The sequence below is a fragment of the Mauremys reevesii genome, linkage group 1 (assembly GCF_016161935.1).
Source record: "Mauremys reevesii isolate NIE-2019 linkage group 1, ASM1616193v1, whole genome shotgun sequence".
NCBI lineage: Eukaryota > Metazoa > Chordata > Testudines > Geoemydidae > Mauremys > Mauremys reevesii.
In genome coordinates, this window is record NC_052623.1 from 268,796,110 (window position 1) to 268,918,005 (window position 121,896).

The window sequence follows — 121,896 nt, forward strand, 5'->3', positions numbered from 1 at the left end:
CCAAATGATTTCCCAGTGTCACAACATGGCCATGTTTTCAGTTTCATCTCATAGTCTCACATCGGTGTGTTAATTATCATCATGTATTTTTATGACCTACAGATGCCTAAATAAATGAAGATGTCTTTAATTATCCCACACACTAAGTCTTAGTGGACTGACCTGGAAAATCCAAGGTGTAGCCTACCTTTTAAGACAGGCAGTGATCCTTTTATAGTCCAAGTTGGTGTCCTACACATCCCCTAAAGTAGACTTCAGCTTCCCACTTCCAACACCACCCTGACTGGTTGAGAGCAGAAGTTAAAGGACAATTCGCCATTTGGCTGATGCTCCAGAGAGTGTGGGCTGTCCAGCTACTAGAAAATCAAAAGATAAGAGGATGAGGGAAGGAGATAGATGTCTGGAATGGTGAATTGTCACTGAAGTTGAAAGCCATCAAATGTCGAACTGATAAAAGGGACATACTTCTCAGGCAAAGCCTAGTAAACCTGGATCTGGAACCTATAATAGGACTGGCTGCTTCCTGAGCACCCCCTTGTGGCCAGAGGTCACTCTCTGGCATCCTGCCTCTCTTTCCTCTTCTTCAGGCCCCTGAATAACTTACTCAATCCAAAGGTAATCAAATCACTCCCCTTCTGGGGGTCCAATTTATTTAGTCCTCTGGGTACACACTGGCTTTCCAGGCCCCAACCCCAGTTCAGTGTCTCTCTCCCCTTAGGTAAGGAAGCATCTAGCCCTTCTTCCCAGAGATGGGTCCCAGTTCAAAGGTCTCCTCCCAAGTAGGAATCTGATGCCCCCAAACCCCATTTAGTGTCTCTTTACTCTTAAATAGGGAGTTCCCAGCCCTTCTCCCCAGAGCTGGATCCTAATCACAGTCACTTGGAGGCTTTACCTGGCTGGAGTCAGGCTCCTGGCTCTGATTACTTAATTTCCCTGGTAGGAGCCTTTCTCACTTCCTGAGGTTCCTCTTTCTGTGTATCTTCCTGCTGCCCTCCATCCGGCTCCATCCAGGCTGCTAATGTGGCACAGTAGGGCTGTAGCAGTTTCTTCAGTAATAGGGGTTGGCTGCCCTCAGGCCTCCAGCCCATAAGGGGCAAGCCATCCTGTTACAGAACTCGTCGCTACAAGACAGCGCTGAGGCCAAGAGCTTAACAGGATTCTGAAAGGAGGAGACAGTTATAGGGCTAATGAGAACAATCCATGGGTATGAGAGACAGGACAAAAAAAATGTAAATGAGCAAGATAAACCCTTTAAGTTTCAGGGTATAAATCAACTGCTAACTGACAGTGGTTAGGAAGAAACTTCCCCTGAGGGCAAGTTATTACAGAATTGTTCACTACAGGTTTTCTTGCACCTTCCTCTGAAGCATCTATTGCTGGCCTCTGTCAGAGAGAGGATGCTGGACTAGACATAAAGCTGATCTGATCCATTTTGACAATGTCTGTGTTCCTGTTTTCATTTCCTAAGCCCACCTATGGCGACAGGCCTTGTTGTGAACATGTGTTGTCACTTCTCCATCCCTTTGGGATCCAGAACTCAGAATGAGAAGGGCAGCAATGACAGAAGGAGGGAGTGGAGGAGAGAGAGGGGTGGGAGAGGAACAGCTAGGGAAAAAGAGAAATGGGTGGGGGAGAAAGAGGGAAAATTCACTTGTAATTAGAAGACTTGAACTTCAAAAAAAGTTAATTAGTAATGAAACTTCTGACTGAATGATGCAGATTTTGAATACCAGCTTTGTCAGCAGTTGAAATTAATTACAGGCTCAGGCACAAGAGAAGGGGAGAGAGCAGAGAGGGGAGGGGGAGACGTTGCAGAAGTGAAGATTATAAACCTGGTTCTAGGCTGTTGCCGTGGTGACTGGAGACAGTCCTTGTGCCTGACAGTGGTGACACATTGAAGGCAGCAGGTAGTTATAATTACCCCCTTCCATAGACTCAAGTTGACAGTGACCCCTCCCGATTCCGAGCGGGAGATGCTCCATTTTTCTCATCAGACTTTCTCTCTCTCAACTGCAGCTACAATAGGTCTTTTGGAGACCCACCTGCACTGAAAAGAAAACTACAGAGTGACAAGGGCGGGAGCCTTTTTTATGTCATTTTAACCACAAGGATGCTTAACAATGTCACCAGGGAAACCTGGATGGCATCTACAAACTTTCAGAAAACCAATTTCTAAAAAGGGGAGAAGAAATCTAGTATTGCCAACCCCAAGTGTCCAAAAATCAAATGTCAGGCCTCAAAAATCAGGTGGTTTTAAAAAATAAAAGATGTGGGGTATTTCCGTAGGCACCGACTCCATGGGTGCTCCAGGGCTGGAGCACCCATGGGAAAAAAAGCACCCACTGGCAGCCTCCCGATCAGCTCCTCCCACTCCCCCGCAGTGCCTCCCACCTGCTGCAGATCAGCTGTTTTGCGACATGCAGGAGACGCGGGAGGCAGAGGAAGAGCAAGGGCAGGGCACGCTCAGGTGAGGGGGCTGGAAGAGGTGGGAGCAGGAAGAGGAGGAGCAGGGGTTGGGGTTTGGGGGAAGGGGTGGAGTTGGGGTGGGGCCTGGGGCAGAGCGGGGCTCAAGCACCCCCCAGGAAAGGACAAAGTTGGCACCTGTGGGTATTTCTATTTGCCTTCTGGTGTTTGGGTCTTTAGGGTTCATATTTTTAAGCTTTTCTGTGCAACCATGAGAGTTAGACAATTTTTATTATTTATGAAAACTGAGATTCTCATGTAATCCATGGCTTCAGGAGCTAGGGCTTTAAGAAAAGCACCAAATATTGTGAGATCACAGTAAAATCATGATAGTTGGCAAAACTGGGGAATCTATCGCTCTTCGGTACTTAAATGGCCCCATCAACATAGTATTTGAGCGTCTCATAATCTGTTCTGTGTTTATCCTCACAACACCCCTGTGAGGCAAGGCTGTGCTATTATCCCCTTTTACAGCTGGGGAACTGAGGCACAGGGAAACTAAATGATTTGCCCAAGGTCAGAGGAGGAAGCCTGGAGTAGAGCAGGGAAATCAACCTAAGTCTGCCCAGAATCAGGCTAGCACCCTAACCACTGGACCAGCCTTCTTACACCATTATAGAGATGTAACTGTCCAATTGTGGAACCAGTGATTAACCCATCTTGCCAATGGAGGGCACTATTCTTCTGTTTAAAAGTACAAGCAAACATTTACCGGGTGTCAAAACAATATAGGGGCCCTCTCATTAGAATGACGTGGCTGAAAGCAGAGCTTGTGGCTCCTAGTAGCTTGGCCAAAATAGTAGGGGCCAAAGGGGGCTTCCCTTTGATTCCTTTAGTGAAGCTACTGCTGACACCCCCACAACAAGAGCACCCAGTTCCAGCCTCTAGTGCTGTAGTCATCTACCTTTCAGACAATGTTAGCCAGAGAGACGCCCATGCCAGAGAGAACACTCCATCTCTTAGCAGGTAGAGAGCAGGGGACAGATCAGCTGTAAACTCATGCTATATATGCAGTTAAATAATGTCCCTTGCTTCCAAAATGCCCCCATGAACCACCCAAGATCAGCTGGTCAGAGATAGATGTCATGACTCCTTCCTGTCCTGTCTTCTGGATGGGCACCAGTCTGTTGTAAATGGACCCAACTCCTGGGCCTGTGTGCCTCTGAGCTGCCCTGGGTCTGGGTAGTGACTGATTACAGTTCCTAGCTTTATCTCTCTCAAGGACATGCCCAGGTGCAGGCCCCATGTCTGCCACACTTCTTGGGCAGTGGGACCCTGCAGTCCAGTTACCTACACCCCAGAACTGGTGTCGCATCCCTCTCTTGTTTAGACATGTTTACTCCGGAGTCCACCTGGTTGTGGGTGCTCTGGTTTCTAGTCAAATCCTTCAGGGACAATGTGGCAGGAAGCAAGGAATACAAACTCAACAAAAGCATTTCTTAAGCATAGTCATGCAAACAAAGCACACTAGAGAGTTACAGATCTATTCAAAACAAACTCCTGAATGCAACCCCCATGTCTGATTTCACCCATCCTATGAGCTCTGGGTTTGGTAGACATTTTGGCCTGGTCTTGGTCTTCTTTCATGTCACCAGTGTCTGGCCTTGTGCTTAGAAAGGAACCCCTTTTTAAAAACAGTTTCTATCCCCCTTTTATGCATGTGCTTCAGGCAGCAGAGTTCTGAACTCCAGCTTCCTTCTCCCTGTCTTCTGTATAGAGAGACATTCAAAGTTAATGGCCCTACCCATAGAAAACCCATTGTTCCCATAGGGGAAAGTCATTCAACATTGATAGCTCTGTCATAGCTTCTCAGACAAAGACATTCCACTAGATGTTAAGCCCCTCTTACAAAATGGCTCCTCCAATCCCCAAAGGGGGTTGCAATACAACATGAAGGTCACAATACAAAGTACAGCCCCTGAAACAAAATGGAGCCTACAGTTCGACACAGACACGTGTCATAATGGGTTCCTGGTAGAGAACAGTTTAGCAGATGAGAAATGAGAAAGAAGTCCTCATTTCCTTGTGTATGCAGGAGCATGTTGTCTTCATGGCTATGAAAGTGGAGGGAAAACCAACAAACTGCGGAGATGCAGCTGAATGACAAACAACCCTTTCAACCCTCACTGCCACCTTCCAACAAAGTACAAAGCAATAACAAACTCTTTTCTGCCTGCAGCAAGGGCAGACTGGGGGCAAAATGCAGGACAAGGCATCTCTGGCTTAGATCCAGCTTAGCACCTCCACAGGGGGTGAAGATAGGCATAGCCCATGCACCAGGCTGGTGAGTAGGGAGAGAAGTGGAGACTATCCTAGAAACAAGGGGAGGGAGAGAGGGAACAAACGCAGGAAATGGACAGATGCCAATATAGGAAGAGAGGATTGGTGGAACAGAGAACAGGGATGGAGGAATCAGGGATAGGAGAGGGGCAAAGACAGGAGATATTGTGCAGCTAGGAAAAGGGGTGCTTTTCAAAGCAAAGGAGGGTCAAGAGAGTAGGAAGATGATGCACAAGAAGAAAAAGAAAAATGGGAGAGAATAGGGCTGATGCAAACCCCATTGGAATCAATGGGAATCCTTCCATTCCTTTCGATCGGGTCCTTAAAGGAGTGATAGGGAGAATAAAAGACACACACACTCAGAGTTGACAGGGTGAGTGTATTTGATTCATGTCCATATGCTTTATGTTTGCAGTGTTGGTTCCAGGATATGAGAGACAAGGTAGGATAGGTAGTTGATTTTTTTGGCCCAGCTACTTGTGATGGAAGGGACAAGCTTTTGAGCTTCACAGAGCTCATACCTTCCACCAACAGCAGCTGGTCTGATAAAAGAGGTTACCTATTCTTCCTCATCCCTCTCATACTTCATAACATTTTCTTGCAGGCAGGCAGGCAGGCAGTTTGTTTTAAAACTTGGTGCTAAAAGAATCTGTTCATACAATAGTAAGCAGAAAGGACCTTCCTGATGTGGCTGTGAGTAGTGGGCAGGCAGGAACCAGTGAGTGGTGGGGGGCAAAACTGGGGAAGGGACCACGGGAAGCTTAGGGAGGGAGCTAAATAGGGCCCTGTGTGCATTACTTTCTACTAAACCTGGTGCTGGCCTCCCAAGGGAGCATAGGAGGAATGTGTTCTTTGAACTGCCTTTGAGCATGATTGACATACAGCTTGCTGAGCATTTGTCTGATGTCATGGCAAAAGGAAGCTGACTGCTGCACCTGTTCTTTGGTGAGGGCAATGGAGGAGAAGGAAAGGAATTCATAGTCCCATCACAAAGCGTGCAGGTTTGATGTGCTTCACTATCACATGTAGGGTGACCAGACAGCAAGTGTGAAAAATCGGGACGGGGGAGGGGGGTAATAGGAGCCTATATAAGGAAAAGACCCCAAAATCGGGACTGTCCCTATAAAATCAGGACATCTGGTCACCCTAATCACATCTCACTCAAGGAAGAGCCCCACAGAACAAACTACAGGGTTTGGAATCTTCTTGAGACATGACAGAAGTCTAGGCCACCATTTTGCGTTCACTTATGTAAGGACTGAGAGACACCACCACATGAGATTGCTCTTTAATAATGGACTTTTCAGCTCTGGTAGTTAACAGGACCAAATCTTTTTCTTTTGACACTGTAGCCCCATGTCCTTGCACCCCTTGGTGTCTGAGCAAGGTGTCACCGGCGCATCCTGGCTCAGTTTCCCATCTCTCAGGTGCAAACCAATACAAAACACGTTTGTCCTTTAAGGAGTGCCTCAGAGCCTCATTTATTGATAACAGAAAATAACGTAAGTAAACCTGACTCTTAGAAACAGTCTCTAGTTCCTTCTGAACTCTTGCCCCCTCCACATGGTATCACACTCTGGTTTCTTCTTTAGGAACTCCTCTTTTGGAAACCATCTCAAGCCCTTGCCTTCCGGGTACATCTGTTCTTCTCCCTTCCAGCCTGGAGAACAGTCACTCCTTCAGGTTGCCTTTCAGGCATCTGTTCCCTCCCTGGGAACACCCTCTCTCACAGTTGCCTTTTAGTTACAAGCCAAGCTTCTCCGCTCTAGCGGCACTTTCTTCTTCCTGTCAGGGAGCCTTATAGGGAGCAGTTGCTCTACTGCTAATTGTCCATTAACCAGTTACTCCCAGATGGACTTCAGAGAACCACCATGGGCAAGTGAGGCCCTGATTCTCCAGGATTCCCCAGGCTCTAGGACTCTGTGAGGTGGGAAGGTCCCAGAGCACAGATTCCAGCCCGAGCCCATAAGTCTACACAGTGATGAAACAGCCTTGCAGCTTAAGCCCACATCTGCTGGCACAGGCCAGCTGTGGGATTTTCTTGTTGTGTAGACATCCCCGTAAAGGATTGACACCCACTGTAAAGGGGGGTTAGTATAAGTGAAATCCAGGCCCTAAGTCTGTTTAGTTGGGAAAGGAGAAGAATAAGAGAAGAGCGGTATATAGTTCTGAAGGGTATAGAGAAGGTCATTCAAGCACTCCTGTTTACACTGCCCCCTAATGTAGAAATGGAGCGGTACTTGATGAAATTAAAAGACAATTCATTAAAAACAAATAGAAGGAAACACTTTTTAATGTAAAGTATAATTAGCCAGCGTAACTCACTGCTGCTGGCTATTATTGAAGCAGATATCTTAGTTTAAACAAAGGATTCAACATTTTTTATGAATAAGTGTAGCATCTGCAGGGACACCAAAGTAGCTAAGAAAACAATTACAAGGACTATCAATCCTCATGCTTCTGGGCATAAACTGATCACCAGCTGAGGTCAGGAACACAATTTTCCCCTGTGGTGATAGTATAGCACAATTAGGCACATCATGGAAGTTTTATTCAACATTGATCACTGTTGGAGGCAGAATAACAGATTAGATAGACCATTGATCTGTTCCATTATGGCAGTTCCATCTTTTCTAAGTTCTTATCAAGGAGAGAAAATGATTTCTAGGCTTTGAAACCTTAAGTTGTACTCTCTCCAGGAGAGATTCTTACTTCTAGGTTCCACTCCATTGTATTGGATGAACCCTGTCCTCATATGCTGAAGACCTTTGCAGTTTTTGAGTGGAAGGCATGATGGGAAATCTGTTTCTTTCACACTTAAGTTGTAACAGTTCAGCAAACCACTGAAACAGGAAGTTGGTGTGTGTCTATGTTTAACAATGGATGTTAATTTGCATAAATAACCCACAATGCTTTGAGTTACTTGAATCTGTCCCCAAAATGAGTTTCAACTTGTTTTTTTTCCTGGAATGGAATGGGAGGAGGAGGGTAAAGGATGGAGACAGAAAATATAGGGATTGATGACTTGGCTATTCTATCACCTGGAATTTTGTTTTCTTTAAAGGTGTCTATTTTGTCATCCTAAGTTTTAGGTCAGTTGACCCTAGCTAAGTTTTCCTTGACTCTTTATTCTCCCTTGCACTTGGTTCGAGTGTGTCAGCATGATGGTGATTCTACTGAACTGTGTTACCCTGGGAATGTACCAGCCTTGTGATGATATGGACTGCCTCAATGACCGGTGCAAGATCTTGCAGGTAAGCAGTCTCCTGCCCCTTAATGGGAGAAGGTGCACCATTGGCTGAGGCTCAGGCACGTGTTCTAATTGTTATGTCTGATGTTTCCCTTCCATCTGCACTTAGCTTTTTCTGGAAAAGGGTGGCAAGGACCAGGGCTGATTGGGGGGAGAGGGAAAATTGGGGACAATTGTACTGGGGCCCTGAGCACAGGGCCCACTCCCAAACATCTGTAAAGTCTGTTTAAATAAAGTGAAATGGGAGTGGGTGGAGCCCCAGCAAACATGGTGTAGCGGAGCCTCAAATTTCTCTCAACAAGGATACCCATAGCAACATACTAGCTTGCTTTAAAAAAATCACAAGAGTTTGCCAGAGAGAGTTTGAATGTAGTCTATGGTACTAGAATATAGATAGTTCACTTATACTCTATGTATTCCTATTCATCCAGCCATGTTCAGAGGCATCTTGTCCAGCCCCTCCACTGTCCAGCACTGTCAGTCACTCGTTTTTGTGCACACTGAAATTTATATTCATCTACACACTCTAAACTGTAGACCAAAAGGGCAACAAGCACTTGTTAAACTTACCCTTCATTTTCCCTGTGGCTCCTTCAGGTATTTGATGATTTCATCTTCATCTTCTTTGCAATGGAGATGGTGCTGAAGATGGTGGCCCTTGGGATCTTTGGCAAGAAGTGTTACCTTGGAGACACCTGGAACCGCCTGGATTTCTTCATTGTGATGGCTGGGTAGGTTAACTGTTTTCTGTGTTTTCACAGTGTTGGAGTGCTGGAGTGTTGCATGCAGTTGGGATATGGTCCCCATCTCAGGGTTGTGGCAAGCAGGGCTTTGGAGAGCAGCCTGGAGCTGGAGCGCGGAGCAGTGGAGCTGCAGGTTTTTGCCTGGAGCTGGAGCGGAGCCAGAGCACAGCTCCAAAGCCCTGGTGGCAAGTGCTGGAAGAGAATAGAAAGTTTTTGGGGTTTTTTTACGCTCCCATTTACTTTAGTGAAAGGCCAAAAGAATTCCTGTGAAGTCAACATTGCTACTCTTGATTTGCCCTGCTGTAACTGTAAACAAAACCAGCTGAAGTGTTTGTGGCTGTGTTGCTTTGTGGGCACCGTTCCTGAGAAACTGGAATCACGCATGTGCTCAGTTCAGCAGGATTGCGGAGAAAGAAGTAGACAATGAGGGCCAGGCCATCCACTAGTGTGAATTGGTGTAACTTCCTCAGTGCAGGGGAGCTAAGCTGATTTACATCAGCTGAAGATCTGGCTCTGAAACCCAGCAACCTTTTTTAACGTAATTGGGCCAATGAGGTGTCGCCTTGGCCCAAATCAGTGCAACAGCTCTGCTTCCACTAGCTCAGCTTTAAGATTAAAAGCATCCTTTTAGAAACTGTGGGTTTCTGCCTTTGCATCACATCAGTCCACCTCACAGCACCTTAGGGACAAGTTGACATTTGAGCATTTTTAACAACAAAGTTGCTATGGTGAAGCTCTGATTTCCACTTCCCAAGCCTCTGCGCATGCACAGCCAAAAGCCCACAATGATTGCCACTTGAATGTGTGGTGAAATTCCACTCCTTGCACTGGTGAGTGCAGCTTGTTTTTAATCAAATTGCCCCATGGCAGAAATTTTGCTGTTTACAGAAGAAAATATGGCTGTTTTGGGTTTTTTTTCTTTTTTTACAGCAAACAAAACACAAATCGCTCCTTTCTAGAGGTATCCCCACCTCCCTTTTCCTTCCTGCAGGGAATAGCCAGCTTTCATTGTCATCTAGAACTCAGTGTATCACTGGTTGAGCTGGCAGAGCCGTTAAAGCTTACCCCCACACAACTGTTCCCCAGGGTGAATAATAGGAACATCTTTTACATTTGTTTTTAATACACTTGTCTGCAACAAGGCTTGAAAGATGTTTCCCTTTGGGTGTGAGGACAATTGTTTCCTGATGCACTAAACTGAGACCTTCAAACTCATTTAATTTGTTGTCTGAGAGATGAAGGTAGGTGCCCAGCGGTGAAATCGGCCTTTACCTAAAAGAGAATGGAAGAAAATGAAAGATCCTGTGTTTCAACACTGAAAACAATATGGGTGCCTTCCCATCTTCCAATTCCTGAGCCTGGTGTTTCAGTAGCTAGAGTCTTTAATTAAACTGAACCCACATTGTGGTGAGCAGGAGTTAATCAATGGAAAATAAGTTAAAACAACTGAATCATGTTGCATTACACATCCCAGCATACTGGTTCTGAGCCTCCTTAACAACGAGGTACAGCTGAGCGTATGGAGGGGGTAGTGTAGTGGCATGAGAAGTGATGTTAAAGGAGGGATAGCAAAGCTCAGATTTCTGAATTGCAAAAGGACAATAAGTGCATTGAATGGAGTGTCTTGGAGCTGGTTGTATTTCTCTGATCATGTTAAGATCTCTCCGAACCACTCTGTCATTCAGGTTGGGATTAAAACTCCATTCCAGGTGGACACAGAAATCCAGTTCCTTGACTTGGAATGAGGAGACTGGGAAATGGATGGGTTGTCCCTGTCTGATGCTAAGTGGCATATCCCATTAGGGAATGCCATTCACCTTTCCATGTCCAACGCCAGCACCAGAGATGCTAGACTGGAACCTCAAATCTGAATCCCTTCTGCATGGGCAGCACGTAGAAGAGCCTCCCCAAAATAAAACAGGCTGGCCAGGCAGGGGGCAAAAGCCGGATGCGGGTCACCTTCCTTTGGAGGTGCACCAGCCCACTGTCTTTGTGCCCTGGGAGCAGGAGTGCCGGAAGCTCCCTGGAAATGGTGGGGCAACCAGTGTCTGGACCATGGCCCTGCCCCCTGCTGCGCCCCTCCTCCCCATGGCCCTGCCCTTAAGGCAGGAAACCCTTTGTATGTGATGGGGCCATGGCCCTCCTCTGCCCCCCCCCCACCCTCCTGTTCCAGTGCCCCGGCCATGGTGTCCTCACTTTTAAAAGTGGGAGGGCTATGCCGCCCCTCTTTTTTCTTGCCTTAATGGCAAGAGGTGGGGGAGAGGGGCAGAGAGGAGCGAGTGAGGGTGGGACCTCGGGGGGGAAGAAGCGGAGTGGTGGCAGGGCATAGGGGAAGGGCAGAGTGTGAGGGGAGCCTTGGGGAAGGGGTATGGCCACTGTCTGGGAGCCGGTGCCCCCCCCCACTTCTAGGGAGCTTCCAGCGCTGCTGGGAGTAGCCTTCCCAAAAGAAAGAGTCACGTTCTGCCTATGCCTTTCTGATATCATGGGAGATTTCAAATCAAGTCCTGGATACAAGTCTGACATGTTTGGTTATGGTTTCAGATTCAGAACGGGAAGGGGCTTGTTTTCTAGTTCTGGTACAACTGTCCTCATGAGATATCGGCCTGTGATGGTGGAAATCATATGAGATTGTCTGATCTCACAAGCCTTCTCCCATTTACTTATATAAGTAGAGCCCTGCGCGGATACAAAATGTATATCCATGGATATAAAGTGGATATCTGTGGAGATGCAGGACTCTACCGGGAACCACAGCAGTGAAAGCAGCAGCGTGTTGGGCCGTCACTCACAGGAACCAGCGCCCAGCCTGGGCAGCCCATCCCGCGTGGCTCTACTGCGCCCAGTCCTGCCCACTGGGGTGGCACTAGGCTCACTGGCTGCTTTCCCTGGTCACATTAAGGTGTGCAAGTGGCTCTCATGCTCCCGGACAGGAGTCTCTTTTATGCAGTAGTGTGCGCATAGGTGCTGGAACTAGAGGTGCTGGGGGTGCTGCCGCGCTCCCTGGCTTGAAGTGGTTTCAATTATATCCAGGGTTTACAGTTTGGTTCAATGGCTCTCAGCACCCCCACTGTACAAATTGTTCCAGCGTTGCTGGGTGTGCGTCTCTTGTCCGGGAGCGTGCGAGCCGCTTGCACACAGTAGTGTGAGCAGGGACAGCTGCCGGTGAGTCTGGTGCTGCCGCAATGGGCAGAGCTGGAGGTGGTACAGCCACTCCGGAGGAGCTGCCCAGGCTGGGCGTTGGCTCCTGCAAGCGACGGCCTGATATGCTACTGCTTTCACCGCTGTGGTTCCTGGTAGAGCCCTGCAGCTCCACAGATATCCACCCTAAATCTGCAAACATCCGCATCCACGGATATAAATTTGTATCTGTGCAGGGATCTAAGATTTAAGCTATTTTATAATGTATATATTATGTTATCTGTCAGAGAGAGAAAGAGAGCCATTAGTGCTGTGTAAGAACTAGTTGTTGTTATTTGTTGTTTTATTATTTGAAATCCATTAATGTTGCTTATGCAAGTTGGATGTGATCAGACTAATGTTTGCCATCAAAATCTGAATGCAAGCTTTTATTCAGCCTCAAACCCAACCCCGGAACCCCAGTTCTGATTCAGCCTCCAACCCAATTCCTTGTGTAACCTGTCCAAAATCCAAACCTCTCCTTGCTGGCTCATCTCTGACTAGAACTGACTCCGTTAGGAACCTCTGTTGACCTGGAAGTCCCATGGAAATCCTTGACACTAGGTCCTCATGTCTCCTATCTCATTTAATTACATCTTAAATCAGAATCAAGTCATTCCTCTCCCCTGCCCTGTACTGCAGACCATGTCTTGTTCCAAATCAATTCCATGGCAGAACTCCCATTGACTTCAATAGGACTCAAATTTGGCTCAAAGAAGGGAAGTGTGGTATTGGGGAGATGATAGAACTAGGCACCATCAGGCTCCTCCCCTCAAGCCAAGGGAAAAGCAAACAACTCACCTGCCCCCCAAAAAAACACCCACCCAGTCCACCAGACCAAGAGGCCAGGATTAAAAGATCACCTTGTGGCCAGAAAAAGCAGAGGAACAACAGACAGTTGGGGAGACTATCCTACGGGGTATTCCTGTATGGTTTAAATTACCTCCCTCTGACTATATGCGGCAATAGTATCCTTTATCTAGAAAAAAAAATGCAGCAAAAACAAAAAGAACAGTCATTTGCTGATAATCACCCCAAACAGTGTTTTGGTTGCATAAACTTGGTTCACTTGTTCGTTAGTTCAAGTCATTTATTCGTTCGGTCGTTTTTTCTCTCGCTCTCTTTTCACTACCTTTAGAAAGCCAGAAGTTATAGTTTTAGTTAACTGAATTTCCTTGTCTGCCCCCCTGCCCTGCTCACCCTTTCTCCCCACACAATCCAGCCGCTCAAGGAAGAAGACTTCGTTGTCACTAAAAATGTTCAGTTTCCATGGCAATGGAAGCTGACATCACCAGAACTTTCTCCCCCTTCCCTCCCTAGTTTTTGGAGTAGATTAGAAAAAAACAAAACAAAATTAAAAAAAAAAAAACCCAAACCAGCCCTCACTAAGTCAATATTTTCCTTCTTTATTATTCCTCTTAAGAAATCTGCAAGCTCCCAAAACGGAGACAGCTGTTGCAGGGTTAAAGAACACATATGCCTGTGTGCACATGAGCGATGAGGCTGCAATCTGGCTTGTAGATATTCCAGCCTTCAACTAGTCACTGGATGACAGTAGTCTCCAGGTACCCAGATGTCTGATGTGGGCTGCAGTTGTCACCAGTTATCCTGGTGGGATGGCCTCCTCTCCACCTTTTGCTTTAGATGTTATCTCCTGTGATTTATGGCCTTTACTTCCCAAAAATGTCTAGTGATTTTGCATGCTGGATTTTGTGGGTGCTCAACTTGAGACAGCTTAATGGGACGTGGAAAACGAGACTCCTTTTAGGGTCTCAAGTTTGGGCACCCAAAATCACTAATCACTCTGGAGAATGTAGGTCAGTGTCTCCAGACCTAGGCCACCAATTTTGGGGATGGAATATTCACTCTATCTGTCCTGATCTGGCAGCTCACTGCCTATAAATAGTGATGTATTCACTTTCCTTGTCCTAATCAATTTGTGTGTGTGTGTGTGCGTGTGCGTGCGCGTGGGTGTGTGCGTGTGCTTGAGGTTGGAGGGGGTCACTGCCTGTTCAGGATGAGGAATTCACTCTGAATGTCCTGCTCTGAGGGTTGCCAGTTAGCTGAGGTTTTATATAATCATGCCACCTTCCTGGATCTGTGGGGGGATCACTTCCTATTTAGGGAGGAGTGTTTACTCTACCTGTCCTAATCCTAGATGCCATTATTACCTGTCCTTGGTGGGATGTTAACTTTATCTCTGACCTGTTTTGTGGGGCCCACTAGAAGGCCAGATTGGGATATTCATGTGACCTGTCCTTACATGCGCATATGTGTGTGTGTAGGTTGAGGGAAAAAGGCTGATGTTCATAGATTACATAAGGCCAGAAGAGACTTGTGATCATCTAGTCTGACCTCTTGTGTAACAAAGGCCTTAGGACACAGGGTGCCTGGGGCAGCCCTCACTGGAAATGCCAAGGTCAGGGCAGGCTGCAAAAGGGAGAACATGTACTCCCAAACTGGTGGGTAACACTGAAGTTAAACTCCCCAGCCAGTCACAAACTGTGCTTCTGATCCCCCACACTGGTTATCAAGAAGCAAAAAATAAATCACCCAGCCCCCTTTATTGTATTGAAGTTCTTTGGTTCCCAGTCAATACATAGGTCCAGTACAGTGAGCAGTTATTTAAAAAACTCTGCTCACATATACAAAATGTTCTTCTGACCCCAAAGGGTCAGCCACATTACCAGGTCAGTATAGGTTTGGATCTTACACAAAATACCACACTGCCAGCCAGTCCTTTAGTATCTAAAACTAAAGGTTTATTATCAAGAAAAATGAAAGAACAAGAAGAGAGATGTTAAATAGTAAAGCAATCACATACATACAAAGACTTCAAAGTCCATATATCAGGTTCTTAGCAGTATTGGTTAGTTTGCGGCTTGAAAGTTCCTCTGGAACACATCCACAGCTTGGATGTATCATTCAGTCCTTTGTTCAGAGCTTCAGCTTGCAGAAAAGTTACTCCAGAGGGAAGAAGCAGGACTGAAGACAAGAAGCAGGATTGATGACAAAATGGAGATGATGCAGCTGCCCTTTATAGTCTTTTTGCCATGTGTCTGGTACTTCCTTTGTTTCAAACACAACAAACTCATAGTACATGTCATTGAAAGGCCTTTGAGTTCTTTCCATAGGCATGCTGAGTCGTAAGGTGTTGTCTTGGCTCCCTTCAGTGGGTGTATTGTACAGCTGATGTCCCTTGATGGGCCATCAAGCAGGCCTAGTGCTGGTGCCATTATTTCTGGGAAGGGGTCACCCAGAAACACAGCACAAGTTTGGAAATACAGATACACCCTACATATCTATAACTCATAATACAAAGGTGATACAAACATATGAACAAGATCATCATACTTGGCAAATTGTGACATTTTTGCAGATACCTCACACGGCAAATCTGGCATGATTCATTGCGATTTTATAATATTGGTATCAACAATATCATAAAGTGTCTCCCATATTCCATATTGTGTCACACAAGATTCTTCTTGAAGTGTGAGCACCAGACCTGGACACAGTATTCCAGTAGCAGATGCATCAGTGCTTAATGCAGAGGTCAGAGAACCTCTCTACTTTTATTTAATATTCTTGTTAATGCATCCAAGGATCACATTAGCACAGGGTCACACTAGGAATTTATGTTCAGCTGGATTATCCACCATGACCCCCCCATTTTTTTCAGAGTCACTGCTTACCAGAATAGAGTCCCCCATCCTGTAAGTATGTCCTACATCTTTTTTCCTAGATGTCTGATCTTACATTTGACTGCGTTGAAATGTATATTGTTTGCTCCAGATTGCTCTGTATCAGTGACCTGACTTCTTCATTATTTACCACTCCCTCTACCATTGTGTCACTTGCAAATTTTATCAGTAATGATTTTTTTTCCAAGTCAGTGAGCCAATTTTTAATCCATTTAATCTGTGCCATGTTGATTTTGTGGTGGTCTAGTTATGTCAATACTATTATAGTCTTTATCAACAAAACCTGCAATAATATCAAGATAGTTTGATAAGATCTATTTTCCATGAGCCCATGTTGATTGGAATTAATTATATTACCCTCCTTAATTTTTTATTAATTGAATTCCATATCAGCTGTCCCATTAATTTGTCTGAGATCTATGAGGGATCATGGGTCTCAAACCTAGGTCAGCGGGTGCCCAAGTAGTCCTCGGACTCCTGCCACTACCCAGCAGCTCGCTGATACCAGTGGACCCTAGCTCACCAGAAGCACCACCCACAAAGCTCCTGATTGGAGGAGATGTCGGGCCTCTCTGACTCTCTCAGACTTACTATTTAAGCCAGAAGGAGGCACAGGAAGTTGTCTGAGCAACTTGAATTCCTGACTGACTGCTACCCTGCCTTCTTGCCTTGTTCCAGATCCCTGCTTCTATGCCCCACATCTGGCTACAACCCTTGACTTGACTTTTTGCTCTGGCTCTGACCCCTGACCCTGCCTCTCTGTCTTGTTCCTGATCCTTGGGTCCTGACTCCAGCCACTAGGCATGACCACCACTAGAACTGACCACCTATAACTTGGTCCATGATAGGATTGATGTCAGGCTGATAGGCCTTTACTTACTGAGGTCACCCCGTTTACCCTGCTTAAATAGTGGCCCAACGTTAGCTTTCTTAGAGTCCTCTGGAACTTTCCCAGTTTTTCAGGAAATATTAAAAATCAATATTAACAGTCCAGAGAGCTCCTTAGCCAGCTCTTTCAAAACTCTTTCATGCAAGTTATTTGCACCTGCTGATTTAAAAATGTCTGTCGTCAGTAGCTTCTGTTTAAAATGCTTCTTAGTTACTGTTGGAATGGAAAGTATTTCACCATCATCTTATTATGTAAATACATCATCTGGATTTTATCCAAATATAGAACAGAAATATTTATTGAATATTTTTCCTCTTCTGCATTAGTATTCACAATTCTACCACTTCCCTCTATTAATGGACCAATACTATTACTAGGATTCTTTTTGTTCTTGATTTATGCAACAACAAAAAAATCCTTCTACTTGTCTTAACTCTGCTGGCCATAGAGTTTTCCTTGTGTCCTTTTGCTTCCCTAATGAATTTCCTACATATTCTAGCTTCTTATTTATGTTCGTTGCTGTCAACTGCCCCTTTTTTCCATTTGTATTTTTTGCTTTCTGCTTTGTTTTTGTTATTGCTGCTTTCATTTCCCTTCTAAGCCAGGTTATTTTTTTTTTAACCAAGATACTAGACGTTCTTCTCGATTATGAGATTGTGGCTTTTTGGGCATCTAGTAAAATGTTCTTAAACAGTTCCTAACTATTATTCAAATTTTTCTGTTTTAAATTCTTTCTCTCAGATGATTTGGCTCATAATAGTTCTAAGCTTTGGGGAAATGGCCCTTTTAAAGCACCAAGTGTACATATTACTGGTTTGGACTTCATTCTGTTTGCACATAACCAATGTGATTGAGTCATGATCACTTTCTCCTAAGCTGACTTTTAGTTCTGTGAACAACGCCTGTATATCTGTTGAAATGACATCTAATATAGAATTCCCCCATGTTGGATGTAATGCTTTCTGAGTTACGAAGTTTTCATTTATAATGTTTAGAAATTCCAAAGATGTTTTAGTACTGGCAGCATGAAACCTCCAGCATATGTCACTCAAACTGAAATCTCTCATGATGATGCAGTTTTTTCCCCTATACATTAGAGGTAGGTGCTTAGGGAGCCAATCATCATGTTCTCTAGTGTGACCTGGTGGTCTGTAGCAAACACCAACTAGTACCCAGTCTTGCGACTTATCTGTTAGAACACTGATCCATAAGCATTCAAGATAATTTGCTTCTGAGTTGTCAGTGACTTGGAAACAGGTAATGCCATTTTTTACATAGAATTGCCACTCCTACTTCCCTTTGCCCACTCAATCCTTCCTAAATAGCGTATAGCCATTGATTTTAACATTCCAAATGTGCAAAACTTTCCACCAGGTTTCAGTAATGCTAACTAGGTGAAATATATACTCACAAATGAGCAATTCCAGTTCCTCTTGTTTATTACCCAGGTTCCTGGTACTGGCTGCCTAGGCAATTAAAATTTTTCTTCTCATCCTTTGGTCCTTGATTATTTTGTTACTGACATCTTGATTTTGTGGGAAATCAGAGCTCATTTGTTCCCCTTTTCGCTCTCCCCTTTCATTGCTAGTTCCCCCCGACTAGTCAAGCCAATCTGTGCCATAGAAGATTGGTTCCCCTTCTTCAAGCTGAGGTCATTTAAATTGTACAGCCCCCTCTACTCACAGAAGGTGGCCAATATTCCTTAAAACCAAACCCTTTATCTTATTCAACTTACCTAGGCACCAGTTCACTTCCCAGAATCTTCTGAATTCCGTTGTGTACGGGATGGGAATGATCTCTTAGAAAGATCACATAGACATTTCTCTCCTCCTTCAACACCTGTCCAAGTTCTCTGAAGTCATCTATAATTAAGGCTAAGATTTTGTCATGATTATTTTTAGTAAAATTCACGAACAGGTCATGAGCAATAAACAAAAATTCATGGAAGTGGTGACCTGTCTGTGAATTTTGCTACTGCGGCTCTATGGTTTCTCCCACCAACATGGTGGCTGGGAGCTGTGAGGTTCCCCCTCTGCCCGTGGCAGCTGGAAGCTGCAGGGGGGCTCCCCTCTGCCAAAAGTGGCTAGGAGTTGCAGGGTGACCATATTTCCCAAATTGAAAATGGGACATCCCCAGCCACTCCCCTGAGGTGCCCCCACCCCCTCACTTGAGGCTGTTGCCTGTCGCTGGAACCCTGAGGAGGGCCCCCTCAGGAGTCTGTTGCCTGTCACTGGAACCTTGCAGGAGGCTCCCGGTCACTGCTATCACCTATCCAGGGCCGGTGCAACCATTTTTGTGACCTAGGCGGTCACCTAGGGCACTGTGATTTGAGGGGGTGCCATTTTCTTCGGCAGTGACCGCCGTGGCTGGATCTTCGGCCGCCCCAGTCACCACTTCGGCATTTAGGCAGAGGGAGCTGGGGCAGGGGAGCGCAGGGAGGGCTGCCTGCAGCAAGTGGGAGGGGGGCGGCACGCAAGGGAACTCCCCACCCCAGCTCACTCCTGCCCCGCCTCCTCCCCAAGCACGCCGTGGCTGCTTCACTTCTGACGCCTCCCAGGCTTGCGGCACCAATCAGCTTAGGCGCCGCAAGCCTGGGAGGCGGGAGAAGAGAAGCAGCGACAGCGTGTTCAGGGTGCTCATGCGCGGTGCAGGGGTGAGCTGGGGTGTGGGGGGTGCCTCAGGGCGGAGGGTGGGGAGCTGCCGCAAGGGGGGCGCCTCAGGGCAGAGGTCGGGAGCTGCTGCGGGGGAGGGGGCGGGGTGCAAGGTGGAAGTTTTGCCTAAGGCACGAAACATCCTTGCACCGGCCCTGCACCTATCGTTGGAACCCTGCCAGGGCCCTGCTGGCTGCCAGCTCCAGAGTCCCGCAGCCTCTGAGGCTGAAATGGAGAGTCACAGAAGTCACGGATTCCATGACTTCCATGACCTCCGTGACATAAATGGAGCCTTATCTATAATCTATGGTGTAAGTGTCATGTGAAGCAGTGTCATTAGTGCTTATATACAGCATCACCAGTGGAGCCTTGCCTGCTGTCTTCAGAAGCCCTTCCAATCTTGAAGTCACATCTCTTGGCTTGTCTCCAGGATGACAGCACACCACCCTATAGTCTGCCTGTCCCTTGCAGAACGTTCTTTCCATTCTTTTAGCATAGAATCCCTGACAAACACAGTCTGCCTTCTGTGAATGATCGGAGATCTTTTCATGGGCACTCTTGATAGTCTTGCGGGTTGGGCTGAGTAATACTTCTAGCTTTGTGGGTATTCTTCCTGGTCCTCTTCTTTCTGGTGGTCACAGCCAGCCCATTCTCATATGCCTCCAGCCACACAGAATGTTGCCTGGTCCTCTTGTCTCTGGTGGTTACAAACTGCCAAGCCTCCTCTCTGGTTCCTTGGTCACCAGTTTCTTTCTTTCTTGATTCTGAGAGGAGAGGCGTGCATGTGATATTTCCTGAATCTGGTTTGCCAAGTACTCCTCAGTCTTTCTGATGCTCTGTAGAGTCAGTACTTGTCCTTCCAAATCGCAAATCTATTTTTCCAGCTCAGCCACCAACTTCCACTTCCTGCAGAGGAAGTCCCTTCTGGCTTCAAGCAGGAAAGAAAATGTCCATTGCTGGCATCAGGGTATTGAACATAGAACTGTAGCTAGAAAGAGAGCCTCTCACACTCCCTCTCTCAGCTCCCCTGTTTGCAGGGCTGGGTCCAGGTTTTTTGCTACCCCAAGCAAAAAAAAAAAAAGCCGGAGTGCCGCCGCCGAAGCAAAAAAAAAAAAAAGTGTCGCCCCTTGAAAAGTGCCACCCCCAAAGGGCCTGAATGCCGCCCCTTGAAAAGGGCTGCCCCAAGCACATGCTTGGAATGCTGGTGCCTAGAGCCAGCCCTGCCTGTTTGCCACTCCCGTTCACCTGGCAAATGACTTTTACACTTCTAGCTTCATCTCTCGCTAGCAGGGAGGGATTAACTGCTCGAACTTCAAACTCTGGGGTTTGGTACAGACCCAAAAGTTCCCAGTCCTTAGAGAGACATAAACAAATAGACAGTCTCTCCTGGCCCATTCAGGAGCCCAGAAGCCCAGCCAGGTGACCCTCATGGAGAATAAACAACAGACTGAACACACAACTCACCCTGAATGGGTGCTGCTGCTTACTCAGTGGGATATGACAGTATCAGTGTATGAACTCTGTTTCCACACATTCTATATGGGCACGATGACTGCACAAGTCTGGGCTTGCCCAAGGGCAGCCTGTTGCACTTCATTTCAGCCAGCTGTCCTTCTCGGGGAAGGTGTTAAACACCTCGCTGAAGGACTGTCACCAAGAGCCATCTCTTATTATCAACACTGAATGGCTCTCAGCTACTGGCTCACCCCCATGGAACAAGGGTCTCTATACAAGCGAGCCTGACTGGTGAGTCGGGAGCGTCTCAAGCCAGGTCTAAGCTAATGTTCGTAGCTATGTCGATCAGCGGTGTGAAGAGATGAGTTCCCTGACTGACATACCCATGCTGGCAAAAGCTCCGATGTAGACGCAATTTTACTGGTATAGCTTGTTTCACTCAGAGGGCTGGAAAAAGCTTTTCTGGCATAGTTATAGTGGCTAGGAGTGTGAAAAAAAATCACCCCCCCAAGGGGACATAGATATGCTGCTAAAAGCCCTAGTTTAGCTGCAGGTATCCTGTATAGTTTATGGAGTTGGTTTAACTATACAGGTAGAAGAACTCCTTTGTATAACCTGCATCTCTACTAGGTGGCTTTGCCCACATGGCAATACCAATATAGCTATGCCAGCAAAGCACTTGTAGTTTTGATAAGCCCCTAGTGTTGAGCTTGCCTCAGCATGAACACGTGGTACAGAGACAAGGGTCCAGTTTGAGAGCAGCGTCCTGCTCTGTGTTGTGGGGGCAGCCATGGACACATATAAGAAGGACTTGCAGGAGGATGAGGACAAGAGGGACTGTATGCATCCTGAAACTCCGACGAACCTCAGACTCACAAGAAGAAGTGAGCTCTGACTAGGACAAGGTGTGCCTCGGAATTTTGGTTATTTTCAAGAATCTGTAACTGCTGAATGTTTTAAAAGTCAAAGTGACTGTGTTCTTTGCTAAGCCTGTGTTCTGTGCTTTCCTGCCTAGAAGCCCAGAGTGGTCCACAATCTACGTGGAGGTCAGGAGGAGCATCCCTAGGTAGCTTGGGGACTCTGGAGGTCTCAGACACTGGTTTCAGGCGCTAGGAAAGCTGGATGGTGGTGTCCCACCTCCCAAGGCAGGGCACTGGACAAAGAGGTCTGAGTCTGGTAGTATTCTCTAGAAGCCCAGAGCTAAGAAATAGTTGCTAGGCTTTACCCAGACCTAGTTGGCTTGGAAGTACAAGGGACCCAGCATCTGGGTCCACCCACAACAGACTGATGACTATACAGGGGGGCACAGGGCCAGGCTGTAACACTCAGCACTGGTGGAAATCAAGTCACTTATTGAAGTGCCTAAATATGGATTTATGAGCCTATTTTTAGGTTCCTGTTTCAAAAACCTAGGCCCCACATTCTTTCTTCAGTTCCCTGAGCTGTTCAGTCTCCCCTAGCTTTCTCATCACAGAGAGAAAACCTGATTATGTCTTATATATTAGTCACAAAGTGTCCCTCCAACTCTTAAGACATTCTGACATTTTCTCTTATTACTAGGTTTGGAGGGAAATGTGAACATACAGGGGTGTGACATAATCACATCCCGTTCAGCTAGGGAAAGGTATCATAGACTCAGGCAGCTTTCAGCAAGCCTTTGCTTGGAGAGAAATAAAAAAAACCCTGATTAAATAAAAAATTACTTACTCAATTAAGTTATCCTGTACAGCATGGGGTTTGGTTTTGTTTATATTTTGTTTTTAATAAGAAATGGAGTAAAAATTCCCATTGCCAGCAAAACAAGGAGGGCAAAAAATATATTGTATCTCTCATCTCTGCTGCTAGTGAAGGGTTATAATTGCAGAGGCATGAAATCTGATTTTAAAAGAAATAAATAAAACTGCTAAGCCAATCAGATTATGGTATGCAAAGCGATCTAAAGCAAACTGTCATGATTGGCCAAGTCTCATCTGATGTCATTTGATGGTTTTCTCAGTGGGAGGAATGGCAGGTGTTAATCAATGGTTTCCTCAGTAGTTTTGCTTGACCCTTTAGGGCCCGTTTTCAAGCCTTGCCACAAAAGTTATTGCAGAATGTGTGCAAGAGCCTTCAAACCTCATGGTTGAGTGTTTGTCTGGATACATAGCATGAGATATTGCTAATCAATATGTATTGAGTGCTGATAGTGTCCCCAGTGCTGTCGAGAGCCTGGAGTAGAGCCTTGCAACCTGACCCGTACCCAATGGGACCTAGCTACAAGTGTTGGATTTGGCTTGGGTCAGGTCTGCAAACAACTTGACACTCTCGAGCTTGGTCGGGTTTGGGCTTAGTTCAGTTAGCCATAGCCAACACCAACGCTGCTTGGAACATGAGCACGGGGGGGCTGCCCCAACAGAGGGATCGAGATGTGAGGGGGACCTGCCCCAGTGGGGGGTGGGGGCATGGGGATGGATCCTGGACTCAGCTCCTCACATCAATGCCACCATGCTGCTTTCAGGACAGTCTGCCACTTTCTCCTTGTGGATAAGCCAGGGTACGTATTTTACTAATGAGGCCTCATGGCAGGTGTCTTTCATGATAGCAATTTAGCTTCTTATTTGCTTTCTTGCCTTCCCTGCTCTTGTTCTGCCATTATTGCTGTTAGCATGAATGAGCCACGCTAACCAGACAGCAATTGGCTTCTTAGGTGCTTTGAAGCTGGTTGGTTCAGCTATTTCTGCTTCTTTCTTCCACTAATTGGGGCAGCTATTGGAAGAGGCTGTGGCGGGTTTGTCCAGGCTGATTGTCTCTGACTCCTAGGAATGAACTGTATGGAGGAATATGCCTATCTGAGGTGCCAGGGTGGAGGATTTTTAATATCTTTGAATGGGTGGGGCTGGGCAAGGTATGTCAGGTGAGAGGAGACATAGGATGGGGGTACAGGACGCTAAGATAATATGAGCCAATGAAAGGATTAGCCATGGAATTGGGTGTTGGAATGTTTCTCCCACTTCACTCCATGGCCACAGATTTCTAAGCTGGAGGTGGGAATTTCCAAGGGTAATTGGCCTTCCCCCCGATCCTTGCTTACCATGTTGATGTAGGCATTTTCAGGAGTGACTATGCTCGCCCCTCTTCCATATTGTAGGTGGGAAATTTGAGACATGGCATTTTCCATTTCCCCAGCTATTGTACTGACATCCACCAGGTTCCTTGGCCTTGAAGTGGGGGAAACGGGAAATCTAAAATAAGACTGGTGAGTAGCTAAAATGCCCCCTGCGTCTTATTTGGGAAGGGGAGACACATGACTGCATGGAGCCCCTGGAATGAAATACGACAGTCGGCATCTAAGGCTGGACACACAGCTGACCACGCAGACTGAAAGAGCCAATGCCATGCTGGCTGCCTCCTCATGGGAGAGAGAACTATATCAGCATTCCCTTGCCTTTGCCCTCTTGCTAATGTTGTCAACCTCGATACCCTGTTGCCTCTGCAACCTGGTCTGCAAGGGCAGCACATTCTCTTTCCATTCCCGAGACTCATTTCTGCTGTGAGGAGAGTCACCCATGATGTTAGATACTGGGGAAGAAAATCCCACCTTGCTGTGCAGCCTTCACTGAGCAATGTAATCCTATTGCTGTAACTCTCTTCCTCCTCCTCCTCCAAACCCTTCTGTCCCCTCTCCTTTACATCACGATTGCAAGCCCTTTGGGATATGAGCCAGGGCTGCTTTTTTCTGTCGTGAAGCACCCAGGTAGACTCTTATAGGCTGTATAATAATTAACGTCATTTGCACAGCCCTTCTATGCTTATTTCATGTCTGTACCTCTGCTGTGTATTCTGTACATGCACCTAGTAAGAGACAGTCCCCGCCCCAAAGAGTTTACAAGCTAAGGCTACTCTGCAGTACAAGCAAGGGGTATGATTCCCAGCTCGTGCACACATACTCGTGCTAGCTCGATGAGTATAAATAGTAAGGTAGCCGCCATCGCACGCACATTGGTGGCATGGCTTAGCCAGGATTCAGGTGGGTTTGTACACCACATGGCCAAACCATACTGCCACTGCCCTTGCTCCCACAGCTACACTGCTATTTATACTTCCAGAGCTGGGAATCACAGCCCTAGTTCATAGTGTAGACATAGCCTAAGTAGATAAGACAGGTGAAAAGTGGGAGAAAGCAAATAGGACAGAGAGATTAAGTGACTTGCTCAAAGAAATAATTAGAGAAGGGAATTATTGAACCCAGATCTCTTGAGACTCAGATCAGTGCCTTAGCAACAGGACCAACTTTCCCCTCATTGTTCTATAATCATTCGGTGTGGGCTCGCATGTCCTTGCTGTGTATCTTTTGCCAATGTTCTTTGTTCCCATTGCATATGACTTTTCTATCCCTTATATGATTAGTTTGTGTTCCCTTGTGCCCATCATGTGTCCCTTTCATGTTTATTTCATGTATCTTTTGTGTTTGTTCTGTGTGGCTTTTGTATGTAAGGAATCCAGCTCATTTGGAAAAAAAAAATCTGAAATGTGGCTATCAAAGGTCTCTTGTTCGTGACTTCTTCTTGTCACCTGGCATAGTCAGTTTGGCCAGGTTCTTTTGCTGCTCTCAGGTTCTAAACATCATTCTTCTCTCTGGAGCATATAGGGAAGGGGAGCAAAAGAAGTGGAAAGTTGTGGCTGGTGAAGCTATTCAGCCTGGTCTCAGACCTCACCATCAGTGTCCCTCTTCCCTGTATGCTTGTTCTCTGCTTCAATGGTTGGCATGAGTTGAAGGTGCTCCAGCCAGACCCTTTTGGTACGTTCAGGCCAGGGTCAATGTGTTAATAGATTGGTCAGCACATGGAACAAGTGACTGTCCTTCCTTGTAACTCAAGGTCTCTTGTATATCATAGAATCATAGAACTGGAAGGGATCTCGAGAGGTCTTCTAGTCCAGTCCCCTGCACTCATGGCAGAACTAAGTATTATCTAGACCATCCCTAACAGGTGTTTGTCTAACCTGCTCTTAAAAATCTCCAATGACAGAGATTTCACAATCTCCCTGGGCAATTTATTCCAGGGCTTAACTACCCGCACAGTCAGGAAGTATTTCCTAATGTTCAACCTAAACATCCCGTGCTGTAATTTAAGCCCATTGCTTCTTGTCCTATCCTCAGAGGTTAACGAGAACAATATTTCTCCCTCCTCCTTGTAACAACCTTTTATGTACTGGAAACTGTTATCATGTCCCCTCTCAGTCTTCTCTTCTCCAGACTAAACAAACCCAGTTTTTTCAATCTTCTCTCATAGGTCATGTTTTCTAGACTTTTAATCATTTTGTTGCTCTTCTATGGACTTTCTCCAGTTTGTTCACATCTTTCCTGAAATGTGGCACCCCGAACTGGACACAATACTCCAGTTGAGGCCTAACCAGCATGGAGTAGAGCAGAAGAATTACTTCTCATGTCTTGCTTACAATACTCTAGTTAATATATCCCAGAACAATGTTTTCTTTTTTCTTTCTTTTTTTTTTGCAACAGTATTACACTGCTGACTCATATTTAGCTTGTGGTCCACTATGACCCCCAGATCTCTTTCTGCAGTACTCCTTCCTAGGCAGTCATTTCCCATTTTGTATGTGTGATTGTTCCTTCCTAACTGAAGTACTTTGCATTTGTCCTTATTGAATTTCATCCTATTTACTTTGGACCATTTCTACAGTTTGTGCAGATCTAATCCTATCTTCCAAAGCACTTACCATCCCTCCAAGCTTAGTATCATCCACAAACTTGTGTACTCTGTATGCCATTATCTAAATCATTGATGAACAGAACCAGACCCAGGACCCATCCCTGTGGGACCTCACTTATTATGCCCTTCCACTGTGAACCACTGATAATTACACTCCAGGAATGATTTTCCAATAAGTTATGCACCCACCTTATAGTAACTCCTCTAGGTTGTATTTTCCTAGTTTGTTTATGAGGTCATGCGAGACAATATCAAAAGCCTTACTAAAGTCAGGATATACCACATCTACCATCATAGGTGCTGGAACTAGGGATGCTGGGGGTACTACCGAACCCTCTGGCTTGAAGTGGTTTCCATTATATATAGGGTTTACAGTTTGATTCAATGGCTCTCAACACCCCCACTATAAAAATTGTTCTGGCACCCCTGTCTACTGCTTCACCCTATTCACAAGGCTTGTTACCCTGTCAAAGAAAGCTATTAGGTTGGTTTAACAGGATTTGTTCTTGACAAATCCATGCTGACTGTTACTTATCACCTTATTATCTTCTAGGTGTTTGCAATTGATTGCTTAATTATTTGCTCCATTATCTTTCCTGGTACTGAAGTAAAGCTGACTGGTCTGTAATTCCCCAGGTTGTTCTTATTTCCCTTTTTGTAGATTGGCACTATATTTGCCCTTTTCCAGTCCTCTGGAATCTCTCCCATCTTCCATGACTTTTGGAAGATAATCGCTAATATCTCCTCAGTCAGCTCCTTGTATATTCCAGGACGTATTTCATCAGACTGTGGTGACTTGAAGACATCTAAGTAATGTCTAAGGCCTTGTCTACACTGCCACTTTACAGCAACTTTCTCGCTCAGGGGTGTGAAAAAACACAGTGCTGTAAAGTGGCAGTGTAGACAGCGCACTAGCACTAGTAGCTACTCCCCTCATGGGGGTGGGTTTTTTACAGCGCTGGTGCTGCGACTACACAGCCACGTTAAAGTGCTGTCGTGCTAGTGAAGACATACCCTAAGTAATTTTTAGCTTGTTCTTTTCCTATTTTAGCCTCTGATCCTACCTCATTTTCACTGGCATTCATTGTGTTAGATGTCCAATTACGGCTAAACTTTTTGGTTAAAACTAAGGCTATGTCTACACTTGCAGAGTTTTTGCACTGTCAGTTTCACTGGTGATAGGGAACTGGTAAAAGAAAAGCGCTGGTTTGTGTTCTCACTTACTTCCACAGGCATCAGATCGCAGGGCCGCCCAGAGGATTCAGGGGGTCTGGGGTCTTTGGTGGCGGAGGCCCCCTGCCACCGAATTGCCGCCAAAGACCTGGGATGGAAGGACCCCCCGCTGCCGAATTTCCGCCGAACTCTGGGGGCCCGGGCCCTGCGAGAGAGTTTTCCGGGCCCCCCGGAGTGAGTGAAGGACCCCGAAAAACTCTTGTGGGGGCCCCTGCGGGGCCCAGTGCCTGGGGCAAATTGCCACACTTGCCCTCCCCCTCTGGGTGGCCCTGTCAGATCGTGTTCACATTTGCAGTACTTCCATCCCCGATGAGAGCAGTGCACTGAGGGCAGTTATCCCACAGTGCAACTCTCTCCATTTTGAGGATAGGTCTTGTGGGAAGGGGATGGGGGTGATCGCGGGGCATCCTGGATCCCTGCACAGCCTCCTCTCCCCAAACACTGATCAGCTCCAGTAGCTCAGCATTGCTCCAAGCAGGGGATTGTTTGCTCCGGGGAGCAGGCATTGTCACCTGGCTGGATGATAAGTGAGCACTTGCCAAGAAAACAGGAAGGGGAGTTTCAAAGTTTTCGGCTCTTTACAGGGGGAAGGGCAGAGGTCTCCTACCTGGTGTAGGAGCTGCAGGCCAGAGTGGTCACCTAGGCACTGTGTGATAGCCTCTGGAGGCTAAAAGCTGTGTAAACAGGAAGACCGTGTCTTCATTTGCACATCACTGCGAAAGTATCACCGGTAAGAGCTGTACGCCTCTCGTGGAGGTGGTTTTCTGTTTGTGGTGAAACTTCTGAGTTTTTCCGCAAAAAGTCATTGGCAAGTGTAGACGCTCCCTTGTTTTTTGCGCAAAAAAGGGACTTTTTGTGCTTTAAATGGCAAGTCTAGACATGCCCTAAAACAAAAAAGTCATTTAACACTTCTGCCATTTCCACGTTTTCTGTTATTTCCCCCCCCCGAGTAACATTGTTCTTCCTCTTGCGTCTAATGTATTTGTAGAATGTTTTCTTGTTACCCTTTATGTCTGTAGCTAGTTTAATCTCATTTTGTGCCTTGGTCTTTCTAACTTTATCCCTACATACTTGTGTTGTTTGTGTTTATATTCATCCTTCATAATTTGACTTAATTTCCACTTTTTGTAGAACTCTTTTTTGAATCATAGAATCATAGAATTCAAGATCAGAAGGGACCATTATGATCATCTAGTCTGACCTCCTGCAAGATGCAGGCCACATAAGCCGATCCACCCACTCCTGAAATAATTCTCTCCCTTGACTCTGGTGTTGAATGCTCCAAATCATGATTTAAAGACTTCTAGTAGCAGATAATCCACCAGCAAGCGACCCCTGCCCCATGCTTCGGAGGAAGGCGAAAAACCTCCAGGGCCACTGCCAATCTACCCTGGAGGAAAATTCCTTCCCGACCCCAAATATGGCAATCAGCTGAACCCCGAGCATGCGGGCAAGACTCTCCAGCCAGACCCTCTGGAAAAAGGCTAACAATATCCTATCATTGACCCTTTGTACTAATTACCATTGTGGCACGTTATTGACCTATTGACTAAACCCGTTATCCTATCATATCGTTCAGGTCGTTGAAAATCTCCTGGGGTATGTCTACACTACCCGCCGGATTGGCAGGCAGCGATCGATCCATCAGGGATCGATTTATCGTGTCTAGTCTAGAGGCGATAAATTGACCCCCCGAGTGCTCTCCCGTCGACTCCTGTACTCCACCGCCGTAGCTGAAGTTGCATAATTTAGATTGATCCCCACCCCTCAGTGTAGACCAGGCCCTGGTTAAGCCAGGGTGTTCTCTTGCCATACTTTCGATCTTTCCTATGCCATTGGACTAGACAGACTTGCCAAGGCACAGAGTAATGATTACCATCAAAACAGAGAGTAGGAATAGAGAGCGAGAGAAGAGGAAAGGGAGAGTGGAAAGAGAATAGAAGGAAAAAGGGGAGAGTGAGTTATGAAGGTGGAAGAGTGAAAGAAGGACATCCATGAAGGATGGGCGGGAGGAGTAGAGAGGGAAGGGGAGGAAGAGGTAAAGAGGCATGAGACAGGGAGATGGAGAGAAAGCAGCACAGGGATAAGAAGGGAAGAAAACTGGAGCAAGGGGGATTGAGGCAGAGCCACAGAGGAGAGAACATCTGAAACTGCAGACGCCTGTTACTTTAGAATTCTGTGGAGCAAATATCATATTGATTTTGACAGCTGAAATGCACAGGGCAAAAACTGTGTCTCGCCTCTGCCCACCTTTTCCTTTTTCTGTTTTCACCCTTCGTTGCCCCCTCTTCTTCTTGAAATGACTAACTGGCCCCTTCCTGGGCATATAAAGCACAGGAAGAATTGAAGTAACTTTCCTTGACGAGAGCCGCTGGCCCTGCCTCGGAGATGTCACAATGGATTTTTTACGCACCATCCCAAACCCCTACTAATTAATGCTGCATGCCTGAGAAGTCATGTCAACTGCTCTGTGGATAGGGATCTCAAAGCCAATCTCAACAAGAGGGTGGGGGTCAGATTTGCATGAGGCTTTTTTGTCTTAACTCCTTTCATTCCCACATCTCTAGTAACTGGGAGTTCCCTTTCAGGCAGCACCTCCATCCCTCACAGCCTCTACACTATAGCACCACCCCCAGCCAGTGCTTCCAGCCTGTTCCCTACAGTGATCCCCCCCCACCCCAACCCGTACTCCTGCCCTGTTCCCCAAAGCAACTTCCCCCTCACAGCCAGCCTTTCCATCCTGTTCCCTCCCTTCAGCGACCCCTCCCAGCCAGCACTCCCACCCCGTTCCCTACAGCAACTCCCACCCCACGGCCAGCGCTCCCACCCCATTCCCTACACGACACCCCCACAGCCAGTGGTCCTGCCCCTTACCCTCGAGTGACTCCCCCCTACAGCTGGCACTCCTGCCCCGTTCCCTCCATCGACTTCCCCCACAGCCAGGTCTCCTGCCCCATTCCCAAAAACAATCCTTCCCACAACCAGCGCTCCCACCCCGTTCCCTCCAGCGACTGTCCCACACAGCCAGCGCTCCCACCCCATTCTCTCCAGCGAATCCCCCCACAGCCAGCGCTCCCACCCCGTTCCCTCCAGCAACCCCCCCCAGCCAGCGCTCCTGCCCCGTTCCCTACAGCGACTCCCCCACCCCCAGACAGTGCTTCCATCCCGTTTCCTCCAGTGAACCCCCCGCCCCCAGCCAGCATTCCTGCCCCATTCCCTACAGCGACTCCTGTTGAGAGTGGCTTGAACTGGAAGTAGTTATGAGTTCCTACATCTTGAGCAATACTCTGCCATTCCCCACGGTGACTATTCACCATTCTTTTGCCCCCCTACACCTACCCTGGACAATAATAGTTTTTTGGGGTAGCATTGTTCCCCCTCCCTTTCCTAGAAGTGTCGCACAGGAAACCTTGAAGGGGAATATAGTCTCTGGGTGGAGAGGCATTACTGTACAAATTCAATTATCTTGACAGCTCTCTACTCAAATCTCTTCACAGCTCAGGGGTTTCCCACTGATTTAGCAGTAGTTCCAGCTCCCTAATCCCTTCCTGCACTCACCCACCCACAACCAAAGGCCAAGTAACATCTGTTCAGCGACGGAGGTGAGCTGCCATTTACTTGAGGGGGATGGAGGGAGAGAGCATTCAAATCCTGGTACGGGTTTTTGTTGGGCCTTTTGCTTTGCTTGATTGCTTCTGGGCCTGAAGACACCAGCAGCAATTACGATAAAAGAACAGAGACTATAAGATGCCGAGAGAAGCTAAATTGGAATATATAATCAGGCCCATGCTTTCCTGTCAAGCTGGGCTGCAACAAGGGGAGGATTAGGGGAGAAAGGTGGTGGATGTCTTGGCTGGCCTTAATTTGACCCTGCTCTAGTTAAATTATAACACCTGCAGCGTACTGTGATCAACATGGTTTCCCAAACTCTTTCGGATAGCTGGGGGCAAGTGATGGGTCGAAACCCCAAAGTTCAGATGCAGACCCAGACTTCACTTTCTTCAGGTCCAAAGTTTTGGGTGCTAGCTGTGAAATTCTGATCCAGCTTCAGATTTCAGCCCTTTCTCCGCAGGCATAGGAGTCACTGGATTCAGGATAATTGTTCAGGCCCATTACAGAGATGGGGATTTGAATTCAAACTTCACAGCTGGGCCCCCTTTCCCCTGAGTTTTGGTCTAGTGAACTCTGTTGAACAGGGTCAGCCATGTAATCCTGAACCCGGTGAGGATCAGGCTCACCACTGGTAGGGTGTGGGTGTTAGGTGAACCAGGAGTTCGAAGGCAAATGTTACAAGAGCTTCAAACCCTTGTGTGGCAAATGTGATCCTGATTTCCTGACAGTTAGCCTGTTCCTGGCAACTCATTCTCGGTGACATCCCAGTCAGTCTCCATGGTAACCTGTCCTACTGTCACACAGGAAAGATTATGACATCAGATGATGCACTTCTCCAGTGCAGCCCAGCTTCCCTCCATGCAGGGCCGGCTCTAACTTTTTTGCTGCCCCAAGAAAAAAAGAAGAGCGCTGCCCTGCCGTACCCTCCCCCCCACAAGCACCACGCTGCCGAAACCCCTGCCCCCCCAAGCACCACGCCACCCGAAGCCCCACCCCCTGAGCGCCCCACAAGCCCCTGTCCCCCCTCCGATCGCCACGCTGCCCAAAGCCCCCGCCTCCCTCCGAGCGCTGTGTAAGCCCCCCCGCGCCACGCCGCCCGAAATTCCCGCCCCCGAGCACCGTGCAAGCCCCCGCCCCCCTGAGCGCCACGCTGCCCAAAGCCCCGCCCCAAGCACCGCGCCAAGCCCCCGCCTCCTCCGAGCGCCGCACCGTGTAAGCCCCTGCCCCCCCAGCACCACACTGCCCTAAGCCCTGCCCCCCCGAGCGCCGCGCCGCCCAAGCGCCATGCTGCCCAAAGCCCCAGCCCTCCGAGCGCCACGCCACCCAGAGCCCCCCCCCCGAGCGCCGCACTGCCGCAACAAAAAAAACCCCATCCAGTGCTGCCCCGACGAACCAAAAAAAACCAACCCGAGCGCTGCCCCACCCCAAGGTGCCGCCCCAAGCACGTGCTTGGTCGGCTGGTGCCTGGAGCCGGCCCTGCCTCCATGTACTGGGTACCACCAGTAGAAACACAGTCCGGGGAGGTGGGGGACAGGGTGGCAGGGAAAGGGTATGAAAGCAAACAACAAAATTGAAAATTGGTGGGGTTCTGCAGGTCCACCTGCTGAAAATACCCATGTCTCTGAAAGATCCCATTTTGAAAGGGGATGGAGGTGAAATTTGAATTGTCTACACAGACAATAGGTTCCTTCCTGGGCAGGGGGTTTGCCTCATCTCAGTCTCCTCCCTCCTTGGGTTTGTGTGTCTGGCATCACTTTGGGAGGTGGGGAGAGACATTGACACAAGGTAACGCCAAGGCTCGAGACATCAGGAATGAGAGATACGTGTCAAGGAGTGGTCCTGAGGCAGGAGAACTGCTGAATCAGAGGAGATTCTGGAACTGTGTGATGTGGAGGTTCAGGGGGTCCACGTTATAGCTGATATCTCTGAGCTGAACATAGTGGGCATAACCAACTAGCCGGGACCCCTTGTCATCCAGTGCTGGTGTGCATGCATGTCCCGCTTGTTACCCTTGCCAAGGCTATTACTGAGAATCCTCATGAGAAACTGTAAGTGGCAGTTCTATCAGATGAGCTGAAACCCCTGGCCAAACAGGTAGGAGCTGAGCTCATCTCTGTTAGAAGTTGCTCTCTGCAAAACCTTAGAGGGTCAAACTTTCTCCCAAAAGAATAATCCCCTCCCTTCCCTGAGAACCAGTTGTACTTTTTCAGTGTCACCTGGCGCTGAGACTAACTGTTTCAGGATTTTGCAACCAAACAAAACTATAGTGTAACATCCAGAGCCACCTAGAATGCTGTATGCTGATACTGTGGCTACTGGGAACTTTGTAACTACAGCTCTCATAGACTTCTGACCCTCCTGCTCCAAACTTCAGCTGGAGGAGGATCTCAGTTGTAGAGATCCTCCTACAAGTTCTGATTCCATCCAGTACAGGGAAGTAGAGTACACGTACCCAGCAGCGAGTTCATTACGAGATTTGTGCCTTTCTGCTGTGCTCATGCGCTGTGAGAGCAATTGGATCTTTTACGTGGGGACTTGTACTTCAACGAAGGCCCCCTTTCCAAATTACAAGGTTTTACATTAGGATCATTTGCTTATTTGCTATCTGCTTGAGAGAATTTGTTTTGGATTGTTCTGCTATTTGTCAGAGAGGAAACCCCTTGTTTTCACAGCTCTCACCCTGCCCCGCCACACATCTCCACAGAGGGTACAGCTGACAGTGTCCTCATGGTTACAGTGTTGTTGTAGCCATGGTAGTCCCAGGATATGAGAGAGGCGAGGTGAGTTAAATAATGTATTTTATTGGACCAACTTCTGTTGGGGAAAGAGACAAACTTTCAAGCTACTGAAAGAGCGCTGTGTAGCTCAAAAGCTTGTCTCTCTCACCAACAGAAGTCGGTCCAATAAAAGATATTACCTCACTCACCTTTTCCCTCTAGTGTACTCATGGGAAGTGGGCGAAAAGAACATCTGCAAGTGTATAACTCCGTGTGGAGGCCTATGTCTTTGTGTGCGTGCTTGCATGTCTACATGCACATATCTGTGTGTGTGTGTGTGTGTGTGTGTATTGCTTTGTATCCTTCCCCAGCTGCTGTTCACATCTTCAATCCCTGTCCATCATTCATGCTTTCTGTGGGCTGACTGTGTCTCCTTTATGAATATTTTGATTATCTGCACAAAATCCCTTCTCTCTCTCTCTGCGTTCACTGTGTATGGAGCTGACAGCTCCGGGGGGATAGATCAACACCGCTGCATTTCAGGAAAAGAATTATTTCACTCAATTACTCTAAAAGTATGAGAGAGAACAGAGCAGGGGGAAAGAGAGAGAGAGAGAAAATAATCACAACATCTCGACAGATTTACCCCATTTTGTCTGAAAATCTATCACTCCGACAAATTCCTTTGTGAAAAGTTTAGATAGAAAAGTAGACACCTGCTCTTCATGTCCTTTGGGTGGGGGGAATGAGGTGATGGATTGTAGGGATCAATCCAGATAGAGGGGTTACAGTGCTCAAAAGAATTGAGACAAAGCAACATGGTATTTTAATATAAAGTGGATTTGGTGCTGGTGAAAGGTGCTGAATAGACTGCCCTGAAATCTAAAGGCCTCTATATATGACAAGTGCAGCATGTGAAGCAAGCATTTCTGGTTTTGGAGTAGATTAGGGTGACCAAATGAGAGACGTGAAATATTGGGACGCGGGTGTGTGTGTGGGAGGTGTGCCGGCGGAGCAAAAAAAAACAAACCAAACCCCAAGAGCCGGTGGTGGAGGAAAAAACAAACAAACAAACAAACCAACAACAACAACAAAAAAGAGCCACCGGAGAATAGGAAAAATTGGTGGGGGCCGAGCACCCACCGGCAGCTCCACGCCCCGCCCCCCCCGCACCAGCTCACCTCTGCTGCGCCTCCACCTCCCCTGAGATGGCTGCTGCATCCTGCTTCTCCCCCCTCCCTCCAGCCCTTGCGCTGCCAAATAGCTGATTAGCACAAGCCTGGGAGGGAGGGGTGAGGAGGAGGAATGCGACATGCTTGGGGAAGAGGCAGGGCCAGGGTGGGGATTTGGGGAGGGATCCAATGGGGCAGGGCTGGGGGCGGGGCAAGGGTGGGAATTTGGAGAGAGATCCAATGAGGGGGGAGAGAGGAGGCAGAGTCGGGGCGGGAGGGGTACAAGCCCCTTCCTCAGTGGCTAACCTGAGGCCAGTCACCTTACTGCTGTGTGCCTCAGTTTCCCTTCATGTAAATTGGGAATAACAATGCTTGCCTACCTTCCAGAGGGGTCATGAGCCTAAATTCATTAACGTGTGTAAAGTGCTTTGAGGTTCTCTTACAGTAGGTGCCTTATAAGGCCCATGTTTCCTCTCTTTCCCGCTTATTAAAATAAAGGAATGTTTCCTTAATGTTTGTCTGACTGGCAGGGGTGGGTTAAAGCCAATGCATTACTCATAGCTGCTCAGTTCTCAAGGTTATTTGGGGAGAGAACTCGCTGCGTAGGTTGCAAGTTTAAAAAAACACAGATCCTGTATATATCATAAAGTAAGGACATTCCCCTTAGGAGTGACGTACAGCTGAAATGTGATCCCTCCTGCTGCTCGTGGGCCCTGCCCAATGCTATAAGGATCCTTGATTAGATCCTTGCTATGGGAATCCATGGATGTGTATGCCACAGTAAGTCCAGCTGCACCTGCTTTGAAGGGAAGGTGGCTGCTGTGCTCCAGACTGTTCAGCTGCCAGTGGACTCCAGCCCGTCTCTCTCTGCAGGGGTCACCTGTGGGGTGCGTGCTATTCTGCCACCAGCCCCTTGTCCATTCTTGCACAGCCCTTTCCCTTTGTGACAGTCGCCACAGGTAAGTGCCAGGCTGGGGTTATTGCAGCCTGCTGCGTTGGAGCCTGATGGCTTGTCACTGCTGCTCTCTCTCTCATTTTCATTCCAAAACTTATGGATTGAAGGGCTGAAGTTTCTACCTTGGCGTTCTGGGAACTTGAGTTCTGCTCTTGTAGGGCTCCCGAGGACTCCAGCTTCACTCTCAGGACTTATACTGTTGCCAGAAACTCTTGAATAAAAATGCACCCTGTGCTGTGTAAAGCCAGTTGTCATTCATTTCCTCTGCCTCTCCAGCCTCAGTGGGGAGCACATTAGCATATTATCAATGTGTTCATGGGTTGGTTCATCAGTACCCCTTGTTTTCAACACTTTCCCCGCCAGCTGGATGGAAAAGCACGAATGAGTTGAAAGCTGTTTGCACTGCATGGAGGGTGTGAACACCCTGCCCTCTCATCTCGAGCACCCCTCACTTCCTCCTGCTGGTGACCTATCTGTTGCTTAAATTGGTTCTTGGATTGTTTTAAACTCACTCTCTGTCTCTCCTGTTGCAGGATGGTGGAATATTCCCTGGACCTCCAGAACATTAACTTGTCTGCAATCCGTACTGTCCGTGTCCTGAGGCCCCTCAAAGCCATCAACCGGGTGCCTAGTAAGTCGTTCTTCCCTCTCACTGGCACCTCATTTCATCTGCACTTCACCCTTGTCTGTGCCGTTTTTATCCATTGCTCTGCTGCTGTGTCTGGGATCTCTTCCCCCATTGATTGTCCAGCCCTGGACCTCCAGGTAGCTGGATTGACCTTGTTGCCTATAAGACAGGTATGCATGTATACTCTGTGCGGATCACCAAAACAATGGCCCCTAGAGTCCAGTCCCAGCTGGTGGGCCATTGGCTGGCTCAAGAACTGGGAAATAGGTTTGGGATACTTAGCTGGGATACTCCAGCTCTGAGTCACCAATCTAGCCTCAGTTTGGCGGTGAGCACCGAAGAACTCAGGGACGTTGGGAGAATGGGATAGAGCCACTAGTTCCAATCCAGGTGTAGGCTACGTTCCTGTGTACCTGAGATTCTCAGCCTAGCCCTTCATTTTGTCTCCAACCGCCCCCATCCCACCCTCCAAAAAAACCTTCTTCTCAAAGGGCTTTGCAAAGACTGCCCGGCTGCGTTGTGAGGCGTGTGTGACCAGTAAGGCTACACGTGGGGTCATTCTGTCTGCCGTGCCCAATTGATGACCAAAGTGCTGGAGCTGGGAGTTGGCAATAAAGCAAGATTTTTTTTGTCTCATGTAAGAATATGGAAGGGGTGAGACCGCCTGTAGAGTCATGGTGAGGTGTGTGGTGGGGGATGGATGAGCAGTGAGATCCGGTGGGCGCAGGAGTGAGGGGGTTGATCTCTACTACCTTCTGCACCATTCTTCAGTTTCCTCTCATTTAAAAATACACCAGGCCAGCTCTGCGTGGGGGTGAACAACAATGGTGTATTTTATCTATTCCTTGCTGCGCACTTTCTCCTTTCCCTCTTGTCCTGGTTCCCACCTCTGCAGCTCTGTGTATATGCAGCATGTATGAGTCAGGGCTGTGAGCTCCGCTGGGGTTTGAGCTGTCAGGATGTGATGGGACGAGCCTGAACCTGGAGGCACAAGCAGCTTTCTACAGCTCCCTGGCCCAGCTAAATGGCTTCCCTGCTGGATTGGCTCAGATCTGAGAAACGGGCCCACCTTGGTGTTAATTTCACTGTGGAGGGAAGGGGGTGAGGAGGGATACCATACACAGGATCCAGCTATGTATCTGCTGTGTTCATATGACACTTCTCTCTTTCCTTCTTTTCCCTGCAGTCAATGGACACTGACTCCTGCCATGTGACAGGGGTATAATCTTTTGTAACCCTGCCCCATCTCATGTGGCAAGGGCTGGGAAACAGAAACTAGCCTCTTACCTGTCACATCTTTATTACACTCCACCTCTCTTCCTTTCCCTTTTCCCTCTTCCTCTGCATCTCCTCTTTCTTAATTCAGTTCTGATAACTATAGAGCACAGTAAGGTAGACAAGGAGTGCCCGTGTCACCACAGGAAGTATCCACTGTATATGGCACAGGTATCATGGTGGTTATAACAGGGGAGTGGATTTGATGCAGTGGGCCAATTTCATGCCATTGAAGTCAGTGGAGTTACACCAGCAATGGATTTGTCCCACCGTGTCTGTTTGGTTTCAGAGTAGCAGCCGTGTTAGTCTGTATCCGCAAAAAGAACAGGAGTACTTGTGGCACCTGAGAGACTAACAAATTTATTTGAGCATAAGCTTTCGTGGGCTACAGCCCACTTCATCAGATGCATGTAGCGGAAAATACAGTAGGAAGATATATATACACACAGAGAACATGAAACAGTGGGTGTTACCATACACACTATAAGGAGAGTGATCAGTTAAGGTGAGCTGTTATCAGCAGGAGAGAAAAAGAACTGTTTGTAGTGGTAATGAAAATGGCCCATTTCCAGCAATTGATAAGGAGATGTAAGGAACTGTGGGGGGGAGGAAATAATGTGTCTGTTTGGTATTTCAGGTCATGCCTTGCTCAGTGAAAACAGCTGTCACGTAAGACATTGTGACACTTTTAGCATTTCTCCCCAGGTTTTATACTGAGTTTTTCTTCCTTACCATATAATAAGAAGTCTCTTGCTTCTTCCCCCTTTAAAGCCCCCTGCTCTCACTTTTATCAGGCTATCTGCAATGACCAAGACCTCCTTAGGGCTCTCCCACTGTGGTGAGGCCAATCCCATTCCATACCTCAGTGTCTTCATTCCCTTCTCCAGAGCTGAGGGGAAGTTTATTACAGGTGACAGCAGGCAAGAAACTAAATGAAAGAAACCCCGTTGACAGGCTGTCTCCTGAGGATGTGTGCCAAGGAAATTTTAATTATTGGGGCCCAGAACTAAAAACAAAGCTAGACAGATCAAAATGAAGCCCTGCATTCTTATCTCTCTTATACCAGTGTAAATAAGGAATAACTCCAGCAGAATCAATGCAATTACACCTGGGGAAAACCAGTGTGAGATCAGAATCAGCCCACAAAACTAGATTCAGAGATGTTAAAGCCAGAAGGGACCATTGTGATCATCTAGTCTGATTAGGGTGACCAGATGTCCCGATTTTATAGGGACAGTCCCGATTTTTCGGTCTTTTTCTTATATAGGCTCCTATTACCCCCCACCCCATTCCGATTTTTCACATTTGCTGTCTGGTCACCCTAAGTCTGACCTCCTGCATAACACAGGCCATAGAATTTCACCCACTTATCCCTTTATAGAGCCCAGTAACTTGCCATACAGCTACCTCTAGGCATTTCTTCCCCACACTGATCCCTCTTCTAAACTCTACTTCTCTCCACTATAGCAGTGTCTGTGTAAAACTAATATTGTTTTAGTTTCTATTCTGCTATCAGGCATTTATATCTCTGTCTGTCTACGACAGATATATGGTTGTATGTGCAGTAGTTCTGGATGAAGAGGCACTTTCATTATTAAATGAAAAAATAAATTTCCTTGGATAGGAAGACTGTCCTGTGGAGTGAAAACTGGCTAAAAGGCTGTAAACAAAGGCTAATGATAAATGGGAATGTGCTGAGGTGGAAGCAAGTGTCTAGTGAGGTACAGCCAATATCACCAACAGGACCTTTTGTCAGAAATCTTATTGAATGTCTTTTTAAAATTCTTCATTAATGATGTGGAAGAAGGAGCAAAGCACATTAAGGAGATTTGCAGACGATAGTAAAACTGGAGGAGTTGCAGACACTAGGCAGGACAGAGAAATAATACAAAGGGATGGAGAGAAAGTAGACACCTGGGCAGAAAGTAACAAAAGGAGAAAACTGGAGGGGGCGGGGGAAGGAAGGAGTGATCTGCAGCACACATATTTAATGTGAGGGAGGAGGACTCTGGGAGATAGTGGTGAGATAGACACAGGGCCACGTTTTCAAAAGAGCTTAGTGCCACGTTTAAGCAACTAAATAGATCTCAGCACCCAATGTGAACCCAGTAGGCTGAGCTCTTTTGATAATCTGGCTATATGTTTTGGTGCCTCCCAGAGAGCTGAGTTCTTTGGAAACTCTCTTCCCAGTCATGGGTGCTGCATGCTTCTGAAAATTCCTGCCCATGGGAGTGAGAGCAGGCAGCAAAGATGAGATGAGTTTGCAACGTGCAATGGCAGCATACAAGGTTGTTACAATGTTGGGCTTCATATGCCAAGAGTAAATCTAGACTAGACATTAGAAGAAGGTTTCTAACCATCAAAGGAGTAAGATTCTGGACCAGCCTTCCAATAGGAGTACTGAGGCAAGCAACCTAGCTAGTCTTAAAATGAGGCTTGATATATTTAAGAATGGGATTATATGACAGGGTTGCCTGCGATAGCAGGGAAGTGGACTCGATGACCCAGGAGGTCCCTTCCAGTCCTGTGTTCCTAATATTCCCTCTCTACATGGCCTTATCTAGAACATTGTTTTCAAATCATGGCACTGTACTACCAGAATATATTAGAAGGAATTCATAGAAGAGCAACCATAATGATCAGGAAGCTGGAGGGATTTGATTGATGAGGGAAGATTTTTTAAAGGCAAAATCGGTCTAGCTTGGCTAAGCGGGGATGTCTAAACAGGATGGACATGATAACAACCCACAAATCATTGATTTGTGAACTGATTTTTTGGTGTGCCGCCTGGGCTATAACTTAGAGTGATGGGATGAAATTAATAAAGAAGAAATTTAGAGTGAATAACAGGAAGAACTTCCTTATACTGAAATCTGGTAAGCCAAGGGAAGTGGTGGAAGCCTCGTTGGTTGTATATGACATGATAGAAGTATATGAAATAATAAATAGTACAGACAAAGTAGATCAGGAACTTCTGTTAACACAAGAACAAGGGGACATTCAATGAAATTAAAAGGAAATTCTTTTTCACACAATGCACAATCAGACCATGGAATTCACTGCCCCAAGAAGTCATTGAGGCCAAAACTTAGCAAGATTCAAAAGGAGATTAGACATTTGTATGGATGTTAAGAATATCTAGAATTATCATAGTTAATGATAACAAGTTTTGGAGGAGACATTAAACTCCATGATTCAGGGTTTGAGCCAATCTCTAAACTACTAGGGAATAGAAGTTTCTTTTACCTTCATCTGAAGCATCTGGTGCTGGCAATTGTCAGACAGGACACTGGACTGGATGGGCCCAGGGTCGGATCCAGTCTGGCTGCTCCAGTGTAATTTTTAAATTAGACTGGACAAAATGCTAGAAGCCCAGTTTTTATAATACTGTATGTCTCACCCAGGCATTAGCATTCATGCTCCTCTCTCACATTCCTGCCTTTAGCCTTACAAGTGCTGCCTTTCAGGGTTTTGTCTGAAGGTGCATGAAACAGAAATGATAGCCTGTTGTGGTCCTATAACCATTCGAATTAATTCAGTAACAAGCTATCCAAGCTAACAAAGTGTAAAGGGGAGAAAGACCCTTCAGGTCTCTGTCAAAGGTAGTTACAATCTGCTCACGGTAGGTCTTCAAATTGGGTTTGGGGTATTTTTCCACATCTTCTGGTTATTATTGTCCATTTCTGATTCAGTGGTAGGTTGCTATGTAAAATGTCATCTCTGTCATCTCTTTTCTTCCCATCCTCTCAGGGTAATGCAGTTTTTTTTCCTAACTGCTTTTTAATGGAAAGTCTTTAATCATTTCTGATAATTTGAGGAAATATTTCTTACTCTGTCATATTTTTGACATTGGAGCACAAAATGTCTCTTCAATTCACTCTGCTGTCACATTGGTTGCACAGTCCTTTTGCACTGTACTATGTGCCTCCCAATCTCTGCCTTAAATTTATGGTCACTGATTCTTAATTTGATAAGAGTCGTCACAGACTGCACAGAGGCGAGGAAATCTGCTAATGTGAAGGTTCTGTGGAGGGATCTGTAGTAGACTGTTGCATAGCAACTTTGTTGAATAGGAAGCATATGTGTCTATTAATATATAGTGTATGAGTGTAGGAATATATGTCGGGGGGTTGCATATACATCTCTCAATATAGTACTATCTCTCATACATAATATGGCATATTATTATTTAGAGTTGTGTGGGAACAGGGTTTTCCATTTCGTGCGGAATTCTGTGATTTCAAGGTTTGTTTCAATCTGAATTGGAACAAAAACAAAAAAGTTCACATTTTCACTTGAAACAAAATGTCTTCCCTCCCACCACAAAAGAAAATCATTTTTGGTCGATCAAAACATTTCATTTTGGATTGTGACATTTATACAATTTTTTAGTAACATTAAAATAAAAGAAATTTTGAAATGAAAAATCAAAACATCTGAAAATATTGAACCAGAAAGTTTTCACCTTATTGAAACTTTTTTTTTTCCAAAAAAAATTCCAAAGTGAAATTTCATTGATATATTCCTGTGGGAAGTTTTGGTTTTGATGAAATGGCATTTTCTGATGGAAAACTGTTCCACTAGAAAATTTTCCACCAGCTCTGTTGTTGTTGTTCATTTATATTGCAGAAGCTCCTAGAAGCCAACCTGGTCAGGTTCTCATTTTCAATTGCCAATCTCAAAAAGCTTTCCAAAAGTGTATTAGTTTTATCATCCTCTTGTTACAGAACGGGCGACTGAGGCACAGTGAGTCACCAGCAGAGTCAGGAATAGAACCGACATCTCCTGATTCGCAGTCCTATGTTCAGCCCACTAGACCAAAACAATAATATAAACATAATTTAAAGCAGCTGAACCCTGGGATGGCAAGAACAAAGCAGTTCAATATTTACTTGTCTGCCTTAAATCTGTGTTCCACACCCAGATGTTTGGTGTCATATCAGTGCCTAGGACAGAGAGATTTATATGGATGTAAACCCCACTTGCAGCACCGTGGAGAAATGATGGCTTTTGACTTCTCTCCAGTGTGTTTTTGAGGAACTAATTTAAATGGAGAGTGTATGTGAAATTAGCTTCTGATAGGGAGCTGTATTAGGCTGTGGAACAGTCTGTCTTAAACTAACTAGACAAAAGCCTGTTTCCCTGCGGGAAACAGTCCTGCCATGGCTTGGGGATCTAATAGGTCTTTTCCATCTCTAACTTTTAAAATTCCATTTAAGCCCCTTGTTTCAGATACTATTAACTTTCTGAAAAAAATTATTCTTATTTGTCTTCTGTCCAAAGGCGACTTAGTTTTGGAAAATGTAAAATTCCATTTGACTATTTCTGAACTGTATTTTCTTATTTCAGATGGGGTTTTTGTGCACAGATAACTCAAAGCCAGATTCCCTCCCCGCCAAATTTCAAATTTGCCATGCATTAAGTTTTCTGTTGTTGTTAATAAATGTTTGCGGAGCACCATATGTGTACATGTTGCCCCCCCCCCCCCACAAAAAGTAACAATACCTGGCAATTGCACAGCACTTTTCAGCAGTAGATCTTAAAGCAAAAAAAAAAAAAAGGGCAAGGCAAAGGCGTTTACAATCTAAGTCTATGTCTACACTGCAGATCTTACAGCGGCACTGCTACCACTGCAGCGGCACCGCTGTAAGGTCTCCCATGTAGCTGCTCTATGCCAGCGGGAGAGAGCTGTCCTGCCAGCATAATTAAACCATCCCCAATGAGCAGAGGTAGCTATGTCACCTGTTTTTTCACACCCCTGACCAACAAAAGTTTTGCTGACAAGAGTGCTAGAGGAGACATAGCCTAAGGGTATGTCTACACTATGAAATTAGGTTGATTTAATAGAAGTCGATTTTTTAGAAATCGATTTGATACAGTCGATTGCGTGTGTCCCCACTAAGCGCATTAAGTCAGCGGTGTGCGTCCACAGTACCGAGGCTAGCATCAACTTTCGGAGCGTTGCACTGTGGTAGCTATCCCACAGTTCCCGCAGTCGCTGCTGCCCATTGGAATTCTGGGTTGAGCTCCCAGTGCCTGATGGGGCAAAAACATTGTCGCGGGTAGTTCTGGGTACATGTCAGCCCCTCCCCCTCCATGAAAGTAATGGCAAAAAATAATTTCTAGCCTTTTTTCCTGGGTTACCCGTGCATACGATATACCACGGCAAGCATGGAGCCCGCTCAGCTCACTGTCACCGTATGCCTCCTGGGTACTGCAGTGCTACACTGCAGCATCCCCTTGCCTTTTCTTGTGGATGGCAGGCTGTACAATACGACTTCTAGCCATCATCGTCCCGTGGGTACTCCTGGCCGACCTCGGTTAGGTTGGTCGGGGGCACCTGGGCAGACATGGGTGCTTCTGGTCGGCCTCGGTGAGGTCGGTCGGGGGCATCTGGACAAAAATGGGAATGACTCCAGGTCATTCTCTTCTTTAAGTTTTGTCTAATGGAGATTCAGTCCTGCCTGTAATATCATGCCAGCTGGAGGCTTCTGCCTCAGGCTGCTCTCCCAGTCGGTAGCACCGCACGGTCGCACCTACCCCAGCCTACCCCTTGCTCCCCATGGCTCATAAAGCCTGGACAGTAGTAAGGAGCAGTTCAACTATAGGCTGAGCAAGTGCATAATGGTGGTAGAATGTGCCCTTGAACGTTTAAAAGCGCGCTGGTGCAGTTTACTGACTCGGTTAGACCTCAGCAAAACCAATATTCCCATCATTATTACTGCTTGCTGTGTGCCCCACAATATCTGTGAGAGTAAGGGGGAGACGTTTATGGCAGGATGGGAGGTTGAGGCAAATCGCCTGGCCGCTGATTACACGCAGCCAGACACCAGGGCAGTTAGAAGAGCACAGCAGGGCGCGCTGCGCATCAGAGAAGTTTTGAAAACCAGTGTCATGACTGGCCAGGCTACGGTGTGAAAGTTCTGTTTGTTTCTCCTTGATAAAAACCTGCCCTCTTGGTTCATTCTGATTTCCTGTAAGCCAACCGCCCTCCCCTCCCCTCTTTGATCTCCGCTTGCAGAGGCAATAAAGTCATTGTTGTTTCAAATTCATGCATTCTTTATTAATTCATCACACAAATGGGGGAATAACTGCCAAGCTAGCCCTGGAGGGGTGGGGGAGGAGGGAAGCAAAGGGGTGGAGTAGTTGTAGGGGCACCCCCTAGAATGGCATGCAGCTCATCATAGAAGCGGGGCTCTGACCCAGAGCGGCCATTTGCCTCTCTGGTTCTTTTGTAGGCTTCATGCGGCACTGCTTTTTGTCTTTTGGAACAGAGTTCAGATAGCACAGATTCGTCTCCCCATACAGCGATCAGATGCAGTACCTCCCGTTCGGTCCATGCTGGAGCTCTTTTGCGATTCTGGGACTCCATGGTCACCTGTGCTGATGAGCTCTGCATGGTCACCTGTGATGATCAGCTCACTACGCTGGCCAAACAGGAAATGAAATTCAAAAGTTTGCAGGGCTTTTCCTGTCTACCTGGCCAGAGCATCTGAGTTGAGAGAAGCTGTCCAGAGCGGTCACAATAGAGCACTCTGGGATATAGCTCCTGGAGGCCAATACCATTGAATTGTGTCCACGCTACCCCAAATTTGACCCAGCAGGGTCGATTTCAGCGCTAATCCCCCCGTCAGGGAGGAGTACAGAAATTGATTTTAAGAGCCCTTTAAGTTGACAAAAATGGCTTCATCGTGTGGATGGGTGCAGGGTTAAATCGATCTAATGCTGCTAAATTCGACCTAAACTCATAGTGTAGACCAGGGCTAAGGACAAGATTATCAATTCCCCTCTGTGCCAAGGCAGTAAAGGAAAGGGGCATAAGAGCCCTCCTTATTCCTCTGCATGGGCTACCTGCATTGCCAGTCCATAGGCAGGGGAGAGAGCAGACTCTGTGGATTTGTGATTCTGTGCCCCAGGAAGGTGGGCAGGGAATGGGTGAAGAGGAGTAAGGAATAGGCAGAGCTTTGACGTTATCCCCCAACATGCTGGCCAGTGGAGCTGAGCCAAAGCAGAGGGGGATGAAATCTGTGCCTGCTGTAGGCCAGTAGAAGATGGCCTTCCTTTGAGAGCTAGGGGAGATCACGAAAGGAGTTGTAACATATAACATTATCTCAGAATGACTTTGGTTTATTGCTTAATTGGCAGCCCTACTAATTTTTAGCCCCACATCCTGGGACCCACAAGCCAGAGTCAGCTGACTCTGTGCCATGGGTTTTTTTATTGCAGTGTAGACGTACCTTTACACACATGAAGCCTGATCCAAAGCTCATTGGAGTCAATGCAAAGACTCCTCTTGACTTCACTGGGCTTCGGAATAGGCCCATGCTTAAGTCCGTGTACATGAGTAGTCCCACTGATTCAAGTCAGTCATGTGTGTTAGTGTTTGCAGAATCGGGGCATCAGGGTGTGTCTGCCCATGGAGCGGGGGTTACGATTCCCAGCTCGAGGAGACACTCACGCCAGCTCTCCTCGAGCTAGTGCCCTAACAGCAGAGTGTAGCTGTGGCAGTGTGAGCGGCAGGGGCGGCTCTAGGCACCAGCGGGCCAAGCGCCCGCTTGGGGCGGCATCCTGGGGAGGGCGTCATTTGGCTCCGGTGGAGCTCCCGCCGGCATGCCTGCGGGAGCTCAACCGGAGCCGGGGCGAGCGGACCTGCCGCAGTCATGCCTGCGGCGGGTCCCGTCTTCCGCGGCTCGGTTGAGCTCCGCAGGCATGACTGCGGCAGGTCCGCTCGTCCCGGGCTCCGGTGGACCTGCCGCAGGCATGCCGGCGGGAGCTCAACCGGAGCCAAATACCGCCCTCCCCAGGATGCCGGAGCCGCGGGAAGAGGGGACCCGCCGCGGGACTGGGGAAGGGCAGCGCAGCGCTCCGCGCTGCTTGGGGCAGCCTACTTTGTAGAGCCGCCCCTGGTGAGCGGCAGGAGATCTGCTAACCACCCGGAGTATGTGCCTAGGGTCTCAGATGGACACGTACTTGTGGTGGCTAGCCCAGCCTCAGGTTTTTGTTTTTCGATCCTCATTGGAACGAAACCAAACTGTGACATATCAAACCCCTCGGCTAAATGGAATTAGCTTTTTCTGCCCAGCTCCAGTCCGGACCATTTGTGCTTATTAAAGATCACATGGCCTTCTTTTAGAAGAAAGACTGCCTGACCCAGTGCCCCAACCCCTGGCAATTGAAGTGATTCTGTTTGCCTTCTACTCCTCAAAGGATTCCATCATTTCAATTTAGATACAGTTTTCTTCACTTCCTGTCCTAAACCACTGTGCACTTTAGCTGTGAATGGTTTCACCCAGAGGTTGCTGCTTTTTGGCAGAAGACAAAGTGATTCATGTGTGTAAAGATTGGATGGCCAGTTAGTAAAAATTTCGAAGTGCTTTGGGATGCATTTGGATGAGAGGTGCTGTGTAAATATAAGTTCATTATCATTATACCTTCAGTTCTTGGCCTTCCCCTGCTCCGGTATGCTGCCTGTATTATTTGAAGCCAGAGTCTCTGCAATCTGTCCCTTGCAGAACACCGACCAACAACGCTTCACCCGACCGAATCTTCATGCTGCACTATGCTGCCAGTCACCCTCACAGCCCAGGCAGCCGCTGAGAGCTAGCACCTGTTAATGCAGAGCGAGAACTGGGCGGGTCTATGCTGACTTGGCATATTAATGTTGTCCCCAGAATCGGTGCCAGCACTCACCAGCACTTTGGCCTTGGCCAAGTGAAGCATTCCCACCGTGCTCCCGATCCTCCTGCCCTGTGGTGGGTGTGTCTGAGGACTGGGCTATGCGCAGCCACCTCCTCATGCTCCAGCTGTCTAGCGAGGCTTGTGTGGCCTTCTTGTTCCCGTGCACCCCATCAGAAATGGAGAGGGTGTGGTCACTTGCGTGGCTGAAATTGCTGGAGAGAGAAGCACTGTGGGGGCAGTGGAGGCCAACACAGAGAGAGGTGAAAAACAAAAACCAAGACCCAGTTGCGTCCCCTGGGGATATCATACCACTTCCTCAGGGATGGCCCCGTTCCTTTCCCTGATTTAAATCCATGCCCAGTGGGCAACTTCCCCTGGCTGGCTGGCGCCCTATGGAATGGGGTCCTGCCCAGTTGCCTTTAGGGCCCAACTCTGGCTCCCCACAATGGTGCTGTAGCCTGTCAAAAGAAGGCACGGGCATACCAGGGAGCAGTGAAGGAAAGAAGGAGAAAGACCAAAGGGCTCCTGAACAGGAAACTGGTGGTTTGCAAGAAACGGTGGAGATTCAGAGAGGGGGGTCACCAGAGTAATCAAGTGGGGGTGCAGGTCGGCAGAAGGCAGGGGGCGGAGAGGGATCAGTATATATATGAAGGCAGTGGGGAGAGGGCAAGACGTAAATGTAGAGGAAGCTGATGCTCAGAGGGAGCGTACAGCACCAACACTTCTTTTTGTAGTGCCTTATCACTGGGGAATCTGGATACCTTGCCTCAGGAGACCATTGTGATGGAGAGGAAAGCATAAGGGTTATCAGGGCAACGGTTACCATTTGGGCTATGAGAGGACACTGGAGCATTGTACAGAATGAGTTTTCAAAGGTCTCAGGAAGCAGACTCTTTGGGGTATTCCTCCCCAGCTGCTTCCTGGCCTCTTCGCTTAATTTTTTCCTGCCAGTCTCTCTCCCCATGTACTTTTCTCTCACTGTGTTTTTTTCTCATTCTCATTCTCTCTCTCTCTCTTTCTTTCTCTCACCAGGTCTGTGCCTCCCTCTCTCTCCTTGTCTGACTCTCCCTCCCTCTCATCCGTTGTCTTTCCCCCCATCTCCATTTGTCCTTTTCCATTGGCAGAGCAGAAGCCACACTGGCTCACAGCAAGGACTGAATATGAAAGGGACAATGACCTTTTCTAAGGCAGCCTTTGAAAACAGCCGTTCCCTGAGAAGAGAAAGGAAGAGGGGCTGGGCAGTCCAGAGAAAAAGGGGGAAGGGAGGGCATTAATGAAGCAACACTCAGCAACCAAACAGGCTTCCAGGGCATCAAATATGAAAAGGTTTGCTCTTCAAGGGGAAGAAAAGCAAGAAGCATGAAATATTCATGAGTGCCAGGTGTGGGCTATGAAAGGCGTCTCACCCTCCCCACTCACCCTCTCAGGAGGACTGGGGGGACACGCAAGGCTGTGTCTGCTGCAGGCAACCAAGGGAGGATTCTAGCTGGCTGTTTTCCCCCAGAAGACAGAGCTTGTGAAATGTTAGATAATAGTCCTCTACCACCCACCCATGCACACACCCCTGCGTGCACACAAAGGGGGAGAATGGAAGAGCATGCCTGGCAAGTATTAGCCAGCTGAGGCTACTCTCAGGGGGGTGTCCCCAGGACTCAGACTATGGGCAGAATGGAAACATCTCACTGACTCCAACATGGCAGTGCTTCGTCAAACCAGGCAGGACACCCTGCCATGAGAGCAGGTGGCGGGTGGAGGGGAGAGACAGTTACAAGAGAAGGAACCTTTTAAGAAAACAAAACCAAAATCCACTGACAAAAGCCAATATTTTGGGAAAGTAGCTGAATTCTCTCTTGGATTTGGACAGAGCAACTCTGCTCCTTGCTCTGGAGGAGCCTCAGGGCCCTTTCTGACAAGCTTCTGTCAACTTCAGAGAGTCCATGGTTCCCTCCAGACAGTTCCTGTCAGCCCCAATTAGCTTGGCCGTCACAGCTGAAACCTTCCTGAGCGGAAACACCTGGCATGTGCCAACCCTTGGGAAAGCAGAACCACGGTGAGCGATCCAGAAAGAACAAAGCAGGGGGCGTATGCTGCAACTTGCATGCTAAGCTAACAGAGCATGTGCAGAAGAGACCACGTACCCTTTAAAAACAAGCGACTAAAGCCCAATACATTTCTTTTCATGGCCCTCAACACTCCAGTACCAAAACTGATGGAGGACACTGAACTGGTGCGAAAATTCTATTCCACTCAGGTTATTATACCTTTCCCCATCACCGTGGTAGCTGGGCACCTTCTAGGAGTGCATTAATGGACATGACTAGCATCTGTTGTATCAAAAGGAGAAGCAAGATTTGAGGCAATGAAGCCTTCCGTTTGTTCAGTATCCACTGGTTCAAACAAACCAGGCAGAAGAGAGTATAATTTTCAGTTCTCATCTTAACAGCATGATGGGCCAAACTACCGGTTTGGATTTTTGTGGAAGCCAAAGCAACTATCTTCCCCATCAGCATTTGGGACACAATGATCTGCAGGGGCACTGGGATACATAATTTTGCTGAGTCCAATAGCCACTGCAGAATCTGAAGCATAATTCTGTCCCTCATCTAGGCAATGTGTCCCAATGGAATATGCCCAAGTGTTCCCTCCTACCATGCCCCAGCGTGCATGGCAATTCACAGGGATGTCATTGGGCTGGTTGGACTTTTCTGTAGTCTGCTCTTTGGTGGGAATTTTCAGAAACCAGAGACTGGGTATAGAAGTAGGCAATATTTGGCTAGACAGAAGCAGAGAGAGATGTTCGCCTTTTCTCATGCTATCCCCTGTGACTGAAACAGCGTCCCTGTCCCCAGGCACAGTGCAACCTCACTTTCCTGAGTCAAACCCTACCTCAAAACTTGCTTCTTTCCTTGCTGATCCCCAGCCTTCATTCCACACACGGCCCACAAATGTTTATAGGTTAAATTCATTTAAAACAATCCAAAGAGGCACTAATGAGCCGTGTAACTAACACATCACAAATGCACCACAACGCCAATGAGATACCTAGATGATATTTTCATCCTCTGGACAGATGATTTAAACTCCCTCACAGATTTCCACTACAACTATCACTACCTGTCCATTAAATTCTTTCTGGAACACTCCTGCACCAGAATCAACTTCCTGGATACCACAATCAGCTTCAACACTGGAACCCTATAGACAGCTAGATACAAGAAACCCATGGATCACCACACCTCTCTTCACAGATCCAGGAGCCACCCCAGACACACCAAGAAATCTGTTATCTACAGCCAGGCACTCAGATACCACAGAATATGCTCTGAGGAGACAGTCTAGGGTATACACTGTAATACACTTAAAACCACCTTCACCAAACAAGGATACTCCACCAGAGAAGCAGATCATATCGTGGAACAGGCCACCCAAATACCCCAAAAGAACCTGCTCCAATATGGAAATAAAACCCTCTCCAACCACACATTCCTAGTTGTCACCTACCACCCCACACTGGAACCCATACCGGGTGTCATCCAACAACCACAACCCCTACTTGATGAGGACCCCATCCTGAAAGAAATCTTTCCTGAACCTCCTTTTCTGGCCTTCAGACAACCCCCCAGCCTCTCCAGATTCATCATCAAAAGCAAGCTCCTTACAGGCCAGACACACCAACTCGAAGCAGCCCCAGATCCTGCCAGAACAACAGGTGCAAAACCTGTAGACATATCTCCACTGCTACAATGATCAACACCTCCCCGACACACCTTTCAAGATCCAGGAGTCCTACACATGCCTATCACAACATGTGGTGTACCTCATCCAGTGCATTATGGGTATGGGCTACACAGGGATAAATGCCCTGAGGTGCAGCCCTCCACGCGCACAGGGTCCCAGAGCTCGAGCTCCATCCCAAGCCCAAAGGTCCATACAGCAATCTTTCAGCCCCAGAGCCTGAGCCCTGCAAGCCTGAGTCAGCAGATGCAGGCCAGCGGTGGGTTTTTTATCCCTGTGCAGACATACCCAAAATGCCCCATTAGCAACTATGTGGGTGAAGCAGACAATCACTACACGCTCAAATGAACTCACGCAGAAAAATGATAAAGGACAAAAGCATCATATCACCCGTGGTTGAACACTTTTCACAACACCATCACTGTGTATCTGACCTCTTAGTCCTTGTTCGCAAAGGAAACCCACACAACACTTTCAAAAAACGAGCCTAGGAGCTTAACTTCATAACTCTGCTAGACACTAAAAATCATAGACTGAATAGAAACACGGGGTTTATATCTTATTACAACAATCTGTAATCCACTCACAACCACTCCTCCAGCTGCCTTTCCACACACACACCCATTCTTGTCCCCCCTATGACTGGAGGGATGTTAATGGGGGTCCCTTGAAATATGTGTTAAGTACTTATGCTAAACAATCTATTCCACCTTGCATTTAGCTGTGATACCCCGAGGGCAAGTCTACACTTAAAAATGCACCGATGCAGCTGCGCCACTATAGAATAGTGCTTTAATGAAAGATGCTCTATGTCGACAGGAGAGAGCTCTTCCATGGGCATAGTTAATCCACCTCCCTGAGAGGCAGTACCTGTGTTGGTGGGAGAAACCCTCCCCCGACATAGTGCTGTTTACACAGAAGTTAGGACAGTAAAACTGTATCATTCATGGGGTGTGGATTTTTCACACCCCTGAGCGACATAGCTATTCTGATATGTCTGTAGCGTAGACCAGACCTGACTATGTTTCCCAGACCTGAAAGAGAGCTCTGTGTAAGCTCAAAAGCGTGTCCCTCTCACCAACAGACATTTGTCCAATAAAAGATATTACCTCACCCACCTTGTCTCTCTACACATCATCTGACATTTCATTGTTGCATGCTCAGTCCAGAGTCCCTCGCAAATGTTTTCATTATTTCTTACTGTGTTAAGTCTGTGTAATTCCCATCTTGATGAGGAGCCTGGCAGGAAGCTGGACACAGGAGAGGCAGGTAGATTTTGGAATCTGCCTGTGTTCCATTGGAACTTCAGCAAAATTGCACGATCTGTGAAATGTTTCCATTTCACCAATTTGGCAAATTCTGACAAAACAGTGTTTCCCCTGAATCTCTCTGACCAGCTGTAATCAGGACCTCAGGTCTGTGGCTCATCTGAAAGTTAGCACCATCCCCCAAATACCAGGATGGAGCGTTGGTTTAGCAGTGACTCAATGGAAAGGCAGTCGATCACCTACTGCATTACCTGCACAGCCTCCTATGAGGCCTGGGTTTCCCTGAAGGTCTCTCATCTACGTATTACCCAACCTGACCCAGTCTAGCTTATGAGAGCTAATAAGATCACAACGTGTGGCAGTATTGTTGCTGGAAGCACATTGCACTGTGGTGAGGGGGTGGAGTTGTAAGTCAGTAATGCTGTAAAAGGATTGCTTCCAGAGACCGGGAGGCCAGGGTGACTGGCAGCACACAGCCCTGTGGCTTGACTGTGGGGCTTTGTATTATTACAAATCAGGAAACCAGATACGGGCAAATACCCTCAGGCAAGAGGCTGGAGCTGTGACCCTGTGCTAGTGAATTATTTGATGCCTTACTAGGCTTGAAGATGACTAACCAAAGACTAATGGAACACACGGGCATTCAAGAGACTGGGGCTTTGCAACCACCCCAAGACTTATGCTTATTAAGTCCAGAGGGGACTGTTCAATCATTCCTTCTACCCTCTCCTTCTCAAGCATATTCCCCCCAATACTGGAATTCTGCACTCCACCCCCACCCCCCACTGCACACACAGACCAATGCCTGGGTGAACATGTAAAGCCCTGTATTAACTCATCAAATCACACATAGACATGCTCTCTACTCCCTCCAACAGTGGAACCAGAAGGAAAGGAAATTCACCGTCAGAACCCCCTCTGCTGGCTTAGGACCTCACAAATAGTAAGGCCGGAACACACACCCGGTCAACATAAAATATATATACTCCTCACACCCATACCATCTTGTCACATAGATACACATACCTGTCCGCCTCATGTACATGCCTCAAACTAGGTCCACACCCTCTCACCATACAGATACAATTCTCTCCTCCTCCCACCTTCTTACTCAGTTATAATAAACATCTCCACTGGTACAAATACATCTTAATCCTCATCCACCCTTGTTGCCCACATACGACATTTCTCTAGGTTCCCAGCATCCTCTCCTCCTGCAGTAGGAACAAAACAACACAGGAAACTGAGACATAGTGTAAAGCACAACTTGATGTGGCTAATTACTTGACAGTGGGCATAAAAGAGGGATTAACTGGTGCCTCAAGGGGCTGTTACTGAATCCTAATCTTATTTTTCCCTCCCCCTTCCCCTTCCACTGCCATCTGAAGTAATGAACTAGTTATAAATATCTAATTAGCTAATTATATGCTGGCCTACATGGAGCATCTTGCGTGATGGAATTCCCTGGACCCCTGGAGGAGGGAATCTCAGCGGAGGACGGGGGGAGGAATGTGTGTGTGTGTATGTGCGTGTGTGAGGAGTGGGGGGTGGTGGGAGGGAGAAAGTGCTTGTTTCATGCTCCGAATGATTTCTAGAATTTTGGCATCCTTGGAGACCAGAGGAAATGTAATTAATTTAGCAGCAGAGGGAGGCTGGCCTGACCCTGCTGGTCCGAAAACAAAACCACCAAAATTCTTCACTCAGTAATTTCAACAGAAAATTGTTTTGTTATGAAATGTTTGCACTGGTCAGAGGTGCTGTATCGACAGCCCTGAATGCCCTGTTTTGCCAGAAACAGGTTCAGCATGGGCGGCAGCAGTGAAAGCTTCCTTCATACAGTACCCTCCAGTGTGGCTCAGCCCTGTCGTGGAGGGACCACTAGAGAGGAGAACGGAGATTGGTTTCCATGAGCTCTGTGTGGCTCGAAAGCTTGTTTCTCTCACCAACAGAAGTTTGTCCAATAAGAGATATTGCCTCCTCCACTGTGTCTCTTTGATGAGGCTGTCATTGAGAGGGCCAACCCATGCCAGTTTGTTGAGGGGTTTGTGTTTGTGTGGTGTGCATACTCATCCCACAAGGAATTGGGCTCGGACTCATTTCTCACGGGTCACCGGGCAGCCAGCAAGCAGTTATGACTGTTAGTCCCTGCCAGCTGAGGCTGGGGTGGTTGATCTGCATGGATTTCAGGGCTGTTTTTTCAACTCATCGCCCTTCTGTGGGAAAGGAAGAAGATGGAATATTATATAAAATGGTGATTGTGTCAAAAACCTCCTAGGAAGATAGGACTTGCAAGGATCTCCTGGGTCATGGAGTCCAGTCCTCTGCTATTGCAAGCAACCCCATCACAAGCTTATCATCATCTTTCCTTTCTGGGGCTATAATGTGAGGCTCGGGGTAAAGAGGATGTTGAACAAAAATGGTTTTATCCCATACCTGTCATTTGGGAGTGGGACCCGGGGGAGCAGTGATCATACCTGAGTGACCCAGCCTGATTTGGACAATAATGAATTTCCAATCTGCCTGTTTTATTTTCATTTAAATTTTTCTCGCTGTCTTTTTTTCCCTCATTTTTCCTTTTACTCTTCTCTCTGCTTCTCCCTTTCTCTCTCTCCATCCCAATCTCTCCTCCTCCTGTTCTGCCTCTTCCCCACCTGCAGGCATGCGGATCCTGGTGAATTTGCTCCTGGACACCCTGCCCATGCTGGGGAATGTTCTGCTTCTCTGCTTCTTTGTCTTCTTCATCTTTGGCATCATCGGCGTACAGCTGTGGGCTGGTCTGCTCAGGAACCGCTGTTTCATGGAGGAGAACTTCACAATGTGAGTGCACGGGAGATAGCTACCCCCTTGCCCTGTCTGCTGTGGATTCCTTCCTTCCCCACCCTACTCTTTACTTCCTTCTCCCTTCTCTCTGTCACTGAAGATTTCCAGAGGCTGTGCCAAGGGTGCTAAAAAATCAAATGCTTCCCCGTTTCCACCCTTTCCCCCAGCAGAAAGGTTCCTGTTTCCTTACACGCACACACCTTCTGAAAGCTACCTCTGCCTATGGAAGGGACCTGTCAGCATAGTGGGCTACAGCAGCATTCCTCTTCTGCATCAGCCAGAGCAATCTTCATTTCTGGGATCCCACTGCTACCTCTCCCATCCCCCTGGATTTCACGATATCAGCTTGAACTGTCCCAATGAAAAGAATCTCATCTCTGCAGTCAAGAGGCCCCGTCTTCCATTGCCTTGCACCTTGCAGAGTCACTTCCACCTATGCAAAAGGGATGCAGGATGCTACGACCTTGATACTGATCTGCCTTCTGCACAAATCAGAATGGGGAGGAGGGCAAAGAGGCCTGCAAACCTTCTTCGCAGCCGCCAGACTCTTGGGCGAGCTGGGGACTGGTCCAGCCCTAATTACGTCTGGCTGCCCACAGCCTCAAGCGATCATTCCAGTTGCCAGGAATATTTACGAGAATAATTAAAGGATTAGAAGACAGGCCTTATAGTGGTAGACCCAAGGAGCTTAATGTATTTAGCTTAACAAAGAGTAAGTTCACTATGGCTTGATCATAGTTTGTAGGTACCTACACAGCGAACAAGTATTTGATAATGGGCTCTTCAAGCTGGCAGACAAAGCTCTAGGCATATGTGGAATGTCAGACAGGATCTCTGAGCTCCACGGCACATGCTTAAGAGAGATCAAGGTGCTCTACTCAAAGAAGGGAAGGATGGTCCAGTGGGTAGGGCACTGGCTTAGAATGTGAGAGACCCAGCCCTGCCATGGACTTCCTGTATGACCTTGGGCAAGTTACTTAGTCTCTCTCTGTCCTCAGTTCCCCCTCAGTAAAATGTGGATAATAGGACGTTCTTACCTCACAGGGATATGGTGAGGATAAATACATGGGGGGGGGGGGGGGGGAATTGTGAAGTGCTTTGGGATCTACTGATGGAAAGTGCCATATAAGAAATAGGCATAATTAGTATTATCTATGGTCAGACAGAGCATGTACAGCTCCATTCACTTCCTCAACTTATGTGGGTGATCAGCACTCCAGTCATCTTGCATGGGGGGCGGGGGTAGAGCACCAGTGCCAGACTGTGTCAGTGCCAGGCTGCCGCAATCCCTCCAGACACTTATAGTCTTCTTTGCAGCTTAAACTGATCTAAGGCTTTAAAATGTCTTAGCCCCTTAAACAAAGCTAAGGCCTTAGATCAGTTTAAACTGCCTAAAGATCTGAAATGTTGGATCAATTTAAATTGTTTAAACATTTTAAGTCCCTGGATCATCTTAGACTGAAAAAAATATTGCAAAAACACAGTTTAGGAGGCAGCAATGGGACTGGAGGGCTAACCAGGGGGTGGAAGCTGCTTAACACTGTCTTACACTGTGCATTTATAAGGGAAAATGCATAAGCAGGACTTTGTTCTTCTCTCATGTGCACCAGTGTAAATCAGGAGTAACGCCGATGAGACAATGGAATTACACCTGTGTAGAGCTACTGTAGCTGTGAGATGAATCAGACCCACAACCTGCACAACCATCAGATACTAGTTCATCTTTGGCTGACTATTGCTGGCTAAGTCTACAGAGTCTCAGTTTACTAATGATATTAATATGCACTGATATGCCATTATAAATTAGTGTCTATTAGTTATAGAATTAAGAGCTTTTATTTTTTATTTTTTCCTTTTTTGTTTTTGACACGTTCCCATCCACCACAATATTTAATGCAAAAAAATCTATATTAATGCAACATTCAGATTGGGAAGACTGGAAATGCACGAGTTAAGGTTGAATGCAAAATCCTAAATCTTCTCCCTTTCATTTGCTCATTATTGTCTAGTCATAAATTAGGTGAGCACAGATTATTTCAGATACATGTGTATTTTGAAGGTTGTAGAACAGATTGTGTTACTGCAGAAATATCATGTGATCTTGAAATTAAAAAGTTCTCTGGAATATTTACACACAAGGGGTCAGAGTTGGTTGTTCAGTTTTAACTTCTTCATTTACTGACTCTTGAGAGCTTAATTGTGCAACTTTAACTATGCATTAACGGGGGGTTTGTACTTTATTATAGAAAGTTTACTGCCAAATGTTATCAAATTGATGGTCACACTCACAGGCACATCACCATGTAGCCCTGTTCATTTGCTTTACATTGCATCAGTTGTAGGCTTTGGTGCCAACTGGGTGGGAGAGCTGACTGCACAAGATCCCCCCCTTGTTCCCGAGAAAATTAAAACTTTCCTTTGGCAGCTGTAAAATCTCCTTCCCATTCCCCAAATCTGCTGGTGGTGGGATTTGTTTTGGGACGGTGCAGTTTGACCCTGAACAGGGCTCTACAAAACCAGGGACCAACTCAAGAAACTTCCCATGTCTCTACTCAGCCCCTCACCAAAATAGATCTGAAGCCCCCTTGTATGCATATTTCATGCACCAAAGTGGGAGTTCCCAGTACCACAAATGTCACTAAGGTGCATGTTTGTCACAGTAACTTCATTAGCACGTTTTTCCTCTTCCTAGACAAGGTGACATCATTCTTCCCCCCTACTACCAACCCGAGGAGGACGATGAGATGCCCTTCATCTGCTCTCTGTCAGGAGACAATGGCATCATGGGGTGTCATGAGATCCCCCCGCTGAAGGAGAGGGGCCATGAGTGCTGCCTGGACAAGGATGACTATTATTACTACAACTCCATCCGGCAGGAGTTCAATGTCAGCGGCGTGTGCGTCAACTGGAACCAGTACTACAACGTGTGCCGCACAGGCAATGCCAACCCACATAAGGGTGCCATCAACTTTGACAATATCGGCTACGCCTGGATCGTTATATTTCAGGTAAAATAAGGTTGGCTTCCTATTCTCAATCCAGGTTTGTGACCAGATTCTTCTCTTGCCCCCATACTTTTTCAGCCCCTAATTGAAATGAGTTAGGCTCCACATTCCAACTCTTGTTGTGTTTCTCCCTACGGATTGAAAAGGAGGCTGAATTTGTAAGCCAAACCTAGGTTCTAAGAACCCACTCCAGGTGGGAACTGAAATCCAGGCCTGTTTCTTCTCCTCCCCATTCCAGAGCCCGTACCCAGAGTTCAAGCCAGAGGGCACAGAAATCCAGTTCAGGTTTTCTTTCTTTTTGTTCCAGGGAAACAAACCATTTGAATGAATATAAATTGGTGACTAGTGCAGTTCCAGATTATGTCTAGACTGCAGTCACGGGGTGGGATTACAGCTCGAGCAGACACACCTGAACTATCGTTAATCTAGCTAGTTCGGATCCTGGAGCTGTGCACATCTGTCAACAAAGTCTAGCTCTGCAAGTAGTTACCCAGGGTTCTGGGTGAGTTAGTACAGCCTTCACTGAAGCCCATGCGGCCACAGCTTCACTGCTCCAGTACTTAACTAGTTGGGGTATGTCTACTCGGGCTTCAGTTGCATCCCATGTGTATACAGACCTACTCTTTCAAGCTCTGTTAGCATGTCTCTTCACCTAGGAGAATCCCATTGATATTCTGACCTGGAAATTTGGCCTTCTTGGAATGGATTCATTTTCTCATCTTTGTTGAGGTTTGAATCTCCTGCTCTGCTCACCAGCGTCAGCCTGTGCCACGTGTAGAAATGAATATCCCAGATGTTGAATAAATCCAGGAGTCCCCCATCCTGTCTATCTCTCTTCTCTTTGCAGGTGATCACACTGGAAGGGTGGGTGGAGATCATGTATTATGTGATGGATGCTCATTCGTTCTACAACTTTATCTACTTTATCTTGCTGATAATCGTAAGTACAGGGTGGCCTCTCACCCTAGTAGAATCCTATTTTATGACTGGGAGTGTTCCAGCTTTTCAAGCCAAGGGTCTGAGAAAGGGCATATATTCTGTAAACAAAAGGTATTGGATGGCGAAGAGTTGTAACCAGTCTAGTCCAGGGAGCTGAGGAATCTAGGTCAGGTTCTCGGCTTCCTGACGGCTGCATCCAGAGTCTATGCCAAAGCATATAAATGCAAGTCAGGTTTTTCTCTTCCTTCCAGAAGGATGCACCCAGAATTTATTCCAGGAGGCACAGAAATCCAGTTCAGGATTTTCTCCTCGTCTTAGGTATCTGTACCCACAGTCCATTCCAAAGGAATCTAGAATCCAGATCAGCTTCTTCTGCCTGGTGGTGCTGCCTGCATCTAGATTCCATTCCAAGTGCACAGAAATCCATTTCCACCTCTTTCACTGTAGATCCTCTTTACACATTTGGCAGTCTAGAGTAGTTCCTCCTATTATTAGTTTATTTCTCTTACAGTAGCACCCAGTTGACCCTGTCACAATCAAGTACTGAGTGACATAATCACCTAAAATAAAAAAAGTCTCTGTCTCAAAGATCTTACAGTCTAACTAGGGGCAGAACATAACAAATTGGTGTAGTGCACAAGGGATGGAGGGGAAGGAGGAAGTGAAGTATGACAGGAATAGGAAAATAAGGTGGTTTATATTAGTTAAATGTACAGTTTGGAAGCTTTATAGGTTTTTGTGTGGTTTTGTTTTAAAGACGTGCTCAAGAACTATTAAGAAACCACTAACAAGCTCGCTGGACTTAATCTCTTTTGGGTTCATACATGCAGAAATTCTGCCTGTCAAGTCATTTATGACACAATCATCACCATGGGATCTGGATTCTGGGTATCTCCTGGTTTCTAAGTTACTGACCACGTGGAGAATACGGAGGAGACAAAAAGAGAAGTAATAAGGGCTGATGGAAAGGGAAAAGAAGGGAATATTTTTAAACAAAGCTAGACAAAGCCTGATTGAAGAGCTTCATCGTGGCTGACAGCTGAAAGTGTCGCTTCGCCGTAGCTAAACTTTGGTTCTGTCTGTCTCTTTGAGTTGAGATCCCTTTCTTTCTCCTCTTTCCCTTTATTGCTCAGGAAGTGCCTGTGATCCTTCTCCCTGCTTGGGTCTGAAATGAGCAGGAGCACTGTGAGCCTAAGTGACAGGATGCATGGAAAGCTGGGTGCCATTGCTTCTTTTGTCCCTTGGGACCTGCAGACATGAACATCCTTGATTTTTTTCAAAAATTATCGTGGAGTCTGGCTACACAGGAACCAGACCCAAGAACAGAGGGGAAGCCCTAAAATGGGTTGTGGTATATATAAGATGTATCTGGGGAAGGCTCCGTCCCACTCCTTGATCACTTCCCTTGTAAGGACCTTAGCCTGTAGCTTTGAAGTCTCAGGGTAGCACCTTTAGAGCTTGAGGTGTAATTTTCAGCTAAAATAGATGTAGGCATGCTAGCTGTGATTGCCCTACAACGCTAAAATAGCAGTGTAGCTGCAGGAGCATGAGCGGCATGATGGGCTAGCCACCAGAAGTTAGGACGTAGGGTCCTGGGTGGGGTCGTGCTCAGGCAGTTAGCCCATCTCAACACACTGTGGGAATTACACTTCTGTTTTTAGCGTGCTTGTGTAACCCACACACCTCCTTGGGTGTGGTGTTCTGACCCATCTAGCGGCACCAAGACCACTTAGAGAGAGAGATTAATGAGTTTGCTCTACAGCAGGGGTTCCCAAATTTGGTTCGCGGCTTGTTCAGGGTGAGCCCCTGACGGGCCACAAAACGCTTTGTTTACCTGAGTGTCTGCAGGTTCGGCTGCTTGCAGCTCCCATGGGCCGGGAACAGTGAAACGCAGCCACTGGAAGCTGCGAGCAGCTGTACCTGCGGACGTTCCGGTCAACAAAGCGTCTCACAACCCACCAGGGGCTTACCCTGAACAAGTTTGGGAACCCCTGCTCTACAGCCTTAGCTAACAGCCAATGGCTCATGCACTAAGATCCAGAGGTCTCAGGTTCGATCCCGCCCACTGACGACCGGGGTCTGTTGGTGTTACACTTGCTCAATCAAAGCTCGCAGGCCGGTTGAAAGTGTAGATATACCCCAAATGGATGTGAAGTGGAGATGAGACAGACCTAGCTAAGGGCCTATTTTGCACCATTCAGTTGAGCTTGTGAAGGCCCCTGCTACCCACTCCTGCAGGGAAATAGGATCTCAGGAATGTTCTTGGAGCCCATCTGCAGTGGAATTCTCCGCATACACCTGCTTAGCTCATCATCTCATTCAGAATAAAGTGTTTCCACTTGGTGGGGTGCCAGGCCTGGGCTAAGGGGGAATCACCATTGTGTTCTTTTTCTAAACATTCCTCTTTGTTTTCTGGCCTGTTGACCCCATTACACACCCACTAGTGTAGGAACAGAATCCCAAGTGAGGGAAAAGAGAAATGGAAATGGAGAGGGTGTGATGGGTTTGGTCACAGAGACCCCCTTGAGACTGTCACTTGATGTGCTGAAACTACCTCTGAGCCCGTTTTCCCTACCAGTTTGGGATTCCAGAACCCTGCCTTGTTGAGCCACACATACTACTCTGCTGCAACACAGACCCAGGGTCTGAACCACGCCCCCAAAGCTGCAGACTTTAACCAAAACTGCTCAGTAGGTTTCCTATCTCCAGTGCCCAGACACCCAGCTCCCAATGGGATCCAAACCCCAAATAAATCCGTTTACTCTGTATAAAGCTTATACAGGGTAAACTCATAAATTGTCCGCCTTCTGTAACACTGATAGAGAGATATGTACAGCCCTTTGCTCCCACAGGTATTAATCACTTACGCTGGGTTAATTAATAAACAAAAGTGATATTATTAAGTATAAAAAGTAGGATTTATGTGGTTTCAAGTAATAACAGACAGAGCAAAGTAAGTTACCAAGCAAAATAAAACAAAAAAGTCTAAGCCTAATACATTAAGAAACTGAATACAGGTAAATCTCACCCTCAGAGATGTTCCAATAAGCTTCTTTCACAGACCAGACTCCTTCCTAGTCTGGGCCCAATCCTTTCCCCGGTATTGTCCTTGTTGGTCCCAGTTCAGGTGGTAGCTAGGGGATTTCTCATGACTGCCAACTCCCTTTGTTCTGTTTCGCCCCCTTTTATATCTTTGGCACAAGGCGAGAATCCTGTGTCTCTCTCTCTTTGGGTTCCCACACTTCCTTCTAAATGGAAAAGCACCAGGTTTAAGATGAATTCCAGTATCATTTGACATGTTCACATGTCCTGTGAGACTTCATTACCCACTGGCTGGCACACACAGGTATACAGGAAGGCTTACAAGTAAACAGAGCCATTTACAACCAATTGTCCTAGTTAATGGGAGCCATCAAGATTCCAAGCCACCATTAATGGCCCACACTTTGTATAATTACAATAGGACCTCAGAGTAATACTTCATATTTCTAGTTTTAGATACAAGAATGATACATTCACACAAATAGGATGAACACACTCAGGAGATTATAAGTTTTGTAATGATACCTCACAAGAGACCTTTTCCATAAAGCATATTCCAGTTACATTCTATTTACACTCATAAGCATATTTCCATAAACATATGGAGCGCAACATCACAGAGGGAAAGCCTATCTTCAGCAAGAAGACAACCGAAAGCTGTCCCCATTCCCATTGGCATTGTGTACTGATGGGCTGAAGCATGGGGTAGGGGAAAGCATGGATTAAGGGAGGTATTTTTTCTTTGAGGGGCTCTGTTTATGGTTGGAGGAAGGAGAAACCAAAGGATGGGTGCAGGTCTATCACCCTCTTCAAATCTAATAGACTTCTAAAAATCTAGAGCCAGGATCCCTTAAAATGGTGGGACAGCATCTCCCCACCCCACCCCCAAAATGGAAAGTGGTCTGCTGAAGTCTCCACCCTAGCACCCTTTGGTAGAATTCCCCTGTCACCCCCAACAAGAAATGTTGTGTCTGAAGCAGTTTGTCCAAGAAACAGCTCCCAAAGGGGGCAAACCGAACCCTCTGTGTTTGCTATGAGTTTGAAACAATTTTCTTTGCCTCACAATTCATTCATTTCCCCACTGGAACAGACATTTTGGCCCCATTTTCACCTGAATTTAACCATGTTTGTACAGTGTAACTAAGGACAGAATTTAGCTCTGTGTCCACAGCTGCAATTCCTACTGAGGTAAGCAGGAGTTGTGCATGCCTTTCTAAAGGCAGAATTTAAATGTGGGGGCTGGTTCCCTCTGAGTAAATTCAGACGCTCCCAAACCACCTGGATGTTGCAGGTGAACGTTCTGTCCCTGGAAGAGGAGGTGGGAGGTGTCTTGCCAATTTAAGATTAACTCGCAGTGATTTGAACTTTGTCTCTGCATTTTTACAGTCATCTGAAACCCTCAATTAAACACTCAGCCTGAGACTGTGCAGCTGAATGCCATTGATTTTTTTTCTATGCACACCCCACTCATGTTTTTTTTTTTTGGCAGGCATGGCCTCTGATGAACCACTGGTTAGTGCTGCTCAGCACAAAGACCCAAGGCCAAATGCATTTCTGGGGTAATTCCATTGCCTTCAGTGGAATTACGCCATGGATGGACTTGATCCCATGTCATCATCTCTGCTTGTGTAGAGTACCCTGTAGCAAGGGAGTAGTCTCAGCACACCCCACCCCACGGCACGGCACTGCCATCACACCATCTCAGTGCCCCCTCTTGGGTCTCCAATCCATTCACATGCAGGCAGAAGTTTTAATAACATTCTCCTTCTTGGGGTCTAATTTATTAAGACCTCACAAAACAATCCTCTGGCCCTTCCACTCTCCAGCCCTTCCTTCCCTGGGTCTTCAGGCCCCAGCTCTCTCTCCACTCCCCAGCTCCCTCTGAGCAGGGAAGCTCTGTGGGTGCTACTCCAGGCCATGTATCTCTTTGGGGAGACCTCCCTCTAGGTCTTTTCCAGCCTTGGTCCCTGGGCTCAAATTCCTTCTGTTGGGAAAGAGTCTCCACAATCCCGTCTTGGGGCTATGCTATAATCCAGGCAGGCTTCCCCAACCCACCCTCATCTTAGTTCCACCAGAAGAACCTTCTCTTCTTCCTCCCACATAAATCACACATGGCTCTCACTTGGGACAGAGCTAAGTGCACTTCTCTTTAATCCTCAGCAAGTGGCCACGTGGCTCAGGCACCAGGAGTCATTCCCAGTTTGATCTGGTGATCCATCTCAGGACGTCCTGTTCTTAAAGGGACCATGCCTTGGAACAGGGTTGACTGACCCTCTACCCTCCCATCCCCCACTGCCCTTAAAGGAGACAGACCACTCCGTGAAACGCACCATTCACACTCAGTAAATAATAACTGTCAGCCTCCTTGCCAAAGGCCTCGTGGGCAATATGTATGTGGTGAGTTAGGCACTTAACAGAAAAAGACCGCAGGTTCTTGATGCCTGAAGCTGCTAGTTCGAAAATCAGAATTGAGCCCAACGCACCCTTTGACTCTTCTCCTGTGTGTCCGTAGACTTTCCTGTTGTCCTAGGAATAAAACAAACACATGCAATCATATTTAATGACTTCAGCAGAGTGGTTCATTAGCTGGTGGTCCAGTAGCTATATCCAGTCCTCCTCCCCCTCCTCCCCCTTCCTTTTGATTTGAGATGAGCTCCTGGAGGAAGGACTGCTTTGCGGCACAGGATTGGCTACAGGAGATCTGAGTTCTATTCATGACTCTGACGCAGTCATACTTTGTGACCTTGGACAAATCACTTCACTTTTCTGTGCCTCCGTTTCTCCATCTGTAAAATGGGGATAAATCTTCCTCTCCACCCCACCCCACCCAGTTAGTTTGTGCAGTTCCTAGACAGCACAGTGAAGGACACCATAGAAATGCCTATTAAAAAAACAACAACTCTTCCCAAACTCCACACTCTGGTTCATTCCATATGAGGGGAGGGAGACAATGTAAATGGAAGAGCGTATGTGTGGTGGGGAGGGCATGTCTGAAGGAGATTTGGACTCCCACTCACTCATCAATGAAAACAAGATGAGAGTATGAACTACCCAGAATCCTCTGGGGGAAAAGGATCCGGAGCAAACAGCAGTTTCCTTTTTTTCTCCCCTCCTTTCTAGGCCACACAAAAAATCTGAAGGACAGATGGGCTGAAGTAGGGGAGGGATCTGTGGATGAAGGGGAATGGATTTAGCTCAGTCTTCTCCACAGGTCGCATCCAAGGTCCATTTCAGATGAGCACAAAAATCCAGTCAGAGTTCTAAAACAATCCCTCTTTTTAGCACTGACATATCACAGTTCACAACTCTTTGGAGAGGAGGTCCCAATCATGTTGGAACAGTGTTCAAAATGAGTGGTTAAAAGTCCTAGTGTGGACTGGATTTGCATTCCTGTTGAATTTTTATCCCCATCCCTGCAGTAAAGTATTGATCCCATTATGGAGATTCAGATTGATCCCACAACGGAGATACTTAAAACTGATATTGTGATTTTTATCCATACATCTCCAATCATTCAGCATTATTGTCTCCATTTTAGGGATGGGAAAATTGAGGCATAGCTAGATTAAAGGAGATCTGCAAATGAATAAAACAGGGTGTCTGCCTTTTTTGGCTTTAGTAGAATGGATAATGAAGGCCTGAAACATTTTATTTAAAAAATGAAGGGTTCTGCTTGTTTTTACATTAGCAATTGAGAGCCTGTCTAGACTGGAAGACTCTCATGATTCGGGGACTAATGAAAGTAGGACATCACAAGAGCCAAGAGAGTGAAAGTTGAGCAAGGAAGGGATTTTTGGTCAGACTGTTTAACGCTCTTCGTTTTTTATTTGTTTTTGTAAATATCTATTTGACTTCAGTGCCTAGTTAACATTTTGGAGAAGAGCCATCTTTGTTAAAGATTCAGCATCCCCATACTTTCAATTAAGATGAGAGAGTTAGGATCAAATATGCTCTGAGACTGCCAACAAGTCCTCCAGAAGTACTAGGGAAGAGCAGGGATGACATTCCCAATTTTCCTAAAGTAAAAACCAAGAAGGGAAAAGAAACCAAAACACTTCTTCTTTTATACGTCAAAAAGAAGAAAGCTTAGAGCAAAAATCCAATTTTTATAAAAGCCTTTGCAGGTCATCTTTAAGTGACTTGCCCAAGGTCACACAGCAAGTCAGTGGCAGAGTCGAGCATAGAGCCCAAATCTCCTGACTCCCAGCCCACTGCGCAAGCCACTGAGCCACATAGTGAAAATCACATCAAGGGAGTTGTCCTCAGAAAAACAGGTGAGCCAGGCAAGGTTTCCTTTGAGGACTGAAGTCCCACCTTCTTGTGCAGAATCTCACCTATCTCTATTTTTAACTTCTCTCTTTGTCCTGTTTTATTTTCCCCTTCCCCTTTCTTTTCCCTCCTTTCTTTCTCTTTGCCCCACGCTTTTTCTCTCCCTCTCTCTCTCACTTTTTCCCTCTTCCTTCATTGATTGTAGGTGGGCTCTTTCTTCATGATCAACCTGTGCCTGGTGGTCATAGCCACTCAGTTCTCTGAGACCAAGCAACGGGAGCACCAGCTGATGCAGGAACAGCGAGCGCGGTACTTGTCCTCCAGCACCGTAGCCAGCTACACTGAACCAGGAGACTGCTACGAGGAGATCTTCCAGTATGTCTGCCACATCGTGCGCAAAGCCAAGCGTCGCACACTTAGCCTCTACAACAGCCTGCAGGACCGACGCCAGGGCCGGATGGAGCCAGGCAGTGCCAAGCTTGGTGTGAACGGGAAAGGACAGAGACGCTACAGTAAGAATCCCACGGGCAAAGCTGGGAGTGTCATAGAAGAAGTTTCAGAGTGGTAGCCATGTTAGGCCTGGTCTACACTGGGGGCGGGGTTCGAACTAAGGTATGCAAGTTCAGCTACGCGAATAGCGTAGCTGAACTCGAAGTACCTTAGTTCGAAGTACTTACCCGTCCTCACGGCGCGGGATCGAAGTCCGCGGCTCCCCTGTCAACTCCGCCACCGCCGTTCGTGGTGGTGGAGTTCCGGGGTCGACGGGAGCGCGTTCGGAGTTCGATATATCGCGTCTAGATGAGACGCGATATATCGAACTCCGAGAAGTCGATCGCTACCCGCCGACCCGGGCGGGTAGTATGGACGTACCCTTAGTCTGTATCCGCAAAAAGAACAGGAGTACTTGTGGCACCCAAGAGACTAACAAATTTATTTGAGCATAAGCTTTCGTGGGCTAAAACCCACTTCATCGGATGCAAGCAGTGGAAAATGCAGTAGGAAGATATATATACACAGAGGACTTGAAAAAATGGGTGTTGCCATACTAACTATAACGAGAGTAATCAGTTAAGGTGGGCTATTATCAGCAAGAGAAAAAAAAACTTTTGTATCAGTTCAGAATTAATATGAGGCACTAGGAATTGGACAGGAGCATGGGGGAGGCAGGCAATGCATCGGAATAGCAATAGGTGTTGCTGGCAGGAATTGTGTGGGAAAGCCAGATCTAGCATTCCAGGGGCTGCTGAATGGTAGGACTGGGAGGTATCAACAGGTTCTTGTGCAGGGTTCCAGATTTGGACTAGCAGAGGGTATTGCAAATTGGATTAAGTGCATTAGCAGAGTGGGAGAGAGGGGAATTGAGCTGCTTAAGCAGACCCTGTGGGAGCTCAAGATGAAGGAACAAAGATCCTGCAGATCAGGGTTGAGGTGTTTTTGCAGTGCAGTGGTGGGGAGTGTCCCAGGGCCAGAATAAAAAGAAATGCTGAAGTACACAGTTTTGAGGCGTATTGGCAGAATTGGGGGAGAGGGGGAGGGGACAGCATAATTTTTGAAGGGCCAGTGGAGACATTTTTTGAATGTGTAAAATGAGACGTGAGGTCCAATTGTATAATTCAAATTGCAGTTCTAGTCTGAAGAGTGACAATAAAAATGGCTTTATGGGTTCTATGTTAATTGTCTCAAAGGCTTCTGTATCAAGTGAATTCACTTTCCGAGTGAAGAGATAGACTGTCTAACTGCCAGCCTTGCAGGCCCCGCCTTCCACTTTTGCACCTGTTCACCAATAATAAAGTTTCTGCAACTGACAATTTGTTGTACCACTGGACTCTGACTCACTCTTGCATAGCTGTGTTGGCTCCCCAGAGCTAACAGGAGGAAAAAGGAATAAAAACTTTGTTAGGTCACTAAAGCCGACAAATCTGATCTCATACGCACAGTTTCGTGTGCAGTAGCTCCTCGCTTAACGTTGTAGTTCTGTTCCTGAAAAATGCGACTTTAAGCGAAACGATGTTAAGCGAATCCAATTTCCCCATAAGAATTAATGTAAATGGCGGGGGGGAGAGGTGTTAGGTTCCAGGGAAATTTTTTTCACCAGGCAAAAGACTATATATACACACACACATATACACAGTATAAGTTTTAAACAAACAATTTAATACTGTACACAGCAATGATGATTGTGTGACGTGGTGGAGTCAGAGGGTGGAAGAGGGTGGGATATTTCCCAGGGAATGCCCTACTGCTAAATGATGAACTAGCACTGGGCTGAGCCATCAAGGTAGACTCACACTCTACAAGGCAGCACCAATGGAGGGACGGGAGACAGCATGGCAGACAGAGAGACACACCACACCGTGTGTGTGTGAGAGAGATGTGCATTGCCCCTTTAAGGATGCTGACCCCATTCTAAGTTCATTGTCTTTTTAAGTAGATCAGCAAGTTGAGACAACAGCTGCTGCCAGCAAGTTCCCTCCATCCTGAGGCCAGTCATGCCCTCCCCCTGCTCTGTGGAGATGGGGTAAAGGAGCCGGGGGCAGGAGCAGGAGGAGGGGGACACCCTGACATTAGCCCCCCTCTCCCACCCCCCCACTGCACAGCAAGCAGGAGGCTCTCGGGAGCAGCTCCAAGGCAGAGGGCAGGAGCAGCACACGGCAATGGGGGGAGGGACAGCTGAACTGCTGGCAACTGCTAGTCTGCTGGGCGGCTGCTGCACAGGGAACTTAGGGGAGTGGGGAGCTTATAGGGGGGCTGCCGGTCCACCCTGGTTCCAAGCCCCCACCAGCTAGCTCCAATGGGCTGCTCTTTCTACAAGCAGTGGATAAGCAGGCAGCTGCCAAACAATGTTATAAGGGAGCATTGCGCAACTTTAAACAAGCATGTTCTCTAATTGATCAGCAACGAAACAACGTTAACTAGGATGACTTTAAATGAGGAGTTACTGTATAAAGAAATGCCATTTTCAAAGTCACTCTTCTGGCTCTTTAAGATGCTGTCAAAGCCTAGGTTCCTAAATCAGGGGGCCCAGTTCTGCCTTTAGGCACTCCATGTGCTCTCATTGACTTTAAGGCCAGAAGGGACCATTGTGATCATTTTGTCCAATCTCCTGTGTGACACAGGTCACAGAATTTCACTCACTGATTCATGCAGCGGAGGAAATAATTCTTCCCTACAGTGTGAGTGAATTGTGTTGAGCCTAATCACTTGTGGCTGAACTAGAGTGTATGTTTTACAGAGGCATCCAATCTCAATTTAAAGACTCCAAATGATGATGAATTTGCCACTTCCCTTGATATGCTGTTCCAGTCTTTAATCATCCTCACGGTTAAAAAGCCTGGCTTTCCACTTTCGGTGCCTTCTTGCTATTTAAGCATCCAAGTGGTACACTGATTTGTATGCCTTATTTGAAAATTGAGACCTGTTCCTTTAACTGCAATGATTTGTTTCCCCAGGGCATTGCCAGAAACACAACTCTCTCGAATACACTCCTCATGCCCTCATCCAGCCCATTGCTGTGACCCTGACCTCTGACCCCAACAACTGCCCCAGATGTCACAGGGTGCAGCGTGAGGCAGGCCGGAGGCTCTCCATCCTGGACAGTGCTGATTCGGACCAGGAGGAAGGAGGGGCCAGTGAAGAGCAAGGAGAAGGAAGAAGAGGAAGCGAGGGTGCCGCAGATCTGGAGAAGGAGGAAGAGGAGGGGGAAGAGGGCGGATGGCTGAGGCTCTGTGGTGACCTGTGGCGAGAAGTGAGGGTCAAACTAAGGGGGATTGTGGACAGCAAGTACTTCAACCGTGGGATCATGATAGCCATCCTAGTAAACACCATCAGCATGGGCATTGAGCACCATGAACAGGTAACACACCCTTGTGGGGAAGTGGGCACCTTAAACCCTATCGGCCACGATAATATCCAGCAACTTAGAATAGGGGGGGGGGCTCTAGCACTGTGGGTTGCCTGGGGTAGAATCAGGCAGCATGGGCCTGCCAAACCACATGGTCTAGACCTGAGCTGCATCCAGTGGTGGGTCTCCTTGGGCAGCATCCAAAGTTGAATGACCCGGTGAGGACCTGAGGAGAGGCTCTTGGGTCACTTCCTCTTGACATTAAATCTCTCCTCTCCCTCCTGTTGTTATTGTTTATTGAGTGCCAACAGTGCGCTCGATGTTGTATAAATCTCTTAAGGACACATGGACCCTGCCCCGAGGAGCTTACAACCTAGCGGAGGTGGAGAGAAAACAATTTGGACACGTGATAGCACATGGGGTCCCATCATGGGTTTGAGATGGAGTAAGGACCGTGCAGGGGCTATCCTGTGCCTGCTTCTGAACTCAGTCGTGTTGGCCATGGCCATCTTTTTTCCGTTCATCTCCTTTTGTTCCTTCTGCTTCTCCCTCTCTGATCTGTTTCATCCCCTACTTTTCTTTCTCTCCTTGTCTCCTTTATCCCTCTCTTTTCCCTTGTCTTTTCCACTCCCCCATCTCTCTCCCTCATTTCTCTCTTCATTAGCTGACTGAATCCTTAGTCTGTTTGGTTTAGTTTAATGTGCTCTCTAGGGATGTCACAGAGACTTCACCAGCATCTGAATTCAAATCCATCAGCTAGCTAGACTTTCCAGCTTAATTAAGAGATGCACAAGCACAGTCTATCTCTGGAGAAGGACTGAGGAAAGCTGGTGAGTCTTGTGGTTACTACAACCAAGAATCTTCCCATTCCCTTAGAGGGGCCTGAGCCCCTCTGTAGGTCTGGCAGCATCAATTAATAGGTGGATCATGCCATGGAAAGCAACTATCTATCTAGGTATGTGTATAGCTGTCATCACTAGAGGTCCCCAAGCACCTCACAGTCATTAATGGATTTTATCCTAACAGCACCCCTGTGAGGTAGAGAAGGGTTATCATCCCCTTACAGATGGGGAACTGAGGCACAGGGTAGATTAAGTGCTCTGCCCAAAGCCACACAGGAAGTCTCTGGCTGAGCCATGAATTGATCTCCAAGCTCCTCCGTCCTCGTCCAATACCCTATCCACTAGACTGTGTTTCCTACCCTAGCCAGCCTCTGATAGGAGTAGGAGTAGCCACAGTTTGATCCCAGAGTAAAAACTGCTCTGGGCACCTCAGTACCAGAAAAATGCTGTTGAGCTGCAGGCTGCTCAGAGGCAAGAAATACAAATTACTAGGAGACTGGAGGGACTGAATCATGAGAAAAGATTAAAAGAGCTAAATCTGTATCACTTAGCTAAACTATGACTAAGGGGTGAGGCACAGGACAACATGATCACTGGCCACGAGTGTTCAAAGGGTGTAAAGACCAATCAGGGCCATATCTTCCTGTGTATCGGTACAGCACGCAGCACGATGGGATCTTCACTGTGGCCTCTGGATGTTACCATAATATAAATAATAAATACTATTAATAATACCTTCCTGAAGTGAGATTTATTAGACTATTGACTGATCTGCCCAGGATACTGATAGAGACCCCATCATCTAAACTGTCTAAAAGTGGACTGAGACAAAAAATTGTGAAGTCCTGAATTGGATGTGGGATGGAGATTGGACTACATGTGACCAAATCAGTGTTTTCCATCTCTAATTTCTATGATTCTCCAGTTACTGTTGGGTTACTTTGATGTAATTTACAAATATGACCAGACTAGAGAAATCTCTCTATTATATTCATAAGGTACTTATCACCCTGATATCTGAGTACTGATATATGGTGCTGGTCTTATGATCCCACGGGGAGTCATCCCAGTAAGATTTCTGCATAATTGCCAATTTAGACCTGTGGGGAGAAATTTGCTGTATGGACAGGTCATCTGATATATTACAGGTGTTCTTGCACCTCCTTCTGAAGCATCTAGTGCTGGTCCTAGTCAGAGAGAGAATATTGGACTAGATGGACCCTAGGGTCTTATCCAGGATAGCAATTTCTTTGTTCAAGGAAGGAAGGGTGGGTGGGTGGGTGGTAGTGGTGGGGAAGTCAAGACCAAACAGCTGTTCTCCTTCATCCCAGCTCCATCATCTGATCATTAAGGGAGGGCTCCAAATGAAATCAGCTTCCCCCAGCATAGAAGTGGACTACATTGTTTCACACATCTGCTTAATCCTAGTAGGGAGAGAGGGTTCACTGCCGTGGGAATCTGAATCAGATAGTTTCATGGATTTGGAAAGAAATCCAGATTCAGGATAGACAAACTAGTTCTGATACAAGAAAAAGTGGCCCGAACCATGACTCCCCCATTCACATCTGACTGCTTCCTTCCCCTTCCCCCACTCGGGCCCCAACACTCCATATTTAGGAAAAGTTCAGTTTAAGTGTTTCTCCCCAATGTTCATGCGTGAGACATGTGCATCCTCTGAGCTGGCAATCGTGTGTGTGAGACAGAGAAAACAGGCTTCTGCGCTGGGGAGATTTCTGATACTCCCTGCTTCTGGCTAGGCAGGAGATGATGAATTGCAGACCTTTCCTCGTGGCTTTGTCAGTTTTTCTGACTCTGGAAAGAGCCAGGAAGCCTGGAAATGGCTCCAAAAGGAAAGTGGAACTATGTTTTTGTTAACCCCCCCAAAAAAGTTGTGGGGGAAAAAATGACAGGCTGCTATTTATTTGATCCAAAGCAGTTTTCTACAACCCTGCGTTAACCAGTTGGTTGTGGTTATTTGTGTGGGAGCAGCCGGAAGGAGAGTGATTGGCTTCCTTTCAGCCTCCCCCTCCTCCATCAAGATTACCCTTCCTCTGCCAGAGAGAAGCTCCCTCCCCTCAACCCCCCCCCCCACACACACACACTGCCCCAGCCATCAGCTGTGTCCGCTGTCAGTCACAGTTAAGCTGAAAACCCATGATGGTATTGCTAGTCCCAGATGTGTTGGAAACTCTCTTAGAGGATGGGGGCCTCTAGCCCCACCAACAGCACCTTGGGCTCAATGCTAATGGTTCTTTTCACTCTGGCTAATTATCTGTCTCTCCAGAAATAGCTGCAATGCAGGGTCTGTCTTTGCTCTAGGAGTGTGTTGCCTCAGGCCTCATGGATCCAGCTGGCTCCTCTCCCTCCCTTTATCTCCTTTTCTTTTTCCACTTCTTCGTTAATCTTTCTCTGCATCTCTCTTTCTCTTCTTTTCTGTCCTCTCTCTTTTCTCTCCTATTCCTTCACCATCTCTCCTTCTTCCTTTTTTTGGCAGTATGGAACTGTTTTGTTTTTTCCTCTTTCCTTTTCTCCCCTTATCTCACCCTTCCTATTCCCCCCACCCCTTTCCCTTCCTCCCTTCCTGATCCTCTCTCTGGGAAGAATGCTTGGGGGAAGGAGGTGAGTGATGGCCCATTAGAAAAAGATTAACAGGTGTGGGCTTGACTAGAGAAACAGATGTCAGGGAGGGGAGGAGGGCTGGAGAGAACAGGTGACCTTTTCCTTAGGAGAGATGCAAGCATGACTTTTAAAACATCAGTTGCGCCCTACAAGACAGCGAGCGAGCGGATGCGTGGACAGCAGAGAGAAGGCTAATCCACCATTATACCCTGCCGTCTTTTTACATTCTTCATCCACACTGACATAATCATTTGATTCATGCTGAAATTGGTGTCTCTGTTTAGCATATGGGCCTCTCATTCCCTGCTAGTGTCATTACTGCCTGGCTTTGAGGTTATCTTCATCTCTGTCCTCTCTGTGCTCTCTCTTTCTCTCTCTCCCTAGTTTTTCAGGACCTGTTTTGTTATTCAAATGTAATTATGGATGGAAATTGAGCCTCCTCCCCTTTTATTCTGATTTTAGAGAAACTGGCAGTGATAAAATTCTGTGGCGTGGGGAGAGCCTGCAATTTCCCCTTCCCCCAGCCAGAATGAAATCAAAGCCAGGTCCTAGTGAAGAAGGGGAAAGGTAGCGGTGCTGAGAAGAGAAAGGGTTGAGTGAAGAATTGGTTTTGGTCAGCATGTGTCAAATGCAGTACAGGCACACAGATGGTTGGGGTGTGAGGCTGGCTTCAGTAACTGGAATGAAAGCTTAGTTAGAAAAGGACATGGAGGGTACGGTTGTGATGGGCTGCACCCCCTGGGATGTCACCTGGTGTGCGGGGATGCCACTGAGTCAGACTGTTCTGCCAGCCTGGGCCCCCTTTTACCTGGTCTTGGCTCCCCAGCCTTTTCCAGCCAAGCACACAGGCAGGGTCACACCCAGCTACACAGAGAGACAGAGGTCCACTCTGGGAAGGCTCAGTTTAAGGGGCTTGCCACCGCCCCAGATGTCCACCCAAAATTATATGAAATTTGCCTTTTCCTTCAATGTGGAGGAGGATATGCACAATTCATCACCTCCCCCCCAGTTAGAAATCACATAAACTGGGTTATATTATAAACCAGAAAAAATGTATCAACTATAACAGGTGTATTTTAAGTAGTTTAGGAGGCAGCAGACAGAACAAGGCAGATTACTAAGAAAATAAAACAGAGCATGCAAACTAAGCTTAATACACTAAAGGAGCTGCTTACATGTAAGTTCTCACCCTAAATGTGCTTCTAATAATCTTCTTCACAGACCAGACACTCTTCCAGCCTGGGTCCAGTTCTTTCCCCCGTTCAGTTTTAGATGTTTCCAGCACTCATCTTGGGCAGGGCAGCAGGGGAGAACTGATGACCTGGATTACCTCACTCCCCGCCCTTAAATAGGATTTGCATAAAGCGGGAGTCCTAGTTTGACCCCCCCCCATCCCCAGCTTCTCGTGGAAAAGTACAGAATTCGAGATGGGATCCAGTATCAGGTGACATGGTCACATGACTCCGTAAGGCCCCTCTAGCCATTCTTCACAGGCTGACCCACAGGTTCACAGGAAGACTAAGCTCTTTTACAGTCTATTGTCTCTTGCTGATGGGCCATCAGCACTGTCCAGCTTTTTCATTGTTATACCTGAAGTGTTAGCAGGGGGTGTCACCCAAAATAACATTGCTGAAATATAGATACATAGTCAATATTCCTAGCTTCAGATACAGAAATGATACAAGCATACAAATTAGATAATCGCATTCAGTAAATGACAACCTTTCCAATGATATCTTATATGAGCCATCATGCATAAAATAGATCTGTTATGTCATATTCATATCATAAGCATATTTTCATAAAGAATATGGTTGGGGGTGGGGGCTGGCTTCAGTAACCGGAATGAAATCTCAGTTAGAAAAGGACATGGAGGGTACAGTGACTTGGGAGCAGGTTCCAGTCCATTCATTTACTTGGGATAAGAACAATTAGAGTTGGATTCTTGTGCCTCCTGGAATGGACTCTAGGAGCGGCCTGTGGGAGGAGGCAGGAGGGCAAGAACCAGAACTGGATTACTGTGTGTGTGTGTGTGAGCACCACTTCCCCCAATGTACTGCTGGTACAGCCTGTGGGGAAGGGAGGAGACCCCATTATTTTCTTAATTTAAGCACCTTTCCTTTAAAAGGACAGTAACCCTGCCATTGTCATCATCAATAAAAAAGGTGAGTCAATGAGTCTCCTCCACACAGAGCACCATGGGGCAGTGCTGACTTCAGTGGAGAACATTTGCTTAGGCCTGGGTGGAGTCCCCGTCTCCATTTCCGATGGGCTCCCCTAATTTCACAAGTGCCTGTCCTCTCTTATCACCACCAGGGGGCGCCAGCAGTCTCTCTGTCACTAATTTTGTGTGATGTCAGAATTATGACCTGGCATTTATGGGTAGCTCAGCCCCACATGAAGGAAGAGGCTAGCCACATGACCGACTGATCCAAGTGGATCTGTGATGGACACCTGACGTGTGTGGGAGGGGACCTGTGTACACTAGAGAATGAATGCTGCTGCCCCCTGGTGGACAGAATGTGTTAGGCTTGCTCATTTCAGTTCCCTCTAGGACTGGACTAGGGGGAGCTGCTCCTTTAGGGATGGAAGGGAGGGGAGCGTGGGTGGAATCAGACTTCAGATATGTAACCCTATCCTGGGGTATGTCTATACTAGCTGCCAGATCGGCGGGCAGCAATCGATCCAGCGGGAGTCAATTTATTGTGTCTAGTCTAGACGTGATAAATCGACCTCTGAGCGCTCTCCCGTCGACTCCTGTACTCCACCGCCGCGAGAGGCACAGGCAGAGTTGACGGGGGAGCAGCAGCAGTCGACTCATTGCGGTGAAGACACCACAGTAAGTCAATCTAAGTACATCGACTTCAGTTATGTTATTCACGTGTAGACCAGGCCCTGGATGGATTGTACTGACATATACATGAGGAGTCTGACTTTCCTTTCATGTTGGTGACACTTTGGTTGCTTGTCATGCCATTAAAGTCTCATTGAAGTATGTGTGACAGAGCAAAAGAGAGAGAGAGAGAGAGAGAGAGTCTGCCCCCTACTGACAGGAATGTGTTAGACGTTGTTGTGTTTATTTCCATTCCCCTTGCTGGCTAGCCTAGTGGAGTTCCAACTCAGCCAGTGAGGGGAGCCAGAATACCCACACATATAAGTGAGTCCATCATAATCAACTGGGGGGAGGGCTCCTCCCCCCCACACCCTGTTTCTGAGAGAGGATGGAAAGAATCTGTCATCAATGGTGTCAGCTCAGCCCCCAGCCATATAAACATCCACTTAATCATTCCTGAGCAAACAGGCTGGACCCCTTCCCAGCCTTGTCAGAGGGGCCTCCAAGAACTGAGCACAGCAAAGAAACATCCATTAATTCTGAAAACAAAAGGAGGAGTAATTGAATTTGTTCAGGCTTGTTCAGCTGATTGAGTCATTAAAGCTCTCTCTCTCTTTTTCTCTCTCCCACACACACCACCCTTTGGCTGGAAGAAACTGAATTACCTGTGGCAAAAGGTGTCACGGATTCAGTAGATGCAAATATCCTGGACTGGACTAATTATTTCCTTTTACCGACACATTTGCCCTGATGGTTTCTTGGGAATTTCTCCCTTTGTCTCGCCAGTTTCCTCTTTCTTCCTCATTGTCCATTTCCCTCTGTTTCTTATTCCCTCTTGTTCTCTCTGTCTCTTGTTGTTAGACATTAACAGGCTACTCCTCATTGCTGATGCGTTATTCATGCACTCTGATATTCCCCTGGGTAATTACTTAGACCACTGCAAAGAGGAAGGTATGAGAAAAAATTGCCAGAGTAGGCCCAGCAAATGAATTCTGGCAAGGAAAAGGAGGGAGAGAAGGGGGGAGAGGAAAGTGGGGTAGAAAAGAGAGAAAACAAGGGACCAAAGGGCAGATGTGTGGAATGAGAAAGGAAAGGGGGCAGGGAGAAGGTTGGGAGGTAGAGTTGGGAACTTGGTGGGGAGGGACTGTGTAAACACAAAGGAGAAAGAGAACACTGAGGTCTGGGCTACACTAGAAAATTAGGTCATCATAACTGCATCGCTGAGGAGTGTGGAAAAATCCACACCCTTGAGCCATTTAGTTAAGCTGACCTAAGTCTCCCAGTACTAGGTAGATTGAAAAATTCTTCTGTCAAGCTAGCTGCTGCCTCTCAGAGAGGTGGCGTTCCTACACAATGGAAAAACCTTTCTGTCAGTATAGGTAGTGTCTGCACTGAGGTGCCACAGTGGCACAGCTGTGTCACTGTAGCATTTTAAGTATAGAAAAGTCCAAAGATGGCACCATTGGTCCCCTCTGTCATCAGCGTTTCCCGCATGATTCCCATCCATGGACAACCCTGTGCCGTACGAGAATGGTATCCTTTGGTTCTGAGGTGATGTTTTCAGATCTTGCCCGATTCTGATACTTGCTTTTGCCACTCCTGCAGCCAGAAGAACTGACCAACATCTTGGAGATCAGCAATGTTGTGTTCACCAGCATGTTTGCCCTGGAGATGATCCTGAAACTCGCCGCGTTTGGCCTCTTTGATTACCTCCGCAATCCCTACAACATCTTCGACAGCATCATTGTCATCATCAGGTGATGACCCCAAAATAGGGAGACCAGGCTGGGGATACTGAGGTGCAGATACAGAGAGGCAGATCGGTGCCTGAACTATGTTGTGCCATTCCTGCTTCAGCTTTTTAATTAGTTAAAATATGAGAGAAAGCATGGTTAATGCACAAGGCAAAGAATCAGGAGATCTAGATTTTATTCCCAGCTCAAACACTGACTCACTGACCTTGGGCAAGTCACGTAACCTTTCTGTGCCTCAGTTTTCCCCTCTGTAAAATGGGGATAATAATAGTTATCTACATCAGAAGTCTGTGAGGCTTAATTAATTGGTGCATGTAAAGCATTTTGAGATACTTGGATGAAAAATGCTTTAGAAGTGCAAAGTATTAGAAAGGAGCTTTCCAGCTAGGTCCTTATGATGCAGCATTTGAAAACTCCTGAGTAGCTGAGCAGCACTTCAATTGTCCCCAGCAAGAAATGCAGTTTTACAGACATATACATACAAAATGTACACTGCATACACACATCTGATTCAGATTCTCTTTTACACACAGATTTTTGTGCGCACGCACACGCACACACACACACTCTCACTCACTCCCTACCAACACACACACTTGATTCACACAGAATTCTCTCTTTTACACTCTCTCAGTTCACACAGATTCTCTCTTTTACACACACAGATGCTGCATTGGTGAAAGAGTTCTCTCTCCCTCTCTCACTACCTTTTTCCTGTTTTTCTACCACTATCTTTCTTTGTCCCTTTCCGTCTGCTTCTCTCCTTGTCCAACTTTCTCTCTCCTCCTTTGTGTCTCTGGGCCACAGCATCTGGGAGATCATTGGCCAGTCAGATGGGGGGCTGTCAGTGCTGAGAACTTTCCGCCTCCTGCGGGTGCTGAAGCTTGTGCGTTTCATGCCTGCTCTGCGACGCCAGCTGGTGGTGCTGATGAAGACCATGGACAATGTGGCCACCTTCTGTATGCTCCTTATGCTCTTCATCTTTATATTCAGGTGAGGAGGTGTTGTCTTCAGAGCAATTTGAGGAGGCATCACAGGGCATATACAAACCCTGGCGCCAATCTCTTTGTGACTCAACCCGCCCAAGTCTTTACTTTAGCCATCAAGAGGAACTTGGTTAGTTTTCAGAGACAGATCCTCAGCTGGTGTAAATTGACTGTGTCAGCTGAGGATCTGGTCCTCAGGTGTTCACATGTAGAGGCTTGGTGGGGGGTGGAGAAACTTTGCCAGCTAGGGAGTGTGCTGATCTGGATTTCCATTAGAAAAGGCGAATTCTGTCAGTGAACTGCTGTTCACTGCAGGGAATAGTCTGACTCTTCCCTTTCCCCCCACTAACTATTACAGAATTGTGGTGTGGAGCAGCTGGCAATATTTCACAGCAGACAATGCAGATAAGCTAGAAGTGGGTGGAGACAGGCAATGGAACAAGAGAGAATGGTGGAGATAGCGGCCGTGGGGGCAGGACTGGATGGAGTAGCCAGAAGCTGGGGGTCTTGTTGCTTATGGTGATGCAGGGGGAAGGAGAGGGTATATGAGGCTGATCAGTGTCTTGCCCTCCTTCATTGGTAGGTCTTGATGGGTTAGCTATATTTTTATATCCCTTACTCTGGTGACAAGTGGCAGCAGGTTGGATTGTGAAAGAAAAAAGGGGAACCACTCTAACAAGCTCATTTTGGTGGCAGAGATATTTAAATTGGACACCGTCTCCTCTTCCCCACCCAACAGCATCCTGGGAATGCACATCTTTGGGTGCAAATTCAGCCTCCGGACAGACACCGGAGACACTGTCCCTGACCGGAAGAATTTCGACTCCCTGCTCTGGGCCATCGTCACTGTGTTCCAGGTGAGTCAACACAGCTTCCATGGGCAGGCCAGACAATGGGATTGGAGGGGGGTCTCAAAGTGAATTGGATCAGGAATTAGTTGTAGGTTTGTACAACTGAATGTTACACTCATTCCTGATGACTCAAAAACCAACCCATGAGGCTCCAGCATGTGATGCTGAGAGAGGAGCGACAGACACACACTGTAATCAAGCAGCTGACATCTTTGCGACCTCCCAGGAGCAACAAGACAATGGAAGGATGCGGTAGTTAGAAAGGTCAGAGCTGTTGGGGCAACTCCTGTGTTTAATGTTGTCGCCGTAGTGTGCACACTATGCTTGTGTGTGTTTGTCTCTTCCTGTTGGCCTGAGGTCTCTTGAGCTATTGCCACGGACACGGCGAGAGAGATGGACCATGTTCACAGATGGCAATCATTAGGCACCTGGGGTGGGATGTTGGGAGAAGATGGGGGAGCCTCACTCTGCAATAGGCATGTGGTGGTCAGATGATTTTCCTCTCACTGCTCATTAATGCAGCCTCCTTCCTCTGTAATCCCTCTCACGCTCACTTTGCTCGAGGGGGTTCACGCTGCCTCTCTTCTATCTTGCAGATCCTGACCCAGGAGGACTGGAATGTTGTGCTGTATAATGGCATGGCCTCCACCTCACCATGGGCATCCCTTTACTTCGTGGCCCTCATGACCTTTGGCAACTATGTCCTCTTCAATCTGCTGGTGGCTATCCTGGTGGAGGGCTTCCAGGCTGAGGTGAGTGGCCACTCCATGGAGGTGAGGTGCAGATGAGGGAGATGGCCTGAGGGGACGAGGAGGGGATCCCAAGTTATGACATTCCAGTTATGACATTCCCTTTCCTCCACTGATATGGAGGAGGGGGTTAACAATTTCCACACCATCTTATGCACCCTGTAAAGGTGACTCAGTCCCCATCCATGGTCCAGGAGTTCAGCAACTAAGCCCTTGCAGACCACACAGGGATTTCTCTATCATCTGTGGCAACAGACAATCAGAGGGAACAGAATCCTTTCCCCTGGGGGGCTCATGAATCAGAGACCTTTACTTTGATTTTTCCATTCCAGGGTGATGCCAACCGGTCGTACTCGGATGAAGATCAGAGTTCATCGAACATGGAGGAATTTGACAAATTCCTGGACAGCCGGGATGGCTCAGGTCAGTGGATCATCCCACCTCGTTTGCGCTTTTCCTACCAGCAGCTGGGTGAAAAATGTAAATGTGCAAATCTCCCTAAAATCTCATTCTTCTTTCCAAGGTGGGACCAGAATGCTTTGGCCCTGCCTAAAGCACTTTCATGGCAATGCAGTTTTATGCAGTTTTCTTTGTTTTAAAGTCATTGTCAGCTTGCAGTCACTTGCAAAAATTAGAGCCATGGCAAAATTCTGTAATGCTGTAGCTAAGAGAACAAATATGATCCTTGGATAGCAAAGCAGGTAGGAGATATTGCATCTAGTAGGAGCAGGGTGGCATTACTACATCTGCATACAGCATTGGTGAGCCCATTGCTGGAATTCTGTGTCCAGTTCTGGTGTCTACACTTAAATTGGAAAGGATTCAGAAAAGAGCTACAAGAATGATTTGAGGTCTAGAAAACATGCCTCATAGTGAGAAAGGAAGGACGCTAAATGATTTAGTTTATCCAAGAGAAGGTTAAGAGGTGACTTGATCATGGTCTACAAGCGTGTACAGAGGGAAAAGATTTCTGATGGTAGATGGCTCTTTAATCTAGCAGGAAAAGGCATAATGAGATCCAATGGGTGGAAGCTGAAGCTGTGGACAAATTCAGACTAGAAATAAGGGGCACATTTCTAAGAGTGAGGATAATTAACCATTGGCATAGGCACCAACTGCGTGAGTGCTCCGGGGCTGGAGGGGAAGCACTCACCGGGCAGAGGGGAAGTCAGAGCCTATGATGGTCTGTGTTATACAGGAGGTCAGACTAGGCGATCAAAATGTTTCCTTCTGGCTTTAATATCTATGAATCTAATAGAAAAGAGCAGCATATCACATTATGAAGAATATTTTGATCTCTTCTTTCTCCCATCTGTGCCTCTCCCTGGCACCCCGCAGGAGCAAATTAAAGCAAGTTTGCTGGATCCTTAAGGTCTGTGAGCAGTGATGGGGCCAGTGCAGCAGTGAGTCAGTGAGAATTCAAAGCAGACTGGGAGGAAGAGTGTGTGCATGGGAATTTGGAGAAAGATAAAGGATTTCCAAGGAGGCCACACAGTTTTTGGTGGATCTGGGCCCCAGTGAGTCTCAAGCCACCCCTCAGTGTCTCAGCCCAACAAACTGATCTGAGAAGAGCAAGGAACATGCCTAAAATATTCAATGGCTGCTGGTCTCACAGTCGTAGCATTTGTTTCAGATGTGTGGATGACTGCCCCCTAATTCTAGCAATGGGGGCACTGTCTCCCTCACGTGCTCCCAGGCACGAGCCTCGCAGCGTGAGTCTGCAGGGAAGGTTATCTGATCAGCTCACCACTGGCTCTGCCTGGGCTTAAGCAGAGCTCTCTTGTAGGCACACTCCCTCCTCTGGGTCCATTAGAGCGAAGGAGGCTGAGCAAGTGGACTCAGCTAGGTGAAAGCTGTTGTATGAAACACCCTTCCCCCTCCAAAGCCAGAGGAGAGGGAATGCTGCCAGCACTGCCCAAAGGGGCAGGGAGAAGAGACAAGGAAGAGAAGATGCTAGGGGGTGGGTAGAGAGAAAGACAAGTTGCATCATCACTTTTGTTTTTCTGCACCCCACCTCGCCTCCTAGAGGTATGCCCATTGAGAGGCAGAGGTAGTTCAAAGGACTCTGAGGAATCAGTGCACCTAGTGCTTGGGAGAGAGGACATGGCCTCAAGTCTATCACTGTCCTGACCCACCCTTTCCATACAACCAAAAAGCACCAAGAAGCAATGTTGGGTTCTAACAGGGCTAAACAAACTGAGCATTAAAACATTCACTGTATGGTGCAGGAGGAAACTGCAGAAGGGAAAGGAATGTCTTTTTCTCTCTTTCTTTCTCTCTGTGTTTTTCTGCTCAGATCCCAGGCTCTGTGCAATTCCCATGACCCCAAATGGACACCTTGACCCCACCCTACCTTCTTCCAACCAGCCAGTGGCAGCTGGTGGGGTCACAAGTTCTGCCCGGAATTCCCTGCAGCCAGACCAGATCCTCATTGCCCTGGGTTCCAGGAAGAGCAGTGTGATGTCACTGGGGAGAATGACCTACGACCAGAGGTCACTGGTGAGTGAGTAGAACCACGAGTAACATACTTCATCTGAAACCCAGGGGATCCACTGTCTCAGTGCCACCATCTTGGAATTCCATCGGGGGTCTACCCCTACTGGAAACTTACAGAAGCTTGTTGCCTGTCTCCATTTAGCCTGAGGTGGTCGCAATTTCCAATTTCTCAATCCATATTCCACCATGACTGGGCGTAGGATTCAACTGCCTTGTTATCTCCTCTGTAGTCTTCCCTCCAGAATGAAATGTGCATTGACCTCTTAGCCCTCCACTGTAGTTCTGGAGCACAGAGCATGGAATTATGATGCCCTGCCTCCTCGGTAACATAAAAAACACATGGGGAGCTTCTGCCATTAGGAAAGGATGGGTAATATCAGACCTAATAGGTCCTCTACCTGCGGAAGTTTCTGGAGCCCTTAGTTCAGGTGAAAATCAAAACCTTGACCTGCAGCACCTTTTCCTGTCCTAGGCCTGCCACCCCTATCTGTTCCTCCAGACAACCATCACTCACAGTTCTGCCAGTGCACTTTGATCCTGTCCTGTTAGTTCAGTCATTGAGCGCTTCAGCCACCAACACACAGCTTTACTGGTGCACCTCAGTTCTGACGTGCGGCATACCCTGCTATCCCAGTCCTTTGTTTCTCCTGAGCAGAGATGGCTGCCGGTAACAATTGGTGTTGAGATTTGGTGATGGGGAGGACTAGGCTGAGACCCTCAAACCCATAGCTCTTGCTTTCTCCTCTCATTTAGATTGTAAGCTCTTTGAGGCAAGGACCATGGGCTGGGTTTATCCATCACCCTGTTCCTTCTGCACTAGTGCAAAGCAAGTGCAAAATGCTACCTGCCTGATTTTGTACCACTTTCCACTGCTGTAAATGACTACACAAGCCCTTTGCTTTCTAACTTAGCTTATCTGTAAAGTGCCTGGCACACAGCTGGGGCTATAAAATAAATATGACAGTGACCAATTAAGAATTATTAATTAATAATAATAATAATAATAATTAATTGGATGCCAGATTTAGAGGTCACCTTTGAGTTCACAAAATGCCTCTCCTGGAGGGGTGGGAGAGCAGGGCTTTGTAATCTTGTATTAGGAGATTTAGGGGCCCCAAGGGTGAGTCTTTGATCTAAACTACTGATGCCCCATCTTCCCTGTGACCCAAGTCACTGAATCGCTGTCTCCCTCTCTTACAGTCTAGCTCTCGCAGTTCTCATTATGGTGCATGGGGCCGCAGCGGGACCTGGGGGAGCCGTCGCTCCAGCTGGAACAGCCTGGCTCGGGGACACAGCCTAAAACACAAGCCTCCGTCTGCCGAGCATGAATCTCTGCTGTCTGGGGAAAGACAAAGGGTGGCAGATGGAGAACGAGAGGGAATGGGAAGGGCCCCTCATCACCGGCGGACGCTCTCTCTGGACACCAAAGATTCCTGTGATCTGGTGGAGCTGACGTCATCAGTCCCATCCAGTCACAGGGCAGCGAGGAAGGTGGGTGTGGCTCTGGGCACCAGCGAGCACCAGGACTGCAATGGCAAAATGCCCAATATCGCTAAGGAGATTTTCCCGAAGATGGACAACCGCAAGGAACGTGGAGAGGACGAGGAGGAGATAGACTATGTGAGTACAGGGGGCTTCACCAAAGGAGCACCAAGGGCTTACAAGGGGGACAGCAATCACAAGAGATGGGAGGTGAGTTATGCTCAGGGCAAGAGCAGATTGTAGAATCCCTATGGGCCAGCCTGAGGTCTCTCAGAGCCTCAAGCAGAAGAAGACCAGAGTGCTGCTTCTTAGTCAGCCTCCAAGGCTCCAGTGTCCAGAACTGAAGAGATTACTGTGACACTTCAGTGGGGTCAGGGGCAATGGAGATTTTAGCAGAAGTTTTCATTGTATAAAATGACTTCACTTAGGAGGAAAGATGCCAGTAGATGCCCATTCTGCCTTAGGCTCATTGGTTAGGCTGTGGACCCAATACTCTAACTCCACTTTCCCTGAGGTTCGTGGGTAGTGCTGGTACAAAGATCCAGTGCGCGCTGGGCAGCGTCAGTGTCAGCGTTCCACAGCAGAGTACAGGCTAGCATCAGGCTCAGTTTTAAGGAGTCAGAAGTGAATCTTGATATTCTTCCTTCTGGGAGGAAAACAGGCTTATGGAATAGCCGTCCCAATGAATTTTCCACCTGCCTCATCACTCCCCCTGTGACTATGACATCAGCTCATTTCCTCATGTGGGGTCAGGGCAGAGAGAGGAGGATCTGGGGAGGTAATGTATCCAAGTTACTGGTATTTTAGGTTTAAAGAAAAAAGATAGATTGGACTTCTCAGTGAAGTGGGGAGGTGGCCAGTGACAACCCCATTCCCTTGTGTCCTGCAGAGCCTGTGTTTCCGCATCCAGAAGATGATGGACGTCTACAAGCCAGACTGGTGTGAGATACGGGAGGATTGGTCCATCTACCTCTTCTCTCCACAAAACAGGTTCGTCCCAATATTGTCAGTGGAGGGGTAGTTTAGTATAATCCTGTTGCAGCAGCCTCGTATGTGGGTTGAATGCTGAGCCTGCAGCCAGGGCCGGCTCCAGGCACCAGCACAGCAAGCAGGTGCCCGGGGCGCCCAATGAAGAGGGGCGGCACGTTCGGCTCTTCGGCAGCAATTCGGCGGAAGGAAGGACCCGCTGCCGAATTGCCTCGCCGATCGCGATCACAGTTCCCCCCGCTGCTTGGGGCGGCAAAACCCCGGGAGCTGGCCCTGCCTGCAGCTTTAAACTTTCAAGATGGGAACGATTTTGTTGCTTCCAGTCACAGCGTCTCCACCCAACTCTTGTTTGGTCCCTAAGGTGGGGGTAGAGAAGGGGAATCCTGAAAGGTCTACTGTTGTTTTCCTTACAGGGGAATGCTCCGTTTTTCTTCAGTGTAACTTAAGGCAAGGCAGAGAATACTAACTCTGACCAAAAAAGATAAAGAATGTATTATTAACTAATCTATGCCATTGGCAATGTCTCTGGTGGCACAAGAGTGGGCCCCATTGCATTAGAGGCCACAGAGGTGACTTATTAGCAATCCTGCCACACTGTTTAGGCAAAGTTAGTATTCACTGCACTTAACAAAATAAATATTAGAAGAACTCCTCCTTCCACCAGGAGGAAACAGTGTTTATCACCAGCTATCAGCATGCTGCACCACACGGTAACAGCTCATGGAGACAAGAGGGGTTCATCATAACTGTTGGAAGATGAATCTTGGCTGCACGTGCTGATCTCCTACCTATTGTATTGGTTCTGGCGACTTTTAGAGAAGCTGGAGGGCTAATTCCTGTGGCAATAGAACTAGTCATCTATTTTCATGGCAGTGATTCCTCATCAGCCAGCAGCACAAGGGAGTTTGATTCCTAGAACACTCTGGTAATCCCAGCACAGGCATAGCATGATAGGAAATTCTAAGTTGGGGGGTGGGTTAAAGATTGTGACTCATCATCACCCCGTGGGAGCAGAACTTAGAGAGGAAGGGTGGTGTGGTGCGGGGCTTTAGGCCTGTCTCTGGGACTTGGGAGACCAAGGTTCAATTCCTTGCTCCACCACAGATTTCCTCTGTGACTTTGGGTAAGTCACTTAGCCTCCCTGTGCCTCAGCTTCCCCATCTGTAAAATGGGGATAACAGCTCTGCCCTACCTCACCAAGGTGTTGTGAGGAGAAAGAAATAAAAGTACTGTGGTGATGGGGGGGCATATAAATAACTAGGATAGACAGACAGAGCTTAGGGGATAAGGTCCTTCCAAATGCAGGTGGTTTCTCAGGAGGAGCTGTTTAGAGAATTATTATTACTTGCATTGAGGTAAGCCCAGTCATGGAGCAGGACCCCATTGTGCTAGGTGCTGTACAAACACCGAACAAAAAGACGGTTCCTCCCTGAACAAACGTGTCTCCTTTCCAGTCTGGTAATGTGCACAACAGGGCAGCTGATTTTACACGAGAGAATGTTACATTTCAGGCAGAACTCTCCCTCTCTCCCCATTCCCCGCCATACCAAATTTAATTTCACCTCAGGCACATGTGTCCTTTTGGAACTCTCTTGCAGGTTCCGCATCCTCTGCCAAACCATCATTGCTCACAAGCTCTTTGACTACGTTGTTCTGGCCTTCATCTTCCTGAACTGCATCACCATTGCCCTGGAGAGACCGCAGATTGAGCATCGGAGCACGGTGAGAAAACTTGCACCCTCGGCCTTTTTTGTCTCAACACAACCCCTGGAGGGGTGTGGTGGGCAAAGTTCATTAATTCTCTGGGCATTGCATAGGCTCTGGATAACCCCCAGCGCTGGAGAGTAACCCCCATCCCCCAGACACACACCCCCCCCTCCGTGATTTCTCTGTATAGAATAAGAGGCCTGCTTGCCTCCTTTTCAAGGCCTTAAAATAGTATAATCCTTCTTTCTCAGGAGTAGCTTCCTTTGTCGTAGAAGGCAGAAGGGTCCCTCCAGGCCTCATGGTTGGGACGTGGCTTGCCAATGGGAGTCAAATAGCCAGGGACCATGAAACTAAAAGAGGGTGGTAACCTGGCTATGTAGCAGTGTCCCAGTGGGAATGGCGTGTCAGGATTCAAATGTGCTGCTTCTGCATTGGCTTTGAATGTGGATCTGGGTGCCGTGGTTGGGGAGAGGCTGGTGTGCTTCAGTGGGTGAATATATTCTCGGTTCTCCTCAATTCATTCTTAACAGAGGTCACAGCTGACATGGCTTTTTGAGCGTCTCTGCTGAGTCCACATCGCCAAATGACACCACAGTTAGGTGAAGTCTGGGCTCAGGAGAGGTCCAAGAGTGGGGTGACAGGGCTGGGCTGCCAGTCAGCATCATGTCGCATTGCAAGGTGATGAAAGTCTCCATAGCTGGATTAGCAGCAGATGCTGCAGATCACTATTGCAGTGCATTAGCAGAGCTGTGTGGGAGTTGCAAGATTGGAGTAGCAGGGAACACTGAAGGTCAGGACTGAGGTGCATTAGCTGAGACAGGTGGGATGAAGGTTGTTCAGTATGTGCCCTTGGCTGTAGCCAGTGCTCTCACTCCCACCTTCACGAGACAGTGAAATTTGTCAAGTTCATAACAGAGGATTTAGTAAATTCACAGAAATGTGGAAATGTCTCTCAGTGTTTTAGGGGCTTTTTTCTGTTCTTTCTAGGAGAGAATCTTTCTCACTGTATCCAACTACATTTTCACGGCAATCTTCGTAGCTGAGATGACACTAAAGGTAAGTCACCTGGAGACAGTCAGCCTTTTCCCATGTGTCATGGGCCCAACACATCTGCCTTCTACCCATCCATCCATCCTCTACAGTCCATCCATCCTTCAGTCTTCCAAGGAGGTCCACCCACTCCTCGTGAACTCTGTCATGGTAGGGGCATGTCCAACCGTTGGGTTTGAATCTCATTTTCAGATTTGGATGCATGAAATTAAACACCGTTTAGACATCTAAACAAGGGACCTGGTTTTCAGAGGTGATGAGCATTCACAGATTCCATTGACTTCGGTAGCGTCTGCTGGTGTTCAGCAGCTCTGAAAAGCAAACCACTTATTTAAGTGTCTGGATATGGATTTAGGTGCTTAATTTTACATACTCGAGTTTGAAAAATTTGGATTAAGTGATTTACATAAAGTCACCAGAAGAGCATGAAGGAGCACCCTTATCTTCTGACTGCACGCACCTTGTCATATCCTCTGAACATCACCATCTCCCTCCAGTGTGGTAGTGCTTGGGGGAGTGGAGCAGATATAGTTTGAGAGGGGAGAGGACTTCATCAAGGCTTTGGTGGATCTTTATTGTTTTTTCCAGAACATTTGCACTCCAGCATTTGATTTCTGTGCCATCCGTATCTCCATTTTTACTTCACAGACTGTGGGTCTTTTCTGAGAAAGGAGATGAGTGTAATAGAAGGGTGAAAGATGGGTCCTCATTGCTTCTTTACCTGTTGCTATTGAGTTATTAAGTACCTTCCCCTCTGGATGGTGGAGAGTTTAACTCCCCATGCTCTCCCCCCTCTCCTCTCCTGTAGGTGGTCTCTCTAGGCCTATATTTTGGGGAGCAGGCCTATCTCCGCAGCAGCTGGAACATCCTAGATGGCTTCTTGGTCTTTGTGTCCCTCATTGACATTGTGGTCTCAGTGGCCTCTGCTGGAGGAGCTAAAATTTTGGGGGTGCTCCGGGTCCTCCGACTGCTGCGCACCCTACGTCCTCTCAGGTGAGAACCCCATGGGCAAATTCCTAGCCTTCCATCCTCTCTCACTTTGTCCCTTCCTCTATCCACCCAGGAATGGCTCCCACACAGTGCCAGTATTAGAACATGCTTTATGGAGAGACAGGGCTGTGCATCAGAAAAGGGCTGAAGGAACATCCTACTAGGGACGAGAGTGTTGTGTAGTGTCCTCTCCACAGGGATGTTTCTCTTAACTGTGCAGCTTCTTCTCCAGCCCCTAAGGTAGTCACTGCAGTATCCTCATTAGGTAACGCGCCCAAGTCCTGCTGTGAGGGACTCAAACCCACGGCATTCAGGCCTAGGGGAGAGCATGCTCTCCACTGGATGATAGCTGCACCATGATATCTGGGATGCCAGTGTTGTCTGATTCTGAAAACACAGGGGAAGAAAGAACTCCGCCATCTCTCTGTGTCACCCCCTCACTCTCCATCCCTTCCAGGGTCATCAGCCGTGCCCCAGGCCTGAAGCTGGTGGTGGAGACACTCATCTCATCCCTCAAACCCATTGGGAACATTGTCCTCATTTGCTGTGCCTTCTTCATCATCTTTGGCATCCTGGGTGTGCAGGTAGGGTTGTTGTTGTCTATCAAGCACCCACAACGCGCTCGACACTGTACTGCCAGGTAGGAAGCGTAATGCAGACACAGTTAAGCAGATAAGCAGATGGAGTTCTGTCTGGGGGGAGGGTCAGGCATCCCAGGACACCTGCCTGATCCTCTGCCCCACTCTGTCCTCCTTTGTGTGGTTCTCATCATAATGATTCTTAAGCCTTTGGCAGTGGCAGGTGGGGTCAGTGCTGATGTCTTTCAACAGTAGAGACTGATATTCAGATCGCAGCATTAGCAGAGCTGTAGAGAAGGCCCAGGAGTGGAGTAGCAGCTGGGCATACTGCAGGTCATGACAGTGATGCACTGACAGAGCAGTGTCAGCTGGGGCAGCTGCACAGGGGCCTGCGCGATGCCTGGCTCTAGGCAGTTCTTTCTCTCCCTTTCACTCCAAGCACTAAATCCACCCACAATGTGATGGGGGTGGGGGGAGGCAGGCAGGGGGAGGTTAATCCTCCTTATTTTAGGCTTGTGCTGCAGAGGAGTGCTGGAGTGGGTGTTACTTCCATCTCAGAGAATGTGCTATACTTAGTCTGTATGCAGACTGTTCTGATGAGCCTGTACAAATGCGCAATCCAGTACCCTCCATATGGAAAGGAGCCTGGGGCAGAAAAATCGCATCAGTGTCCCTTTATTTAAAGATATCGGAGAAGTAGGCGATATTTTTCTGGGTCTTTGCTCTCACAAGAGATCGTTTTCCCTTCAGTACACTTAGCAGCCATCTGAGGGAGCGGATGGCTCTGGGGGATTGGACATGGGGCATTTCATCTCTAGGTCATTGGTTCCAATCCAACCCCAGCAGGCTACCACATGGCTGTCAGAGTGGGAGGACTTTCAGTCACTGCTGACCCAGGGCAAGATTATAGTCATTGACAGAGAGGCGAAAGGCTCCACGTCCCGCTCCTACTCTGAGGCGCTTCCTATTGCTCTTTGTCCCCTGACACTGAGGAAGTCTGAATGAGACTCCCTGACCAAGTCACTTCCATCTTATAGCTCTTCAAGGGGAAGTTCTACCACTGCCTCGGGGTTGACATCCGTAACATCACCAACAGGTCTGACTGTGTGGCCGCCAATTACAAGTGGGTACACCAGAAGTACAACTTTGACAACCTTGGACAGGTACGTGCGGGACCCTCCAAGCCCCCTCCTCTCAGGTGAACCTGGGCTGTGCTTTGCCCCTTTGGGTCTCTCCCGCCAAGGCCACATTCACTCATTTCGAGGGGAAGGGTGGAGTGTTCCAGAACACACTCTGGGCCAGAGGCAGCAGTCATGTGAACGGGGGGGTCGGGGGATGGATGCTGGTTAGACATGGGTGTCTGGGTTAAAGCAGAGTAACTCATGTAAGGATGCAGCTTCCATGCTGAAGGGGTGGAAAGGGGGATGTAACAGCTCAAGCAACTCACGTGAAGCCAGGGGATGGGAGGCAGGGGGCTGCTTTTCCTTACACTCTCCTAGGAGTGCCTCTTCTTGCTAGCCCCTGAGCTCCCTCAACATGTAATACCTGGTTCCTGACCCATGCTTAGGAGTGAATCCTGCCTGCACTTGCACAGGTGCACCTTCCATTGGCGTTGCATGTAAATGATTGCAGCTTTGAGCCCTCTCCCATCTGTTAGTAGTTATGCAGATGACAAGTACTTGGAGGATAACACTTTGAGTTTTAATTATGTTTTGTGCCTAAGAACTTAAAACCTGAACCATCCACACTCCACCGCACACAGATGCTCCGTGTCTGACGTGTTTCTGTTGTGTTCCAGGCCCTGATGTCCCTCTTCGTTCTGGCCTCCAAAGATGGTTGGGTCAATATTATGTATAATGGACTAGATGCTGTGGCTGTTGACCAGCAGGTATAGACACTTCCTTCCGAACTGATCATGCCATCTAGACCTCCTTCAGGCAGGAAGTTGGAAGCATGCTATATCAGCCAGCTTTTGGTACTTCCTCTCCACCCAATAGCATTTTATAGCATTGCTCTGACCCTCTCCCATCCGCAAGCCCCTTCTCTTCACTTTCGTTATTACTGGTGGGTCAGGGCCATGGTTCTGCGTACACAGGGAGGCATGTTTGGAAGTGATTAGCCAGGTGGGCATTCATTGTAGCTCTTGTCCTTTATTCAGCTGGGGAAGTTGTGCAGGCTGGGTCCTTATGTATCTTGTGGTATCTTCACAGCAGCAGTCACCCATGTCTTTCTTGACATGGTGCACCCACCTGATTTACAGTTGGTTCCTCTAATTGCTTATAAACTGGGATTCTCTGTCCCTGCAGCTAAGTCCTAATGGTGTCCAAAACTCATATTGACTTGAGTAATGCAGGGTCAGGCCCCTGGCGAAGGCTGCAGCGACAGAGGACTGAATGGCCGTGAAGATACTACCCTTACCCTCTGTTCTCAGCATTAGAAGTGCTGTTGGTCTTTTAAAACCTTGAGTGATGAGAAACCTAGAAACTCAAGCCCTCCTTTCTACTTGATCCTGACTGACACGTGGTTTCAGGCACCCCTCACCTTTCAGGGTTTCCTCCATTGCACCTTAGAGGTGCAATTTATTCACCCTCAGCCCAACACACCTTTTCTCCAGGTATCTTTAGTGTCTGTCATATTCTCTGATGTTTTAATTGTCCATTTGATTTGTTGTTGTGATTATATTGCAATTGTAAGTGCAGCGTCCTCAGTGCTTTATTATTGTTATTATTATTATTTATCTATTTATTATAAGCTTGTCCTTGACTTTCAGACACCCAGTCTATTTGTTGCGCCTATCCTCATTTTCATAACCCTTTCCCAAACAACCAGTCACAATCTGTTGATTTCCCTCATTTTCACAATCCTGCCACATCCAGCCAATCACAACCTGCTGCTCTCCTTCATTTTCGTAATCCCACCTCAGATTCCCAATCAGCTAATCACAGCTTTTCTTTTCTTTTCTTTTCTTTTCTTTTCTTTTCTTTCCAGCCAGTGACCAACAACAACCCCTGGATGCTCCTTTACTTCATCTCGTTCCTCCTCATTGTCAGCTTCTTTGTACTCAACATGTTTGTGGGGGTGGTGGTGGAGAACTTCCACAAGTGCCGGCAGCACCAGGAGGCAGAGGAGGCACGCCGGCGGGAGGAGAAGCGCCTGAGGCGCCTGGAGAAGAAGCGCAGGAGTAAGGCACAGCCTAAGTGTTTGGTTGGTTCGTAGGCCAAGGTTTTCTGAGAAAAACCTCCTCCTCTTCTTTTATTTTTGGACTGATCAGTTTCTCTATAACAGCGTCTATGTCAATGCTCTCAGCACTGCTCTCCTTTTGGCGGGACACTGCTGCCGGGCTGCCGTACGCACCACTAGGCCTTACACCCCCAGCCAGCTACCCTCAAGTCAGAACCCCGGCAACAGAGGGAAGAGGTGACTGGGTGCCTGATGGCAACTGGGGGTGTTGGGAAAGGCGCCTGTTTTCTTAACACCTTGCCTCTAGAAAATAACACATTCATAGACGTGTGTGTGTGTGTGTGTGTGTGTGTGTGTGTGTGTGTGTGTGTGTGTGTGTGTTCTCATCAACAGGAAACCTCCACCCAGACACACACACTCCAGCCCTCAGGCATTTAGACACTCCTTTGGAGAGCCCTGCGGCACCAGCCAGTGCTGTTGGGCGGACCTCTACGCTAATCCTTTCCTGTGTAATGCAAAATGAGGCAGAGACGAAGAGGAAAAAATCCATGCTGTGTTCCTGGGCCTTTCTGTTGCTGTGGCAGTTTCTGTCATTGGGTTCCAAGGCTTCCTTAGAACCAAGAGGGTCTCCCCACAGTGATGGTCCCCATGTGTCCGTTTCCTGTGCTCCAGTGAGAGAAACATCACAGATGCACACTTGACCCTGGGCCCTGGCAATCACCCCTGCTCCTTCCTACCCCTACCCCAGAGATCCTGGCTGATTACTCTCCTCCTTTCCAAGCCCATGGGCTTCCGTCTTCCTTCCCCTTCTTCAGTTTTTCCTCTCCCTGGTGCCACCTCTGGGTGTCTCCTGGAGCCATTTGCTCCTTTTTATCATTTGTGATCTTAATTTGTTGAGGCATGAAATGCTGATTTAGTGCCATTCCCACAAACATAGGACTAACAGATTCTTTCTATCGCTCCCACCTTCCCTTTCTTGTCTCTCCCTGCCTCCTCCTTCCTTTTACACTCTCTTTCCTCACCATTTCTGTTTTCTTTCTCTGCATTCTTTATTTTGTCTCCTTTTTCTATCTGTTTCCTCTGCTTCTTCCTTCTCCATTCCTGTTTCTGCCTCTCCTACCCTCCCTCCCTTCCTGCCTTTCCGTTGCTTCTATTCTTTCCCCCACTTTCCTTCCTAATTCCTTTGTTTCTCTTCCCTCTCTCCTCTCTCCTCTATCTTCTCTCTCTCTCTTCCCCCCTCCTCCCATTGAAGAGGCGCAGCGCTTGCCGTATTATGCCACCTACTGCTCTGTCCGCCTCCTCATCCATTCGGTCTGCACCAGCCACTACTTGGACATCTTCATCACCTTCATCATCTGCCTCAACGTCGTCACCATGTCCCTGGAGCACTACAACCAGCCAGTGGTGAGTGAGTTCAAGGGACCAAACCCTGCTCCTACCTCCCTCTCTCTTTTCCCCATCTCATTTTCCATAACAAAAGAGACTTGACACTTTCCCTTCCAAGCAGTCAAACACATAAGGGGTCACTAGGTTATAAGTAAAATTTAGCAGCCATTAGAGATTGACTTGGAAGAGCAGCATCTCCCAGCATGCTTTGCAGAGGGGGCTCAAATTGCAACCCAAAGGAAATCTCTATATATTCTGTAGCCTTTTCTAACTTCTGTCTTCCTCAAACCTATCCTTTCTGCAGTGCCTCCTCCCCACTCCTTATCCTGGCAACCCCACCTGCTCGAAACATTAGCCAGCAACTGATTGCATAATTTCACTACAGCTGCCGATGTTATGATCCACCATGATAGATGGTAGAGGAGGGGCCCTGTGAAAACTGTTGTGCAAAATTCTGCGAGAGTTAACTCAGCTGTCAGGGTGATAGAGGGAGTTCTTTCCACTGTCATGTGGATGACCCAAGTTTAGCCTCTTGGCTTCTCTTTGTAGTTTCCCTCGGGCCCCAGCAGAGGGTGGCATACTGCCCCTGGGAGCTAGTGCTTTGCACTGCTAGATGGATCAGATTTCAGTTTCTCAGTAGCCAACCCCGAACCTCAGTGGAGTGAGTTAGGAGTGCTACAGGAGCTGGCATACCCAGTCCTTGGATAGCTGAAGAGAGCCCCTCACCCAGCCACCCTCCTTCCACAAGAGAAGCAATGTGGACAGAGTCTGAAGAGGTTTCAGAGTAGCAGCCGTGTTAGTCTGTATCCGCAAAAAGAACAGGAGTACTTGTGGCACCTTAAAGACTAACAAATTTATTTTAGCATGAGCTTTCGTGAGCTACAGCTCACTCCTTCAGAGTCTGAAGAGAGTCCAACCAAGTTTCTCTCAGCTGGAAGAAGGGTGATCACAACAGAAGGCCTCAAGGGTGTGAAAGATCAATATTTGGGGTGGGGGAGATTGGGAAATCCTCAATATTTGTTGACAGGGTTACAGACACGTGCGGGAAGGGGGAAATGTGTGCTGGAAAGGGGGCTTTCTCTCTCTATCTGAAAGCACCACACTCACTGCTATGTCTGTCCAGAAGCATGCAGTTCCAGGGAGCCCCTTTCCATCTCCAAGAAGCCCTTGGTAAACTCCTGAGGGGTCTGAGGTGACAAATCTGATTTCATAGCTGGAGCTGGTTGTATTAGAAGTGACCAGGGCTGCGACTTGTCTATTGTTGCTCAGAATCACTGCCGAGTTTTTCCTGTAGGTCCAGCTTATTTTTCTTGTTGGCTGTTTAATTTTGTTACTGTTTATCCTGTATTCCTGAACTGCCCCCTCGTCCACCCTGGATTCCTCACAGGGTTCCCTATATCCCCTATTTGTTCTGCAAAAATTAGCATCCCTTATTCCTTCTCACCCACACATTACATCTTGAGCAACTCAGTTAGCTTCCCTGTGCCTCAGTTTCTTCATCTGTGCAATAGGGATAAGCATACCCATTTCCTCACAGGCGTATGGTGAGGCTTCACTAATCAGTTCTTGCGAAGTGCTTTTAGATTTCCAGATAAAAGGTGCTGTAGACATGCTACATATTATTAATAGAAACCCTCCGGTGGCAGTGGCACCAATTCAGATATTTCTTTGGAGGAGGGCTAATTCCAGTCCCCGCCCCCTCCGGCAGGTCTCCTTCAGCCGGGGAGTCTCCCTTCTCTGTACAAAGGGGCACCCAGGTCAAATTTCAATGATGTTGTGACCCCGCAGCCGGAGCGACAGTCGACTGCTCCAGCAGCCACCATACTGATTTAGTATGGAGCCACTGCTTAAAAGTGAGCAGGCCAGAGCCTGTGGTACTTTGAGTAAGTCTAAAAACTTTTGGGGGGGCGGGGCTGAGAGAGGGGGAGGTATTCACCCCCACAGCCCTCCCTAGCTGGTGCCACTGTTGGTGGAGAACAGGGACCTCACACGGGAGAACCAGGGCAGCAGAGTAGAGGGCAGAAGCTTGCTAAACCCCCGCCTAGTCCCCAACCAGAGACATGTGGTTTCCCCTTACTGCAGATAGCAATAGGTTATTTGCTCTGATGCACTCTCCCTGCCTGACGCATTCCCTGTAGATTTATGGAAGCCATTTATAGGGTAACACCTGGGTGATGTCCCATGAACCTGATGCTGCTGATGTCGGAGGTGCTGGGTGATGATGCTTTGTTAACCCTTTGAACACCACCGCCCTTCCCCAGGCCTGCCCATTCTCCTGAGCCATGGCTGGGCAGAGCAGCAGGTATCCAGAGAGTCCCTTGGCATGGGAGTGCAGTGTGATGGCTGCTGCCCTTGGTAAGTCTGTGCCAGCCTTCAAGTAGTTGCAATCCAGGATTTGGCAGCTCCCTCCTGCCTTCACCATTCCTGACCAGTCAAGCAGGCTGGAACTCAGTGACTTCACAAGCACATCTGTAGTTAATGCCTCTCACTCTCCACCTCTCTCAGCCTCTCTTTCCATCCACAGTCTCTTGAGACTGCCCTGAAGTACTGCAACTACATGTTCACCACAGTCTTTGTGCTGGAGGCAGTTCTGAAGTTGGTGGCGTTTGGACTGCGGCGATTCTTCAAAGACCGGTGAGCAGTGGGGCACACAGGTCATCCAGTGAGGCAGTGAAGTTTGGGGAGGGATCTGTATCTGCAGTGGAATCCTAGAGCATGGGGGCCTCAACTTCTTCCTTGTTCCAGGTAGCAAAGATCTTACTAGCTTCACCTTAAACACACTGGAGCAATAACCTGTTAATAAGAGTTATCCAACCCTTCCTCTTGTTGGAGTCTGCTGATTGGTCCAGGAAGCAGAGTAGACGGGAGTAGAATAAATGACATCCAGTCATATTAGGCTCTAACCGTCACAGTGAGGCCTCAGATTCACTGATGTGGAGGATTTTATTTTACTTTATATTTAAAATATAATGAATTCACATTCCCCTGTCAGTGACACCGGGAAGTTCCATTCTTCCTCCTCCTTTTTTTTTTAAGGTGGAACCAGCTGGACCTGGCCATTGTGCTGCTATCTGTCATGGGCATCACGCTGGAGGAGATTGAAATCAATGCAGCTCTTCCCATCAATCCCACTATCATCCGCATCATGAGGGTGCTGCGCATTGCCCGGGGTGAGAAAGACACTGGAGGGAGATGTGGGGCACAGACACCCCTAGGTGGGACAGAATGCACTGGGGGCTGCCAGTGATGCCATTTCACCAATTGGCTTCTCATATCTAATCTTGGATGGCCATAGAAACTCAGGGCTTGATTACAAGAGCAGTTATTTTGGAATAGCTATTCTAGATTAACTCCGTGTGTGGACGCTCTTATTCCAGAATAAGAATGTCTTATTCTGAATTAGCTTAATCCATTTTGGATTACGTTTATTCAGAACAAAGCACTTTTATTCCAGAATAAGAGCATCCACACATGGAGTTTAATCAGAAATTGATTCCTGATTGATTTTTATGTGTAGACAATCCTTTAGGCTTTCTCCTGATTGCCCTCAACTTGACATTTAGACGCACCTTTGTCCAGGAAAGCAGTAGTGGCTTTCACTTTGTGAGAGGGACCAAAACGATTGGCAGATTTTGTGAGAAGCAAATTCTTTCTTCTTTTCTTTTGTAATGCAAATGTTGCTGTAATTTTTACAGAAAAGACCAAGGGCCTATATGATTTGCACTGGGGAGGACAGATTTTCAGTGATGAGGGCGAATACTTGCCAAGCTGCATTTGCAAAAAGGAGACGGAGGAGGGAATGAAGCGGGTGTAGAAGGATATGGAATTGGAGTAGGAGATTGGTGATGTGTGATGTTGGGAAAGGGAGGGCCAGTGTGCAGGATGTATGGGGATAGGATGGAAGAGACCAGAGTGGGCATGGAATGAGAGAGAAGGGGTCATTAGTATGCAGAGGGATGAGTTAGAATGGGAGGGACCATGTGGGGGAACGTGGGGGTGGGGCGTGGAAGGAAAATGGCCAGTTGGAGAAGGAGTGAGAGGTTGGTGGGTCAGTTTTACAATGGAGGAGAGCGGCAGAACACCCGCATGGTGTGCTCCTTCCAGTTGTCCTGGCATATTGGAAGCAGATTTCTCTCCCTTGAGTCCCAGCACTGAGTGACACTTTTGTTTTGGTTCTGGTACCAGTGCTGAAGCTGCTGAAGATGGCGACAGGGATGCGGGCGTTACTGGACACAGTTGTGCAAGCTCTACCGCAGGTAAAAGAAACCAGCTACTAGAAAGATGCCCCTTTTGTGCACCAGTCTTTCCATTAGTTCATTTCCCTGAGCGCGCCTAGAATCAGAGAGACGGTGTTTGCTGAGGTCTTTAAGATAGTGGCACGATGTGCCAGAGGGTCGTGCTCCTGTCAAAATGTCACATGGTTACATTCATTTCTTTCTGGCCTTGTCTGCTCATGACTTTATCCCCCCATGGTGTTACTGAATAAAGCAATGCTCCATTCCTGGGTGAGAGCTGCTTCCCTGCTTTATTTCTGGCTGCCCCTTCCCCCTTGCTGCTGTCACTTTCCTCACACTCGTTTGCCATGAGGATGGAGAGCAAACTGTGGCCATTTTAGAGAGAAAGCAGATGTTCAAGTATCTCTTCTGTGACCCTCTCGTTCTTTCCCACTTGTGCTCCCTTTCCACTGTTCTCTTCCATGCTGTGCTTGTTTCACCTCTGCCGCCGCCTGCTTGCTTCCTTTCCATTTCCCTCTTCTCCTCCTTGGTCCGCAAATGATTTTGAGCCTCTCATCCCACGAGAAGCAGTGACGCTACCTGTGGTGGCTTGTAGAGCATGCAGCTAAATGCCTCCTGAAAGGCAGCTAGACGGAAAGATTTCACGAGCTGTGAGTGGCAGCTGTTTTGGAATGAGTTATTCATGCGCCACTTCATGCAGGCATCAGACCCGCTGAGAGAAGCCCCCGTGATGGATGAGCAGCCAGAGAGACAGTTCTCTTCTCGTTTGGATCCTCCAGAGAGACATATTAAGGAAGGAATAATGGCACCAAGTAGCTCTATTGATCATAGATCAGATCATTCCTCTGGCAGGCCCAGAGCAGACAGTAATCTTATCTGATATCGAAATGCACAGGCATTTGTCAGCTGATTTATCAGGTAATACACCAGTGTTCCTGAATGAGGCCGGGCTGAAAATCAATCTAGGGACAGCACGAGCAGTTACACAAGGAACTTAATTCTGATATTTTTGTCACTAAACCATGTCCATCTGAATGAAAGGAAATCACCTGGCACAAGAACGAGATGGAAACACAGTTTCCAGTCTTCACTGAATTCTGGGCTTCATCTGACTTCCCTCTATTTATTGAGATTATTTATTTATCACAGTCGCAGTGAGGGGCCCTAATTTAGTCCCGGGCCCTATTGTGCTAGATGCTATAATAGAATCATCGAGATGCAGGGCTGGAAGGAACTTAGAGAGCCCATCCTGACCAGTCCCGTGTGCTGAGGCAAGACCAAGGAAACGTAGAGAAACCCTGACAGGTGTTTGTCCAACCTGTTCTTAAAACCTTCCAATGACGGGGATACTGCAGGCTTCCTTGGTAACCTGTTCCACTTCTTAACTACCCTGATAGTTAGAAAGTTTTTCCATATATCTAACTTAAATCTCCCTGCTGCAGATTAAGCTGATTACTAGTCCTTCCGGGGACATGGAGAGCAAGTGGTCACTGTCCTCTTTATAACAGCGCTTAACATATTTGAAGACTGTTATCAGGTCCCCCCTCAGTCGTCTTTTCTCAAGACTAACCAGGCCCAGTTTTTTTAACCTCCTCATGGGTCAGATTTTCTAAACCTTTTATCACTTTTGTACAATATGCAGAGTAAGAGACAGCCCCTGTCTCAAAGGGTTTACAGCCTCACTAAACAAAGTCAGTGCTATTTTCTCCATTTTACAGACGGGGAAACTGAGCCACAGAACTGCAATACGTTGCTTAGGGTCACTTAGGGATTCTGGGGCACAGCTGAGAATTGAACCCAGATCTTCTGAATCCCAAGGCAGGACCTTGGTCACAAGGTCACCATTCTTCCATGCTTGATAAATCCTGGGTTTTTGACATATTTCACCAAAGAACCTCACTGCTAAGCAAGAGTTCTTAATATCTGCCCCTGCACACACACAAACAACTATTAAAAGAAGGTGTCCCCTTGCAAAGAGTACTGGGTCCAGGAATTTCCAGCATGGAAGGAGTCTAGTCAGGACCTTCCTATCTGATGGCCCTTGATTCTATAATAGGGAAAGGTTGACTAAGAATCATAGACTCATAGACTTTAAGGTCAGAAGGGACCATTATGATCATCTAGTCTGACCTCCTGCACAATGCAGGCCACAGAATCTCACCCACCCACTCCTGTATCAGACCTGTATCTGAGCCATTGAAGTCCTCAAATCGTGGTTTAAAGACTTCAAGGTACAGCAAGAGAATCTTCCAGCAAGTGACCCGTGCCCCATGCTGCAGAGGAAGGTGAAAACCCCCCAGGGCTTCTGCCAATCTGCCCTGGAGGAAAATTCCTTCCCAACCCCAAATATGACCCTGAGCATGTGGGCAAGACTCACCAGCCAGACACCCAAGAAAGAATCCTCTGTAGTAACTCAGATCCCATCCCGTCTAACATCCCATCACAAGCCATTGGGCATATTTACCGCTAGTAGTCAAAGACAAATTAATTGCCAAAATTAGGCTATCCCATCATACCATCCCCTCCATAAACTTATCAAGCTTAGTCTTGAAGCCAGATATGTCTTTTGCCCCCTCTACTCCCCTTGGAAGGCTGTTCCAGAACTTCACTCCTCTGATGGTTCGAAGCCTTCATCTAATTTCAAGTCTAAACTTCCTGATAGCCACAGTCAAAATTGTATTAAAATGTGCTCTTAAGGCAATACTAAAACTGTTTCACATTTAAATGATTTAATTTAGTCTCTATATTTTACACACTAACTCTTCAGGGGACAATTAAATTATCCATAATATTATTTTTCTCCAGGATTTATTAACATTGGCAGAAGAAGTGTTTTAAAACAATCTCTCCTTTCCCTGGCACTCTCTTCTCCTCTAGACCTTTCTCTTTATATTATAGAGCAGAGTCATCAATGATTTTGACTTGCTAATAGCATGGAAGGCTTCTCTGGCTGTCCTATTTGAATCCCCTGCCTGTCTTTGTTACTCTGCAACCATTCTGAAAAGTGAATAAATATGTAATTTAAAAAAAAATCCCTTTTGGAAATTTATCCCTGAGCGTTGCAGCTTTTTTCAGCTCCCTGTGGCTAGAACCCTCCTCCCCCCTTCAATGTGTACGTACAAGCGCACACACACATGTGCTGACATCTCACACACAGGCTGCTTTTCAAATTTTTAAATGTAACCAGATCAGAGTTACTCCCCTCCTTCATCAGCACCTCGCCTAGCTCAGCCCACAGAGCTACCAGCTGACGTCAGCTACTTCCCTTTTCTGCTGCTGCCCAGTCTACCTTCTGGACACACTGTCCTGTTCCTCACACTCCCCACTGCAGATAACGGAGCCAGGATTAGGAGAGGCAAGCGGGGATATTGGGGAGGGATAACAGGGGAGTGCTTTCCCCGTTACTGCTGGCACAGCTCCCATGGTGCACCAGACAGCAGCCCCATGGGAAACCCTGCAAGTGCCAATAGCTGGGGGCATAGAAACTGGGATCTCTCCCACAGGCTACCTGCTCCTTCCATTCCAAGCTCCTCATACACAGGCCTAGTCCCCTACTTGAGTCCCTGCAGTCTCTCTTCTCCCTTGTTCCCCTCCCACCACACGTGTCGGGCCTGGTTCATTCCTTCTGCCCCTTGCCGCATGCTTACTCCCATGGTGCTCGCTGATAGACCTGCTCTCACCCTCTTCTGCCCCCACATTTGACTAGTACCTTGACTCCCACAATGCACCAGGCAGCAGCACTGAGGGGGAGTTGGGAGGGGGGCTCTCTGTGGTAAAATTTTACTCTCGACTCATACTTTGTCACGTGTGATAGGCTTCACGATACCATGTGTGCCTAAATGTGATTATCTTCATCTCTCTGGGCTTGAAGTCTGAGGGGTGGGATTGTGAGGAACTGGATGACCGGCTATAGGCTACAAATGAAAGGAGCTGTGGTGGCTGTGAGTGGCTTTGAGGGTTATGATGTTTGGGTAGGAAGGCCTGGGGAGATGAGCAGGGCCGGCTCCAGGGGTTTTGCCGCCCCACGCAGTCCAAAAAAAAAAAAAAAAAGCCGCGATCGCGATCTGCGGCAATTCAGCGGGACGTCCTTCGCTGCGACCGGGAGTGAGGGACCCTCTGCTGAATTGCCACCGAATAGCTGGACCTGCCGCCCCTCTCCGGAGTGGCTGCCCCAAGCACCTGCTTGCTAAGCTGATGCCTGGAGCCGGCCCTGGAGATGAGGTTGCTGTGAGCATGACTGGTGGCTTCACTGGTGACTTCCCAGGTTCTGAGTGGTTGCGTGCGTGAAGTTCCTAAAGGTTTTGGAGTGGAAATATTTGATGGTGTTCTGTTGCTGCTGCTTGAGTGATGCTGTCTGGCTTGGCCTGTTGTTATTCAGTCTCACCTGGCTTGGCTTGGGGTAGGCTGATATGGTTTGGTTTGGTTTCAGGTGGGGAACCTCGGACTGCTCTTCATGCTCCTCTTTTTCATCTACGCTGCTCTAGGAGTGGAGCTCTTTGGGAAGCTGGGTAAGTTTCAAGCGTGCCATGCTCTTGGGTGAGCCACAGAATTGCAAAAAAACATAAATGTCAGTTTCCCATATTGCAGCGGGCCCTGTTCTGATTTAATGAAAAGGCTGGGTATTCTGATGACCTTTATCCTCCTCTCTGGGTATTTGCCGTGATAGGAATTTCAGCCTTTCAAAAAAACCTGTCTCAGAATGAGAGAGATAGATGGCTTTCTCTCATTCTTAAATCTTTGCTTTCCATGCACTGCCTCAGCAAATCAGCTCCTGTCTGTCCCAATACCAGCCAAATGGCTACAGGGAAGACTGAGGAGCAATTCATGCACTCCTCTAGTCCATGTTGACATGTATCAATGGGCAAAACTTTCAGCCAAGTACATGAAGAGGGGCAGGAAATCTTCTTTCACACCAAGAGGATTAGGCCCTTGATCAAGTGACTACTACTGGGTGTTCTGGGGGTGGCATTTTACCACTCTTACTAGTATGCCGAGTACATCTAGCTCACATGCACTTGCTATGCTGCTGACTGTAGCAGGTACAACCTCAAAATCCCTTCATTTTAATGGATGGTGCCAGCACAGCAAGCTTGCAGGCATGGATGGGCAGCCATGGGGTAAGGGAGAACTATGTTTTGGACTATTAAGCCTGCTGGGAGACATCCCTGGGAAATGAGTTATGCTGATTGATATCCTGGGGTTGGAGTGGTTATTCTGATACTCCTAGACAATGTCCAACCATCGGTCATTACTATCATGGACCCAGCCCATGAGACTATAGAGTGGAGCCACTGAGTGCAGACTCCTGGATGTGAAGCCAATAAACTCAGAGTGGAATGGTCACAGGGGGTCATATTCTGAGTCCCTGGCCCACTCTGAGAGCTAGGAACGTACACATTGCACAATTATAAATCCCTTCTTTTGCAGTGTGCAATGATGAGAACCCCTGTGAGGGCATGAGCCGCCATGCCACCTTTGAGAACTTTGGGATGGCCTTCCTCACACTCTTCCAGGTCTCCACTGGTGACAACTGGAATGGAATCATGAAGGTAACATGGGCCTCCGAGAAGGAGAAATTCTACGCTGGAATGGGAGGGATCAGCACTGCTTGGAACTGTCAGTGACTGGGACAGGGGTTAGAGTGGGTGTCAGAACCAGAGTCAGAGGCCCAATGCCAGAGCCAAGGGTCACAGCCGGAGTCAGGAGTCAGGGCCCAGGGTCAAAACTGGGTTACTTAGAGTGAAGCTAGGTAGGAACAGGGCTGGGTCCAAGACAGAAGCTGTTGCAGCCAGGGACAAATACTTAAAGCAGCAGCTGCTGCTGGGTTTAAGAGCCGATCTGCTGACTCTTCCAGTCAGTCAGACAGTGTAACCTATTAGGCAATCTACTACAGGCCAGCTGCACTCATTAGAGGGCCTGGAGACTGGATCTGTTGCAGGCCCTGTTTTCTGACAAGAACTGTTTTCACAGGAGCTAGATGATGGGGAAATGTAGATGTTGGCTTGCCAGTTCAAACCACTGGCCCATCTAGTGCAGGATCCTACCTCCTGCCAGACTCGATCAGACCATTGACCCATCTAGTCTTGCAGGCAGCTGGCTGAGAGAAGTGAAAACTCTCTCCTCAAGGAGCAGGACAACAGTGTGGCCATGCAGAGAAGGGAGATTCACCGCCATCACCACTCTAGCCCCTTCTCCCAGGCTGAGTCGGGGGTGCATTTGGTATGACACACACCTGGAGCTGCAGTGGGAATGGCTTGTGATTTAGAAACTCAGGCAGATAAGTTTTCCAATCATATTGCTCCAAATTAAATAGCTCACAGGGATTCAAGGGGGGGAATGGGCAATTCTTTGGATGTGGGTAGTGTCTTTGGGAGATGAAGGGGATTAGGCATTTAGTTGCAGTGACTCTTGCTCACATTTGCAGGATTAAAATGATTACATTTGCGGGTCTGGAAGGAATTTTCTCTATAGGCCTATGGGGAAGAGGGCACCTGTTTCTGGAGCACTGAGCAGAGATTGTCAAATGTGATGGTCTTCCTGTTTTGCTGGGGGCACCGGGCACTGAGAATCCCACATGCTCAGACAGCACCGGGTATTGGAAGACCTTAGTCCTGCCTGGCATTGGATTCTGTGTTTTTTGACTGAGGGAGCAGCCAAATTTAAATTCTTACTCTAGTTCTTCCCTCCTTTTTCCCACCACTTCCTCTTACGCCTGCCCTTTCCTCAAGGATACCCTGCGGGACTGCACCCATGATGACCGGAGTTGCCTCAGCAACCTGCAGTTCATCTCGCCACTCTACTTTGTCAGCTTCGTGCTCACAGCACAGTTCGTCCTCATCAATGTGGTAGTAGCTGTGCTCATGAAACACCTCGACGACAGCAACAAGGAGGCGCAGGAGGATGCGGAAATGGATGCCGAGATTGAGCTTGAGATGGCACATGGGCTCTGCCCCCGGAGCGTGGGCTCCCCGAGCTCAGGACAGGGAGGAGGAGGTGGGAGAGTGGACCCTGAAGGACGTCTGTGCATGAGATGTTTCTCTCCAGCACAGGTGGGTAAACTTTTGTGCTTACCAGCAAGACTGCAGCAAGCTGGAGTGGGGAGAAGGAGGGCAGTCTAGATGATTTAGGGCTTAGTAATGAGATACAGACTGGTGACTGGTTTGCATTCGGGTCTAGCTTGGGTGAATTGGGTTGTGCCGGTGCATTGGTGGAGTTGTGTGGGGCCAGGACTGGAATAGCAAGGGGTGCAGGGAGTACTGCAGGACAGGTTGGAGGTGCATTGTCAGAGCTGTGCAGGAAGCTCAGGATTATGATAGGAAGGGTGCTGCAGGTCAAGGTTAAGGTGCATTAGCAGAGTATTTTGTGTGGGGAGCTCAGGATTGGAATAGCAGGAAATGGTGCAGTACAGAAATGAGGTGCATTGGTAGAGCTGGAAGGGAAGCTTACGCAGTGCCTATCTGCACTGGCAACTAGTGATATTAGTCCCTCCATTTCACACGAACACTAAGGCCTGGTCTAACTAAAAAGCTAAGTCAACCCAGCTTCATCAATTAGGGGGTGTGAAAAAACCACTCCCCTGAGCAATGTAGCTATGCCTAACCCCCGGCATAGACAATGCTAGGTCGATGGAAGAAGTCTTCCACAGACCAAGCTACCACCTCTTAGGCCTGGTCTACGCTGGTGGGGTGGGATCGATCTAAGTTACGCAATTTCAGCTACGTGAATAATGTAGCTGAAGTCGACGTACTCGGATCGATTTACCGTGGTGTCTTCACCGCAGTGAGTTGACTGCTGCCGCTCCCCTGTCAACTCCACCTGCCAGGGGCGGCTCTATGTTTTTTGCCGCCTCAAGCACGGCAGTCAGGCGGCCTTCGGTGGCGCGCCTGTGGCGGTCCGCGGTCACGCGAATTCAGCGGCATTTCTGTGGATGATCTGCTGGTCCCGCGGCTTCAGTGTACCCGCTGCCGAATTGCCGCTGAAGCCGTGGGACCGGCAGACCTCCCACAGGCATACTGCCGAAGGCTGCCTGACTACAGCCCTCAGAGCGACCAGCACGCCGCCTCCCGCGGCTTGCCACCCCAGGCATGCACTTGCTGCGCTGGTGCCTGGAGCCGCCCCTACCACCTGCGCCTCTCGCAGCGGTGGAGTACAGGAGTTGACGGGAGAGCGCTTGGGGATCAATTTATTGCATCTAGATTAGATGCAATAAATCGACCCCCGCTGGATCGATTGCTGCCTGTCGATCTGGCAGATAGTGTAGACATACCCTCAGGGAGGTGGGTTACTTACACCAATGGGAGAACCCCTCCTGTCAGCATAGGTAGTGTCTACACCAGGGGTTTTCAACCTTTTTTTCATTTGTGGACCCCTACAAAATTTCAAATGGAAGCACGGATCTCTATGGAAATCGTAGACATAGTCTGCAGATCCCCAGGGGTCTGTGAACCACAGGTTGAAAACCACTGTTCTATGGTAATGACAACCTTTCGCAGACCCCTTAGACATAGTCTGAGGACCCCCAGGGGTCCATGGACCACAGGTCGTAATCCACTGGTCTACACTGAAGCACTGCAGTGGCACATCTGTAGTGTTACAAGTATAGACAAGTCCTACGTGCTGGATTCTGCCACCATCACTCACCTTAAGTGACACCTTGCTCCACGACCAGCCTCACTGACTTGAGCGAGCTTGCTCATAGAGTGAAGTGCTACTCCCTCTGAGTGAGGGTGGCAGAATCCGGCCCTAAATTCGCAGAACATATTAAAGCAAAAAACTCTGGGTTCTTTAAATAATTTCTCCCATCCTCCCCCTTTCTTGTCCCCTAGGAGAACTTATGGCTGGACAGTGTCTCTTTAATTATTAAGGACTCCTTCGACGGGGAGTTAATGATCATCGATAACCTATCGGGCTCCGTCTTCCATCATTACTCCTCGCCGGCCATGTGCGAGAAGTGTAACCATGACAAGCAAGAGGTAACCTGCGTGCGAGGATGGGGAGGGAACCCCCCAATACACACACACATGCTCATACCCTTGAGGTTTCCCTGAGGAGAGCTCCATAGATTGTTTAGACAGAAGCTTTGACCTTTGTTACTACAGTGAATTTCTGATATTGGTCTCTCCTCCTAAGCAATGGGAGGCACGTATTTACTGGTGGAAAGCAGGAAGGAAAGGCAGATGTACCAGGAAGGATGACAGGAGAGAATGAACTAGAGGTGGAGATATCATTGCTGCGGTACAGTAGCCTCCCCAGTTGCATTCAGTTTTTCACTTAAAGAAGAGATTTGTTTATGTGAAGGACTCAGTGTATCTTCCCCAGATTTTAAGCACTCAGGGCCCAATTCTCAGAGCATTTAAGCCTATGCTTAACTTTAAGCATGTGCTTTCTGAAGTCCCATTGATGTCTGTGAGAGTTAAGCACGTGGTTAAATGCCTGGATTAATTCGGGCCATAATCAGTGAGGAAAGATTCGATTTTCAAGTAAATCTGTTAATTATTTTGAGTTAAAATTAGAGCTGTTGATTAATCGCAGTTAACTCACACGATTAACTCAAAAAAATGAATCTCAAAAAATTTAATCATGATTAATTGCAGTTTTAATCACACTGTTAAGCAATAGAATACCAAGTGAAATTTATTAAATATTTTTGGATGTTTTTCTACTTTTTCGAATATATTGATTTCAATTACAACACAGAATACAAAGTCTACTGAGCTCACTTTATATTATTATTTTTATTACTAATATTTGCACTCTAAAAATGATAAACAAAAAAAATAGTATTTTTCAAATCACCATATACAAGTACTGTAGTGCAACCTCTTTATCGTGAAAGTTCAATTTAAAAATATAGATTATTTTTGTTACATAACTGCATTAAAAAACAAAACAATGTAAAACTTTTGAGCCTACAAGTCCACTCAGTCCTACTTCTTGTTCAGACAATCACTCAGACAAACAAGTTTGTTTACATTTACGGGTACCTCCTTATTATTTACAATGTCACCTGAAAGTGAGAACAGACGTTCGCATGGCACTTTTGTAGCCGGTATTGCAAGGTATTTACGTGCCAGATATGCTAAACATTCATATGCCCCTTCATGCTTCGGCCACCATTCCAGAGGACACGCTTCCATGCTGATGACACTTGTTTAAAAAATGTTTTAATTAAATTTGTGACTGAACTCTTTGGGGGAGAATTGTATGTCTCCTGCTCTGTTTTACCCGCATTCTGCCATATATTTCATATTATAGCAGGCTCAGATGATGGCCCAAAACATGTTGTTTCTTTTAAGAACACTTTCACTGCAGATTTGACAAAACACAAAGAAGGTACCAATGTGAGATTTCTAAAGATAGCTAAAGCACTCGACCCAAGATTTAAGAATCTGAAGTGCCTTCCAAAATCTGAGAGGGATGAGGTGTGGAGCATGCTTTCCGAAGTCTTAAAAGAGCAACAGTCTGATGCGGAAACTGCAGAACCCGAACCACCAAAAAAGAAAATACACCTTCATTTGGTGGCATCTGACTCAGATGATGAAAATGAACATGCATCAGTCCACACTGCTTTGTATGGTTATCAAGCAGAACCCGTCATCAGCATGGGCGCATGTCCTCTGGACAGGGGCAGCTCTAGGCATTTTGCCACCCCAAGCACGGCAGGCAGGCTGCCTTCGGCGGCTTGCCTGCGGAGGGTCCACTGGTCCCGCGGCTTCGGCGGACCTGTGGGAGGTTCTCTGAAGCCGCGGGACCAGCAGACCCTCCGCAGGCACACCTGCGGGAGGACCGCCGAAGCCGTGGGACCAGCGTACCCTCCGCAGGCAAGCCACTGAAGGCAGCCTGCCTGCCGCCCTCGCAACACTGGCAGAGCGCCCCCCGCGGCTTGCCGCGCCAAGCACGCGCTTGGCGTGCTGGGGCCTGGAGCCGCCCCTGCCTCTGGAATGGTGGGTGAAGCACGAAGGGACATACGAATCTTTAGTGCATTTGGCACGTAAATATCTTGCAACGCCAGCTACAACAGTGCCATGTGAACGCCTGTTCTCACTTTCAGGTGACATTGTAAACAAGAAGCAGGAAGCATTATCTCATGCAAATGTAAGCAAACTTCTTTGTCTGAGCAATTGACTGAAGAAGAAGTAGGACTGAGTGGACTTGTAGGCTCTAAAGCTTTATATTGTTTTATTTTTGAATGCAGGATTTTTTTTTTTACATAATTCTACATTTGTAAATTCATCTTTCTTGATAAAGAGATTTCACTACAGTACTTGCAATGGGGGAATTGAAAAATACTATTTCTTTTGTCTTTTACAGTGCAAATCAAAAATAAATATTAACTGAACACTGTGCACTTTGTGTTCTGTGTTGTAATTGAAATAAATATATTTGAAAATGTAGAAAACATCCAAAAAATTTAAATAAATGGTGGTATTGTTGTTATTGTTATTGTTTTATTGTTTAACAGCACGATTAATTGTGTTTAATTTTTTTAATCATGCGATTAATCGTGATTAATTTTTTTAATCGCTTGACAGCCCTAGTAACATTAATTAAAAATTGGCCCATTAAGGAAGTTTTTGAGTCTTTTTTTGGAGGGGATCCTTCTAGCTAAAAATGGCTTCTTACTAAGGATGGGAGTTTCAAAATCACATAAAGGACTTAGGAGCACAAGTCCCATGGACATTCCATGAGACTTGTGCTCCTAAATCACTTTTAGGTGCTTTTGAAAATACTTCGCTAAATCTTGGAATTTCTGTTAAAACTCACTGAAAATGCTGAAAGAAATTAGGTTGTAATTAAGTAAAGTTTTTAACAGTTGTTGTACCTAACTGTTATGGTTGTGGTTAGAGTTGTGTCAATAGCTCAGGTTATTCTTATATATTATCAGTGTGATATCAGCGGTAACACAACCAATCATCACCATTCCCTGTCTAGTTAATTTGCATTCTACAGTTTTATTGGTTGAAATGAGTTAGCAAAGTTAGAGTGTCAAGAGTTCTCATTGGTAAATTACTCTCTCCTCTGTACATAAAGAGAGCAATGGATTGACTTCATGCCCCTGGGTCCAAGGCACCAGGCTTCTCCTCCCAGCCACAGCCTTCTCAATGAATCTTCCTCAGAGGCAGCAATAGCCAGATGCTGCTATTCTTCTCCAATTGCTGAGTCTTCAAGCCCTCAGCTACTTGGGTGGTATACCCAAGATTTTGATAAGTGACTAGTAGTTTGGGATGCCTCCATTTTTGGGTGCCCAACTCAAGGCCCTGCAAGGGGCCTGATATTCAGAGAGTGAGTGCTAAGTACTTTCTGTTAATCAGGCCCATTTATGGCATCCTAGGGTGGGTACCCAAAAAGTGTTGCTTTTGAAAATCTCGGCCATAATCTTCAGCATCATGCATGGGGAGGCAGGTGGCAGGAGAATTTCCCCACCCTCTCATGCAGGAAGGTAGGCAGCAAAATCACCACACCACCACCACCAAGGGGTAGGGTGGCAGAATTTTCACAGCCACAAAGGGTACTTGTGGTGGCATCTTCCCCCATGGTAATAAAACTTTAGAATCCAAGTCAAGGGAAAGGGAAAGAAATAGGGCTAAAGAGAAAGATGATGAATCATGGACTTTCATGAGCATCATTACTATGTATGTGCTGCTGTATGCAGCTGAATTATGGGTAGGTGACAACCAGCAGTAGCCTTGAGCATTCTCGCTAACCCTACAGACATCCTATGAGTCCCTAGGGTCTCCCACGCCTACCTCAGCTCAGCATGTCAGCAAAGCTTCTAAGCTCAGCAGAATTTCTCTGGCCCCACTTGGGTCTTCCTTTGAGTCATCTGCCCCTTACTTCTCAGCTCCCCCAAGTTCCATACCTTGATTCCAACTTCTGATCCCAGATATTCTTCCCTGCAGACTTCCTGAAGTCTGAAGGATCTGCTGTGAACATTAGTAGATTCCACTTTGGGTCAGTGGTTCCTGCAGACCTGTTAAGGTCTGCAGCAGATTTTGTGGACTTCAGAAAAAGTCTACAGGGATGCAAAACTGGGAGAAGAAGCAGGAATCAAGGTTTGGAGCATGGGAAAGGAGGGAAGGCTGGTGAAGAGTAGGAAGCTGATTTCCAGAGGATAGCTGGGAAATCAAGGTCATGCAGAGTTTCTCAGCTCCACAGAGTTCTTTGAACTCTGGCCCCTCATGGTTCCCAGTGCCCTGCAGTTCTCCTGGTTTACTTGGTCCCATTTCCTATCAGAACATACAGGCTTCAGCAGGTTTTCTTCTGTCTGCCTGTCTTGTTTCCTGTGTATGTCATAACCATGTCAAACTGTTAAAAAAACCACAGGAGCTCTCCAGACAAAACCTTTGTTAAGATGGAGTTAAGGTTGAGAAGACATACTGGAAGACACAAGAGAGCATAAAACAAAATTTGGATTAAAAAAACAGCAAGAAAAGTATTTTGAAATATTAACGGAAAGAAAACTGCAATTTCATAAAAAAACACACAGACAAGCACAGGTGGCCAGAATGATCACCACAATCTATAATAATTTATTTTTTAAAATATAAAAAAATTACATTAAAAGAAAAATAAGAATCAAAAAACTTGTGCTAAAAATGAGGAAAGTAAAAACAACTGTGAAAGAATTGATTTGTAATTTAAAAAAAGTTCCAATAACCACTTTAGAATTATAAATTATTTTCCAAAGTTGATATTTTTGATTCATATAAATACATTCTGGAATTTAAAGGAAATTATTGATCAACTCATACAGAAACAACTTAGCATTAAAATTTAGATATTTTTATTTTCTAAATCATATTAAAGTAAAATTAAAGTTCAACGTTTTAACCAGATATATGCATCATTATTTTTTATCCATAATTACATAGTATAAAACTTTTGTGAAAAACAACAAGGAAATTCCACCAGAAGAACACTATGCTGTGCAACACTGAAGGCTGTCCAAATACAACCACTAACATTAAAAATCTAGGATGTACACAGACATTTCAAACACACTGTAGAGTAATCAATCAAAATGTAAACAGACAGAGCACATTCTTCATCTGGCCCTATTCAACATGTGTGTGCTTCATCAAAATTATAAGGAAGCGCCATGCCAAAACAGGTTGAAACCTGCCCCGTGACAGCACTTGCCTACAGCCTTCAAGTTGTTCCCTTCTTATCTAGGGCTTGATCCAGCAATATACTAAGTGCTTCAGCTCACTCCAGCCAAAACACTACACATGCTTAAAGTTCTTAAGTATGTGCTAAGCGTTCTGCTCTGTCAAGCGAAAGTGTTCAGCACTAGAGCCATGCAGATAGTGAGGTTTTGGGTTTGCTGGTGATTCGAAAAAAAATTGTTTTGAGTGACCCCAAACCAAAATTTTAAGCAAATTGAAAAGTAAAAAAAAAAATGTTTTGGATTAAACTCAATGTTTTGTTTTGATTTCGAGCAGTTTTTAAAATGTATTTGCATGTGTAAAAAAATTAAATTGAAGGAAATTTCTAAACAAAAAGTCATTTTGATCGGAAAACTCAAAAATGTCAAAATAAAACGCTTCAACTTTTGGGGAATTTGGGGGGGGAGGGATTTTTTTATATAAACAGTTTGGTGAAGTGGACACAAATTTGCAAAATGTTTCAGTGTTGCCAAATCTGCATTTTTCACCCAAAAAAAGGTTGGTCAAAAGATTTCGCTCAGCTCTACTCAGCATTTTGCAGGACTCAGCCCCTGGAGCTTTGTTTTCAAAACAGTTCTTCACACTAAGATTGTCATGACGGCTTCCCTATTTTCAAAGGGATGATCCGGTGGCCCCTTCTGGCCTTGAACTCTACGACTCTATAATTTGTTATGTCTGGATCTAGTCATTTTTCTAAGGGATATAAGAAGTTCGGTGACTATGCACGTGGCCATCTTTGAATTTTTTAAACCAATCTACTGATATAGTGAACTGCCCACTGTCGTCATTTCATTTTTACTTCATCAGCTTTATTCAGGAGAGTTCTAAGTAGTCTGTAGTCTATAGAAGTTGTAATATTAAAATATAAGAAGACCCTTCCTCACCACAAAGTTGTTCTCTTTTCATGTCATTGGTATCATTTCATTTTCTGTCTTTATGAGGTTTGCGTACACACTAGCAATGTGTATTGATGGTCCATGGAGTGTTTAATCCGCAGCCCAGGGTTTGTCAATGAAAAATGGTGAACAGGCTTTGAGCCTGTTCGTTGTCTATTTATGACTTTGTTAATTATGTCTTTTTGTGTAGACTGCAAGGTGGACAGATTTGCAGAATAGCAGTTCAACAAAGAGTAAAATATTCTTGTGTTTGTGGTCACTGATGATTTGAAATGCTTTGTTATGGTTGAAGAAGGTTGTCTCAGATTTTTTCCTATTTCATACTTACATGCCTATAGGGACAGAGTTAAGGTTGTTTTGGTGAAATGTTTGCTTATACATCATGGATGAGCACGCATGTCAAACGGGGCCGGATTCAGACTGTGCTTTCTAGACCATAAATTGTTGTTGGCTGGTTGCTGAGTAGCATGTTTGACATAATGCAGTTGTGGGTTTCTGAGTTTGTTAATGCTCTGAGTTGGTGGCTTTTGTATTTGAGCAAAAGGAGCAGTTATACAACATGGTGTTCTTGTGTTGGAACAACCTAATGACTATGGATGTCAGGTCTCTTTAAAAATGTACATCAGGTTTTTTCTTTTGTTTATTACAAGTGAATTATCACTCTGAAGGAGTCCTCTTCCAGTCACTGACACTGGCAAAGACCACTAAACTTCCAGCCTGAAGGAGTCATATCACCACATCATCCACTTTATTGTTATTTACATAGTGCCACTGGTGCACCCGGTCTGTTCAAACACATAGGAGGACAAGATCCCAGTCCTGAGGAGCGTGCAGCCCTAAATAAGACAGATACAACAACAATAAAGGATCAGGTGCAGGAGTAGGAGCTAGCTCTGCTCTAGAGACCAGTGAGGGAAGGCTGAGGGAAGGAAGTATGTTTGAAGGAGAGGGAGGCTGCTTGGCATACAGGAAGAAGGAGAAGCTTTCCAAGTGTAGAGGAGAGATGCAAATGGGAGAAGGCAAAGGAAGCACTAAGGAGAGAAGGTTGGGGAGGGGAGTGTAGGGTGTAAAATGGGTTGAGGGATGAAATGAACAGAGATGTAGGCAGGAGCAGAGCTGTGCAGAGCCTGAAGGCTGAGAATGGTGAGCTTTGTTACACCTGATAAAGAAAGAGGAATCCAATAAAGGGAATGAAGGACCGGGTGCCATAGATAAAGCAACAGGGAGGAGAAGATGTTAGTTGAGGTGTTGGATAGATTAAAGGTGAGAGAGAGAAGAAGCGGAGAGGCCAGAAGGGAATAGGTTATAGTAGTTAAGGTGAGAGAGAATCAAAAGCATGACACTGGCATGGACTGAAAGTGGCATGATTATCCCTGGCATGAAAGAGCCTTCACTCTATTTAACTAGGACAATCTTCATTAGCCCCAGACTGAGGAGGCCTTCTCCTCGTCCAGCATCAGAGCACACTCTGTTGTCTCCAGACTAGGGGGTTGTGTACACAACATTTAGTTTGCAGTGAGGTGGGGTGTGAATCCACCCCGCACTAGCCTGATGTGGGCTGTCTGTCTGCATGGACCCTGCTGAAGGTCAGAGAGGACTAGATTAATGAACTGTTAATGCATGGCAGCAGGTCCACAGGGACAGTCCGTCTGCCAAAGGCTAGTGCAGGATAGATTCACACCTCAGCTTGCCACGAACTAATTGTTGGTGTATGGGATTCTTCCCCACTGCTCTATCTCTGGGGCAGACTATTATCCCCAGACTAAGGAAGTCCTCTCCTGGCACTGGCTCAGTGAGCCCAACACTCGAGGAGCCTGGTGCCAGACTCTGACCCTGGGACAGACTCTGGATTCCTCTCTCCATCTTTCACACCAGGGGAGTCTTGATCAGGGAACCCATCATCTGGACTGGTCCCTGGCAGCTCCCAGTTTTCATTTCTGTGCTTTACTAGAAGTGGGTTGTCTCACCAGGCCTAGCTCTGGGTTAGGAAATACACAGTATAAATAAAGGAATTTTTTTTAAGTCAATCTCAGGTGCCTGGGCTCTCTCCCTGCACCCATCCTGCCTTAAAACAGCAGGATTGGTTGAGAAATAGATTCAGGCCATATCCTGTGACAGCTTCTTTCTTCTCTTGTAGGTTCAGCTTGCTGAAATGGAAGCCTTATCCCTCAACTCAGACAAGTCTTCTTCCATCCTGCTAGGGGATGATTTAGACAATCGCAGCATCTGTCAGTTGAGTCCTAAGGACACCAAGGTAGGAGCATCCTAGGTATTTGGGATATATGCATACACAGTGGGAAGAGTGTGCATCCTCCCAGGTCCTGAATGATACGTCCTTCCTTGAAAGAGCCACCATTCCTCCTAGCAGTGGTTTGGCAAGAACCCATTCCTCACTCAGGGCATGGGAGTGAATCCTGTGAAGGTCTGGCTTTTCCCAGTGGAGGAGGTTATAAGGGGTGAGTGTCTCCTCTCCTCTTCACTTCTCCATGCTGTCTGAGACAGGGTCCATCACAGAACTTATGTGCACACAGCACAAACCATGGGAGAGGCCTGCATCCTGGAACAGGACCACAATATCTGTTGGCCATTAGCACCACCGGACGGGTACATGTTCCTCTTAATGTGCCAAACTCCGTACCTATGTCCCAGCGCGGCCTGGAGTGCCATGTATTCCCCTACTGATCATGAAGAATGTGAGTGTCAGACACTTAGCAGCAACTCCTCCCCTAGAGACTTATCACTCAGACAGATCTGATGAGAACACGGAGGGGGGTGCAAGCTACTGCTCCTTTCACCGCTATCAATGGCTTGCTTTGACTGGAAATATATTTAGGGGGATGGGAGTGTAACCCTTTGGAATGTCCATTTGCTAATATGAATGTGCACTGCCCAGGTATCTTCAGAATCCACCCCATCTCCAGAGCTTGCTCATGCAGCTTCACCCCATCCTTGTGATTTTTAATTTCACAAAGGATATCTCTTTAATTTTTTCAACAGGATGGCCAGAACAGTCCTGACTCCATGGGCATGGGAGATTTGGGGGAATGTTTCTTCCCATTAACAACAACAGGTGCTTCTCCAACTCCGGAAAGTTACTTGTGTGAAATGGAGAAAATCCCTTTCAACCCCGTCCAGTCCTGGCTGAAGCATGAGAGTAATCAAGGTAAAGAAAGTCCCCTCCATTCTCCTGGACAGTGTGGTCATTTGATGCTAGCTCTGCTGACAGTGCAGACTGGTTCAGTTAGTCTGACCTGGCTCTGCTTTATTTTGGTAAGGAATACAGTTGATGTGATACGGGATTTCACTAAAGAAGAATTCACTCTCAATTTGCCAATCTCAGTGTGGTGCAGGGCTCAATTTGTAATGAAAGAGGTGCCGGGGCTCAAGCAATTGTTTTACATTCATAACTGATGGAGCAAGCTCAGAGATGCTGGGGCTATGAATTGCCAAACCTAGAGGTGCCGGGGTTCAGTCCTGGCAAGCCATGGCACAAATTAAGCACTGGTGCAGTGCTTGCTTGGTTTCCCTGGCACCTTTTATAGTGACTATTGTCTTTCCTCAGAGTTGCCCTAGACAGACAGATGTTCACAGTCTTAAAGAACATGATTCTCTTTTACACTAAGGTCCCTTTGGACAGCTGGAGCAGGATGCAAATGAGAATGAGGCCCAAAGACTTCAAAGCCAGTGTCACATCAGCTAGCAATCCGGTGAATGAACTATGGTAACTCTGTAGTGTGGACAGTGCCACCATCTCCTGAGGCCATGTTCCTTATCTCTAGGGTCCGTACAGTACTTTCATCTGCCTTGGAAACAAGAGTCCTAATTCCACTTCTGAGCACATGTCTCTGGCCTTATGGGGCCAGTGAGCTCCCCAGTCACCTTTTTATGTATTTCCCTTTTCTGCTATTCTGCAGGAGCCCAGCTGTAAATCCATTGACTTCAGTGGATTTGCACCTGGATTAAATTTGACCTATCATGTCTCAGCCTTTTTCTCCAAGGACATTTATGGGAGGGGCATGTTGCTCCCCATTTCCTTGTTGGGCTATTGCTGCAAGCTCTGATAGTGGTTCTGAGTCTGTTACTAACTTTGGTAATTACGTGGAAAGTGGGATCAATGGAATGTGTGAACACTCGGCATTCTGGATCCATGCCTGGGAGTACATGTCACTAAACACCTTCAGTTAACAGGGCTTACAGGACCTTTACCTTGGTAGAAACAGAGGCTCCAAAGTGGATCAATGGACTCTTGAGGTCTTATTTTTCTGTTTCATTCCACCTCCTTGCCCCACTCTGCCAGTTCCCCCCAGACCCTTCTCTCCAGGTACATCCAGGCCACTGTTACCTGTACCAGCGGAGTTTTTCCACCCAGCCATCTCTGCCACCCAGACTGGGCAGGAGAAGGTTTCCTGTCCAGGCAGCCTTCCTAAAATCTCTCTGCAGGGTTCATGGGCATCACTGCGATCCCCAAGTGTGAACTGCTCACTACTCCACCAGGTAAGGGCCCTGCTTCCCACCTATCACGACAGGGGCCCAAGCAAAGAGGGAGCTGAGGGGAGGAGAGAGAGAAGAAGGGCCTAGAGCAGACATGCCAAACCCACAGAAATAAAAACTCAAATTGGACTTGTTTTTGACTTAATTGGCTTGTGAGTTGCTTGTTGGCTAGTTTTTGGCTTGTAGCTTGTTGCTTCTTTTTTTTAATGGGCTTCCGGCAAGCAGGGGCAGGGGGGTGGGCAAGCAGGGGCAAGGGTGGGGAGAGAGTCAGGGGTGCACAGCGGGCCCACCACAGCCCCAGATTGCACGCCGGGGGGATCTAGTCACACAGAGTGTTGGGGTTCCTAGGGATCGGCTTGTTTTGGCCTTGTTTTGAAATGGGATTAGCTTTATTTTTGGCTTATTGTGAAAGTTGGGGTGCTTATGTACCACATGAAAGCTGGCAACTGTGGCCTAGAGTGCACTGGGTCTGGGGGATCAAAGGGATAGATCACTACTGGGAACAGAGAGTACACTAGGTTGAAGAGTTATTCATAGTGAGTACTAGGGAAGAAGGAGCTGGATGGCACTGGCCCTGTGCCTCCAGAAAACATGCACTGGCCTGGTTTGGGTCACAAGTTAGCTTGACAGACTCAGTCTAGATCCAAGTAGGCATGAGTTCACATTGGCTCCTGAGCGTTGCCTCCCGGGCTCCTGCTGCTTGGATGGCAGGTATAAAGAGGTAGCCCCAGACACCCCTGTTTATAAGTTTGGTGCTGATCCTGCTAGTGGCAACAGAACACTTTCCACTTAAGGACTTGGTCTGGTGGCAGAGAGGGCATTAGCCCTTGGGTTCAATACATGTAAAAATAGTTTCAGCAGGAGTTAAAGAAAGTGGGTAGGAAGCCAGATGTGTTCACAGGACCCAAGCAACAGGAACAATGAAGTCCAAATAGAACTGGAATGGACCTTCCTTCATGCCCACACACACAGTGCTTGTTAGGTCTGTATCCCATCCAGATGGACTCTGTGTCCCTGGCCTTGTCTCTGTTCATATCCCATCTGGCCTCTATCTCCCAGGTAGATATTGCTGTTTGTCACTTAGGAGACTGGGGAGAACAGAGTAGAGGAGGGGAAATAAAATGTATTTGAGAAACACAGGTGGTGGAAAGGAGAAGCCATGAGGACTCCCCTGCTGTGCTTATGCTAAGGTGTCTCCTGAATGGCTCATGTTCTGGGCTGCAGGAGAGTGAAGTTGAAGAAGGGTTGGCCCATTCCAGAGGAAGAGAAAATCAGACACCCTCTAATTTACCTATGATAAAGCCTGAGGTCTCGAGAACCCTTTGTTATAAACAACTAAAATGTGAAATAACAAAGGAGACCAACAAAACAGAGAAATTAAGGCATTTTCCCCTCCCTTTGGGCTCTTCCCTATCTCCGCATCACCTTATTGAACAATTATGACCCAACATTTTTTCATCAGAATTTGCCAGTTCATCAAAACCAAAATGTTCTGCGGAGATGGTTGATTTTGATGCAGTCCCGACAGATCTGGAGCTGGATGGATGAGGAGCTGGATGGGTGTTTCCAGTCAGCACCCATCCAGCTCCTCAGCAGGGCAGACTGATAGGGAGCTGTGAGCCCTTGCTCCTCAGCAGTGTGGGTTTGCAGGGCATATGCCCCTGGGGCAGCCTTCCAGGTGGATTGCCCCAGAGCCCGGCTCCATGGCCTTTGGCAGAGAATTTCAGAATGTTTGGTTTGCATTTCGAATCCAAGTGAAACCAAATTTCTAAATACTAAAATCCATCATGAAATAGAATTACCTTTCTCTGCCCTGCTCCGATTGTGACCTTATCACCTGATGGTGACAATGGAACAGACAGTCCCACAGCTCAAAGGCACCCGTAGAGGCTGAATACAGGGCCAGAGATGTTCCGGCCATCTAACTCGTGGTTTATAGGAGCCCTTCCAAGTGGACTGTAGCTCTTGCCACATTTCATCTCACCCCCGTTGCCCCAGATGCAAGGAACTGAGATTGAAAGCTTTCCCTTTGTTGCATATTGTTCTCTCAGGCCACGGAGAGCGACACCTCCCTCGATGACAGCAGGAGCAGTAGCTCAGAAGGCAGCTTGCAGACCACCCTGGAGGACAGCTTGAACCTTAGCGACTCACCCCAGTGCACCCTGGACCTCCCGGTGGCACTGTGCCCGATGCCAACGGCTGCCACCCAAAGAACCATGGCAGCTCCGCTTTCCCCTGCATCCCGGAGGCGGAACCTGCGGGGCCGTGGGATATTCAGCCTGCAGAACATCAGGCGGCATCAGCGGAGCCACAGCAGCGGAGGGAGCACAAGCCCTGGCTGCACTCATCATGACTCCATGGACCCTTCTGACGAGGAGGGCGCGGGTAGCAGCCTGAGGGGTGGCAACAACAGCGAGCAGTCAGAGACCCTCAGCAGCCTCTCCCTGACATCCCTTTTCTCCCCACCCCCACCGTCCCCAGGCCGAGCGCTTGTGAAGAAGTGCAACAGCACAAGCAGCCTCAATGCCAACCCCTCCTCCCGAGGGCCCACCACCAACGAAGCCAAGCCGTTCTACTCGGTTGACCCCCGGGGGTTCCTCTCCATGCCCTCCTGGGTGACGGACTTCTACAAGGACACCCCCTCGCCAGGTGATGGTGAGGGGTCGGACAGCCCTGATAAACTGGGGACAGCAGACCGCAGCTCCCCACTCCCTTCTGAGCTGGAGCTGGGCAATGGAGTCAGCAAGAGGAACAGATGAGGGTCCCTGGGGTAGGGAGGGGAGCAAGCAGCGTGGGCAAGGGTGCACCTTGTGCTACCATTTCCCGGCAGCAAGTCCAAAGGATTGTGGGAAAAAGAAACACACAAACACAATATATAAATATATATATATATAAATATATATTTAGTAAATACTCTGGTACTGTACCTCCGTGGTGTGAGAGAGCGAAAGCAATATGGCAACATTCCCGCCCACACGCTGGACCGGGAGCACCACCGCAGAGACCACAGGGATGAGGAGGGCACCGCTGGGCTTGGAGGGACTGGGCCCACCAGCCAAACACCTGCCCGGGTGGCAGCCGTTTAGTTATATACATATACATAGAGA

At 47.3% G+C, this 121,896-nt stretch overlaps 1 protein-coding gene across 1 annotated transcript; it reads left to right on the forward strand.

Annotated features, from left to right (window-relative positions):
- The first annotated feature begins 7,880 nt into the window (after positions 1–7,880).
- Positions 7,881–121,647, forward strand: CACNA1I (calcium voltage-gated channel subunit alpha1 I). The gene is made up of 35 exons (XM_039488959.1): positions 7,881–7,997; positions 8,591–8,724; positions 36,546–36,643; positions 55,254–55,413; positions 58,109–58,424; positions 59,269–59,361; positions 66,877–67,183; positions 70,121–70,524; positions 78,412–78,563; positions 79,368–79,553; positions 80,286–80,403; positions 80,994–81,149; positions 81,479–81,569; positions 83,443–83,645; positions 84,843–85,262; positions 86,014–86,114; positions 87,710–87,833; positions 88,806–88,874; positions 89,677–89,861; positions 90,316–90,442; positions 91,474–91,599; positions 92,235–92,324; positions 93,425–93,617; positions 94,869–95,020; positions 97,527–97,636; positions 98,039–98,172; positions 99,188–99,258; positions 103,667–103,745; positions 104,665–104,786; positions 105,966–106,286; positions 108,063–108,209; positions 116,436–116,552; positions 117,296–117,461; positions 118,596–118,792; positions 120,841–121,647. The coding sequence occupies exons 1-35, from the start codon at positions 7,905–7,907 to the stop codon at positions 121,546–121,548; spliced, it is 6,270 nt and encodes a 2,089-aa protein (XP_039344893.1). The 5' UTR covers positions 7,881–7,904; the 3' UTR covers positions 121,549–121,647.
- The last annotated feature ends 249 nt before the right edge of the window (positions 121,648–121,896 follow it).

What these genes read in the sequence shown, in the direction of transcription:
- CACNA1I (XM_039488959.1), top strand. Translation starts at nt 7,905, where the DNA reads ATGATGGTGATTCTACTGAACTGTGTTACCCTGGGAATGTACCAGCCT. An exon ending in ATGGAGGAGAACTTCACAAT is followed by an intron (nt 55,414 to 58,108) that starts GTGAGTGCACGG and finishes TCCTCTTCCTAG; the next exon opens with ACAAGGTGACATCATTCTTC. An exon ending in AGCATCATTGTCATCATCAG is followed by an intron (nt 78,564 to 79,367) that starts GTGATGACCCCA and finishes TCTGGGCCACAG; the next exon opens with CATCTGGGAGATCATTGGCC.